This window comes from Embiotoca jacksoni, unplaced genomic scaffold, assembly GCF_022577435.1.
Source record: "Embiotoca jacksoni isolate LCO1_2020_lvr unplaced genomic scaffold, fEmbJac1.0.p SCAF_23, whole genome shotgun sequence".
NCBI classification, from domain to species: domain Eukaryota; kingdom Metazoa; phylum Chordata; class Actinopteri; family Embiotocidae; genus Embiotoca; species Embiotoca jacksoni.
In genome coordinates, this window is record NW_027185374.1 from 9202396 (window position 1) to 9346574 (window position 144179).

At 42.0% G+C, this 144179-nt stretch overlaps 5 protein-coding genes across 7 annotated transcripts in view; 2 read left to right on the forward strand and 3 right to left on the reverse strand.

Moving 5' to 3' along the window:
* Positions 1-18170, forward strand: part of LOC138203620 (neurexin-3b-like) — a 306123-nt gene extending 287953 nt beyond the window's left edge. For both annotated transcript variants that reach the window (XM_069158621.1, XM_069158622.1), the window contains 2 exons: positions 5430-5508; positions 15604-18170. In XM_069158621.1, the coding sequence (XP_069014722.1) occupies positions 5430-5508; positions 15604-16589 (1065 nt within the window). In that variant the 3' untranslated portion in view covers positions 16590-18170. The remainder of the gene's footprint in view (positions 1-5429; positions 5509-15603) is intronic.
* A 30915-nt stretch (positions 18171-49085) lies between these two features.
* LOC138203621 (centrosomal protein of 128 kDa) lies at positions 49086-89040 on the reverse strand. 2 transcript variants are annotated; one of them, XM_069158623.1, is made up of 25 exons: positions 88203-89040; positions 87871-87957; positions 87436-87562; positions 87201-87319; positions 86782-86894; positions 85798-85870; positions 85086-85208; positions 82927-83001; positions 82437-82511; positions 82128-82275; positions 80629-80768; positions 79270-79341; positions 78747-78932; positions 75228-75416; positions 74474-74935; positions 72563-72727; positions 70768-70932; positions 65341-65400; positions 63238-63430; positions 59026-59075; positions 57777-57800; positions 53515-53592; positions 53103-53216; positions 52094-52202; positions 49086-50411 (listed from the first exon to the last, which is right to left on the reverse strand). In XM_069158623.1, the coding sequence occupies exons 1-25, from the start codon at positions 88404-88406 to the stop codon at positions 50338-50340; spliced, it is 3225 nt and encodes a 1074-aa protein (XP_069014724.1). In that variant the 5' UTR covers positions 88407-89040; the 3' UTR covers positions 49086-50337. The 2 variants fall into 2 exon arrangements, with proteins under 2 accessions (XP_069014724.1, XP_069014725.1); XM_069158624.1 differs by having other exon boundaries at positions 82176-82275; positions 88203-89038.
* Positions 89041-89418: 378 nt separating this feature from the next.
* Positions 89419-112284, forward strand: tshr (thyroid stimulating hormone receptor). The gene is made up of 10 exons (XM_069158625.1): positions 89419-90098; positions 97509-97580; positions 98594-98668; positions 101197-101271; positions 101830-101904; positions 103099-103176; positions 103811-103879; positions 105405-105482; positions 109519-109707; positions 110159-112284. Exons 1-10 carry the CDS (start codon positions 89929-89931, stop codon positions 111612-111614), a joined length of 2337 nt encoding a protein of 778 aa, XP_069014726.1. The 5' UTR covers positions 89419-89928; the 3' UTR covers positions 111615-112284.
* A 4511-nt stretch (positions 112285-116795) lies between these two features.
* On the reverse strand, positions 116796-124807 carry gtf2a1 (general transcription factor IIA, 1). The gene is made up of 10 exons (XM_069158626.1): positions 124670-124807; positions 122777-122878; positions 122276-122453; positions 121995-122059; positions 121148-121223; positions 120858-120982; positions 120304-120408; positions 119725-120096; positions 119380-119469; positions 116796-118656 (listed from the first exon to the last, which is right to left on the reverse strand). Exons 1-10 carry the CDS (start codon positions 124697-124699, stop codon positions 118549-118551), a joined length of 1251 nt encoding a protein of 416 aa, XP_069014727.1. The 5' UTR covers positions 124700-124807; the 3' UTR covers positions 116796-118548.
* Positions 124808-131752: 6945 nt separating this feature from the next.
* Positions 131753-144179, reverse strand: part of ches1 (checkpoint suppressor 1) — a 58450-nt gene continuing 46023 nt past the window's right edge. The window contains 4 exon segments of the mRNA XM_069158627.1: positions 131753-131998; positions 132000-132453; positions 133527-133635; positions 140828-140886. Coding sequence (XP_069014728.1) covers positions 131897-131998; positions 132000-132453; positions 133527-133635; positions 140828-140886 — 724 coding nt within the window. The 3' untranslated portion in view covers positions 131753-131896.

Consider the following 144179-nt stretch of genomic DNA (forward strand, 5'->3'; position numbering starts at 1 on the left):
ACACACACACAAGTGCGTTAGATTCAGCAGTAGAGTCTGCAGTGTCTTGTTGTAAAGCCTTCTGAGTGGGGACCGATGCTGTTAATGATGTTAAGAGGTGATTTAGCATGCGGATCTCCTGGGTTGAGTCATGTTTATTATTAGGCACAGGTGTGACGGGAGGGTGTGAATGCACTTTTTGCTCCCGCTGACACATTATTAGATCTAACACCTCAATAGTTAACCACAGTGATGAAAATAATTTGATCTTCTTCACGTCTTTTTATTTACCCTCCAGCCTCCCTGTTTGAAGCGAGTGGACTGCGCTTTTACAGGAAGACTTTAAACGTGTGAAGAGTGTCTTTCTTTGCGTTGAATGGTGGATTTTATTTGGCTCTGGAAGGAATATGCCAGACACCAGTTGCATTGATGTGCTTGATGTAGCAGAGCATGTCAGCCCACAGCGCTGCTGCTGCTGCTAAAATGGCTGCAAGGGGCTGGGATTTTTATTTCTTGTTCTGAATGTGATGAAATTAAAGGATAGGTTCAGACTATTTTTACATTTTACCTGAAAACAATACTCTCATGCACACACGTTTATTGAAATATTGCTTTCTTTAAGTGCTCCTCCTGACCATGTCTGGCTTTTATCCAAAGGCAGCTGGACATCTTTTGAAGATGTTTCCACTGTCAAACCTTGAACTCCGCTCCATTCTCCCCCGCCTTTTGGATAAGAGGAGGAACGTCTTCAAGAACTAAACTAAACAAAGTCCAGTTTTCTTTGGATAAATCTTCGATTGACTCATACGGGGCCTGTAGACATTCCTTCATAATGTAATTGCTGCATAGTCGTTCAGCTTCAGCTGATATGAAGCTAATTTGAGTGAGTCAGATTACTCCTTTTACTTCAAAAACCTTTTCTTTGTGTTGACATCTACATGCTAGGTAATTTTAGTCCAAAAGAGACCATGACTTTGTAATGTAAAAAGACCCATTTTATTTCTGCGACATAATGTTTACACAGCCCCATAGCAGAAGGGGCACGTTAGCAGGACAGCAGCAGCAGCATTCGTCCTCCATCAGTGTCTCGAAGTGACGCATTCAGGTACAGTATTGAGATGTTTTAGCAGTGCTCAAAACGCACATGATTGCTGTTACTATGGGGAAAAAAATGGGAAAAGAAATATGTATATAAAGACACTCTTCAAGTTATGTCTTACTATCTTTACTTACTCAGCCTGCGTAGACAGATGGATTGATTCAAACAGGACCACATCTGCTTCATTAGGTGACGCAGACCACTGAAAGCACATCCTTGTATAAAGGACATGTGAAAAAACAAAGGAGCATCTGAGTGTCCTTTTATTCAGGTTATTCCTCTCTTCTCCATTAGCTTGCACGTTGCAGTAAAATTACCTTTAAATTAAAATCTCTGGACAGACACTGTGTTTTTTTTTCCTACGTTGAAAAAGGTTTTAATAAAAAGAAGTGTTGGTTTCCCGTAAATCAATCTTGCATCCTCTTTGTTCACTCCGAGGTCAGGCCTGACTGGTGATGTAGCATACGCTCCATTCACTTGCAGAGGTAATTGCAGCTTCGCCTGTTCATGGCTTCTGCGTTGCTGCTGGCTGATTCACAGTAGTCAGTACAGAAGTTCTGATTAAAAAGCGGAGAAGCTTTGTGGAGACGGAGACGGTGCAGCATCTTTGCACATCCTGCGTTCGCTTTGTGTCTGTAACTTTGTGTCAGCTCTGAAACTAAAAGGTGTGTGTTATGAGACTCGTCTCCCACGGAGGCTGTCTATCTCTATCGATTGCCGGCGTGATCCATTTAGTTGATGTGCTGAAGTGGTCAGAGGCAAATGCTGTTTTAATGAAGTCTGGCTATTGATTTGGCCGCGCTGTGTGTTTGTGGAGTTAGGAATTTGAGCATCACTTGAAGGCAGGGTAATCAGTATAATCAGGCGTGATGCACAGAGCGTTTTTTATGTACCGAAATCATCGTGTTTAATGCGCTTTCTTCACACACAGGAAGTAGAAGGCATGCGCATGCATATTAAAGCTTCCCACACGCAAAACAAACCTGCCTGTAAATCCCACCACCCAGACTCTTAAAAATGACGATGAGAACGTTTGTTGAGCATAATTACACCAAAAAGGAAAACACTTTGCTGCCAAAATATATCCCACTCTGTGTTATGGAGATTTAGACAGAGAATTGGATTCCCCCAGCTGTGAAATCAGTTTTTGTAGTCCCTATGGCCAACCGCATCATTATGCTATACCCCGCTGTAGGCTCCCATCGCCACACACACGTGAAGCCTGGGCCTTTTTTCCGCTCCATGAGTTCCCTTTGCATTTACAGCATCCAGCATCGTGCCATATAATATCACGGCCGTCTCTGGTTGACTTGGAGAAAAAACTGCGAGCTCCGTGTGTCACTTCATTGGTTCTGCATTAGTCCAAATGCGGAAAAATGGCACCGTAAGCTCTTCATGAGAAGTACTTCAGTCTGAACTGTTGTGACAGACCGAGCTACATCATATGTTGATGCAAATTAATCAGGCGCCCATCTATTGGATCTACAAATGCCAAACATCACACTTCAGAAGCTCTCGTGAATTTCTCTGAGTGGAATCAAAGTCTCTTACTGTGAGTTTTCTAGATGATCTGGAGTCAAACAGGAAGTGAATACATTGAATGGAGTGTGTCCCTCTGCCATTTACATGCAACTTTGACAATACAGGAGCGGAACCAAGCAGGCCTCTTCTTTAATATGGACAGGCTTAAGGATAAGTGCTTAATGATTTTCTCCTCGGGGTTTCCGGAGCTTTTGGCCGGTGTGTGCCAATAAATCAGGAGAGCGCAGAGATTATTATTTTTTTTATTTTTTTTTTATTTTATACACTTTATTAATCCCCGAGGGGTGTGATGAGGCTTACCTCGGTGCTAAAAGCCAGGCCTCTTGATTAGCCCGCCAAGCACCTTTTTAAATATAGTCATAACAATATCAGTCATCGTATTAGAGGAGCAGCGTGTAGGATTTAGCATCTCGTCGTGAGGTTGTAGATTTCAACTAGCTGAACATCACCTTGCCTCACCTGCACCCCAAGCTTGTAGGATCTATGGTGGTCTTAAAGGAACGTAAAAACTTAAATATATATCAATATATATAAAGGGTTCATTGTAAGGTAAAGAAAATACACAATTTATCTTATAGTCTGGTTCGGTCAAAACAAATCGTCCGGTCATTGCTTTATTACCGTCAGCTTTCTGAAGCATTTCAAGGGTCTCTGTTGACTATTTCCAGAGTTTGACATAAAAATTTACATCATGTCCATGTCTTATCGCAGATAACCAGCACTCGCCAAAATCTGGGTAACTCAGGTGCTGATGATGATCAAGCAACAAAACTCAGTTTACTTACTGAAGAAGATTACAGCTTCGTCCTGCTCTGTGCATGTCACGGCGCTACGTACCATACACACACAACAGGATCAGTCTTGTAACTTTTTGATTCTCTCTCATATTCCATTTCATCCCTATAGATCCCCTAAATCCGACATACTGAACCTTTAATGTCACTAAAGCTCTTTTCAGACATAGACTCTGCAACACTTCTGGCCTCATCTGTCTGTTAAAGTCTCTTTTTGGCATTCAAAGATAAGCTTGTGTTATGTAAATGTTCCATAATGACCCGAATCCAGAGCAGCAATCACTGCTTGGTTTCTGACACTCTGTGCCGCAGCCCTTTTTCCTTCTCACCTCCGTGGAGTCACTCCTGGAGAGCACTGACAGTTGGAAAAGAATTAATATTAAAACTTAACACATTTACATAAATAAGCGCCTGTCTGGGGGTCTGAAAAGAGGCTTAATATCAAAATGCAGGGCTGCGGTTAGAAGTGCTGCATTAGCAGGTAAACATCTGTCATTTCGATGTATTGTTTTAATTTGAAAAATCAGTGCGTTTGCTCGAGTAATCAATAAAGGTGATCAATTTGGCTGAAATTTTGAAGATACAGACGGATGTGGAAGGCTGCGTGAAGCCGGTGCGTCTGGAGCTGCGAAAATATTTGCTGTGTTGAGATGCTGTCGGCATCAGCTGCAGAGAAATGCGGCATGAATGGATAAGAGAGAGGCAGTGTTTTGGGCTGATGCTGGGTTGTGGTGTGACGGTCTCGGGCTGAAATTGCTGGAACAGACTTTGAAGTGGCTCGGGTTTTTCATCTCTCTCTCTCTCTCTCTCCGTGTCCCAGCCTCCCACATCTGCCGCTATCATAATAACAAGCAATAACCCTCTTTCAGCAATAACCAAGACTTTTACGCCCGTAATGTGGCGTCAATAAATAATGTCATGTTTACCAAGGGGCCATATTTTACAGCAATTTAGTTTCAAGCCTCCCCCCTTCTTTGCCTCCTCGTGTTGGAGTACAGTACATAATGTGGCGCATTATGCACAGCAGTACAAACACGCATTAAGGCATTACCAAATGTACTGGTACAGAAAATAGCTGAGCCCATCATGCATAATCACAGTGTGCATTATGCTTTGAAAAAATCAGCTTCTTCACTGGGAGATTTGGTCGACACGCATGTGTTGCATCAGCATACGGTCGAGGTGGACAGCTTTTTCTTTGGGCCTCGTTGGAAGCAGCAGCACGAGCGAGAATGGGGGGCGCGTTTCATTAGTCTGTCAGACTCGATGATATTTAGAGCCCCGCACCCTCGGCCAGGACTGGAAAACTCAATCAGCGCTCTGATTTCATAACCCCGCTTGGTGACAGGGCTTATTTTATCGTCCCGCTGATTCATTCTAATAAACGCCGGCTGCCCGGCGCACCACTGCTGAAATACAACCACCGCCCCTCCGCCCCACCACCAACCCTCTGTCCTCCATGGGTTGACCCGAAAAAAAAAAAAAGAAAAAAAAAAAGAGGGGGAGGGGGATAAATCAAAATTGCGGGAACTGGAGGGTGCAGATAATCCATCGCTGGTCCGGGTGTATCTAGCGAGCCCCACCGTCCCCTCGCTCCCTCCTCCTGCACCCTTTAGCACAAATCAGACGCCGCGACGCCGTTGATCTGTGTGGGCTCGGCGGGTCCATTGATTGTGGACGATGGAGGAGGAGACGGGCGATAAATAATCGGAGGCAGAGTGCGGAGGGTGAAGGAAAACAATTATCTGCGGAGGTGGAAAGCACATAAAGTGAAGAATGATAAACAATGTGAAATATGATTGACTCCAAGTGATATATGGAAGCCGAAGGGCAGGCGGAGAGGTCTGTGTGCGCACAGATATCCTTGAATGAAACGGGCTGCGTGCAAGTTGAGGAGTCACTCCACTGCCCCCGGGTCTAACCGTGTGTGTGTGTGTGTGTGTGTGTGTGTGTGTGTGTGTGTGTGTGTGTGTGTGTGTGTGAGACTCTCTCTCTCTCTCTCTCTCTCTCCACAGACAACAGATGACATTGTTTCGTCAGCAGAGTGCTCCAGCGACGACGAGGACCTGGAGGAGTGCGACTCCGGACACGCAGGTGGGATGAGTGTGTAGAGTTGTGCTTGCTCTGAACCTGGTCTATTTCTCCTTATCTTTTTCTTTGATTTGCTACCGAGGAGCTTCTCCTCTTAGCATCATGTCCCATGGGAGCTTCAAGTGTAACTTAAAAAAAAAAATTAAAAAAAAAAATTAAAATAAAATAAAGCCACTCCGAAAAGTAGCCAGTGAGAAACATGCATTAGTGCGAGGAATCAAAAGTTTGAAGAACTCTTTGGAGATGGTTGAAAGCAGTAAGAATGAACTTTCTACATCTTTAGCTCGCTCTTTGTAGGAAGTCACAGTTTGAACTTTAAACATAAACGTGAGCGCATTCAGCTTCCTGTCAGGACTTCATCTTTACAACAAGTTACACTTAGCTATGGGGCAACTGGTTGCAGACATGACGAAGCGTTGATACTAATTTTGTTCTCTCAGCATTCGATCGAGAGCAAAACTTTACTCAACAAAGTACGAAATTAGTATCAAGCCCCATGTCGCCCGCACTGATGCTTCAAAATGTATCTGTCCTGTACTTGGTTGATTTCCTCTTGCTGTGCGTGTGTGCGTCTCTCTTGACAGACGATACATTTTGAGATTCTTTCGAGAACAAAGATGCTTTCAGCCTAGATACTGTGATATGTAGCAGACTAACTGCAACAGAGCCTCTTCCTCCCTTCTCCTTCTCTTGTTTGTACCTCTGTTTCCTTCGTCGGAGGCTTGCCTTACCTGAAACATTCTGATAGAGAACAGATATCCTCGAATTTCTGTGCGCATCGTCTCTCTTCCCTCCTCCCTTTACACACACACACACACACACACACACGCACGCACACACACACACACGTTATCACTTTGTGATTAGTTCAAAGTGATAAGACATTCACTCAGTGGAGTTTGGAAGTAAAAACAGAGCTGGAACTGGAAGGAGTGGTTATTTTGAGGCAACTTGGGTTTGGACGACTTCTGAATAAGCAGCTGTCAATCACAGCTCTGCCCAGGAGCAGTTGGCACACATACCCCGGCGATATGCAAACCAGAGGGCTGCAAAGCTGCGTTGAAACTGGCTCGGTGTTTGAAAAGCAGCTCCCCTTAGGCGCTCTGGAAATCATTAGCAGCTCAGGCTATTTGATTGCTTCACTGTCCTTCAGAATACCATCCCAGCCGCCTAATTGATGCCGCGCTAATCTGGCTAAACATGGCGCGGCTTAACGCCGAGCATATGTCCACTTTTCACAGCTAATAATGAACCGAAGTTGAAACAATGCTCTGCCCTTTCACTTGTTTATCAGTAGGTGGAGAACATAGCAGATAATCAAGCATTTATTTATGTCCAAAATGAGGTCTTTCCGAGTATTTTAGTGTATATTCTTAATGAGATCGTGGAAGTGTTTGTTTAAAAAGAAATTATTGTGCTTTTGGCTTTTTGATATGAGGCCATTTCCCCCTGCGCGTCCATGCAGTATTTAGCTGCTTTATTAAGCATGAGTTGCTTTCTTAACTCGAGATTATTAAAATTGAATGGGCAAATTTTTACAGCTCGTGCTTGTTTTTTTTTTTTTTTTTTTTTTTTCATATCCTCAGACTATTAAAACCTGAAAACCCAAGTCTTCTCAAAAAAAAAAAAAAAAAGAATAGAAAGTGGAAGAAGTGCAACCAAGTGTAGAGTGAGAGTTTTATTCACTGAGAACACGGTACCCTCCCCTCATATAGTGGCAGCATACACACACTCATAAATACTGTACATTTCACCATGTTGACACAGAAATTCATATCCTCATTCCTTGCCCCCGCTTCCAGTCGTATGACCAGTTGCATGACATGACGTGGGTTTCTTTTTCTGTTGCATTTTGTTTGTTTTTTTTCCTCCTGTGGTGCACAACATCTATCTTCTGTATCAATTTGGACCCAGCTGCTGGGTCGCTTCAGATGTTTGTTTTTTGCTTTACATTGGGGCCGGGGTGGGTTCAGGAGGGGGATTTTTTTATTTTTATGTTTGTGGTTGTTTTTTTGTTTTTTTTATTGTTTATTTTTTTTGGTGTCCTCCTCATCATCCGTCGTCCATCCTCCAAGCAAGGATAAAAGCCGCTCCTCCCGTTTTTTGCCTCATCTTGTGCCGCATGAACTTTTGGTGGTTGGAAAATTCAAAGTTCTCCTCCTCATCAAGTTTGTGTTTATTTATTTATTTATTTTGTGCCATATGGCTTCTAAAGAAACATCCCCCAACCCCCCTCCCCCCTCCCACCCCCATTCTCGATACAACATAGGGAAATGAACGGCAACAAAATCTTTTCTTGCCATCATTCTTTTTTTGGCCTTGTGCAGGCAACCCCATTCTGTCTCAAGAAAGTTGTGTGTGAAAGAATGACTCCCCTGTCTCCCCCTTCTCCGAGCGTTGACCCCCCCACCCCACCCCACACACACACAAACCCCTCAACCCCCCCCTCCCCTAACGCTCCCCCAACCCCCTCCACACCATCCCAACTCACCCACCTTCTTTCTTTTAGCCTTTCTGCATATACATGTCTGTTTGAATGCAGATGGCATAAAAAGACTTTTATTGCCACAAAGTATATCTGTTTTTCTATTCTATCTGTTGCTCCAAGTAGAAGGCATTTGTGGCATGCACACTGTACTGGACTGTATCGCAGCTCTGTAGACTAACTAATACTCCCCCCCCCCCCCCACACACACACACTCCCCCACCCTCCCACCCCCCTGCTTCTGCATGGATATGATTGGCATCCATTTTACCTGCTGCTTTCTTCTCCACCCATAAGTCTCGGGCTAACTCCCAACCCTCTCCTCCTCCTCCCTCCCCTTCCCCCACCTTGCTTCTACTACATGTCAGTGTGTGTGTGCTGAGGGGCGGGGCGGGGGGGGGGCTGCAGCAGTAGTGCCCCCCCCCCCCCTCTCGCCCCGCAGCAGCAGCAGCAGCAGCAGCAGCAGCAGCTCCTCCGTCCGGAGGCGTGTCCTGTGTCCGTGCTTGTGCCTGCTGTCCTGTCCGTCTGTGTCTTGCTGTCCTGTCTGCTCTACATGGTTGTCCTGTGGTCATGTGGTCTGTGTGTCTAAGAAGAACTGTTAAACCTTACCTCTCCCCTTTATCCCATGTGAGTTCCACAAGAGAGCAAATATGGAGTGTGTGGGGACATTTTTTAAGTCCTCTGAATACCAGCCTGCATACGTTCAGTTGACGGTCAGTTGAACTGGAAACAAACAAAAAACAAATCTAAAAGTCGAACTATGTGCACAAACGCCACCTCGAAATGACGGGTGAAAACTAAGGCATGCTCAGTTTAGAGAAAAGCAAATACCAAGTCAATTTATGATTCAATTTCACAGTGATTAACAGTGTTGCAGCTTGTCATCACCGTGTAATCGGAGCAATTTTGTGATTAATATGTAATTATATTGTAGTAATTGATGCAAATGATTTTCATAAATCCACAAGTGCGAATCAGAATGTTTGATCTGTCCACACAGCACCAACAAGTTGTTAAAATCCTTTAAGATATTAGAGAGCTAGACTGGATTAATCGGACTCATAATGAGCCAAATAAAGTGATCTACTTTTTAATGGGACAAACCCACAGATGAGGGAAACCGTCTCTCTCACAGCAGACATTTTATATTATCATAAAGCACAGGTGTGAATAATAACATTAACGGTGTCTTTGCTCCATTTACTGCAGCGATGCCCAAAAGCCATATCAGGGAGACAACTTTCACATCTGGGAACTCATAAATGGAACATCATTATTGTTATTAGTTACACTTTTTTTTTTTCTTTTACTGATGTACCATGAAGGAGGTTTTGCCACGAGGAAAACATACAGTGTTGGAGTGGCTCCACTTCACACTCCAGACTACAGCAGAAGATCTCCCAATAAGACCTGTGATATGTACAAACAAAAAATACATTGCTGGTCAAAACCTTCCAAATACATAAGAATATTGTGTAATCTTTCCAAAAGCAATGTATCACATGACTAAGTGTAAAAAGAAATAAAATATAGGATTATCAGTCTGCAGCTCCCCTTAGTTGTGTGCAGCAATTTAGCATCTTTTAGCTATTGTTTAGTGTTTTGGTTCGCTCCACAGCTCTCATCGGCCTCGTTTCCAGCTGCAGCAGGCAGTTGTTTTAAAAATTAAATAAATAAAACATACAAACAAAGAAACTTAATCAGTTAAAGAAACAAATATTTCCCTCAGTTGTGTTTACAGTTTTTGACACCGGCCCAAAGTGGCTAAAATATTATTTAATGTAGGTTTATGGTTCGGGGAAGATTGTGGGCGCCTACTTTCTGCACAGCACCCTTCATAATCGTACCTTTTGCTAAAAGAATGTCAAACTACCTCCGCGTTGAACATTAACATACAGGTAGGTTGTTTCAGGCTTTTTGAGCAACAAGCAGCACTGTAGTTTTCCTAGAAAAGACAGCCCTCCCACAAATCTCTGCAAAAAGGTTAGAGGGTAACTGTGACTCTGTGTGACAGTCAAATACACGGTAAAAAAAAAACCTGTGCACCGTTACTCTCAGCCTTTGATCAAGTGGATCACAGATCAAACAGATGGACCATATTCATAGATGTCTCCTCACCTCATGGGCCCTCGGTTGGTAAAGTCGAGGATCTCCAGGCTACAATGAATGTTAGACAGGAAGTGCTGATGTAATGTTGTGTGATTTCTTCATCGCTGCTTATGAAGAGCCGAGTGTGAGGTACAGGATGAAGTATGAAAGGGACGGATCGCTGAGTTTCCTCGTAGTGTCTGCTATGGCTTCCGTCAAGCCCCATCGGGCCGGCTGTCACTTCGACGCGGGCCTCAGATCAGTTTAAAGGTTATCCAGCTGACACGTGTCCACCGAGTTCAGAGGTACAGCCTAATGGCTGTACAGCAAATCGACCAGCTGACAGCGGCGAGTCGCCGCGCCGGCTGGAGATGCCAATTTAATACACCAGACCGCGGCCCGCCACATGATGACGGATTAGGAGCTATCTGCTCTCCGCCGTGGCTTCGGAGCACCACAGAAAGGAGCTCCTCCGCCAGCTGGAGACGGTTCGAGCATCCTTACAGGGTAGACTTCTCAACTCACCCGGAGCTGTACTCGCAACATTGTTGAACTTTTAGGATGGAAATGAATGTCCATCAGTGAGAAATTAGGCCGCTCTGGGCCGGGGTGTGCACATGCAAGATAAGATAATTTAATAGCAGGGTAAAGTGCTTTCAAGGTAGATGTTTCTAGAAAGCTCAGCCGTTGCACAATGCACCAGAATAATCCCTGGCATGTCCCTGTAAATGTGTCCATGCTGAGAATCTGCGTGTTGCTGCCTCTCTGGTAATCAGCCTCCTACCTGCAGTAGGTAGAGGTGAATGAATCTGCTACAGCAGGTCTCTGGGCACAATGCACGCACCACAATGGGATTTCAGGGCCACAAACCACTGACTCACCCACAATTTGCAGCATCAAAATCCCATTGACGTAGCTCATCCGCGGTTGGTGTTGGTGCTCCGGCTTTTAGCTTTTATGGCGTGGCGTCGTCAAATCCCTGACACACCGTCGGGATTCATCTCCGTTCGGAAGCCTCAGCAAACGTCGGGCAGAGAGGAGAGGGAGTGGAGGGACGTGAAGAGAAAGTGCCGCTCGGAGTTTTCTGCATCTTGTAGCCTTCAAGCTGCTGAGGTAGTCAATCAGCCATTTAGTGGTAACTGTATTTACTTTAATTCCTCTTCAAAAGCTCACACAGGCATGCGGCAGATAGCGTCTTTATTACACGCTGGGATGGCTTTAAAATGAAGCTTGTTTCATGTTTTCATTTTTGTAGATAAGTGTTTGTCATTGATGCAAAAGCCAGTCAGGAGACGCAGAGGAGCAGTCGTTACTCTGAAGTCCTGACTCCCTTAAAAAGAAAGAAAACAAAGCGGCTTGCTGTAGGTCTAGCAGAGTGGAGAATTATTTGCCAGTGGAGCAGAGGCTTAGAACAAAATCCCCATCCATCTTGACGACTTCGGAAAACAAACGCAATCTGGTTGAGCAAACCCATTAGAAACCGCCATGTTTGTCTGCTTCAGAAAATGCAGCAAGACGTGCAACGCTTGTGCAAGAGCTTACACAGGATTAAAGTGTTTACCAAAACATCAAGGTCCCCTGCACTGACTTTACTGGAGACCCTTAACTGCAGCGGTTCCCCCTCCCGTCCGAGTGGTTTGTTGATACAGCACAAAGCTAACAGTCGCTGGGAGCTGTTAGCCAAGAATGGAGTGGATGGATGCAAACAAGGCCGAGACAACAAGGGCAGAGTTGGATAAATAAGCGCCTTGGATGAAATCACTTACTCTGCGCTGCTCTTGTTTATTCAACAGGGTGAGCCGTTTTATTGGAACATTATCGCCGCCATGCTACATGAGCAGCAGCAGCAGCAGCAGCAGCAGTAGAGAAGATCACAGTAAAGCAGCAGGAAGCCACTCCGTGTCTCGTCAGACGTCACCGGAGCACGGTTGGCCAGTCAGGAGATTCACATTTAAGATGTCAGAGTTGATAATCCGCAGTCAGCTCAGTGTGACAGGTGCCACATTTACTCGATAGCGCAGTGCTCACAGACCTAAATGAACGAGGTTTGTGTAGCCGGGCTGCAGTGCAGCGGCCAAAACCTGAAGACAAACGCGCAGGTCTCCTTTAAATTCACCAGAGGCACTAAACAAACTCCACGCAGCGCCCTCTTGTGGAACTCCTGATGTTTATCTGTCAAACGAAGGCTGTTGGTTATGCACATAACACAAAGCATCTAAACATGGAATAAAAAGCAGCTCATTAATTCCCCCTCTTGATTAATTAGTGGATGCGGTGGGCCTAAATGCCACATAATACTGGTTATATATCACCCATGGTGCTCCTTCTCCCCCTCTTAACTGCTCATGAATGGTCTCTTTGCTTGAGAAAAATATCCCACAGCCCTCGGTGGCAGTGACCTCTACTGACCATTGACCCCCTTCTTAAGCCCCTCCCCTCACCTGTCCCCTGGCTTGCTGTATTGTTATTGTATATTACTCTCCCTAAATGCAACTTACTTAAGCATGCATTAACCCATAAACTTCTTAGAGTGGAGCTAAAATCCAAAGGAACAAATAAACCTCTCTTTCTCTGACGTACATCCAGATTGCACGCCCTGTCCTGTGTTTTAAAATACTAACAAGAGAAATGTATTGAAGTAACTAATAATAACATGTTTATTATTAGTTAAATGAAGGTGGTGACACTTTGCCTATAAACTGTCCCCCCCTCTCTTCGTCTGCCTCAGTGTGTGCTTTCTGGTTGTTCATCTTTGATAGTGTGACAAATTTTAATGCCTTTCTTTCTTGCTTGCTAATCTGTTTATTTTTTTTTGTCTTTATTTTTTTTGTACATATATGTCAACACACATATATGTGAATCGCTCTGTTTCTTTTCTGAAAAATGTTCAAATTTTAACTATCTGCTAATTTGCTAAGAATCACTACTGACGATGTTTTAATGATTTTTCTCCCTAATTAGAATGAAAACTTCCTCTTTTCTCTATGAATTAATGACAGTTTCATAAACAACTAACAAGGTTTTAGCGATTGGCTGTCAAAAAACAACAACACAGAAAATAAAAAAAATTTGCGCTCTCATAGAGAAAAAAGAGAAGACACCTCCAAAGTCGACCCTCACCACTACCTGTGAAAACTGTTCCAAACTGTTTCTCTGCTGATCTCTAATATTCACCTGTTATTTAGCAGCTATTTCTGATTGAAATTTGGATTTAATCAATGAATGAGTCTATTGATTTTGTGCATGGCAAAGAAGTTGCAGCTTAGGGTTTGTAAAACTGTCAGTGTTGAGAGTGCTGTTCTCTTTTGTAGATGGGCATGTATATGCTCATTGTTTGTATATCCCCATCCCTTCCTTACAGCCAAAAGCTCTAATGCCGCCCGACCGCTTCGTGCCGCCTTTACATGGACATGGCAACTGATGTACACGTTCACCCCCATCTATGTCATTTCCTTCCTAGTATGTTCATAGGTCCCACTCCCCCCCCCCCCCCTCGTCTCACACTCCCTCCTCCCGAAAACCCCCATTTACGTAGAGAATCTAAGATATGTACAGTCATCCATTTGTTCACGACGGATGAACAAGTTAAAGCCGAGCAAAAAAAAAAAAAAACTGGAAAAAAAAAAAAAGGATCAGGCTGTAGATATTTATGGAGAGACTTATCAATCAAAGCAAGAATTATAGATATGCCGTTTTCTTTTTATATAAAACTAAATGATTAACAAAAAAAACTAAAATATCCTGAACAGAATGGTGAAGATTATTTTTCATGTCATGATGTGTGGATGTATGTGTTGTTGCCTCCCTGTTACCATCCTGTCTAAAAAGAGAAATATATACTACTTAATCAGAAACTGTTAAAAAGAAACTAACCTAACTTGTCCAAAGGCATTCTTACACAACTTTCTTTTGTAAATTTTTTTTTTCTTCCTGCCAAAATCATGCGGGCAATTTGTTGATGTAAGTTGACAAAACTGATGGTATGCTTTCTTACTTTGAAAACTGTTTTTCTTTTTTCTTTATTTCTTTTTCGTAGGCTTTTATGATTTCCCGAGCTGACTTCTGTTTTTTTCTACTTACTAATACGTTTTCTGGATAGCTCTATCTGTGGCTTTACTTTGTGAATGTTTCTGACGATGTTTGCTCTAACTCTGAACTCTTTTTGCAATGCCTTAAATATCGGGGGTTTTTTTGTTTATTTGTTTTAGTTTTTTCTGTTTTCCTTCATTTCTGTTTGTGTTCTTTTTCTTTTATTGTTCCAAAAGGTTTGCATCTCTTTATAGTGCCCTGTTTGTGAGCCTTTGCGACGTACAAACAAGCCACTTTGGCAAGAGGATAAGCAGCTTCAAGAGACATCTGAATGTTTCGAACTTTTTGTAGTGGTTGAACAACTATCCAATGAAGCTAAATTGATGTATTATATTACACAAACGGGTGGACGTGGAGGCGTCTTCCTGTCCTTCAATGAAATAATGTCGCACTCGAACACGACCTCTTATAAGTTAGATACAAGTCGGCAAACATTCAGGTGTCACTGAACTGCCCGGTGACTTTGTGCCACTGTGGTAACTGTAGGGCTCAAAAGGCGAGAGGCTGGGGCCAATAGGGGAGCCCACTAATGCAGAGGGGAAAAAACACAGTCAGGCGAGACAGCTTTTGACTTCCGATGTCGCCGTTTCCTTTCGTAGATCAGCTCCAATCAGGTTCTCGAGAGGCACACGGTAAACTTCCTGAGCACATTTTCCTCTCCTGATTTCCTGTCATCCGTCGGTTTTGCGATGCAGGAGCTGTCAGTGTGTTTTCGCCCGTGTAGGTCAGCGAGGTTAAATGCGCCTCTCTCAGAAAGCTCTGCTGTATGAAACACCTTCCAAGCAGCTTGTCGTTTCAGACTTAGTTAACTTGCTTTCAGGCCCCGCTGGCTCGCTAACGGTCTCTGCTTCTTTTTAACCGCAGAGCACTTCTTTTTTGAACAAACTAGAAAAGCATTTTGACTCCAAGAGAAACGAAACGCCTCTTGAAAAGCCTGAATGAATCGTTTATGCGTAGAATTGCTCGGTCGAGCGAAACGCGGGGCCACAAACTGTGTGGCAGCACCTGCAACTCTCGCTTTTAGACGCAGTCGCGATAAACGGTGAATGTACCTGCAGCACATGGAGCACCCGTGACCAGTTTATACTTCTAGCTGTGAGAACATGTAGGGCACATAGGAGCTGGTGTCAGTTTAATGTGGCTCACCCTTGTGCATCCCTCAAAGCCTTTTGATGCAATGTAAACTTGATTTATGGCTGTTGTTTTCTTTCAGTTTGGGTCTTGTTTGGTTCTGAGTTTCCTTGTTTTTGCACTGGTACAGTATTTTCCGTTCTTTCTTTCTTCGTTTCTCTTCGTTTGATTTTCTCCCTCTGTTGAGCTTTGCTTTTTACATTCTTTGTGTACCGGTTCTTTTGGTGTTTGACTGCTTCTTGCTTTGCTTATAGACGACTTTCTGGACTTTCTGACTGCTGTTTCTTTCTGTTTCACTTTTCCAGGAGGGGAGCTAGTGATCCCCGTGCTAGTCGAGGACCCCATAGACATCCCTTCTGTATCCACCCGTTCTCCCTTCATCCCCCTCCCCCCAACCCTCCGCCCCGTCCTCACCATTATTGAGACCACCAAAGAATCCTTGGCCATGGCCACTGAGGCGGGGGTACCTTGCTTGTCGGACCGAGGCAGCGATGATTGTGATGATGGTGATGGTGGTGATGATGGTGATGATGATGATGATGATGGCATGGTGATTTCGGGGTTTGGCTCTGGCGAAGCTTTCGACTCTAGCCTGCCCCCGACTGACGATGAAGATTTTTACACCACCTTCTCCCTGGTAACAGATAAGATCTTGACCACATCGGCCTATGAAGGCGGCTACAAAGCCCTCGCGCCCAAGTGGGAGGCCAAGGACTTGAGGCCTAGCAAAGCCTCTGAGGCAGGTAGGACTACACCCACCTCGCCTCTGCCCGACCTCCGGGGCACGCCGCCCGCGGCGGTCCCCTCGGACACGCCACCCAAGCTGCCCGCCGGGAAAATGAACAACCGCGAGGTAAAACCCCCGCAGCCGGACATAGTCCTGCTGCCGCTGCCCACGTCCTTCGATCTGGACGGCACCAAGCCACGGGGCCCCTTCATCACCTCGCCCATGCTGCGCACGGTGCCCGCCGCCTTGCCCACGGTGCCCGGTGTGGTGCGGCGGGTGCCCCCGGGGGCCTCGGAGGTGATCCGGGAATCCAGCAGTACCACGGGCATGGTGGTGGGCATTGTGTCAGCCGCCGCCCTCTGCATCCTCATCCTCCTCTACGCCATGTACAAGTACAGGAACAGGGACGAGGGTTCCTACCAGGTGGACGAAACACGCAACTACATCAGCAACTCGGCGCAAACCAACGGCGCTGTGGTGAAGGATAAAACACCCAGCGGCAGCGCCAAAGGCAGCGCCAGTAGCAAGAGACCGAAAGACAAGGACAAGGAATATTATGTATAGAAATCCAGTCATTTCCCAACACATAAAAAAACAAACTGTTTGGAACAACGTTATAAACATTTTGACAGTACCATATTGGCAACTGTGATTTAAAAAGAATAAAATCTCTTGAGAACTCGAGACTTTCTGAGTCACTGAAACATTTACGAAACAACTTTGGCTTTTGGAAGCACACTTACTATTGTAAGCATTACGGAGAGACGATGCAGTGCAACTTCATCGGGACTCAGCGTGGACATTTTTCAAGAGTCCCTGCTGGAGACAGTATGAATAACATCACTCGAACACCCACACGACCCCAAGTGACTGTCAAGAGGTGTGTGATCCTTGGAGCGCTAACGACCTTGTCCATTGTAACCCTGTAAAATACGATCACTGTCATTTCGGCCATTCTGAGCATGCATGTGAGGTGTATGTGACGTGGTGCTGGCATCTGTGTAAGTGAGGGACCTCAAGAAACAATGATTGTCGGGAAAGTTGGAAGTCAAAACATGATTTCGCGTTACACAACGGTTTCATTCAATGTAGCTTTCATGGATGCAATATGAAGTAAAGTATATGTGTACTTAATGCTTTTTGTCTTTTTATTTGGACTTTTATTTTTCATTTTTTATTAATTCAGTAATTCATTGATTCATCGAGTTTCGGTGTGTTTTTTTTGAAGGAGTCAGGGTTGACTAGGCAGGTGCTCAGCGACCGCTCAGCAGGATGTGATACAGTAATGTATTTCAATATTTCTCTCTCCCTCCCTCACGTCTCCGCTAAGGATTGGACTGCTATGCACGGCATCCAAATTCTCGATGGTGTTCAAGCGTGCAAGAGTGTCTCCATCAGGCAAAATGTACAACGCATTGTTATTTCTCTGAATTTTAAATCTCTGATAACATTTTCTTTCTTTTTTCCTCATTTCCCTTTTTTTTTTTGGCTACGTTTTCTTTACATGTTCTTGCTCTGCCGTGGCAAAATGCATCATCAAAATCTGTACGTGGCAAAGATGTAACTGTCACAATCTTATAAAAGAAAAAGAAAAAAATCCAGGCTTAAAAGACTTAACTCCAGTGTGAACAAGTGTGATTCTAACTGTTGTCACAGACGACTGTGTCAAAAACAGCAAATATGTTTACATATTTTACTACATCTAGCCGTTGTGCTTTGCAGGTCAATATTGTACAGAAAATTCAACTTTCTGTTGAGGTATTTTTTTTTTCTTTTTTTAAAGTCCTCTTGTATAGACCGACCACTTGATTTGATTTTACTGCTGTAGCAACATGACAAAAAGAAAAGTTATTTTTATTCTTTTACCAGGACCGCCTGGAGATAAGAAATGATGTGCACAGGAACATTTGTTTAGGCAGGGAGCAAATGTTGTTAGATTAGAAGTCTAGTCTCTCTGGATGGTGTTTCTCTTCAGTCGCATGAATATTTGACCGTCGGATGCTGTCAGTCGAATAGAAAACGCCTCCCTCAGATCTTGTTAATAGGGACTCCTCTTCCTTCTGAAATTACTTTCATCATGTTCTTTATTTTTTTATTGGAAATTTAAAAAACAGAACAAGAGAATAAAGACCGATTGTGATGGATTTGGACATTTTGCTGGCACCTTACTGACTTACAGGTGTTTTTTTGTTTTCGTATTTTTTTTTTAACTGTGACGTCAACGTCTTGTCTGCTCAACTCGTTTTGCATTTGATTTTTTTTTTCTTTTTTTTTCTGTTATTGTATAGCTATTTTCATGTCTCATTTCTATGACATTATCTTCCGGCAATATGTTTTGTTTTTTTATGTCATTCTTTATTGCTGAATTTATTTGTTCTCATTCATTTTCATGCAAATCAAGTCAGTCAGTGTGTATGTTCACTTTGATTTTTTGTGTTGGTACTTGGCTTTTTTCGACCAGTTAATTATTGTCTTATGCTCCTTTGACTCCAAACAATTCCCAGAAATAATAAAAAAAATGTTGTTCCCAAACCTTTTTTTTTTTTTTTTTTTTTTTTGGATGTCAGACTGCGGGGGTGGCTGTCAATCACTCTTCCATGTTGTGGTAGGAGAGCCGGAGACAAGAAGACGGAGACAGATACCATATCTGCAGAAGACTCTTCACCAAAGCACAATTTCTCCTCCGTTTGCCATCACTTCACTGATTTCCTTTCATACCAAAAAGTGGTATCATTTCTATTCAAATGAAGTCCGGAGTGGAGTAGCTCAACACTATCAGTTACCTATAGATGTTATGCAAATTTATACACTGTTCATCGATGCGACAAGAGACGACTGGGACGAGGGGAGAAAATAGTTATTAAAGGGTCCGGAATCTTCACAACATCGCAGGAAAGGCCTTAGGTTTCTTCAGAGTCGGGTCTTTGTGAGAGTTCGCAGCCAAATGAGATTCTTCACAACCATATGGTCACAGTACGAGCCACTCAATAGCAGCAGCACCTGCTTCCCCAGCTCCTTTTTACGCTGTCCATATTTCGTGCAAATGGGCCTTCACGGAGCTGGTCATTAACTTGCAATAGCCCATTGATGTAGGATATCAGAGCGCCGTGTGTGAGTATATCCAGCTCACACAATGATTACATATTAACTCATTCATCCTGCCACAGGCGCCGGGAAGAAGGAGGCCAGCAGGGTTTTGTTCAGCTGAGGGACTCTTTCTTTTTTTTCTTTTTTTTACACTCTCAGGCAGACTGATTTCCTTTTTGTATTATTTCCCCACTAAAACTGTGTGAAGATTTGTTCTGCATAAATCAACACAATAAAATGTTGATGTGGAAGGAAACAACATTCATTTTTAAAAGCAGTGACATTCAGTCCACACGTCATTGTACTGGCGTGTTACAAAGGCAGAGAGCCGTTACTACAGAAGTATTGAATCAATATGTGTAAAGCTGTGACGAACTGAGTTCCTCTCCTTTTTTTTGTGTGTCATTTGTCAAAAAATCCGCAACACCTTTTCAGTAATTTGAATGATCCAGGACTTGACTTCTGCACCTCCTCCTGACTCTTTTTTAGGCCAATCACAGGTCATTTCAGAAAGAGGGAGTGATCCTATTGGCTGCTCTGCAAATGCAGATAAGCATGCACGTCCCCTCAAATATAAAGCCTTGATTCAACAGAGGAAAATCCTGCAAAGCGACCCAAAAAAATGAAGTCAGGCTCATCTAAAAGAGAATCTGAAAGACAGAAAACGCAATAAAACACGTATCAATACGGGCAAAGCCTCTGAGACAGAGAGAACTTCGCAATTGCATCGGATTCAAGTTAGATTGTTTGCTTAAAGTTAGTTCTTCTAATGGACATCTGTTCATCTAGTGGGAGGGGCTTATTACAGAGGGGGAGGAGGGGTCAAACCTGTGGGAGGAGGTCTGTATTTTTAAATCCTGGCATTTTTTTTGTTCAGTTTCACCTTTCCAGAGAAGTGCCTACCGCACCTTCACACTGATGCCAATCAAGTGTTTCTGTTTTTTTTTTCCTGCCCCCGAGTGTCCAAAAAGTCTGATTTAAAGCTTCCAGGCTACACGGAAACCCGCTCCATAGATAAAATAGTTGATGCGATTATTATAAACTTATTAAGGCATCTTATTTTCCCCCTTAAACAATCATACTCATAAGACTAGCTGTGGCTAACTCACCAGCTAGCTTTCACTTGCCTCAGCTGTGCTGTTAGCTCTCTTTCAATGCAGCTGAACTCTGGCCCGCAGCTTCTGCCAACTCATTGAGCTGTTCACTGCAATCATACATTTCTATAGCACCATATTTTCATATCGTTAAACAGGATTGAGATTCACTCAGTTTTGATCAAATGTGTAGTTAGAGGGGTCCGCCTCTGTAGGGCAGAGTGTTGTGCACTTTTGATTTACGATATTTTATAGTTCTTGGGAATGTGCTTGCCTTCCCTGATTAGCTCCTTTCTGACCTGACTGCCCCTTTTGAAATCACTCAATATTTATCTGGTCTTTTGTAAATGGAGCCCGAGGCAACGAGAGAACTTCTCTACCTTTATCCCCCGACTGTCAGAGCTGATTTATGTTCAGGAGCATGTGTCACACACTCTCAGCCTCATTCACAACATTACGCTGGAATATGAATCTCAGTCTAATTGAGTGATTGTGTGGAGAGAAAGGAAGCCGGTCAAAAGCAGAAAATCTCCCTAATCCAAAAATATAACCGTCTTCTGCATGTTTTATGACATGCTGGTAAAATGTGAATGGCCCTCATCCACACCGCAGACATTCAGACAGAAAGGAGAGTTCTGTGAGCTGCTAACAAACACCGAACACCTCAACAATAACTGAGAAACAAACCAGGCACCACGGAGGATAATTGCGGCATAAATCACAGCCGAAAGAAACCGAGGCTAAATCAAATACATTCTAGTTTAACCAAATATTTCCCCAAATAGAAAATTAATATTATGATCCTAAATTTAAGGCCTCAAAATAAGACCTGAGCGGAGCCGAAAAGGGGAACAGATTCCACGTTTTAGCTCCTGTAAGGCTGGCTGACTGGTACAAACATCAACCAGTGCGCTGGTGGATGAACTTGTAAAGTTCTGCTGTAAGGAGTTCAATGTGTGAAGTGCCATAAAATAACTTATGTTGTGATTCGGCGCTATATAAATAAAATTGAATTGAATGGAATTGGTGCCATTATCACGAGCATCAGGCTCTTCCATATTTACACCAGCAGGGTGCCAGCCGAGGAAACGCAACCATTTCATATTCACAACTCATTTGCCTTCACAGTTGTTGGCTGACAAAGTTTATTGATTGGATTTTATGTGCAGCAACTACTTTTCCTTTTAGTCAAATTAGTAGAAGTAGATTACATCAATCCCGCTGATGTCGGCTGGATAATTCATATCTTAATTGACAGAAAAACAATTTACATTTGCTAATGGTTTTCCAAATGGATTTCTGTGTGTTTGACTGCATTAGTTCTGCCTTCGCCCCGTATAGGGTCTCTGGTAACGCCAACAAGGGAGCAGCGCTGCACCCATTCATGCAATTAAAGGCTAACAGTCGACCTGTCATGAAATTTTACGTCGACTAATGAACTGGTTAATTCCACTTAAACGCTTTATGGCATGTTTTTCCTTTCAAATAAACAGCGGCTTCATGAGGCCGATACATCAGCTCCGTCACCGATTACAGATGGAAATCTATTGTCGTACGCTGAGACAGGTTGCTGTAAAACACCTCGCACACTGAGAACGATTGCAGCTGGAGCCTTTTATGGATCCCGTGTATAGATTGTAGAGATGCGGTTTTATTTTTTTTATTTTTTTTTTCTCTCCCTGTAAAGATTCAGGAGAGATGCTGTAACCTCCAAGGACCGGAGCTAAGCAGCTGTGAAGGCGATGGTGATCAGTCCTGACAGGTAAAATATGAGCCCGCTGACCTTAACTCCAGCATTATGAAGGGCATACACACACACACACACACACACACACACACACACACGCACACACACGCTCAAACCTCAAAAAGAAGTGTATACGTGTGTGTGTGGACACATTAGGCATGCTTAAGCCACATCAAAGTTTGCAGGGGGAAAGAAAAAAAAGGTGTTTCCGCTTGTGTGCATTAAGCATTCATATTCATATTATCTCAGTGGGTGCACGCAGCGATACACAGGCAGAACAGTCAGGCAGGTGTATATGCCTATACATATATATATGCACTTAATTCACTTTTATCTCACTACGAGGGGCACACCTCCTATTCTTCTGCTTCATCACTCAGCAGCCTAAGCTTTCAGTTAGCTGCTCAGCCCTAATTAACTGCCAAGATATGAATGTGCTAATCTGAGCTCTAGATCTTCAGTTCCACCGACAAAAGCTTTTACAGGCTGTCACGGCTGCATGATAAACAGCCGGGCTGCTTTCTCGCCTAGTGGACACAGTGCCATCTAGGGACTGGGCCGAGCAGCTCAGGAGCTGTTGTGGTGGTGGTGGTGGTGGTGGTGGAGGTGGAGGGGGGGGGGTTATTACCATGTCATACAGCATCAGACTGCATGTCACAGCAGGAGCAGTGGAGACCTACTTTTGTAGAAAACCGCCACATACACAAAAATCAATTTTTGTGAAAGTGCATCTGCTTTGTGATTTTAATTTCCATTGACACCAGAGTAAAAAATGAGCATAACTTTTTGGATTATCACTGAAGTGGAACAAAATTAGGAAAAATTCAAGCAGACCAGTTTCCTCGGATGAGACTGGGCTGCAGAAAGCAGCAGCGAGCCTGAGCTGCACACCAAAACACTGTTGCTCTGCAGTCAGGAGCATCAACAGGCGTGTGAGTACAGAGACGGCGTGCGTGATGCCGGCGGAGGGTGCATGAGTACGTGGGCGCACATATATACTATATGTCTGCGTCTCCATCTGTGTGTGTCAGTGAGTGATGCTCAAAACTGTGTGTGACTGAGTGTGTGCTGCATCCACTACCTAGGGAGACAGGCCTTCTATCCAGGCTTGACAGTGTGATTGGATCCAGTGAGAATCCCAATGAAGCAATAAGTATCTCAGCGTCAGCGGTGCTCCCCGGGGCCCCCGTGCGCAGCCCACGGGCCCCCGGCCCTGCCTGTTCGCACCAGATGGGGAGCGAGGCGGGATGGGATGTCGGAATGAAAAGAGGTGAGCGAACTTCAAAACCCGCTCGGCTGCTGTGAAGGTGACTGCAGCAGAACCGGAGGTAAAATATGATAAGTGATGCTGGCAGATAATTGTTAATGCTGTCTAAAGTGTGTGTGTGTGTGTGTGTGTGTGTGTGTGGCGGGGGGGAGGCGAGAGGGGGGCTGTGTTTCAACTGAGACTGGCTTTCAGATGGTTTTAGAAACATATGTTACACAAATGCACAAAAACTGATATTTCTGTGATGACTATCAAACCATCAAAAACCGCACTTTGGCTCTTTTTTTTGGAATAGCAGCAGAAGATTAGTGTTACTAGTAAATATGACTCACATGAGGCCTTCAATTATCTCAAACCAACGAGTCATAGCAAACAATCTGTTTTGAATTGAGCTGCCAGGTTAAATAAAACTTTTTAACACATCCATCTGGTTGTTGTGGACGACTCGGTTCGGTCCTGGCGGGTGAAACAGGCCCCACGTTCCAGTATCCACACGACCGTACTATTTAGTATGCCAGAGAAAGATTTAGTATATCCCGATACGTAGTATGTTAAACATCGTGTGCCAAAAGTACCAGGATGTCCTACTGCATCTGGTCGTATTTTCCAGTATGCAGGCCAGCGTGCTACTCGAGCTGTTCTGACCCCGCAATCCTCTGCTCGGCAGAATATACGTCACATCGACCGAGCGGCTGCGTTTGTGGCGCTAATGCTCCGCCCCCAACAGGAACAAGGAGAAAAAGAAGAAGAGGCATTAAATAGAGGCATACTCATTCCAAATCGCATCCTTTTTCTTTTTAGTTGAAGGTGCATTTTTATGATTAAGTAGGATGTCCTAATTATGTACATACTAAATGCCACTGTACACTTTTGAATGATAGCTGCAGTATAACTAAAAGTAAACAGAAATAGTCTGCAGTTCGGGAAGCAGGGAGGATTTATTTTTGGTGCACAGAAACGCAAATATTCCAGCTATTCTAAATTCATCAATAAATGAAATTTCTTTGTAGTGGTCTGATTTCTGGCTCGTTATGATTTGCAATTGTGTTGCACCTTTTAAACTTTGAATATGTCAGTTTTGGCAAAAGTTAACCATGTGTGCATCAGTGGCTAACATCTCGAGCAACTTCCAATCAAAAGTCATCCACTCTCCAAACTGAACGTCACACAAAAGTTTTAGCATAACTAATATAAATTACGGTTTTACTGGCTAAAATATTATTTCTTTGTAAATTGTTCGTAAATGTATTTATATTGAAACTTGGCTAAACTTGTGCTGTGTTCCAACAGACACACTTCCCTTACTAACAAACAGCGCTCTTCCATGTCAGGACTCTCACTTACGTCGTGCAGGAATTTTGAGAGAGTAGTGTTGTCTCAAATCGCACACTGCTGTTCTGCACCGACCAGAAATAACCTCAAAATGTGAACACATCACCCTCCGAAATATCTACAGCTTTAAATATTTTACCCAGAAATCAATGTTTTGGTTTCCTCTGTTTAACACTCCATAAACACACTGATTATCCCATCCAGCAGCAGAAGTGAAAAGAAAAACTTTGTTTGGTGTTTAGCAACAGCTGCAGCTTCTTCAGGAGCCATAATTTGAAAACACTACAGGTCAGTGGCCCCGCCCCTTCCTCTACGTAGCAAAGAGGTAGAGGAAGGGGCGGGGCCACTGTTTACTGTTTACTGTTTACATCACTTGGGCACATGTTTCCATGCTTGACAGTGTGAACGCGCTCACAAAATAGTGTGTTAGTACACATGTATTGCATTTGAAACACAACAGCATCAATTTCACCTTGTCATATTGAAATTTGGCACTTTTCTCTTCACTGTTCCTTTTTTTAATGAATTTTTTTTATAACTATCATTTCCCCACAGCTGTTCAAACCTCAGCTGGCCAAATTCGATTCCTGCTTGTTCCAGTTGGTCAGACATATTGCAGCAGCTGCATTTAGCAGGTTTCATCTCATTTGTTTTGTCGATTTCACCCCAAACACTGTTTCAAAATCAGCGCAGTATGAAATAAAAGTAGAAGAAGCTAATTAGAACGGCACACAGGTGGAATACAGAAAGCAGTCTGGTCTGCACTCTGCCTTGGGCCTTGGGGGGGTGGGCGAGAGTCCGCGTCCTGATCTCACTGCAGGCTAAGCACACGTTCATGTGATTCAGCGAATGATAAGTAATGACACTGAATCTGTAACAGTTACCGCCGCATCACTTATGTCAAGTCACAACGAGGTTGCGACGGCCTCCGTCTGGCTGCCGCGAGGCTGCGCGGGCCGCTCCGCGTGATTTAGTGCGGAGCCTCACAAGCGATGACACTTGATCGCTGCGTAAAGGACTTGATGAGGCTCTTGCTCACGGTGCCGTGAGAGGTCATTCTGGCATCCCGATTGGCAGGCTGAATGGCTGCTCCTCCACCTGTCTGCCATCAAACATGGAAATCACCTCACTCACCCGTGACTGTTGCATATTCATTGAGCAAACCCAGCGTACAGCGCTTCTTATTTTAAAATGGGTCATAAATGCAAATTGTTGCGCAACAATTGCACGAAAAAAAACATGTTTTCTTTTTTTTCTTTTTTTTTAATACTAAGCCCAGGAGAAAATTACGTTGATACGGAGACTCAGCTGCAATAACCCATTCGCTTATTGAACGACAGCGGCTGGATACACTCTCAGCCTCCGGGCTTAAACGAAAAAGCAGAGCATGGCTGCCTGATTGAATGGGTTTGTAATGCAAGCCAAATAGGTTTGTTCTAATGGGAATCAGCCTCGGTGGCGGCTGCAGAGGCTTACGCCAGCACAATAACAGTAGTAAGCAGCAATGGCAAACACCCCATCGCTCTTTGATTGGCTGCAACAGGCAGCAGCGACACTAACGGGCTGCTGTGTTTACTAATGGTCGTTTCAGTGGGGTAATATTCAATGAGCCTGAACTTTAGGAATCACACAGGAAAGAATGGTGAATATACTGCAGCGTGTTCAGGTGTTTTTACAACTTCATTAAGTCCAGAGCTTCTCCGCTGTAATAGACCCTATGTCTTTAACATTAGACATCCTGCTGTAGTGCCCATGAGCACAATCAGCTGTGAAGTGCTGCAGGGACTGTTGTATATCTGACACTATGACCTGAATTTCCACTAGTACACAACTATCAAACGTCTAATTATACTTAATAATAATACTAAAACAAAGTAAGCAACAATGAATGTTAAGATATGCGAACATCAAGTTGAGCTTAGCTGCACCTGTGGGCCTCTACTGAATGGTACTAATGCAGTTTTTTGCTTACGAGGTATCTCGGCCGAGAGTGACCGGGTGTCGCACTTTATGTGGGAGTTTATTTCTTCCCTCGTCTCATGTCCCACATTTAATTGGCTCTAGTTTTCAAAAGTCAACACTGCAGGACGGACACTTAAAAACTCGATAAATTCAGCAACAGCAAAGACACTGAAACTCAAAGATGACCGTCAGACAGATGAGGAAACAGTAGGTTAAATAACTTGTTTACCACACTGAGCAGCACTCATACAAGTCAGCAGACCGTGGTCGTAAACCAGCAGCACATAAGACCATTTCCTTTGACCCTCTTTTTTTTTTTTTTTTACTGTATTTACTCAGTTTGTGAGTTCAGAACGTTTCATTCAAATAAAACACATTTGTTTCGCCGTTTACATGCTAGAGGACAAACCTGTAACGTGCATATTATATTGTGTGTTCTTCTTCTACGTTGGCTATGTCACAATTTTAGACTACTTCTCAGCATTGGTACATGGCGCACATCGTCCCACACAAACATAAAGTTTGCATCACATTTGGATTATTAGACTCTGGTCGCTTAATCTAGGTCTGTCGCAACTATTAAATAATTGCCTGATGATGATTTTTTTTTTTTTTTAATTTTAACCGGCTGCAATCATTTTGCATTATCCGTATGAAAACAGCTGGATTAAACAAAGATAAAGAGTCATATTTCCACGTCGGTTTTGATGACGTCATCTTGTCGTGCACTCTTCTTCTGCAGTGGTTTATTGGCACGAGCGGAGCTTTAGCACCACCAACTGTTTATCAGTTATGACACATTTCAATTCTAATATTTGATTTACCACATCTGGATGAACATCGATTGACATTGTAATGGATTTAGTTGCAAAGCCAAACACCACAGCCAATAAATGCTCCTTCTCCACAAGGTTTTGATATTGTTAGGGTTATGTTATAAACAGTGACATAAACTGAACCGAAAAAGACAATTAAATCGTTAATCAAGACTATTTGTGTGACAATTAATTGTCAACAAAAATGTCATGATTGTGACAGACCTCATGGTGTCTGGCCATGAACATATTTGGGGTTTTCTTTTCCAAAATTTGAAATATTCTTCGTACAATAGAGGTGAAAAGAATTTCACTCAAAGAAATTTAAATAATGAAATTCAACAGCAGTGTTTCTTTTGAGGGAAAGTGTCCAAATCTGGCAAAAAACAAAAAACAAAAAAAAACTCAACATAAGGTGTGAAGGTGGCTTTCCTCAGCAGATAGAAATGTTGGATGTTGGATGGCTGACCCTTAAACTCGTGTATATAACAAGAGCTTTTATTTGTATAGACATGCTATTAAATGTCCTACAGGAACAGATTGTAGGGTCAAAACTGATGCAGGCACAGCTGAGGGACCACGGGGGTGGAGAGTTACGCTGCAGTACACCGAGAGCCCGACAAAGAGGTAAGCAGTGTTCTCAAACCTCCAGCAGTTAGCTGTCTGACAACAAACTACTTCAAGAGGAGAGAACCAACGTTTGTGTGTCTGAATATGTTTGTCGCCTGTGTTTGCGTGTGTTGATTGTCAGCTGTGAACACACGCATCACCCTGCTAATGACCTGCTTCCCAGCCTCTCCGCATTCATACATGCAGAGAGACGGACTCATTGCGCGCGCCCTCGTGAATCGGTCTGAACCCCGCCGGCACATGCTAAATAACTCCTACTGTCATGCTGCAATTTATTCTGACAAACTCAGACTGTTAGATTTTTCATTCATGTGCAAAGGCAGATTACAAAGTAGTTTTTCTTTTTTTTTCTGTTTGAGGCTGCTGGAAAAAAAACAAAAAAAAAACAGCAGAGGAAAAGCTCTGCATTTATTCATTACCAGCTCAACCTGACAAAGTGGAGTAAAGTTGGACTAATGATGGGGCAGAATGTAAATGGGGAAACTAGTCTGCTGGGAGCTGCAGGACTGATCTATGAGTTTGCATGTGTTTTGCAACCTAATATACAGTAGCTCAGATAAGCAGACAATTTTGCAGTTACAGTGCAAACATCAGAGAGGGTCGTCTGCGAGTGTGTGTATTAGTGTTGTGTGACCGACAGTCAAACGTGCCAAATGCAATTCATCTAGACAAATGTGAAAATATGAACGCTATGATGAATGAGCAGGTGAAAAAGCAAAACTCTGAGATGACTTATTATCTTAAAATTGAAGTCTGAGCACAGGTTTTTAGCCCTTATGGGGAATAAATAATGGAGCTGATACTCACTGCTCTCCTCTGACAAGTGAAATTGAAGATAGAAAACAATTTTTATTTTTTTTCAGAATTTTGCACTCTCCAGGTGTCTGTGAGACTTTCTCGACTAGTTGGGATATCACCACCTGCATATGTGTGGTGCTAAACGTGTGACTGAAGCGGCATAACAGTACATACTGTAGTATGTCTGAGGAGTCATCACGCAAAAGCCCTGCAATATATGCTCTGGACCTCGGCTTTTAAAAATAAACTTACACCTAAAGAGGGGAAACGGAGATTGAGTGGAGGCTCAGCGCAGCTCTGTAGCCCGGTTTTGCTCCAGGCTTAGTTGAGCTTTTCTTTCATCCGTATGCTGCTTCATAAAACATGGACACATTTTGTCAGATTAAACTCAATCACCTGCACAGCACGGAACACTTTGTTTCCCCTTTTGTCCACAAAAACCTTTCTGCCTTTAAAAACAAGACTTTTCCATTTTGACATTTAAATTAGACGACATGAAAAATAGAGTTTGTACAAAACGAGCATTTGTTTTTATAAACAAGAAAGACCACGAGCAGTGAATAAATTCTTCTCCTTTTCTTTAAATATTACAGGCTGCTGCACTAAAGAAGCCTGCAGCAGCTTGTAAAGACAAAGACTTGTGTTGTACAGCTGGTGCACACAGCTCCCAAAACACCACACGCTTGTTGCGTGGTGCATATTATATTAGAATAGTTTAGCTACAGAAAAATGTCAGGTGGTCCAAAATATCATACTATAGCAGGTTGTCATGTCCGCAAGTCCGCAAGTCCTCCCCAGCTCCGTGGTTGTCTGACTCGGTGCTCTCGGAGAGACACTATGCGGTCATCAGAAAGGAAATGGGGGAAATCTAAACACCCTGACGACCTGCTCACCTATCAATCTCTCCTCTCCTCATTTTCTGCCTCTATTTCTGCAGCCAAAAGCTCCTTCTACCTAATCCGCATTTTCTAACCCCAAAAAGCTATTCTCCATCTTTTCCAACCTCCTTGACCCCCCCCCCCCCCACACCCCCTCCTCCCTTCTACCAAGCCACTTTGCCAACTATTTTATCAAAAAGATAGATGACATACGCTCCTCATTTTCAAACCCAGCTTCTGTAACTACATTTTCATCACCTTCATCTTCATCCCCTTCGCTTTCCTCTTTCACCCCCCCCTGTCTCCCAATCAAGTTCTCACCTTGGTAACCTCCGCCCCCCTCCAACCACCTGCCCCCTTGACCTCATCCCATCTCACATTCTCCAGCTCCTGACCTTCTTCCTTTTCTCACCCATCTTATTAACACTTCCCTGTCAACTGGCTGTTTCCCGAACTCTCTGAAAGAGAGAGTGAACCCTCTCCTGAAGAAACCCACCCTCAACCCGTCCGAAGTAAACATCTGCAGACCTCTTCTTCCCTTTCTTTCCAAAACTCTCGAACGAGCTATCTTCAATCAACTCTCCTCCTTTTTCCACCATAATAACCTTCTTGACCACCAGTCTGGTTTCAAGGTGGGTAACTTGGAGAGGATCTGTGTCTGAACCTTGTCCTCTCACTACTGGTGTCCCTCAAGGCTCCGTCCTGGGTCCCCTCCTCTTCTCTCTGTACACCAACTCTCTCGGCTCTCTCATTCACTCGCATGGCATTTCCTACCACAGCTATGCCGATGACACCCAACTGATCCTCTCTTTTCCCCGATCTGAAACACAGGTAGCAGCATGAATCTCTGCCTGTCTGACTGACATCTCTCAGTGGATGTCCTCACACCACCTGAAAATCAACCTCCACAAGACCGAACTGCTCTTCCTTCCAGGGAAAGACTCTCCCACCCTCGACCTGACTACTACCTTGGACAACTCTGTGTTATCCCCGACCCTGACTGCTAGGAACCTCGGAGACACTCGACAGTCAACTCTCTCTTACTGCCAACATCACTGCAACAACACGTTCCTGTAGATACATGCTGCACAACATCAGGAGAATACGTCCTCTTCTCACTCAGAAGGCGGCGCAGGTTCTGGTCCAGGTTCTGATCCAGGTTCTGGTCCAGGCTCTGGTCATCTCACGTCTGGACTACTGGAACTCCCTCCTGGCAGGTCTACCTGCTAGCGCCATCCGACCTCTTCAGCTCATCCAGAACGCCGCAGCTCGACTGGTCTTTAACCTCCCGAAATTCACTCCCACTACTCCGCTCCTCCGCTCCCTTCACTGGTTACCAGTAGCTGCCCGCATCCGTTTCAAAACATTGGTACTTGCGTACCGTGCTGTGAACAGATCGGGTCCAGTCTACATCCAGAACATGGTCCAACCTTACATCCCAGCCCGCTCCCTCCGCTCTGCTTCTACCAATCAGCTTGTTGCTCCCTCACTGAGCTAAACACTCAACAAAATCACGACTGTTTGCTGTCCTGGCTCCTAAATGGTAGAATGAGCTCCCCAACGACATCAGGACAGCAGAAACTCTGTACATCTTCTGCCGCAAACTAAAAACACACCTCTTCCGACTTTACCTTGAATAGGTAGCACTTTTGTAGCGCTTAAAATGGCATTTACTGATAGCACTTTGCAGTTTGGCTTTCTTGAAGAAAATTGTACTTTCTTGATTCTTGTTGTTCTGGGTTTTGTACCCTCATGGTTGAAATGCAGTTATTGTAAGTCGTTTTGGATAAAAGCGTCAGCTAAATGAAATGTAGTGTCATGAATATCATAAAAATGTCATACCATACCATGTGGTCCAAAATATCATACAAATTTCATGCTACAGCATGTGTTAAATATCACGAAAATGTCGTACTATAGCAATTGGTGTTAAATATCATAAAATTTCATACTATAGCATGTCGTGTTGAATATCATCAAAATGGCATGACTTTTTTTTTATCACATTTTGGACGACATGCTATAATATAACTTTTTATCATATGTGGGATGACATGCTATAGTATGACTTTTTTTTCACAATTTGGATGACATTAAATAAGTATGACTTTTTGTGCTATTTCTGACGACGTGCTATAAGTATCACTTCCGTTCAAGTTATGGCAGGCAGCACAATGGTGCAGTTGTCAGCGTTGTCGTCGCAGTCTAAAGGTCCGTGGTTTGATACCCACCTGGGACTTTCTATGTGGAATTTGCACATTCCTGCATAAGTAATAACTGTAAAGTAAAATATGTCATCCCAGATGTGGATGACTAACTTATGCATGTTATCATCCATATAGTCCATAATGTAAAACAAATCTCTTACATGTAGTCGTAAATGTGACAAAGTCACACTCCAAGCAAGAACATGCTCCACAGACAGAGTTCCAAGCCCCTGATCGAACCGAGTACTTCCTGCTTGTGAGATGACAACACGAGCAACTTTAAAATTGTGCTGCCTTTCTTGCATGTTTGTCTGACTTATATGACTTTTGAACATTTTCTTGTAGAGAGCACAGTGGTGCAGTGGATAGTGTTGTTACCTCCCGGTCAGAAGGTTCTAGGTTCAATTCTTGCCCTTGATGTGGCTTTTCATCGAGGATGTTAATGTCATCGTTTCCCCTATTTATGTTCTTGTTTGAATGTAATGTTTTCCATTATAGACAACATGCATAAATTTGTCATCCATATTGTGACAAATATGCCATAAACATGCTATAGTACGACTTTTTTTAATCACTTTTTGGCCGACATGCTATAGTATGACTTTTTTTCATATTTTGGACGACATGCTATAGTATGACTTTTTTTTATCATATTTTAGACGACATGCTATAGTATGACTTTTTTTTTATCATATTTTAGACGACATGCTATAGTATGACTTTTTATCATATTTTAGACGACATGCTATATAGTATGACTTTTTTTTATCATATTTTAGACGACATGCTATAGTATGACTTTTTTTTATCATATTTTAGACGACATGCTATAGTATGACTTTTTTATCATATTTTAGACGACATGCTATAGTATGACTTTTTTTAATCACTTTTTGGCCGACATGCTATAGTATGTTTTTTTTTTGTAATATTTTGGACGACATGCTATAGTAGGACTTTTTTATCATATTTTAGACGACATGCTATAGTATGACTTTTTTATCATATTTTAGATGACATGCTATAGTAGGACTTTTTTTTATCATATTTTAGACGACATGCTATAGTAGGACTTTTTTATCATATTTCGGCCGACATGCTATAGTATGACTTTTTTTAATCACTTTTTGGACGACATGCTATAGTATGACTTTTTTTCATATTTTGGCCGACATGCTATAGTACGACTTTTTTTAATCACTTTTTGGCCGACATGCTATAGTACGACTTTTTTATCATATTTCGGACAACATGCTATAGTCGGACTTTTTTTCATATTTTGGCCGACATGCTACAGTATGACTTTTTTCATATTTTGGCCGACATGCTATAGTATGACTTTTTTTAATCACTTTTTGGACGACATACTATAGTACGACTTTTTTTAATCACTTTTTGGACGACATGCTATAGTATGACTTTTTTCATATTTTGGACGACATGCTATAGTATGACTATATAGTATGTCGTCCGAAAAATGATTAAAAAAAAGTCATACTATAGCATGTCGTCCGAAATATTATAAAAAAAAGTCCTACTATAGTATATCGTCTGAAAAATGACTAAAAAGTTATACTAAAACATGTCGTCAAAAAAGTGATTAAAAAAAGTCCTACTATAGCATGTCATCCAAAATATGAAAAAAGTCATACTATAGCATGTCGTCTGAAAAATGACCAAAAAGTCATACTATAGTATGTCATCCAAAATATGAAAAAAGTCATACTATAGCATGTCGTCTGAAAAATGAAAAAAAGTCTAGCATGTCGTCCGAAATATTATAAAAAAGTCATACTATAGTACATCGTCTGAAAAATGACCAAAAAGTCATACTTTAGCATGTCGTCTGAAAAAATGACCAAAAAGTCATACTATAGCATGTCGTCCAAAAAGTGATTAAAAAAGTCATACTATAGCATGTCGTCCAAAAAGTGATTAAAAAAGTCATACTATAGCATGTCGTCCAAAATATGAAAAAAAGTCATACTATAGTATGTCGTCTGAAAAATGACCAAAAAGTCATACTATAGCATGTCATCCAAAATATGAAAAAAAGTCCTCCTATAGTATGTCGTCTGAAAAATGACCAAAAAGTCATACTATAGCATGTCGTCCAAAAAGTGATTAAAAAAGTCATACTATAGCATGTCGTCCAAAAAGTGATTAAAAAAGTCCTCCTATAGTATGTCGTCTGAAAAATGACCAAAAAGTCATACTATAGCATGTCGTCCAAAATATGAAAAAAAGTCATACTATAGTATGTCGTCTGAAAAATGACCAAAAAGTCATACTATGGCATGTTGTCCAAAAAGTGATTAAAAAAGTCCTACTATATCATGTCGTCCAAAATATTACAAAAAAGTCCTACTGTAGTATGTCGTCTGAAAAATGACCAAAAAGTCATACTATAGTATGTCGTCTGAAAAATGACCAAAAAGTCATACTATAGTATGTCATCCAAAATATGATAATAAAAAAAAAAAGTCATACTATAGCATGTCGTCCAAAATATGAAAAAAAGTCCTACTATAGTATGTCGCCTGAAAAATGACCAAAAAGTCATACTATAGCATGTCGTCCAAAAAGTGATTAAAAAAGTCCTACTATAGCATGTCGTCCAAAATATGAAAAAAAGTCATACTATAGTATGTCGTCCAAAATATGAAAAAAAGTCCTACTATAGTATGTCGCCTGAAAAATGACCAAAAAGTCATACTATAGCATGTCGTCCAAAAAGTGATTAAAAAAGTCATACTATAGCATGTCGTTCAAAATATGAAAAAAAGTCATACTATAGCATGTCGTTCAAAATATGAAAAAAAATCCTACTATAGTATGTCGCCTGAAAAATGACCAAAAAGTCATACTATAGCATGTCGTCCAAAAAGTGATTAAAAAAGTCCTACTGTAGTATGTCGTCCGAAAAAATGATTAAAAAAAAGTCCTACTATAGTATGTCGTCTGAAAAATGACCAAAAAGTCATACTATAGCATGTCATCCAAAATATGAAAAAAAGTCCTACTATAGCATGTCGTCCAAAATATGAAAAAAAGTCCTCCTATAGTATGTCGTCTGAAAAATGACCAAAAAGTCATACTATAGCATGTCATCCAAAATATGAAAAAAAAGTCCTACTATAGCATGTCGTCCAAAATATGAAAAAAAAATCCTCCTATAGTATGTCGTCTGAAAAATGACCAAAAAGTCATACTATAGCATGTCGTCCAAAAAGTGATTAAAAAAGTCATACTATAGCATGTCGTCCAAAAAGTGATTAAAAAAAGTCCTCCTATAGTATGTCGTCTGAAAAATGACCAAAAAGTCATACTATAGCATGTCGTCCAAAAAGTGATTAAAAAAGTCATACTATAGCATGTCGTCCAAAATATGATCAAAAAGTCATACTATAGCATGTCGTCCAAAAAGTGATTAAAAAAGTCATACTATAGCATGTCGTCCAAAAAGTGATTAAAAAAGTCCTCCTATAGTATGTCGTCTGAAAAATGACCAAAAAGTCATACTATAGCATGTCGTCCAAAACATGATCAAAAAGTCATACGATAGCATGTCGTCCAAAATATGAAAAAAAGTCCTCCTATAGTATGTCGTCTGAAAAATGACCAAAAAGTCATACTATAGCATGTCGTTCAAAATATGAAAAAAAATCCTACTATAGTATGTCGCCTGAAAAATGACCAAAAAGTCATACTATAGCATGTCGTCCAAAATATGATCAAAAAGTCATACTATAGCATGTCGTCCAAAATATGAAAAAAAGTCCTACTGTAGTATGTCGTCTGAAAAATGACCAAAAAGTCATACTATAGTATGTCATCCAAAATATGATAATAAAAAAAAAAAGTCATACTATAGCATGTCGTCCAAAATATGAAAAAAAGTCTTCCTATAGTATGTCGTCTGAAAAATGACCAAAAAGTCATACTATAGCATGTCGTCCAAAATATGATCAAAAAGTCATACTATAGCATGTCGTCCAAAAAGTGATTAAAAAAGTCCTCCTATAGTATGTCGTCTGAAAAATGAAAAAAAAATCCTCCTATAGTATGTCGTCTGAAAAATGACCAAAAAGTCATACTATAGCATGTCGTCCAAAAAGTGATTAAAAAAGTCATACTATAGCATGTCGTCCAAAAAGTGATTAAAAAAAGTCCTCCTATAGTATGTCGTCTGAAAAATGACCAAAAAGTCATACTATAGCATGTCGTCCAAAAAGTGATTAAAAAAGTCATACTATAGCATGTCGTCCAAAATATGATCAAAAAGTCATACTATAGCATGTCGTCCAAAAAGTGATTAAAAAAGTCATACTATAGCATGTCGTCCAAAAAATGATTAAAAAAAAGTCCTACTATAGTATGTCGTCTGAAAAATGACCAAAAAGTCATACTATAGCATGTCGTCCAAAATATGAAAAAAAGTCCTACTATAGCATGTCGTCCAAAATATGAAAAAAAGTCCTCCTATAGTATGTCGTCTGAAAAATGACCAAAAAGTCATACTATAATATGTCGTCTGAAAAATGACCAAAAAGTCATACTATAGCATGTCATCCAAAATATGAAAAAAAAGTCCTACTATAGCATGTCGTCCAAAATATGAAAAAAAAATCCTCCTATAGTATGTCGTCTGAAAAATGACCAAAAAGTCATACTATAGCATGTCGTCCAAAAAGTGATTAAAAAAGTCATACTATAGCATGTCGTCCAAAAAGTGATTAAAAAAAGTCCTCCTATAGTATGTCGTCTGAAAAATGACCAAAAAGTCATACTATAGCATGTCGTCCAAAAAGTGATTAAAAAAGTCATACTATAGCATGTCGTCCAAAATATGATCAAAAAGTCATACTATAGCATGTCGTCCAAAAAGTGATTAAAAAAGTCATACTATAGCATGTCGTCCAAAAAGTGATTAAAAAAGTCCTCCTATAGTATGTCGTCTGAAAAATGACCAAAAAGTCATACTATAGCATGTCGTCCAAAACATGATCAAAAAGTCATACTATAGCATGTCGTCCAAAATATGAAAAAAAGTCCTCCTATAGTATGTCGTCTGAAAAATGACCAAAAAGTCATACTATAGCATGTCGTTCAAAATATGAAAAAAAATCCTACTATAGTATGTCGCCTGAAAAATGACCAAAAAGTCATACTATAGCATGTCGTCCAAAATATGATCAAAAAGTCATACTATAGCATGTCGTCCAAAATATGAAAAAAAGTCCTACTGTAGTATGTCGTCTGAAAAATGACCAAAAAGTCATACTATAGTATGTCATCCAAAATATGATAATAAAAAAAAAAAGTCATACTATAGCATGTCGTCCAAAATATGAAAAAAAGTCTTCCTATAGTATGTCGTCTGAAAAATGACCAAAAAGTCATACTATAGCATGTCGTCCAAAATATGATCAAAAAGTCATACTATAGCATGTCGTCCAAAAAGTGATTAAAAAAGTCCTCCTATAGTATGTCGTCTGAAAAATGACCAAAAAGTCATACTATAGCATGTCGTCCAAAAAGTGATTAAAAAGTCATACTATAGCATGTCGTTCAAAATATGAAAAAAAGTCATACTATAGCATGTCGTTCAAAATATGAAAAAAAATCCTACTATAGTATGTCGCCTGAAAAATGACCAAAAAGTCCTACTATAGCATGTCGTCCAAAATATTACAAAAAAGTCCTACTGTAGTATGTCGTCCGAAAAAATGATTAAAAAAAAGTCCTACTATAGCATGTCGTCCAAAATATGAAAAAAAGTCCTCCTATAGTATGTCGTCTGAAAAATGACCAAAAAGTCATACTATAGCATGTCGTCCAAAATATGAAAAAAAGTCCTCCTATAGTATGTCGTCTGAAAAATGACCAAAAAGTCATACTATAATATGTCGTCTGAAAAATGACCAAAAAGTCATACTATAGCATGTCATCCAAAATATGAAAAAAAGTCCTACTATAGCATGTCGTCCAAAATATGAAAAAAAAATCCTCCTATAGTATGTCGTCTGAAAAATGACCAAAAAGTCATACTATAGCATGTCGTCCAAAAAGTGATTAAAAAAGTCATACTATAGCATGTCGTCCAAAAAGTGATTAAAAAAAGTCCTCCTATAGTATGTCGTCTGAAAAATGACCAAAAAGTCATACTATAGCATGTCGTCCAAAAAGTGATTAAAAAAGTCATACTATAGCATGTCGTCCAAAATATGATCAAAAAGTCATACTATAGCATGTCGTCCAAAAAGTGATTAAAAAAGTCATACTATAGCATGTCGTCCAAAAAGTGATTAAAAAAGTCCTCCTATAGTATGTCGTCTGAAAAATGACCAAAAAGTCATACTATAGCATGTCGTCCAAAACATGATCAAAAAGTCATACTATAGCATGTCGTCCAAAATATGAAAAAAAGTCCTCCTATAGTATGTCGTCTGAAAAATGACCAAAAAGTCATACTATAGCATGTCGTTCAAAATATGAAAAAAAATCCTACTATAGTATGTCGCCTGAAAAATGACCAAAAAGTCATACTATAGCATGTCGTCCAAAATATGATCAAAAAGTCATACTATAGCATGTCGTCCAAAATATGAAAAAAAGTCCTACTATAGTATGTCGCCTGAAAAATGACCAAAAAGTCATACTATAGCATGTCGTCCAAAAAGTGATTAAAAAAGTCCTACTATAGCATGTCGTCCAAAATATTACAAAAAAGTCCTACTGTAGTATGTCGTCTGAAAAATGACCAAAAAGTCATACTATAGTATGTCATCCAAAATATGATAATAAAAAAAAAAAGTCATACTATAGCATGTCGTCCAAAATATGAAAAAAAGTCTTCCTATAGTATGTCGTCTGAAAAATGACCAAAAAGTCATACTATAGCATGTCGTCCAAAATATGATCAAAAAGTCATACTATAGCATGTCGTCCAAAAAGTGATTAAAAAAGTCCTCCTATAGTATGTCGTCTGAAAAATGACCAAAAAGTCATACTATAGCATGTCGTCCAAAAAGTGATTAAAAAGTCATACTATAGCATGTCGTTCAAAATATGAAAAAAAGTCATACTATAGCATGTCGTTCAAAATATGAAAAAAAATCCTACTATAGTATGTCGCCTGAAAAATGACCAAAAAGTCCTACTATAGCATGTCGTCCAAAATATTACAAAAAAGTCCTACTGTAGTATGTCGTCCGAAAAAATGATTAAAAAAAAGTCCTACTATAGCATGTCGTCCAAAATATGAAAAAAAGTCCTCCTATAGTATGTCGTCTGAAAAATGACCAAAAAGTCATACTATAGCATGTCGTCCAAAATATGAAAAAAAGTCCTCCTATAGTATGTCGTCTGAAAAATGACCAAAAAGTCATACTATAATATGTCGTCTGAAAAATGACCAAAAAGTCATACTATAGCATGTCATCCAAAATATGAAAAAAAGTCCTACTATAGCATGTCGTCCAAAATATGAAAAAAAAATCCTCCTATAGTATGTCGTCTGAAAAATGACCAAAAAGTCATACTATAGCATGTCGTCCAAAAAGTGATTAAAAAAGTCATACTATAGCATGTCGTCCAAAAAGTGATTAAAAAAAGTCCTCCTATAGTATGTCGTCTGAAAAATGACCAAAAAGTCATACTATAGCATGTCGTCCAAAAAGTGATTAAAAAAGTCATACTATAGCATGTCGTCCAAAATATGATCAAAAAGTCATACTATAGCATGTCGTCCAAAAAGTGATTAAAAAAGTCATACTATAGCATGTCGTCCAAAAAGTGATTAAAAAAGTCCTCCTATAGTATGTCGTCTGAAAAATGACCAAAAAGTCATACTATAGCATGTCGTCCAAAACATGATCAAAAAGTCATACTATAGCATGTCGTCCAAAATATGAAAAAAAGTCCTCCTATAGTATGTCGTCTGAAAAATGACCAAAAAGTCATACTATAGCATGTCGTCCAAAATATGATCAAAAAGTCATACTATAGCATGTCGTCCAAAATATGAAAAAAAGTCCTACTATAGTATGTCGCCTGAAAAATGACCAAAAAGTCATACTATAGCATGTCGTCCAAAAAGTGATTAAAAAAGTCCTACTGTAGTATGTCGTCCGAAAAAATGATTAAAAAAAAGTCCTACTATAGTATGTCGTCTGAAAAATGACCAAAAAGTCATACTATAGCATGTCATCCAAAATATGAAAAAAAGTCCTACTATAGCATGTCGTCCAAAATATGAAAAAAAGTCCTCCTATAGTATGTCGTCTGAAAAATGACCAAAAAGTCATACTATAGCATGTCATCCAAAATATGAAAAAAAGTCCTACTATAGCATGTCGTCCAAAATATGAAAAAAAGTCCTCCTATAGTATGTCGTCTGAAAAATGACCAAAAAGTCATACTATAGCATGTCGTCCAAAATATGAAAAAAAGTCCTCCTATAGTATGTCGTCTGAAAAATGACCAAAAAGTCATACTATAGCATGTCGTCCAAAATATGATCAAAAAGTCATACTATAGCATGTCGTCCAAAATATGATCAAAATGTCATACTATAGCATGTCGTCCAAAAAGTGATTAAAAAAGTCCTCCTATAGTATGTCGTCTGAAAAATGACCAAAAAGTCATACTATAGCATGTCGTCCAAAAAGTGATTAAAAAAGTCATACTATAGCATGTCGTCCAAAATATGATCAAAAAGTCATACTATAGCATGTCGTTCAAAATATGAAAAAAAGTCATACTATAGCATGTCGTTCAAAATATGAAAAAAAATCCTACTATAGTATGTCGCCTGAAAAATGACCAAAAAGTCATACTATAGCATGTCGTCCAAAAAGTGATTAAAAAAGTCCTACTATAGTATGTCGTCTGAAAAATGACCAAAAAGTCATACTATAGCATGTCGTCCAAAAAGTGATTAAAAAGTCATACTATAGCATGTCGTTCAAAATATGAAAAAAAGTCATACTATAGCATGTCGTTCAAAATATGAAAAAAAATCCTACTATAGTATGTCGCCTGAAAAATGACCAAAAAGTCCTACTATAGCATGTCGTCCAAAATATTACAAAAAAGTCCTACTGTAGTATGTCGTCCGAAAAAATGATTAAAAAAAAGTCCTACTATAGCATGTCGTCCAAAATATGAAAAAAAGTCCTCCTATAGTATGTCGTCTGAAAAATGACCAAAAAGTCATACTATAGCATGTCGTCCAAAATATGAAAAAAAGTCCTCCTATAGTATGTCGTCTGAAAAATGACCAAAAAGTCATACTATAATATGTCGTCTGAAAAATGACCAAAAAGTCATACTATAGCATGTCATCCAAAATATGAAAAAAAGTCCTACTATAGCATGTCGTCCAAAATATGAAAAAAAAATCCTCCTATAGTATGTCGTCTGAAAAATGACCAAAAAGTCATACTATAGCATGTCGTCCAAAAAGTGATTAAAAAAGTCATACTATAGCATGTCGTCCAAAAAGTGATTAAAAAAAGTCCTCCTATAGTATGTCGTCTGAAAAATGACCAAAAAGTCATACTATAGCATGTCGTCCAAAAAGTGATTAAAAAAGTCATACTATAGCATGTCGTCCAAAATATGATCAAAAAGTCATACTATAGCATGTCGTCCAAAAAGTGATTAAAAAAGTCATACTATAGCATGTCGTCCAAAAAGTGATTAAAAAAGTCCTCCTATAGTATGTCGTCTGAAAAATGACCAAAAAGTCATACTATAGCATGTCGTCCAAAACATGATCAAAAAGTCATACTATAGCATGTCGTCCAAAATATGAAAAAAAGTCCTCCTATAGTATGTCGTCTGAAAAATGACCAAAAAGTCATACTATAGCATGTCGTTCAAAATATGAAAAAAAATCCTACTATAGTATGTCGCCTGAAAAATGACCAAAAAGTCATACTATAGCATGTCGTCCAAAATATGATCAAAAAGTCATACTATAGCATGTCGTCCAAAATATGAAAAAAAGTCCTACTATAGTATGTCGCCTGAAAAATGACCAAAAAGTCATACTATAGCATGTCGTCCAAAAAGTGATTAAAAAAGTCCTACTGTAGTATGTCGTCCGAAAAAATGATTAAAAAAAAGTCCTACTATAGTATGTCGTCTGAAAAATGACCAAAAAGTCATACTATAGCATGTCATCCAAAATATGAAAAAAAGTCCTACTATAGCATGTCGTCCAAAATATGAAAAAAAGTCCTCCTATAGTATGTCGTCTGAAAAATGACCAAAAAGTCATACTATAGCATGTCATCCAAAATATGAAAAAAAGTCCTACTATAGCATGTCGTCCAAAATATGAAAAAAAGTCCTCCTATAGTATGTCGTCTGAAAAATGACCAAAAAGTCATACTATAGCATGTCGTCCAAAATATGAAAAAAAGTCCTCCTATAGTATGTCGTCTGAAAAATGACCAAAAAGTCATACTATAGCATGTCGTCCAAAATATGATCAAAAAGTCATACTATAGCATGTCGTCCAAAATATGATCAAAATGTCATACTATAGCATGTCGTCCAAAAAGTGATTAAAAAAGTCCTCCTATAGTATGTCGTCTGAAAAATGACCAAAAAGTCATACTATAGCATGTCGTCCAAAAAGTGATTAAAAAAGTCATACTATAGCATGTCGTCCAAAATATGATCAAAAAGTCATACTATAGCATGTCGTTCAAAATATGAAAAAAAGTCATACTATAGCATGTCGTTCAAAATATGAAAAAAAATCCTACTATAGTATGTCGCCTGAAAAATGACCAAAAAGTCATACTATAGCATGTCGTCCAAAAAGTGATTAAAAAAGTCCTACTATACCATGTCGTCCAAAATATTACAAAAAAGTCCTACTGTAGTATGTCGTCCGAAAAAATGATTAAAAAAAAGTCCTACTATAGTATGTCGTCTGAAAAATGACCAAAAAGTCATACTATAGCATGTCGTCCAAAATATGAAAAAAAGTCCTACTATAGCATGTCGTCCAAAATATGAAAAAAAGTCCTCCTATAGTATGTCGTCTGAAAAATGACCAAAAAGTCATACTATAATATGTCGTCTGAAAAATGACCAAAAAGTCATACTATAGCATGTCATCCAAAATATGAAAAAAAAGTCCTACTATAGCATGTCGTCCAAAATATGAAAAAAAAATCCTCCTATAGTATGTCGTCTGAAAAATGACCAAAAAGTCATACTATAGCATGTCGTCCAAAAAGTGATTAAAAAAGTCATACTATAGCATGTCGTCCAAAAAGTGATTAAAAAAAGTCCTCCTATAGTATGTCGTCTGAAAAATGACCAAAAAGTCATACTATAGCATGTCGTCCAAAAAGTGATTAAAAAAGTCATACTATAGCATGTCGTCCAAAATATGATCAAAAAGTCATACTATAGCATGTCGTCCAAAAAGTGATTAAAAAAGTCATACTATAGCATGTCGTCCAAAAAGTGATTAAAAAAGTCCTCCTATAGTATGTCGTCTGAAAAATGACCAAAAAGTCATACTATAGCATGTCGTCCAAAACATGATCAAAAAGTCATACTATAGCATGTCGTCCAAAATATGAAAAAAAGTCCTCCTATAGTATGTCGTCTGAAAAATGACCAAAAAGTCATACTATAGCATGTCGTTCAAAATATGAAAAAAAATCCTACTATAGTATGTCGCCTGAAAAATGACCAAAAAGTCATACTATAGCATGTCGTCCAAAATATGATCAAAAAGTCATACTATAGCATGTCGTCCAAAATATGAAAAAAAGTCCTACTGTAGTATGTCGTCTGAAAAATGACCAAAAAGTCATACTATAGTATGTCATCCAAAATATGATAATAAAAAAAAAAAGTCATACTATAGCATGTCGTCCAAAATATGAAAAAAAGTCTTCCTATAGTATGTCGTCTGAAAAATGACCAAAAAGTCATACTATAGCATGTCGTCCAAAATATGATCAAAAAGTCATACTATAGCATGTCGTCCAAAAAGTGATTAAAAAAGTCCTCCTATAGTATGTCGTCTGAAAAATGACCAAAAAGTCATACTATAGCATGTCGTCCAAAAAGTGATTAAAAAGTCATACTATAGCATGTCGTTCAAAATATGAAAAAAAGTCATACTATAGCATGTCGTTCAAAATATGAAAAAAAATCCTACTATAGTATGTCGCCTGAAAAATGACCAAAAAGTCCTACTATAGCATGTCGTCCAAAATATTACAAAAAAGTCCTACTGTAGTATGTCGTCCGAAAAAATGATTAAAAAAAAGTCCTACTATAGCATGTCGTCCAAAATATGAAAAAAAGTCCTCCTATAGTATGTCGTCTGAAAAATGACCAAAAAGTCATACTATAGCATGTCGTCCAAAATATGAAAAAAAGTCCTCCTATAGTATGTCGTCTGAAAAATGACCAAAAAGTCATACTATAATATGTCGTCTGAAAAATGACCAAAAAGTCATACTATAGCATGTCATCCAAAATATGAAAAAAAGTCCTACTATAGCATGTCGTCCAAAATATGAAAAAAAAATCCTCCTATAGTATGTCGTCTGAAAAATGACCAAAAAGTCATACTATAGCATGTCGTCCAAAAAGTGATTAAAAAAGTCATACTATAGCATGTCGTCCAAAAAGTGATTAAAAAAAGTCCTCCTATAGTATGTCGTCTGAAAAATGACCAAAAAGTCATACTATAGCATGTCGTCCAAAAAGTGATTAAAAAAGTCATACTATAGCATGTCGTCCAAAATATGATCAAAAAGTCATACTATAGCATGTCGTCCAAAAAGTGATTAAAAAAGTCATACTATAGCATGTCGTCCAAAATATGATCAAAAAGTCATACTATAGTATGTCGTCTGAAAAATGACCAAAAAGTCATACTATAGCATGTCGTCCAAAACATGATCAAAAAGTCATACTATAGCATGTCGTCCAAAATATGAAAAAAAGTCCTCCTATAGTATGTCGTCTGAAAAATGACCAAAAAGTCATACTATAGCATGTCGTTCAAAATATGAAAAAAAATCCTACTATAGTATGTCGCCTGAAAAATGACCAAAAAGTCATACTATAGCATGTCGTCCAAAATATGATCAAAAAGTCATACTATAGCATGTCGTCCAAAATATGAAAAAAAGTCCTACTATAGTATGTCGCCTGAAAAATGACCAAAAAGTCATACTATAGCATGTCGTCCAAAAAGTGATTAAAAAAGTCCTACTATAGCATGTCGTCCAAAATATTACAAAAAAGTCCTACTGTAGTATGTCGTCTGAAAAATGACCAAAAAGTCATACTACAGTATGTCATCCAAAATATGATAATAAAAAAAAAAAGTCATACTATAGCATGTCGTCCAAAATATGAAAAAAAGTCTTCCTATAGTATGTCGTCTGAAAAATGACCAAAAAGTCATACTATAGCATGTCGTCCAAAATATGATCAAAAAGTCATACTATAGCATGTCGTCCAAAAAGTGATTAAAAAAGTCCTCCTATAGTATGTCGTCTGAAAAATGACCAAAAAGTCATACTATAGCATGTCGTCCAAAAAGTGATTAAAAAGTCATACTATAGCATGTCGTTCAAAATATGAAAAAAAGTCATACTATAGCATGTCGTTCAAAATATGAAAAAAAATCCTACTATAGTATGTCGCCTGAAAAATGACCAAAAAGTCCTACTATAGCATGTCGTCCAAAATATTACAAAAAAGTCCTACTGTAGTATGTCGTCCGAAAAAATGATTAAAAAAAAGTCCTACTATAGTATGTCGTCTGAAAAATGACCAAAAAGTCATACTATAGCATGTCATCCAAAATATGAAAAAAAGTCCTACTATAGCATGTCGTCCAAAATATGAAAAAAAGTCCTCCTATAGTATGTTGTCTGAAAAATGACCAAAAAGTCATACTATAGCATGTCGTCCAAAAAGTGATTAAAAAAGTCATACTATAGCATGTCGTCCAAAATATGAAAAAAACGTCCTCCTATAGTATGTTGTCTGAAAAATGACCAAAAAGTCATACTATAGCATGTCGTCCAAAAAGTGATTAAAAAAGTCATACTATAGCATGTCGTCCAAAATATGATCAAAAAGTCATACTATATAGCATGTCGTCCAAAAAGTGATTAAAAAAGTCATACTATAGCATGTCGTCCAAAAAGTGATTAAAAAAGTCCTCCTATAGTATGTCGTCTGAAAAATGACCAAAAAGTCATACTATAGCATGTCGTCCAAAATATGATCAAAAAGTCATACTATAGCATGTCGTCCAAAATATGAAAAAAAGTCCTACTATAGTATGTCGCCTGAAAAATGACCAAAAAGTCATACTATAGCATGTCGTCCAAAAAGTGATTAAAAAAGTCATACTATAGCATGTCGTTCAAAATATGAAAAAAAATCCTACTATAGTATGTTGCCTGAAAAATGACCAAAAAGTCATACTATAGCATGTCGTCCAAAATATGAAAAAAAGTCCTCCTATAGTATGTCGTCTGAAAAATGACCAAAAAGTCATACTATAGCATGTCGTCCAAAAAGTGATTAAAAAAGTCATACTATAGCATGTCGTCCAAAATATGAAAAAAAGTCCTACTATAGTATGTCGTCTGAAAAATGACCAAAAAGTCATACTATAGTATGTCGTCTGAAAAATGACCAAAAAGTCATACTATAGCATGTCGTCCAAAAAGTGATTAAAAAAGTCCTCCTATAGTATGTCGTCTGAAAAATGACCAAAAAGTCATACTATAGCATGTCGTCCAAAATATGATCAAAAAGTCATACTATAGCATGTCGTTCAAAATATGAAAAAAAATCCTACTATAGTATGTCGCCTGAAAAATGACCAAAAAGTCATACTATAGCATGTCGTCCAAAATATGATCAAAAAGTCATACTATAGCATGTCGTTCAAAATATGAAAAAAAGTCCTACTATAGTATGTCGCCTGAAAAATGACCAAAAAGTCATACTATAGCATGTCGTCCAAAATATGATCAAAAAGTCATACTATAGCATGTCGTCCAAAATATGAAAAAAAGTCCTCCTATAGTATGTCGCCTGAAAAATGACCAAAAAGTCCTACTATAGCATGTCGTCCAAAATATTACAAAAAAGTCCTACTGTAGTATGTCGTCTGAAAAATGACCAAAAAGTCATACTATAGTATGTCATCCAAAATATGATAATAAAAAAAAAAAGTCATACTATAGCATGTCGTCCAAAATATGAAAAAAAGTCATACTATAGTATGTCGCCTGAAAAATGACCAAAAAGTCATACTATAGCATGTCGTCCAAAAAGTGATTAAAAAAGTCATACTATAGCATGTCGTCCAAAATATGATCAAAAAGTCATACTATAGCATGTCGTTCAAAATATGAAAAAAAATCCTACTATAGTATGTCGCCTGAAAAATGACCAAAAAGTCATACTATAGCATGTTGTCCAAAATATGATCAAAAAGTCATACTATAGTATGTCGCCTGAAAAATGACCAAAAAGTCATACTATAGCATGTCATCCAAAATATGAAAAAAAGTCCTACTGTAGTATGTCGTCCGAAAAATGATTAAAAAAAAGTCCTACTATAGTATGTCGTCTGAAAAATGACCAAAAAGTCCTACTATAGCAGCTATAGTATGACTTTTTTTTCACATGATGTCGTCCAAAATATGATATGACTTTTTGGTCATTTTTCAGACGACGTGCTATAAGTATGACTTCCGTTCATTTTCTGTCAGGCAACACAACAGTGCAGTTGTCAGCATTGTCGTCTCACAGTCTAAAGGTCCGTGGTTCGATCCCCGCCTGGGACTTTCTATGTGGAATTTGCATGTTCCTGCATAGGTAATAAGTAAATTAAAATATGTCGTCCAGAATATGGACGACTAGCTTATGCATGTTATCATGCATATAGTCCATGATGTAAAACAAACATCATGTAGTCGTAATTGTGACAAAGTCACACTCCAAGCAAGAACATGCAATCCTCCACAGACAGAGTTCCAAGCCCCTGATCGAACCGAGTACTTCCTGACTGTGAGATGACAATGCTAGCAACTGCAAAGTTGTGCTGCCTCTATTGCATGTTTGTCTGACTTATATAACTTATATGACTTTTAAACATTTTTTGGAAGACAGCACAGTGGTGCAGTGGTTAATGTTGTTGCCTCCCAGACAGAAGGTTCCAGGTTTGATTCTTGCCCTCGACGTGGATTTTCATCTAAGATGTTAATGTCATCCTTTCAAGGGCGAGTCTCAAACCTGGAACCTTCTGACTGGGAGGCAACAGCACCAACCACTGCACCACAGATCACGCTTCCTCAACATGTTTAAAAGTCATATAAGTCAGACAAGCATGCAATAAAGGCAGCAAAATTGTTCAACTCCAAGCCAGCATTGTCATCTTACAATCAGGAGGTTCTGTGTTCAATCGGGTGCCTGGAACTTTGTATTTGGAGGATTGCTTGTATTTAATGTTTTACATGCCTGAATTAGTCATCCACATTATGGACAACATACTTTACTTCTCGGTTATTAGTTTTGCAGAAACACACAACTTCCACATAGAAAGTCCCAGGTGGGAATTGAACCCAGGACCTTTAGACTGAGCGACAACAACGCTGACAACTCCACCACTGTGTTGCCTTCCATAACTTGAACGAAAGTCATACTTATAGCATGTCGTCAGAAATCGCACAAAAGTCATACTATAGTTTATCGTCCAAAATATGAAAAAAATATATCATGCTATGGCATGACAGCGGCCTTCATAACATGTAAACATGGAGGCCGATGATCACCATCACGTCCTCATTAGAAAACAACAGCCGGTTCAGCTCATGTTCATCTTCCACCATTTACTAAAAAAAAAAAACAAAAAACACTCACTGTGCATTTCTCCTGATGTCCACCGGCCGTTAGAAATGTCTTGTTTGTTTACAGACTGAGACGTTGCTGTTTCCGGTTCATTCAGCGACGTGTCTCCGACCTCCCTCAGCTTGGTCACCGGCCACCAGTGACATGATGAGCCCAGCAGCCATGTTGTCCGCTCACTGATGGTACAGTGACTGCGTTAGACGAAGGCACCTTCGTCATCATACAAGCATTAAGAAAATTGAAAATGAGGTGTGAAATGACATTGAGGACAGGAGGAGACAAAGAGAAAATAATGAGCCAATGAAAAACTATTTATTTTTTATTTTTCAGAGAAAGAGAAAGAAAGAAATAGCTCTTTTTTAATTACATTTCAGGTTTGTATTGTTTTTCTTACTCCTAATTATTTAACAGTATCATTCGACGGATGTGCTTCGTATTATTAATATTTTCTCTCTGGCTGTACACCAGTCTTCCAGCCGCCAGCTGAGGGTGTTCAGTCAGGTTTACATCGTTGCTCCATTTCCAAAAGTACGGCACAAAATCTCCAAACATGCGGCTCAACTGAGATTACGTCCAACTCTGAGAATGCTGACTCGGCAGGTGCTGTAATAGTAAATTAAAAGGAGACGTTGGAGGATTTGAGCCAAAAGCAAAAGATAGACCTGAGGGAGGAGGTGGAGTCTGCAGGTTGCTGCAAAGCAAACACTTCACTCTGAAATGAAGAGAGGGGCATCATCGAGGGCGCTTAGAAAACCACACATTCAGCTGTGTGCCTTTATTGTTTGTAGTGCATAGGCTTCCTTCACATTTCATAAAAAATAGACATCTATTTGTGCTCGTCTCTTTTTTTTACAAATATATATATCTAGATATATATATTTATATACACTGCATTGGAGAAAAAATAGAAAGCTGTCAAGAGAATTAGTGAATACATTAAAAGAGGTGAAAAACACATGGAATCAACAGAAATGTCACAAATTCATGATGAAGACAACAACACAATATGTTGGAAAAAAAACAACAACAGCTGCATATTGTTCAAAAGGCACCAGTTTTGTTTGAGGAGTGACTGTATGCTATATATTTTTAGCACAAACACGTTGGCATGATAAGAGGACTGAAAACAAAGTAAACAGCTTTTGCCAGGAACGATGACAACAAGCGTAACAGTCAAACTATTTTGGTATCAAACAAATACATTCAGTTTAGGCGCTTATAAATAACATTTAAAACACGTAGTGGTACGTTTCTCCTTCACAGCGTTCAGACCGACTGCACGTCTCTGCTTTCAAAGTAGTTGGTAGAAGCTCGCTGTGCAATCTCGAGCACCGTCAGTGACCGGTTGAGGTAGTCGAGGAGGGTTAACAAGGCCTCTTACTGCGGGAAGTTTGTTCTGGATGAGCAGCAGACAGGTAGAGTCTGAGAGAGAGAGAGAGTGTGTGTGTGTGTGTGTGCGTGTGTGTGTGCGTGTGCGTGTGTGTGTGTGTGTGTGTGCGTGTGTGTGCGCATGTGCGTGTGTGTGTAGAGATACAGATAAAGGTTTGCTTCAAGGTTGAACTAATCTGTGAGGTGCTTGAACCCGTTGCCTCTGCAGTCTCCCAGGTCCGAGCTGGTGAGGCGTTTGTGAGGCGCTGAGGAGGAAGACGAACCAACAGAGAGGAAGATGATTACCGCAACGTTCCCTGTTCATCCATTAACCAGCTCTCTATCGTCGAGACAACTCACTCCCGTCAACGAGCCGGACAGAATATGATTTGCGCCACCTATTGCAGCCAAAGCAGCCATGAATATGTGCGATAATTGCATTGTACATTAACACTAGTGGTAAATAGCCATAGATGTGTTTTGGCCACCGCAAATCTCCGAGGTAAAACGGACACAAAGCCTCAGAAGTACGCTCCTCTCACACTCTGCCAAATATTTATAAGCAGCTTAGGAAAGTGCTACAAGTGATTTTGGCTGTGAGCCACTGGCAGTGATACAGATTCATTTCCAGAGCACTGATGGAAAGTTTGAGCTGCGGGAGCCTTGTTTAAATACTGAGCGGAGAAGTGACAGAGCTGAAACTGACATACTGAAATTATAGCTCTCATGTATTTGACAGGTTTATAATAACAATGTTAATACTGAAACAGTCAGCTGTAAATGTACATTTCTTTGGAGGACACCCAGTTTGACTGAAATGATGAAGAAATAAAGATGAAGTGTCTAGTTGTCTCATGTTTTCAGATAAAGAGCTTCCTGGCATAGTTTAAAAAAACAGTGTAACGCACATGTCTATGTTGGTCCTGCATTAGTATCTTGAGGCAGCTAAAAGCAAAAAAAAAATTGGTAATTTGGTAATAACAATACTCAAACACTCCTGTTAGACACACGGGGACATGCAGCAGCACACAAACATGCATGAATAAAAAAGAAAAAGATTCAAATGTATTCTTTCGTTCTATTTGGCAAATCTTTAGTTGTAGCACTCCACCACGGTGGAGGTGCTCCAGGCTTTTAAAGGGAACAGGAAATGACACTTTAAAAAAACATTTTTTTTATATGTTAAACCAAAAATATGCCTCTGATTAAGGAGACTGAGTAACACATCTTTTGAACCATACACTTTACTTTGGGCCCAGATTATCCCCCGTTATACGAACAAAAGTGGATTTGGAAACAATCTAAATGCCTTTGGGTCAAACGCTTTACACCCATAGACTGCAACAAAACTGGACGTAGCCTCGGTGACATCACCCACAGGGTTCCTGAAGACCCGGTTACATGCTCGATGTAGGAGGCTCCAACTGTCACCATTTTGGCAGCACTTCACTCTTGCCTGTCTCCCGGCTAAGATGTGGTTTGTGGGTGGAACCGAGGAATGAACCAACTACCGTCTCTGTCTGTAGGCTGTATGGATCCGGCTGACAGCCAATGGCTGAGATTTGAAGACGACCGTGACCACCTATCACTCAAAGCAGCCCCGCCCTTAATTATGCATATTGAGGGTCTATGAGGGATCGACTCACTTTTGAAACCAACCTCAAGTGGCCACTCGAGGAACTGCATTCCTTGGCTTCATTTTTCAGCCCCGGAGGATGGTGCTTGTTTAGACCGTGCTCCTAAATCCATAAAATGGAGCCCAAGGAATGAAAGAAATTGGGACAGCTATTGCTGCTTATTCATTGTGAATTGTGAGACTTGGCTCTCGACCGTGTTGTGGTACAGCACTTTTAAAAATATAAATTTCCAAACTATCTAGCAATAAAGAGATGCAGAAAAATACCACTACCATAAAAGCCTCCCACAGTCAGAGCAGCCAAGTACTTACATAGTGTGTCAGATCTCGGCGAGCTGCTGAGGAATGTGTCGGTGCTTTTGATGGAGGAAGAAAGAGCAGCCAGCCTCAGACTCCTCGAAGTGGCGTCCAACTTTTCATCCTGGAAAACAGGAGGACAGAAGAACTGTAGTGCAGGAGAAACAGCTGAATGTGTGCAAAATGGAAAGAAATTTTAATAATGAGATTTTTTTTTTTTTTTTTTTTTTAGTAATGTGCCTGAGTGAGGATGGCAGAGTGTGAAAAACAGCTCAGCCGTAGTAGGAAACTGCTGTTTCAGGCAGAGAACGAGTTCATGTCTTCTTTGTTGTTGTTGTTGTTGCTGCCTCTGATCAAGATGGAAGTCTCGTTAAACCCATCCTTTTGCTTTGAATAAACCCAGAGTGGGCAGATGCTATTAAGCTAATGCAATCACTTATCACTCAACACAGGAGTCATTTGGCAAACCAACAGGGTAATCTGGCAGATTAAAACCATTTAAAAAGTGACTGTATGGCTGTTTAAGGGAGGTTACAAACTGATGATGGCAATCAGCTGTCAACAGGGGCGTCTTGATGGATCCCTGGACTGCTTCATAGCCGAGACGATGACGGCAGTAATTGAGAGGGAACAGTGAAAGTCAGCGTTTGTCTGAGTGTATATTTGTGCTATTGTCCCAGTCTGTCCATCCACGATACATTACCGCCACGTGTTTAATCATACATTATTAATTTATTCATACAAGTTGCAAATTAGGGGCAGTGCACACATTGGCATCCACGCGGGTGAGCTGGACTCTCCAAGTCAGGCTATCCTTATCCAAACAGCTGCTGTTTGAACAAAGCACAGCAATTAGTGACTGAAATAGAAAAAGAGTGGGTTGTTGTTTGGAAGCACGGGCTCCTGTAAGGCATTATAGAACTCATTCTTCTAGAGTACAGAGCTGTAACTGTCTGTCTGTGTCTGTGTGTGTGTGTGTGTGTGTGTGTGTGTGTGTGTGTGTGTGTGTGTGTGTGTGTCATACTCTGTACTCCTGGATTCTGCATTTGGATTCGTCCAGCTGGTGCTGCAGGTTCCAGACGATCTCTTTGTATTTGGTGTAGCGCTGCTCTACCACGTCTCTCTGCTGCTGCGACTCCTGAAGACACAAAATGGAGGCTTGTGTCATAACCAGCCCGACGTGTGATGCAACCATCTTTGAAGTCGAAGACGATAAAAGGCTGAGAATTTCCACATTCTTGAGCACCGCCTGTGTAGGTGACTGCACACCGAGTAAGTGGATAAATACGATAATTCGTGTCTGTTAGACTGAGTGGTGCAATGAGTTTACTTTACTGGATCTAAGGTTGATAGTTTGAAGGTAAGGAGATGGAGCTGATGTCACAGCACGTTGGTACTTTATTACAAACAAATCCGTCTGGACTTGATGAACTCACCTCCAAATCTTTGAAGTTCTCCATCAGACATTGTTTCTCTGGAATCGACTCCAAATGGTTGAGGGCTACTCTTGTGTTCTAGGAAACACACACACACACACACACACGACGTACACGACGTGTACACACGCACGCACGCGCACACACACACACACACACACACACACACACACACACACACACACACACACGTACAAAGTCAGTTTAAAGGGAAGCACATTGCATCCACAAGGGAAAAATAGGTAATTATGACTTAATATCTTAATAAATCCTGACATTAGCAACCTCTCCAGTATATGATTCATTTAGTTAGTTATTGTTTGTGTAGACGTACTTAAATGAAGCAGACCTGGTCTATCTGTCCATCCTGTTACAGACCTGGTCTATCTGTCCATCCTGTTACAGACCTGGTCTATTTGTCCAACCTGTTACAGACCTGGTCTATTTGTCCAACCTGTTACAGACCTGGTCTAGCTGTCCATCCTGTTACAGACCTGGTCGATCTGTCCATCCTGTTACAGACCTGGTCGATCTGTCCATCCTGTTACAGACCTGGTCTATCTGTCCATCCTGTTGCAGCCCTGACTTGACTAGCATCATAATTATAAGCTAATGTACAATAGACTTCTGGGACAGGAAGTGGAACACTTCAGAACTTGTCTTTTTAAAAATTATAACAGTTGTATAAATTATTTTGTTGTAATACATTCAATAACACATCACAAAAGCAAAGAGAATGTGTGACGAGGTAAATATCGGGACTACATCCCAATTCTGTTAATTGTCTCCCTCTTTCCCTCCTGTGTTTTTTCAGCACTCTTCACTTACACCAAGAAAAAGATCCAAAATGAGAAACGAGGAAGGAAACCAATGAAACAACACGGTGAAATTAGACGTTGTTTTCTGTCAAAGTTGACGTGAAATGATGATTACTGATGAAGGCTGCATAGCTGGATCAGATGTGTGGGCTTTAATTGCTCTGCCTGTCTGTCGTGCTCCTTTGTATTTACACAGATAATAGGACGTACTGCCCAGACAACAAGGGTCCACGGCTGATACTGTCAGCAGGCTATTGTGAATATATATATATATATGCTTTTTATAATTTATGCTGTTGCACATGACCAAACAGAATGTAACGTATTAGACTCTGCATATAAATGATGTGCCCTAAAATAAACGGGATATGTATTCACACATCAGTCAAAACCTACTTCAAAATAAAAGTTTCAACATGTTTCAATGCGAGTTAAGTTTTTCTGTATTTGACCATGTGGTTGTTGCAGTACACCTTCCTGCTGCTGCTTTAGCGCTGTTCAGGTTACTGACAGTCTGTGATCCACCTGCAAAAAGCTGCCTTGAAATTGCAACAGGAAGTGCATTTAAGAAGTTTGTTAGGCCTCAAGCATACAGACAATCTGAAACAATGAACTCCCTGAATACAACAACTGCATTGCTGCGCCGTCTCCTCCTCGGAGCTCTAAAGCTCCACCATGTTTAACAATTGATTGAGGAAGGCCAAATTGATTGGAATACACTGAGGGTCGGGATTAAAGGTTTTAAAGTGGATTATGCTGCTGGGGTGTTGAAGTTTCTACAAACACCTTTTCTGGCCGTGACTCCGGGTCAGCAGTGGATTTCATTGCAACGGTTTTAATCTTAAGCTCATTACAGCCACCATCCTCATCACAACTTTCTAAACCTGCAGCAGGAATCCATGTGACAAAGGTCAGATTTGTGCGATTACAAAATAAATGTGTTGAGGAAAAAAACAGAAAACAAACCACAGCTGAGGTCAAATGTCACTTTAGTAATGGTAACGTTTAATCATATTAGCAGCTAATATTGTAAGGAAACTGTTGACATTGAGTAGCGAGGGCAGTCATCAAACTGCTCGAAGCACATCTAACAGTGGAGATATGGGAGACAGGTGAAAAAAGTGCAGCTAAAAAAGAATGTATTTCAGCATAGGTGTTTAGCGTGTTTTGTGTCTTGGTTGGGAAACAAAGAATAAGGACATGGACTGCCCACGATATGGTGTTAGCAGCGCTTGCAACTTTTTCAATTGGCTAAAAATTAAAATTTTCCAACAGTGGTGCTGCGCTGTTTGCCTTCGCAACTAAGTCCACGATATTAATGTCAATATTCGGTCATCAAAATACCTGTCTGTCTGTTAAACATTATAAGAGACTCAATATAAACAGTTTGTGGCGCTAATTCTCGACTAATATGCCATTAAACTGCAGCTGAGGGAGGTGCAATGAGACGACGTCTTTAAAAGAGCACCAGTCAAACGAGACTGTATACAAAAGTAGACGTAGCTTTAGGGTCAGACAAATGAAGCCAATGCATGAGTGTCTTAAAATGCAATACCACCAAGGGCCACTAGGAGTTGGCTCCTCCCATGCACGTCTAAATATGGTCACTTCTGGCTCAGAAAAAACGGCGATAGATAAAAAAAATAAAAAAAATAAAAACTAAGACATCAAGGCTTCAGAACAGCATTTCACAATCCAGAGGGAGACGTCACAGTTGGTTGCTACTTGAGTCAGAGTCAAATAGTTGAAAACTAGTTGGAAATACTGAAATGTGACATTTCTTTTTGTTTCATTCAGCTGTTCTTAAGCAGATGAATGGAAACAATTCTAACGATTAAGGAAAACATTTGCGGTCAGTCCAAATAATCTCAATCAGGTGATTATGTAATAACTGTGACAGGCCTTGCAACAGCCTCAACAAACTTTGGACACAAAACTTTTTCCGACAATGACAGTATGTCGCACAAAGTATACAGGGACTCTTGCATTGCGTGCAAGCACCTTCTAATTTATTTAAATTTTCCACCGGGGAATGTTTCCTGCCCATCTGTCTATCGTCATGAGTTCTGCGCCTGTACTCCACATTAAACAATCTGCTCCTCTCTTTACTTTACCCTAAAAATAATCAAATCTTAAAACATTTCATTCTTTCACGGCACAAAACAGGATTGGTGCCACATCTGGTATTGCTGCTAACATCTGTCAGACTAGTGTCCCCTTTGTGACTCTTAAGGCTGGAACCCTTCTTAGTCAGTATATAGACGTAGTCAGACTCCTGTTTTTTTTGTGTGCGTTTTTTTGCCATTACAGGACAGATGCACACAAAAGGAGAGACAACAAAGGACTTCACTGGAACTGAATTGAGAATGTTTTGGTCCTTCGCTATCGGTTTTGGAGACCTGAAAGATAGATTTTTAGTAAAATGTTGCTTTAGAGCACACAACTCCTAACAACCTCTCTGGGAAGTATTAATCCTTCTTTTCTGATACTGTTAAAATGGCATTGTTGGGATTTTAATCTATACAATTTATATTCCAACATGTTTTATGGACTTTATTGTTTTCACAACTGCTTTAGGAGGAATTAACAAATGGTGTGCGCACCAGCAGACATGATGTCATATTGCCTCGTCGATTCAAAAGCTAATTAAGGACTTTTGTTCCGACATACTCAGCACAATCTTTAATTAGGCAACAAGTCTAACTGCACTCCAGCCTATTCATCCCTCCGCTGTATGTTTCAATAGCCTTCACGTTCACATGGAGCATTTAAGCATCAAAAGAGCTGGCTGCTCTGAGGCACCCTGACATTCAAGTAAGATTCACTGGGTGATCCCCCCCACCCAGGCTGAGTGGAAGCCGGGTCGATGCATCCTGCCACTGTGCAGTCGCAGTAAGCAAAAATGATGGGAGTTGATGGCAGTCCGGGGTTTTTCCTCTTCTTTCTTGCAGCAGCTAATTAAAGGCTGAAGTAGACAAGCATGCCGCATAATTGTGACGGATAGAATGCTTCATATATTTATCTTTTTCAGCAGGGCAAAAAAAGTGCTCGGGTCAATATAACCTTTCAGCAGCGCTAACTAATTCCTGGCTCACATCTAATAGCTGATTAAGGATGTTAGTGGTAGACTTTTAGCAGTTTGGATGGTACTGTCAATACCGTATTGTCAGTACAGCTGGGTTCTTAACCCCGTCAGCAAGACTTATGATGATTTACAGAGCTCTGAGCCTTGACTAAAAGCAATCTCGAACCCTGTGTTAGCCTCTATGGGCTGCTAAACAAACACAGCCTGAGGTGGACCTGCCTACACGGCTGAATCAAGTCAGGCTGAAAGTCGACACGACTCCTTACCTAACAACTCCAGGGCGCAAATTTTAAAAACCTTTATATCCTCAGAAATTTTCCTTAAAAAAGAAAAGAAAAAAAAGGAAGATCGAACCTTACCATCTCCAGATCCAATACACGATCCTGTAAAGACACACAAACACAGCAATGTTACTTTACGTGCATTTAAAACCATGGAAGGAACCAAAGCCGAAGTAAGGCTTAAACTAGCATGAGGAGACGTGCGTGAGACAGCGAGTCCACGAAACTGCTCAAAGTAGTGGATGAGCAAAGCCGGTCTATGTGTGTGTGGGGGAAGAGTGACAGAGGAGAGGAATGGAGAGTTCCAACAAATGGGTAACAAGGGAAGGAAATGCAGAGGCTGGGGAGAGTCTGTAGCACCCAGCAGACTTCTTGTCACACACACTGACACACTCACACAAAGACAAACCGCTCTCGCTGCTCATCCAGCTCCTGACTGATGTTCCCTCTCTAACGATGCATAAGTGATGCTATGCCTCTTATCTGCCACTCAAACGCACACCTGCTCTTCCCTCCAACCGGCTGCCCCCCCCGCCCTCCCCCACCGCTGCCTGTAATGTGGTGATGGCTTCTAACAAGGGTATCTTTTCTTTTTTTCCTCCCCTCAGTCCACCCCTAACTTTTTTTCCCCCCCCACATTCTTTTCATAACTCGCCTACGTCCTTCACTCTATCTGTCTTTCCTCTCCACATATCACTTTCCTCATCCTTCATATTTAAAAGCCCGGCTGCATCTTAAGAGGGCACCCGAGCTCTGGCAGGTGCCATTATGCAGCCACAGATGGGACCACGGTATCCATCACACACATGCACAGTCACAGAGGCAAAAACACACACACTCTGGCAGAACAGTTCCGTGTGTGTGTGTGTGTGTGTTTTTTTAATGGTGAATAAAGAGCCAGTGAGGCGCTGGGGGCCCGTCCACTCCAGACTAGGTGAATTGGTGGCCTGCCAAGTGTGGCTGCTGCCGTATTGAAAGACAGAGACAAGGCCCCTGGTGGCTTTTAAACCGCGAGGCCTCATGTCTGCAGTAATTAGCTACTTGTCCGAGCAAGGCTGCAAGGAGTGCGTCAGGCCCACAGCTGTGTAGTAATGTTTGTGACACAGCATCGGAGAGCACAGATGACCAAAGTCCAGCAGTTGCTGTAAAATTACTCAGGTGATGTGCAAAAAAAAATACAAAAAAATAAAAGTGATGTGTTCACGAACTTGTACCACATGTCTCTTGTAGAGTTTAAATGATGTCAGCTGGATATTAAAAACAGAAGCTAAACAGATGCAAATAGCACACAAACATGTCTGCATGAATAAAAATACATGATGCTGACCTGAAGGCTTCTCATTTCTTCCTCCTTCCTGCAACTCCTCTCCTGCAGCTCTGAAATGAGAGGATTGTGTTGGAGAAGATGTTGCTGTGGATGAACTGAGTGTCAGATGTCAGAGCGTAATGATATCTGTGGTCCATACCGGCTGTATGTGAGCCAGATCAGATGTCACTCTATTATTTTTTTTGATGTGTGCTGTAACTATGGCAGCAGTCATGTCTGCTTCTGCAACAGAGCTGAGCGTTTTAGTCGACTAAAGAGACCATCAGCGACCATTTGGATAATATTGAAAGTAAAACCTTTTTCTTGTTCCAGCTTGTCAGATATGAGGACAGACACACACCATCCCTAGGACGTCCTTAATGATCACCAATGATCACCTCATTTAACCAATGAGTTATGGGAAAAGTGGAATTTGGACAATAAACCTCCCAGCACATGAGAAAAGATTTGTGCTTTTCTTATTTTTTTTTATTAATGAACTCTGTTTTGGTCACATGATAAATGTTCATACAACATGTCTGACTGCTTCAAACACCATTTGGTGCTCGTGGAATATTTTCACACAGACAGGTAGATAAAAAGCAAACTCTGCTCGTGTTTGTTGTTGATTGCAGCGCCAAACTGTTTTTAATTACAATCACTGGCGGCTTAATGAGATCCTGATTTGGAAGAATAACTCAAAATTTACTGAGCAATTTTGTTTCATTAAGCAAATGTCACAATAGTTTCCCAACTTTATTGTTCCAGGAATTATGCCGAGCAGAAGCAGCTTTGTGCAAACGTTTTTAATAAACTTTTTACATTACTGGAACAATAAAAAGAAAGAAAGTGTTCAAAAACATTTTAATCAATCTTTTATGAAATATAATCAGAAAGTATTCTTCTTCCAACAATTGGAACAATAATAACTGAGGTGTTGATTTTGTCTATTGTTTAAATTCAATTAAAACATGAGTATGTCAATGAGAACTGAGCATCAGACAGATACATAGAGTCTGGCAATAAGTCAATATTATACGTATCTTTGATTTTGGATAACACACTGTGGTGTTAGTGTTATAAGTTGTAATGTGGTGTAAGTGTTGTCTTTTCCAAGTTGTAAAAGCTTCATTACTAAAGTGATGTGAGCTTTCTAAACTTACCAGACTGTTCTGGCTTTTATTTCACAGATATGTCGGCGTATATGTCCGCCAACATGCAAACTGTTTTTACAGAGCATAATACACAAAAAGGTTATACATACTAAATTCCTACTTTTAGCTTCAGTGGCTCCAAAATTAGCTGATAAATATTGAATTATGTTGCCACATTTTTTTTTTGTCATTTCATCTTTCTTGTAGTATTTGAAAGGACATTCCCCACAGCTGAAGATAAATTAACAAAAATTATGTAAAAGACAAAGAAGTGGTGGAAGTAGACTTTTTCTTTTATTACCAGCTCGGTGTGGAAAATAATCTGTAAAACATTCTGCTTCCATTACATATCTTTGGCACAAGTGTCAACCGTCTTTGATAACCACATTTGAGGAATCATTTCGAACAAAGTGTATATATTGTATATATATATATATATATATATACTTCAGTATAGATATAAAGAATATCAGCCAATATATTAATTTTAGATACATTTTTGGCTCCAAAAATATAGTTCATGTCGGGCCAGTAACCTCTATATCCAGATAACGTGATTGTTTGTTAAAGATCTCATTGTGTAAATATTTTGTGAAAGCATCATTTGTCATGCCTACAATATTGTTACAATATTGATATTGGGGTATTTTGTCAAAAATATTGTGATACTTGATTTCATCCATATTATCCAGCCCCCCCAGATAGTACACAGTAACAAACTGATGCCACTTCTGATGACAGCATTCAGCTCAAAAGCCTATAAAAGCCTGTGCAAACATATTACTCGGGCTACTCTTTTGTTAGCCTCCCCTCCAACACACCTAATGGCATGTCCCCAAATTCAATATCCCATTACTTGGGGAGGGCTGAGTCTCCACCTCCTCAAACAAATGAGTATAAACATATATCTGACTCCGCTGGCCAACCCATCGAACACAAATACTTGGAAATGCCAAACAGCATTTCTTCCTAAGGAACAAACATCCAGGCTTTCCAACCTCCAAGTCGGCTAAATCTCCTTTAAAAGCACTAGGAGGAAGATAATACCGCACGTCCACTGTTAGTGCCACAGTTATCTTTGCTGACTCACACCTATTCCCATCTCACCTAAGAGCTGTGCTAGGTTCTGTAATACTACAACCTCTGTTATCTACACATGCAGCGCAGACTTGTTTTTAAGGGAAAAGGCCAATAGGGAGCACTGCACAAGTGATGAAAGGTCTGCGGGAAAATACACAGACTGCAACCTCAAGCTGACACAAGTAAATTAACTAACACAAATACTATATATCACACAACAGCTCTGCAGAGTGCTGGCAATAAGAGCTAATCTGTAGAGATAAAAGAAGTAGATCTGATAACACAGCTTGGTAGTAGTATTTGCCACACTGCATGGTTATGTATATTGTTGCAGTTGCAGGGTGGGAAGTCCTAAAATAAAAATCACGGAGAAAACATGTTACAAGCAGCGGTTTTTTTTTTAGATCCATGCCTTCAGTTCAAAATAACCAAATGTTGCTGTTGTGACGCATAGATTTCTCTTCGGTCTAATTACTAAAGAGACCATAGCAGTGGTTTCGCCTGTAGTGAAGACAGACGAGGCCACTTCTGTCAAATGCCTGATTGGATCCAATGACAGAGCGCACTGATTCCAAACGGGGATCCGGGGATGAGGTCGTATCATCAGATTGCTTATCTGAATTGTGCATTGCTTCCACTATAGCCAAAAAGCATACAGGGACAGAGTTACAGATAGCTGACTGTTTTCCATGTCCACGACTTTGTCCCAACTCTCCCTCTATGGTCTTACTATGTCTTTCAACTCTTTCTCTCCATTAATGGAACACAAATTAGCTCCATTTGCCTGTATTGTTCAGATGAAGTGCTGAAAACAAGCTGTTATTCCTCTACCAGTTACAGCTCATTAGGAGGAATTCAGTAAAAAAAAAAAAAAAAGAAGAAAAAGCGGGGGCTCAGGACGGGAAAAACAAGTCTATTTTCCACAGAAGACTCAAAGTTCACAGCCATTAAGATGCTTTCTTAAACATTTGTCATCGTAAACAGACAGACCCATGTGCACAGTCTAAAAAACAATGCATCACAGACAGCCATTTTCCCAAACACCCATTACAACACAGCAGACAAAAAACACTCAGTCACAAAACATTTCAGTAATACGCCTGCACTGAATTAGTTATTGCTCTTAAGGATGGTGTGATTTTATGTACATGTGAGAGGAAGAAAACAGATCATGGACTGAGTAGGCTATATCTATGAAAAAGAGCGGTTAAGGAATCCTATGGTGAATATTCATGCCTTTTTACCATCATTAATTTAGTAGACATGTAAAACCAAAGGATTTCTTGTCCAGCAGTCTTTTATCACAGGCGATAACTCCCTGATTTAAAAAAAAAAAAAAAAAAAAAAAAAAAAAAAAAGGCCTCTGAATGGTCTTGCATGGAGAGTCGGCCTCAGCTATGTTTCATCTGTTTCAAGTGAAACAGGCGTCATGCTGCCAGGGGGCCCACAGCCGCAACCAGCTTACTTCATTTAAACATGACATACTGTACGCCGCTTCACTCACCAGTGCACACTCGGCTGATAATAGAGTCTGTTGAGTCAGCAGGGTCACGTTTCTCTGTGCGTGTAAGGTTTGCTCGTGGCTTGTTTAACCACTTATTTGCCTTCCTCTGATCTGTTGACCGTTTACTTCGATTCCCCGCATCGAAATAAGCTTAAAAATTATCTTTTCTATCTACGTCATCTAAGATAGATCTTGAACAATTGGATCACCACATCCACAACAAGCAATGATGTACTTGCTGCTGCAATATATTACAGACAGTAAGGACAATCATGTGGGTATCATGTTATAGATTGGCTTAAAAAAAAAAAAAAAAAAGTCGGGTTAAAAAAAAGAGAGTTCGGGCCGCGTGCTGCCTTTTGAAACAGGCCCACAGGTGCTCCGCTTACATGATGCTAGGCTGTAACACATTTGACACAGCATGAGTGTATGAGTGTGTGGCATCCTAAGCGTGTGACATCATCATGAAGGACTTTTCTGATTTTCTAACGCTACCTTTCTTTTCAGAGCTGAGTGAATCCTGCAGCTTCTCCTGTTGCTCCAGGCGCTGCAGGAGAGTCGCCTGTTCGGAGTCCCAGCTCCGCCTGAGGGACTTCAGCTGATCCCTGGTCTGCTGATGCTGCCTCCTCAGGCGCTGCTCTCTTGTGTCCCGGTCCCGCACCTCCTCACACAGCCAGCGCAGCTTGGTCTGGTGGGGTTCAGAGAGACACGCGTGCATTATATCCGGGTGGATTCAAGGGTTTTATTGAAAACTTGGGGAATCAGGGCGTTACGGAGGGGAAGTCACCAGTAGACCTCAGTTCCCACTTTGACACACTGCAGTTCATACACATGCTGGTAATAAAAAGGATTTCCCTTACGTACCCACACATATACTGCCCCATCTGAGTTTTCTGATATAAAAATCAATACTAAGGACTTCGTATAAGATCCTAATTAAGACCCCAAAGGTGTCTGATAGATGTATATCTCAAGAGAATTCCTTTTTACCCTTTTAAGTAGAGCCCGACTGATATGAGCTTTTTGGGGCTGATGCTGATGTCGATATTAGGAAATAAAAAGATTCTGATATTGATACATCTGCCAATATTGTTTACATATAAATACTGCACATACGGTATAGATAAGACTACTTTTGACACTTGTGAGAAAGATATGTAACGAGGGCAGAATATTTTACAGTTTATTATCCACACTTTTTGCTCTCTCTGTCCAAAATGAAAGTTTACAGATCATGGAATCATTATTTATCTAATTTTGCCTTTTGGCTGACTAGTGTTCAAGTCACTTCAGAGAGTCGGATTGAGTCGGATAACTGTCCAGAGAAAATACAGGCGCATTACATAAGATAAATAAACTCACAAGGTTTTCGACAACAGGTTGTCACAGCCAAACAAAATGACTTGTTAAATGGTTATCCCGACTGTGAGCCTGTAAATCATAACTACACTTTTCTGACCAAAAAAACTCTTAACAAGGGAGCTAATTATCTCCCTTGTTCTCCAGTGCTTTATTCTTGTAAATGCACAACACTCTGAGGGCCTTTCTGACAGGCGATATACATTATACTGATAAACACTACGAATTGTGCAAACACATTTTAACACAGTATCATGCATCACCGCCACAGCTATAATTACATGTTTCGTTTTGTACGTTTACAATATTAAATGGGAACCGATTTGTCTAGGAAAGAAGCCAGGTGGCAACTATTATTGCAGAAAGAGAGGAACTGAATGGCTAAAAGGCTTTAAATTACAATTGCATCGTGTGATTTCATCAATTAAAAGAGCTTCTTTTGCAAAACAGAACATCTTTTTAACCCTGATGCTGACACGGAGAAATGGAAATCAGTGAAAATGTAGTAAGACTGAACCTCTGAAGGTAGTTCAATTTACAAGTGTCTTTGCCCTTTTGATTATCATGGAAAGTCATTCTGCTGTGAATCCCTGAACTTCACACTTTCAATACACTCACCGCTGACTCTCACCACACACCAGCGCTCAGCTGTGGAAAATAGTTTTCTCAACAATAAATCATCTTTTTCTGAGCGGTTACACCACGGTTAATGTTTGTTTGAAACAAGCAGAACTGGAGCTACACGTGGCTGGTGAGATCGTTTTGAGTTTGGAAGAAACAAATCCTTGATTACATACATGTATAATCTATGCCTGTCAACGATACACAAAAGGTTCGCTGAAAGGTTTAACAATTGCCCTCCAAATTAAAACAATCTAACAGGTTTGTTATTACTGGGATAATTATTATTTTTAGTGCTGTGATTAATAGACAAGTGCATTCATATTAAAACAGTAGCCTTATGTTATTTAGCCTTTTTGAGGCTATTACATTGTGAAATCAGTGAATTTTCCAGGTGATATCTTCAGTGGTACTTTGGTCATTTATTTTGATACGTCGTGGTCTGAAAAGTCTGTTAACCTCTGATCTATGCAACTGCTCTCTTATTATCTTCGGTGTCACGTAGGGTTCAGACAAAGCATGGTGTTCATAGTAATAGCATTACATAATTTTGTGTTCTCTCCATTAGATAATTGATTATGATTGATAATTATTCCCCCCCAAAAAAATCACAAATACCTTCGTCTCTGCCAGCCAGCGGTGGGGGTCTTTCACCAGTCCAGGTCTCTGGGAGATTGCCTGAATAACAGAACAGAGATAAATGCAAATGTGAGCATTCCTGTGTTGAGAGCATGAATTTCAAAATTTTATTCTTAAGAAAGTGTATCATGCAACGGGAGCAAATTGAAAACATATCGTGTTATCTGGATAACATGAACCTAAGTTGTCTAGATAAGACAAAAAGTCTGTGGAAAGACGTTACGGGAGTTACAGAATTAAAATGTGGATGGACATACAACAGGACAGAAATCAGAAGAAAGGGCTTCCTGTTAAAACCCTGAACTTTTGTGAGGAGCTGCTTCTGCCAACTTAAATTGGCATGAATGTGTTTAACAACTTGTGACACTACACACACCGGAGCGTGCACGCATGCACACCCACACATAGAGGTTTTGCGTGTCATAAAAATGAGCTCAGGGAGTATGTGCTCCATCCTTTGCAGACAAGCTTGTCAGCGTCAGCAATGCAAACTGCCTGTCTGCCAAGTCCTAATGACTGCTGACGCACACATACACAAACAAAACCACCAGACACAAAGACAGATACAGAGATGAACACAGTCACATAACTACGTGGCACCGAGTCGAGAGCACACCTCCACCACTAACATGCAGCTGCTCAGACAGCTACATGTGGAATTTTGAGCAAAGGTTAATAATCCCTTCTAAGCTTCATTACCTCTTCGTTTCACATGAGGTGGTGAATATGTGTGCGTGCCAACACCTGAAGATAGATATGGCTTCTTCTTTTTTTTTTATTCTACCCGGTTTGTTGTATTTCATTGATTATTGGATCCCTGTGCAGAGAATATTGTCTCTATCTGTTCATTGGCCATTTGGGTTTCACTTCAACCACTGCACCTTATTTTTTGCCCGTATTAGATACTGATAGTGGAAATACAGGCAGGAAACATGGAGAAAGAGAGGGCTATGACAATATACTGGAGGATGCTGCAGTAATATGTTATGCCTCTGAAGCACTGGACCGTCAAGGCCATTTCAAGTGACAGTTTTATGCCAAGAAGAACGAAGCTTTTTCTCATTTGCTCATTAATGAAGAATTTGTTCTTTCCTGTGCCTGCTGGTGGTTCGTACCTCAAACATTCATTTAAGAGCTGGCCGATATCAAAGGGAAACTTCATGATTCAACAATAGAACTGTCAGCAGCAGTGCTAATTAGCTAGTTAGCACTAAACACAAAATAAAACTGAGTCCTATCTAATGATGCAAGTTTTCGGTCATAAATGTACAAAGGCCATAAAAGTAAACCTAAAAAAGAAAAGCAATGAAGTAAAATTACATTTATTTAACTGATAACGGTGCTAGCTGAAACATCAAGGATCACTAAGGTTATTACAATTCATGCTAAGAGAAACATTAACATGTGTCCCACAGTTCATGACAATCCATTGCAATAGTTGTTGCTATATTCCAGTAGTCTGGACTAAACGGGAGAATCAGTCAACCAACCAACAGACCAACACTGATGTCCTGAGTACCATCCCACCAGCACAGGCGAAATGACTGCAGCAACATCCACTTTAATATTTACATACGATGTGAAATAACATCTATTCTAAAATGAGCACTTTTGGAGTGGCAGGTGGTTTGAGTGAAGGGGTACTGGTGCTCATCTTACAGGGCAGTGGGCACAAGCACCTACTCGTCCAAAACAGAGGACTATCTCAAGTTCCTGCAGCCTATCAGGTGCCCATCTCTTCAGCTGCCGATGGCCATTAAGGCTGCGTTCAACAACGGTACCAACTTTTGAAAGCTGTGGTGCTGCTTGTATCCATCTGTTTGCTTTTACCAATACTGGTGGCTCCACTGACGGTACATAGAAATCTGTTTAGAAGTTACATGCTGATCAGACATAGGTCACACATGACCTATGAAATATGAAAAGAACTAGTAATAATAAAAAATAAAAAAAATCTTTGCTCCATGACCAACCTTTTCAAAAGGTTTTTGTCATGTGTACAGAGCAACATTCAGCCACCCTGCTACCAGGGCAGAAACACAACTCACCTCCTGCTACATAAAGTAAGAAGAAAGAAAGCCAGGAGACATAACAAACACTCTCATTCGGCCGTGAACAAAGTCAACACAACAGTACAAGAGCTTTCTCAGGAACACCCTTGTGGCAAGTTGTTTACGCGTGATCAACAGACATGGAAAACACACAGCAGGAGTTGTTTTTTTTGGGACCCTTTCTGTCCCGTGTCTGAGCAAACAGCGTCGACACTACACAGGTGTTAAGCAACTTTTTCCAGCTGTCACTCAAACCCAGATCCAAGCAAAGCGAATTTCCCAAGTTGTTGCCGCGGCAGCTCAAAGTGCGACGGTGGAGCGCCGCTGTGCCGAGGTCCCCGTCTCAGGGAGTGTACAACCGTATGAGAGAGCATGTGACCGAGTGGGAGGATAAAACATGCCTCTATGCTTCTCGCTCACGCTCTCTTTGCTCCTTCTCGAACCATCAAAGGCCGTTCGGCGCGGTGGCAGACAAAAAGGAGGTGAAACTGAACGAGTAAGCTGGGAGTTGAAAGTTCCGTCTGCTGGGTTGAAGTGAAAGAAATGCCACTATTTTCTCAGCAGCGCTGCCGTGGAATCCACGCGTCTGCCACTGCTAATTTAAACGTGCGACTGCACGCTTTGCGTCTCTTTCAGAATGCGAGTAAATCTGCGTCTGTGTGTCTTTGGTTGCAGTGTGTTTGTTTCACCTCCCACTGTGAGAATGGAAAGAATTTGGAGACAAGCAGAAGGCGGAGATGATAAGTCTATCGGAAGGTGGAAAGGATACGGGGAGGGATGTTTTCATTGAGATTACCACGGCGGCCTACTCTCTTCATTAAACAGTTAAGGAAGCAAGACAGAGAATAAAACAGCAGATGTTCCAGGCTGGATTCAAACACAAGAGAACTTTGCACTGCACTTAATGTACATGATGTGCAGAGACTTTAACCAGCTGAGTCCAAAAGACACAAAGACATGAATCGAGGGAGGACAAAGAGACGGGAAAATAAAACAACATCTTTCAAACTCATTTGAAGGTCAAATCGTAGGTCCTAAACTTATATAAAGTAATGTATATGAACTTAACGGTTTACTGATAGTCTTTTTTGATATTAAGAAAACAGTTTCACTGGTTCATAATCTTCTTAGTAACTGATTATAATATTTTAGTAGACAAAACCCAAACTCCGTTAGATTAGAAAAATACTGTGGAATTAAATGAACTAAATGTTCAGTGTCCTTGCTGCTTGTTCCAACACATTCAGAATCATTATTGCATTTGTCGTTAGTTTTAGCTTTGTTGTAAACGCTTGTTATATATATATATTATTTTTTTTTAAAGCTCATTATTTCAGTTTTGTATTTCTCTGTGATGCAGCACAGTGTCTACAACGTTACTTATCACAATCTGTGTCAGCCTTGACACTTAAACCATTTTCTGTTGCTCCAAAACATATATATTTCAATAATTAAATGAATATAATAAACATGCAACAACTAGTCGACTATTCATTTGGATCAACAGCTTTTCGTCAACTAGGGGACTCTTTAGCTGGTGGCAGCTCTACTTACAACGTTTTGCTTCAGTGCCTCCAAAGAGGAAGAAGTAAGGAGGGTATTATGAGGTAACCGAAACCTAATACACCTTTTAACTGTTAATGATTCCCCTCATTAGGCCAATCATTAGTAAGTTTGACTTCTTTTCAAGATGACGGATTACAGATGAGGCAAGGTGTTGGCTCGCATCTCTGACTGCGGCAGTGGGTTACAGACTGAGAAATCTATAAGAGCAGATAGGAGCGGGCCGGGTTCATTAACCTGGAGCAGCAGATGAAAACTAGCTTGGAGCATGTAAGTGGGGGGAGCGAGTGTGTACCAAGTCTTAGTGGATGAGGCTGGAGATTCTTCCAGCAGGCAACATGTGTAAAATATTTGTGTTTGTCAGCGGGTTGTGGAGAAGCTTTACTGAGTGGGTATGTGTGGTTATATAGTACTCTGGAGTATGTGTGTTGTAAATATTTATGCTTATGAATACTGGTGTTGGATGAAGACTAGTGAGAGTGGATCATTGACCGAATCAATCTTCAGACAGCCAAACAGAAACTCTCTTATTTCTGACGCATTATGAGAGGAACAAGTTCATTGGATAAGACTGTAATGCTTTGAACAGTTAAAGGAAAAAGAAGAGGACGGCTCGAAACAAGATGGATGGATCCAATCACATAATCATGAATAAACCATTTAGAAGCTTGAACACCCAAACAGAAGACAGGTTGTTCTGGAGGAGCTCTATCCATGGTCACCAGGAATCAAAATCCTCTTTACAGCCCATAATATGTGTGTAGAATATATTCTCTACGTATGTACAACACAAAATAAAACAACGTTTGAGATGGGGTTTTTTTTTTTCTCTGATTAAGAAGACGCTAATATGAACAGAAGGGTTAAGAGACAGACTGAGATGTAACAAAAGGCGTTTTGGCACCAAACAGTTCTAAGGACTTTCTTGAGAGGACCTACCCCCCAGAACTAAATATTTGTTCGACCAATCACTGCACAGTTATGTCACCGCAGTTCCTATATAGTTCCAGTTCCTATTATAACGGCTAAAAAAATGACCAAAAAACAATAATAACTCCCTCCCACTGCTCTTACGACTGTGAAATAGTTCAGGTCAAATGTACAGTAAACTACAGCTGTAAGCAAATAAACCAGAACTTGTCTATTCAGTATGAGATAATCTCATCAATCTGATTTCTTATATCCATCATCAGCAATGTCATTAGTATCCTATTAGTTTCCCTGCTCTTGCTAAGCCTCCTATATACTGTAGGGACCTGGTTGTAAAAAAGGAATAATATCAACGACAGGAGCTGTCCAGCATGTACTGACAGAGAGCCAAAAGGTAACAAGGGACCAATTAAGAAAATTGTGTATGAATTAAACTAAAGACACATTTTTTCTTAGGAGTCTGTGGACCAGCAGAGTTTAATGATGAGTTAATAATAGATCGGGATATAACAACAAGGACTGTAGATACGCCAACATTGAGCATGTAACAAGCCAGTGTTATATCAGTCGTATGTGTTTGTAAGCTAATTTTGGGCCTTTCCTGTTAGTTGCTAAATGTGGCTGTAAAAAACCCAAACAAAACATAAACAGAAGGAAATTAAATAGAGGGAGTTTTTCCTTCCCTGTGTTGGAGGTTTTTCTCCCTTAAAGAGGAGTTCTTCCCTCCTTGCTTATGTGGGAATCTTTGTGTTCCTCTGTATAATATTGTAAAGTTCTGCTGTACGGACTTTAATGTGTTAAGTGCCATGAAATAACCTGTGTTGTGATTTGGCGCTATATAAATACAATTGAATTGAATTACCTGTAGTTTCTCTTCGCCATTCCTCGCCAGGCTGCAGCAGGCCGCGTCCAGTTCTTCCCCCATCGAGGTGAGGACTGACTCTTGCTCTGCCTCCATCTGCAGCATCTTCTGCTCCAACTTAACAAGTTCTGACTCAGAGGCACGTCTCCGCTCGCTTGACCCGACCTGTGAACAGCGTCAGACAGCCGATTGGAGCACAGTTTGCCAATTCGCTTTTCAGTATGTTTATCAATTCTGTTTGACTCTTACAAGAAACTGATTAAAGTACATTTTCTGTAGATGAATGCAGTAAAGCAGCACTTTTCCTGCTTATTACAAGATTAAATTCAATAATTGTTGTGGGTTCCCTGAATAATAAACCCTTACAAACATCTTTGGGGATCAGAGCCACTCAGTTTCCTCTCAGACAAACAGATCTAGTTATGTTTCCTCTCCTGGCCGGTACTGTCAATAGTTTCAGGGTCTCTACCGGGACACGGCCAATCGATGAGTCCGAAGACAGGAACCAAGTGAACAGTGCTGCCCAGGGACCATGGATCATTATCCTGTCCCTGAGATAATGAACGACCCATGTTACATTAATAAAAGGCCCTTTTTCTGCATTCAACCGATTTCAAATCAATACACGGTTCCCGTGAAAAAGCCCCATACAACTTATCAGGGGCCTGTCAGAGCGGTGAATTGGGGTTCAATACTTCATCAGCTGTTGTAAAACACCTGAGGACAGATTGATAAAGAGCCTTTAAAAAATAGTGCTGATTTGGCACTACTTAACCTTTGGGACTGTTGTTGGGTTTGTATGGTCACATGATCTCAACAGTAATCAGGTTTTAAGGCAAAGAAGGAAGGAAAGGCAGCGAAGTCCCTGTAGGTTTTTGTTAATTCCAATTGTAGACACAACATTTCCAGCAATGGCAGATGCTCTTCGAATTGGAATATCTGAGTGTGATAAGAGTAAGCAGGCTTTCAGCCCCAGACGAGAGATGCACTGGCTGATTGTCCGCATAAAGCCAAATGTCTTGTGATTTCTTCATGTGCTAGATTCGGCCATGATAAAACATATTGTTAAATTGTGAATAGACCTGTCACAAATATTACATAATCACCCGATTGCATTTAGTTGAGCTGACCACAGTCATTTTGGAAAATCATACCAATTATCTACATAAAAACAGCTCGGTGAAACTAAAAGAAATGTCATATTTCCATCACAGTTTCAACGACGTTTTCCCCCATTTGAGGTTTGACTGGCCCTCTTTTAATGATGTCATCTCAATAGCCCCCTTTGTTAAGCTGCAGTTGAATGACACATAATCATACTACATTGATGATTTTGATTATAGGTGCCTTTTTGGGTCTAACAGGCAAACAGAGATGTAATTCATATTTATCTGTTCAGATATTCAATGCCAATAAATGGCCTGTCTTCTTCTTCATAAGGTGTATTATTAAACTAGAATTAGGCTTATACTATAACAGTGGCATAAAATGAACAGAAAAACACATTTTACTCGTTAATCACAATTATCTTTACGACTGTTAATCATTAGCTAAAATGTCATGATTGTGGCAAAATCTGCAGTCTGAAGAGCATGCGGCTGTTTAAAGAGGAAGTACAATGTCTACTGATGTCACTCATGTCAGATTTATTATATTAAATACTTTTCTTTGCTTTTAGTCCTTAATTGCAATCAGCTCAAATATTAAAAAAAATTGAGACAACATTTATTATAAGTACTGTCACATATTATTCATCATTATGCTTGAAAGACATGGCAAAAGAGTCGAGGCTTACTTTGTCCTCCAGTTCCTGTTTGAGTTGCTGGTATTTTCTGTGGAGGAGGGCATGTGCCTCATTTTCTGTGCTCAGCTGAGCTGCCAGCTTGTCACACTCATCCCTCATCTTGTCCAACTTGATGTGCAGCGCCCCACACAGCTCCTTGTTTGATGCTGCATCTGCCTAGTAGAGTTTATATGTTTAAGGCAATGATACACAGGTAATTTCAGAATGGTGGTTTTCTACTTGCAAGAATACCAAAGGGAAAACAGGTGGCAGTCTGCAATTCTTGTGATTTTTGAAGTTTTAAACCCAATTGGGAATTATTTATTAATAAAGATACATTTTTGGATTTAAGTGCAGTTTTGCGGCTCATATACAGCATGTTAGATTTACCAGTGGACCCTAATCATCTGGCAAAGATCTTAAGTCACGTCTGACAGCTACAGGCTCAATTCACAATAAGGTCTGACGTGACATTCTGTGCTGTACCAACAAGAGAACATCATGTAATGGGTCAAGAGAATTGGTAAATGACATTTCCAAGACACTGAAACCATGTTCTCAGTCTTTAAAGCCGGTCCCTTAATGTCAGAGTCTGGCTCAGCCGCAGACATTAGCTCTCTATCTACAATAATAACATTATCACACACAGCTCAAGATAAAGTGGAATGAAAAAGGATGACTGAGTACTGGAAGTGACAGGAGCGACACAAACAAAGACAAAATTGAAAAAAAAAAACAGAAGAGCTGGAAGTGAAAATGCAAAAATTAGAACTGCAGGGAGGCAGAAAGAGAGGGATTAAGACAGAGAGACGACGGCGAGAGGGAAGATAGAGTGGAGGAGAAATCAAGACTGAGAGGACAAGGACAAGGAAATACGAATATTTTAAGCTTTTTCTGACAGTCGACTGTATCACAATTGCAATATGGGCTTTCAGCTATACTATGTGGATATTGGGTGGGCTTCTTAGGGACATCTGCAGCACCCGTAGGCTAGCATTCAAAAACATCCCAGCAAACGCCCTTGTCCTTACTGCACTTGGAAATGACACCATTACAATGAGTTATGTCAGATATTAATGCCATTCAGCGCAGCTAATGGGCTAAACTCAACCATATCAGGGAGGACCATGCCCCTTAAGAAACAATGTACCCAGGAGGGCTCGTCATTGGAGATATTGAATGTGGGAGAGGGCTGGGTGCTGAGGGAGTAAGTCAAGTGGAGTCCCCTATCTGCAGCACTGCCTTGATGAGACTTCTGAGGTCTGATATCTGGGTTTTTAAATATTCACGCTTGGAGCTTTGGATTGGCCGTGAAGATCCACAGGGCACCACACACCATTAAGAGCTCAGCTATCCTCGGTTCACCCGCACTCAGAGGACAGAGCCCCCGCCAATGAAGGAAATTATTCCAAATGAGAATTTCGTCTGTGTCTCGCTGGGTCGGAAATATGCCAGATGTTTAGTGGCTGTGGCATGTTACCCGGCGCCGAGTTTGAAGTGTGTGCCAATGATATTCTAAATGTCAATTAGAGTGTGGTACTCTGTGATCCATGCCTAGGTGTGAAGAAAAAAAATAAATCTCTATGACTGGCTTATCACCTTGAAACGTCAGAAAAGATTGGACAAATTAAGAGTGTGTCACATCTGGTCCAGAGATCAGCAGTACTTTTGAGAGGGGCCTTTAGGAACATTTGCAGAATTTTTTTAAACATTAAGAGTTAGATGAAAAGATTCACACCACTAAATATGGAGTTACAGTCAGCAGTCAATTCACTTAGAATTGAATAAGAGGGGAAATGGCTCATTTGGTTCTGTTTTTTTGATAAAGCCAGGTCAACTATTCTTTAGTCTTCATGCTAAGCTACCCGGCTGCTGGTTCTATTCATACAAATACTGTACAGACATCTTTATAAAAGGGCCTACCTCAACCTCCCTCAGATGTGCCTGCATTTCATCTCGCTCCTGACGGCAGCGTTTGATCATCTCCTGCGCTTCTCGATCCTTCTTGAACCGGCCGTCCTCCAACGTGGTCTTCATGTTGTCCAATTCCTTCTGATGCACTTCTCTCTCGAGCTGCAGCTGACTGCTCACGGCTGCCCGCTCCTCCTGCAACGCTGTCAGCTTGGCCTGAAGCTCTTTGGTGGCCTTCTGGAGCCCCTTCCTGGAGCTCTCCTCTTCAGCCGACCGCTGGGCGAGCTGGGCGTGGGCTGCGGTCGTGTGTTTCAGGGCGGCCTGGAGCTCGGCCAACGTGTCCTGGTCCCTCTGACAACGACGGGTCTGGGTCTCAGCTCGTTCTTCCAGCCTCTGGTTCTCTTCTCTGAGTTTTGCTTGGATGGCGGCCTGATGCAGAGTTTCCTCCTCCAGGGAAGCTGAGGCCTCCCTCATCTAGGATTAAGAGCTCTGTTAGGATCTCATCAAAGCTCTCTAATGACTTTAAGGTGTTTTCTTATCTATATTATTCACTTTAAAATTAAAATGCAATGAGAAAGAAAAATTTAAATGTATCTGTTAACTGAATTTGACTCGCAGGTATGGTGGTGAATTCAAATTTAGGGAACAATAAAGATGACTGGATGCACATTGTTCAATAAAAACCTATGGTCCAATGAGTTATAGTAAAAACACAGACGCAAGCTTTGTGTCCCCGGCGGTTTGGTTTTCTAGGTTGTCCCAATACCTCCTGGATTTCCTGCTGCAGTGACAACTGCCGCTGGTGAGTCTCCGACAGCTCCATGTCCTTGCGGTGGAGCTCTTCCTCGCGCTGGGCCAAACGGCCGAGGATTTCAGCGAGCTCCCTGTGAGCTGCCTCAGTCTGCTGGCTCAGCGCCTTCAGCTGGGCCTGAGAGCTTTCCTTTTCCCTGGCTGCCTGGAGGGAGGGAGGGAGAGGAGGGAGGGAGGGAGGGAGGGAGAGGAGAAAGGGAAATGAAGAATGAAAATTGAAGAAAAGGAGGAAGATGGTGTACCAAGAGGAGCTCTGACAATAATGACGAGAGCCAGAGAAAGAGTGACAGAGAGACAGAGGGAGAGAAACATATGCACTACCAGCTCTTGCACTGATAGGAAAATGCTAGCACTCAGCTTCCTGATAAGGGACAATGGTCAGGTCTGTTCAAGGCAGATTGCTTCTAATACTCTGGCTTTGACTGGAATTTGCAAAGACTTTGCTGCAGCTCAGAACTTAATCATTTAATTGAGCACTTGATTCTCTCCCCTAATTCATTAAGAGGGCAGAAATGATTTTGTAATTAATTCACGTCACGTTGAGTATGCCAGGTGGGAGTCGGTCCGTCTGTCTGTGAGGCACCACGGTGCTGACTGGGAGTTTGGAGGAAACTCGATCAGTTCAAACGCACTGGGAATCACTGAGAGGTGACTTTTAAACTAACAACCGCAGTTATTGCTGAACACAACCACAGTAACGCAAAGAAAATGTGCTTTTGTTTGGTCAAGTTATTTCAAAATACATTAAATCTGACTTTGACGCAAAGCTCTCGATGCTACAAAGACAAAACAAATAATGAATTAACATCAACAGAAAAAAGCATCAATACGTATGAAACTGCTTTGCTTTGTTTGGGTTAAACAGCGTTTATAAGAAGATCCAGAACACATCTCATGCCATGTGTTTTAATAGGTGTTAACTAGTTTCATGTAAATACCATTTTCATTTCCTTCTTTCCTTTAGAGCTGAGAACAGTTTCCTTCTCTTCATCAAAAGAGGACTGCATGTGACATATAATACAGACTACTTTTGATATGTATATCTCCCTTTACCAATAACTACACTTAATGGGTAAAGAAAATGTTGCTTTTGCTGATATTTCAGTTGATTTTTACTTTGATGGGTCATGTAAAGAATTGGACCAGGAATCTTGTACACATATGATAACAGGAGTACTATAAATATTTCAGCTTTCCCCAGTGACAAAAGACTAGTGATCTATTTCTTATGGAAGGTTGAGATCTAAACTCGGATGCCTTATTTCATGTAAATTGAAAATAATCCCTAAAGGAGCAATTGTAGGCAGTAAATCCAGAGATGAAGCATACATTGACAACTCACCAACAACCATCCAAAAATACCACTTCAGATGGACATAAGATACACAGGATAGAGTGAAAACACTCAGGGATCTATAACACTGGCCGGTTCATAGGTGGACAAGCAGGTCCACGGAACAAAGTCAACAGCTTTAAAAACATCGATACACGATACGATCTCCTCATTTCCTCGTAGTATTGTGGTGTGATGTGTCCATCGTGTCCACGCTGCTCTCCAGCATCACTGCAGCCAGTTGTAGTAACCTACTTTCCTTCCACCCTCCACTGATGTATTCTGATCTCACTCAGTTGCAGGACTACAGAGAGACGAGGTTTGTTTTCTCCTCGCAGCCTGCGGCGTTACTACTGAAGTTGAGAAATGCATTTCAGTGCAGACATTATTGATTATTTCACTATTTAGATCAAGACTGTCAAACCCATACAAGTTATGGAAGTTATAGAGAAGTCAGAGTCTGTTGCTGAGACCTGAGGCTCGGTTGTAGCTAACAGTGCTGCCAGCTGGCTGGCTGCTAAGTCACTCTGGAGCAGCAGCTGAAGCCAAAACATGTGAAACGTGAAGTGAGAGATAACGGTTTACATCACAACAGTTGAGTCCACGACAACTACACTCGTTACTGAAAGTGCAATAAAACCTTAAAATGCCAATAAGAACTTTTTACAAACCACCTGCTCAAAAAGCACAAACTGCCGTGTCCACATCCACAGCGCGCTGCTGAGGCCAACAAAAGCTGTCGGTCTGTAGTTTAACTGTTTAGATTAGCATTTCAAAATTCATCAAAATATTTCAAACTTAGCTGCCAGCTGATTTCTATGCTCTTCATACTTTCTAAACTTCACTCAGGGCTTTGATGTCAGAAATCTAATATTTATTTGAGATGTTATTGGGTTTTAATATTTGTTTTTTGTAAACATTACGGTTGTTGGTCAAGAAGCAGTATTTACTAGGACGTAAAATATAAATACATTTTAATCATCTTCTGACTTTGAATCACTTCAAAGTCAAATTGCTTGATTCATCGGTGAACATATTTGTTTCACTTCTCTACTTGCTAATTTGTACTGCGAAAAACTAGAACCCGTGTTGTTTTTGATTATAATTTAAAGCAGTTAAAGTAGTTAAAAATGTATCTGAAAATGTTGTTGGGGGAGAACCTCTAAACCCTCCTGACTGTTGTGAGGCCCCATCTGGTGTCAAAAACTAGTTGTCAAGTCGTTTTACGCGAGTCCACTGCCTGTGTGCGCAAACACGGGTGCTGGTGTCGACAGCACCCGAGAGGAAACACCGAAAGTGACAAGTATTCACGCTGCAGTTGCCAACTGATACCGTGTCAATACGCTGCAGCGAGATTTACCACAGCGTGAAAAACCTCAGCTGGATTGTGTGCAATTGAGAGCTTTCACTTTGTTCAATTGTAAGCAGAAACATCAACAAGAGCCAACAGAAACAGAAAGTGGGCAGCTGAGTACTAAGCAGCTGTGAGTGGTATCTTAACTGCAGGGGACACAGAGACAGTGCTGGTTTACTTCAAGTCAGTAACAGTCCCAGCTTTGCTTACCTGTTACCAATGCTCCAAGCTACTATATTGTATAATACTACTGTTTGGACAATAAACATTGTGTTCATACATTTTTAATGCAGGATGCTTGTGGGCTTCATCTCTGCACGGCTGATAGATAAAGCATACTGTTACGGTTTCTTTGTCAATGTGAAAGAATAAACCTAAAGTACTGTAGACTGAACTTCCAAATCAGATGCAAAATGTTGCTTTGTTGCTTCAAACAAGCTCTGCGCAGTAAAAAAGTTACGGCACTGAAAAAAAGAACAGTCGAAATCAAATCAGTAGAGGCTGATATATTTTGGTTCTTGGTTCCTAATATGGGTCAAACTGCCAAAACACACATCTTTTTAAATGTAGCTTCACAATTTCACCTTTTCTACGAGCAATAACCAGAGATAAGGCAGAACAGGGCAGTTCAGATCAATCCACTCAAGTCAATGACTTGTCAAAATGGGATTTTTTTTTTTCCAATGTTGAAAGCCAACATGAAACAGATCAACAGTTACTTAGCCGCAGCTGCCGCTGTGGGCTGTGGTGTCAAGCATTGTGTAATGAATGTATCTGCTTCAACCGACCTGCGAGGCCTTGTCGGTATGAAACTGAACCTGCGCTCTCGCCTCCTCCAGCTCCTTCGTCAGTCTCCTGCACTTTGCCCTCCACTGGCGCACGGCCTCTTGAGCCCTGGTCTTCAGGTCCTCTCTGCTCCTCACGCTCTCCTGCAGTATTGCCTCCGTCTCTCTCCTCTCTGCCTGCCCTCGGCTCTGAAAGGATGATTGAATTTATGAATAAAGTGGATATTCATTCTTTATAACGTGAAACCATGTATTTTTTTTTTTTTTTTTTTTTTATCCACAGGGCGTCTTGTAGAATAGAATATTTCACCAGCCTGGCGCTGAAGAATCTTATTACTGCCACATTACGTTTTAAATACTTAACATTATCATTTTATAAACTTGAGGCCCAGAGTGAGGAACTAAAAACAGCATGTTTCTAATTTAAACTTCCATTATGAAAAGCACTCCTTGATTAGAGCCCTTGATTCAAATTACCTCTCCACTTATAAATTAGTGTAACGCAGTTAATTCAATATCAGAATACCTGTATGTCCCTCAGCTGTTCCAGCATTCGGAGCTGCTGCTGCTCCCGCCCCGCCAGGTCTGACGATAATTCCTTGTTTATAGAGAAATGAAAGGTCACAGTGTGTGTTTGAGGGACTACTATTGCTGGTGGGAGGGAAAAAAAAAACAAACCAAAATGCAGGAGAAAGGGAGACAGAAGTGTGAAGTAATGGGTTCAAGCTGACAAGGAAAAAGAAAAAAAGCAGTAGGGAGGCAAAGAAGAATAATAAAAAAAAGTGGGATCGATTTAGAGAAAAGATAAAGAATAAAGGGCAGGTACAGCGAGCAAAGAAGGGAACAAAAGACAAGAACAGAAAGGGCAAAGAAAGTTGAGGCTGTTTGTAATGGTATCATCTACAAAGCTGGTCTGCAAGGGAGTCTGAAAGGAGAGTTACTCTAGATTGACTTCATTACCAAGAAAATCACTGAAGTTACAAGTTTTATTGAAGCCTAGGGTAAGGGTAATTAAGGTTACACTGCCGCCGATTAGGTATTTATACTGAATAAGACTGTCAGTTAGCAGTAATTAGTCATCCACTGATTAGTCATAGACCTATTAGACTGTATATAAATTCAGTCACTGAAAAATTGAATCTTCTACCCTATTCTCCTCATTATGCTTCATTTTTGCTCATTTACCACTAAAATGAAACATTTCCAGCGTCTATTTTGATCTGGGTATAAAAACCATAAGAGACGCCTCAGGTGATACATGCAAACACCCCCTTCATCTCTCAACACCTACTCTGCAATAGGGGAAGTGTGGGCGTTTAAACACATTTTCAGAGAAAGAAACATCAGAGATTAGAGGAATGTGCCAGTGCTTGAAGTGCAGCTATTTCTACTAACATTTTATTGATAACAACCACAGTCTTGAATATTCCTGCTTAGTAAATGAATGTATGTTTTTTTTCCTAGATTTTTTTTTCTTTATGTCTTGTTACGGTGATAGAAGTGACACGCACAAGTTTGAGCAGGATAAATGACTGCTGGGTGACTTCTGATCTCCTAGTCCAACTGACACTTCATCTGACGATTTTAAGAGGATCAAGTGGCACGGAGTTGGCGGAGGATACGACCGTGGATGAGACGCAGCCGACAAACTGAAATAACCCGCTCGGGGTGAAGACGCCTGGCCTGGGCAAAGTCGAGAACGTGCTTGTGTAGCACTCCAGCTGAGAGACCTTCAATGCGTCACGTTTATTCTTTAAAGTATACTGCAAAGCGAGCCAAGTGAACGACTGAGGGAAAATATGCAACGCCTTCTCTGACCCACTGCAGTTACGAGCTCTTGTCGCTTTATGAATAGCAATTGTAACCCAATTTCTCTGATACGCACCTTCACCTGTAGGCTGAGCTGGAGCGTCTCCTTCTCCTTACGGTCCAGAGCCCTCTTCAGTTCTTCAACCTCACCCAGGACTGAGGCCTTACGCAGCTCAGCTCGCAGCTCTGCCACTTCTTTTTCCAGGTCTGAACGATCTACACACACACACACACACACACACACACACACACAGAGACATAATTTAATTGTTGTTGGAAATTATTACTGCAGGTTGACACAAGAAAGGTCACGAAAAGGTGGAATAGATGTAAACAAAACAAGAAACATATTGAAGCAGATTTCAATTTCAACTATTTTCTCACCTTACTCTGCTGCAACTGTTTTGCAGGGGAAGCTCTAAACTTCGTGAGTAAGTATTCCAAGATTTGATCAACACCAGCACCTGAGTTTCACACAAGCGCAGCCAGGTGGGTTTTCTTTGACATTCGCAGGGTTGTGCTCTGAGTTCGTCCCACAGGATCAGACTGTCAACATCCAGTTCTGACGCACAACGTTTGGTGAAAACGACCTGAACTGCAGCGCCACGGCCCTTTGGTTCTCCAACGTGACACTACAGTTGTAGCTCCCCTCCTTCTCTAAAAGGTGTTACTACATTTGTTGTGCGCTCTCTGCTCGAGTTTTAGGTTAATGTTCAAATCACAAATGCGCAAGTACAAAAATGTGTGTAACTCACTTTGAATACTTACTCACGAAGGCCGTAGCTTCCCTCTTGCTCCGTGCAGTCTCTGAACTTTTATACCTGTCCTTTTATTTTAAAGGCTCATATACATGTTTCACTCTGTCAATCAGCGTTTGGGGCGGACCAAGATTTAACAGAAGTGAAACGAATATAAATAAAGTGATGAAAGCTGTGTAATATCACAAAACAAAGACATTGATATACAAACAAAGTATTCTTAGCTGATTTAATAATATAATCATAAACTAATCAACAATCTTTCATCCAATCTATGTAAAATTCAGATTTAAACAAATAATCTAAATCAGCCCAAGATTCTTGTTCTATATTCAACTGCGACAGAACTTGAGACACTTTTGTAAGAATCTGCCATTTTCAAGCTTTCACTGCCTCTTAAGGCACTTTGGTGGCCTAAAATCAATAGTTACAAAAAACAGAGAAGCACAGAAAGGTTGGAGTGTCAATAATTTTCTCTAATATACACTCTTATTTTTTTTGTTTGTGCTGTCGTCCAAATCAATTCTCTGTCCTCTCAACACTTGAGTTGTCTTTTCACCACCTTTACTTTCACTGACCCTACATCAGGCCTCTCCTTTTCCATTGCTCTACATTCACCCTCCCTGTCCATGTCACACTCTGACAAGTATTTCGATCCAGCAGTTGGTACTGTCAGGAGATTTCCTTCAGGAAGGAATTAATCCATAGAAATAGGACATAATAACATCTAGTTCTATGGTTACAGACGTGGAAATCTTTTCAAAAACTGTCTTTTAATCTGTTCCCGCTTCCTCCCCTTCCCCTGACACTTCAGTACCTGGCCCTTGCAGTCCACCTCGTCCCCCCTCTCTGTCAGTGTGGTTACCGTGTGGCAGAGCAGTGGGCTGCGACGCCTCCAGCAACACCCTGTGCAGCCCCGTCTTCTCCGTCCTCGTCCTCGTCAGCTCACCACGCATGTCCTCCACCTTGGGAACCATCAGACACAGAAAAAGACATCTGACTATCTGACAGTGGGCAAAAACAACACTGAGGTTTCCTTAAGAGTCTCCTCACAGCTGACTGTTTTGTCCCATGAGGGTTACCGTACGGTTGCATACACAATCGGGTGCAGAACACACAAACAAACCTGCTGAACGAGGGACTCCCTGCTATCCTCTGACTGTTCCAGTAATCTTCTGGCTCTCTCCAGCTCCTGCTCCATCTGCGGAGAGCACAACAATAACAACGTCAGGGCAATGCATAATGAACAGGTGTTTTGGAAGATGGAGATGAGGCAGTAGGAGCCCGGTGCGATGTCTGTGACTAATCTGGGTTTGAGAGTTCAGAATGAGCCTCTCATACAGCACGATACTATGAGGGATGCAGCAGCTATGACTTACAAGAACTTTCATCTTTGAATGAAAGTAATTTGCATTGCGGTACAACTATGAAAGTGTAGGAAGAGAGCTTTATTCAATTTGCAGCTACAAAGTGGAGAATTCAGTAAATTGATGAAGGAAAAATAAAGCAGGAACTTTTATTGGGCAAACATTTATAGTGTTTAGTTCATTAAAAAAAGGCTCACACCTTTTTCAATGGAAAAAAAACAACATCCCTTTAATACCAAATTCATTCACCTTGGACTTCTCCCTCTCTGCTTTCAGTAGCCTGGCTGTAGCCTCCTGGGCTTGAACTTGGCGTCTCCCTAAAGTCTACAAAACACAAACAAAATCACGTTCAGGCCACAGCTTAGTATTACCATGAGTACTGTAAGAATGCAACATGAGAGGTGCTGTTGCATCAAAGTCCTCCCCCCTGTCTCTCTTCCTTCCTTCCCCATCTTGTCTTCTTGGAAGTAGATACTGGCATCACGGTGGATTTGTACAAGACTTTAGATCCCACTCAATCCCACTCATTCTGAGCAGGCCGTGGTGATGAATTACCGGCTGCTAGCAATAACATCAACCCAAGTGACTCATCTATTTGATTCACTTCACAGCGGGCCCATCGGTGGGGAATAGATGTGCCCTCCACTCTCCCTCCTCTCCTGCTCGAGTAGTAAGAGATTATTTTCCTCTTCATTTCCTCATGCTTGTTTATTTACCCTTAATTTTTTGGACAAATGCATTTTTTCCCTTTGCCTCGGGCCCTGCTGGTGTCCCATTAGGGCGCTATGGACAAAAGGGATGCAAATGAATCGGTAGCCGCTATCATTTCACAGCGTGGTTAAAACTCTCGCTCGCGACAGTTATCAGAACAGCTCCACAGTGCCCCTCTGTGGTGGACTAATAAACTGCAGCAGGCATGATAGAAAAGAAAAAAAGAAACACTCAACGCAAGAAATAACCGTGGTTCACTTATTAAAAACATTAACTAACATTATGCTGATGATGGATGATATGGATTTGTGGGGTTAAATGGAAAGTAGAAATATAAGTGAGCAATAATAGAAGATAATGTGCATTTTCGCTATGAGTCTACATCACTACGGCGCACATAATGACAGAGATCTCTCAGCTATTAATGCTTTTAGACAAATCATGCCCATAAAATCCCCCGATTGGAATGAAATATAGGAAAGTCGTAATTGCTTGATTAGCAACCATTTGCACTGTATCAAAGTAGTTGCCAAGGTGGGCTTTATAGTCTGTTAAAGGAGGATTATATGAAATAGTGGGACCACTTAAGAAACAAGAAAGGACAGCAGTGCTTCAGAGAAAAGAGATTTAAAATACAGTGTCCTAGCAATTTGTTTTTTTTTTCAAATTTTCTGTGATTGTATTCATGAGCTATTGATGGACTACACTTGTCACTGAATTCATAAATGCTAATACGTCACTGTTTCAAATTGTACAGGAGATAACTAAACACACCATTAATAGTTACTGTTTTTTCTTTGTTTTTTTACTTCCTTTTCATAAAGGTGAAGAATAATTACTCGACAGCAATCACAAAATGTTTCAGCTGTCATTTTGTGAGGCCATTATTCACCCATTTTAATCTTTCAGAGATTACACCCAGAAAAGCTTGTGATTTCTTGGGAAATTGAGCATTAACACGCTAAGAAAATGCCAACTGCCTCCACTGCTGCTCGAGACGAAACGACCGACACTTTGTGCTGCTGCAAGTCTGACATAATGGGGAGAGAAAGTGCTGCTGGTGTGCTCTTATCAGCAAAATTTCTCTATATGTGGAAACAAATCACATTTGACAGGAAAAATACAGTACAAGCAGGTCCAATAGAGCTGTCAATAACAACGACTGCATTAAAACAGGAAATATTTTTCTCTCTGAGCATCACATTAACTTTGGACAACATAGTCCAATGTAGTGTCACTGTTTCAATTGATTTGAGAGACGTTGTAACCTCGTGGCACTCATGCCTGAAAGTTGATTACGATCAAAAACAGTTGCAATATATTTGATATATTTTTGATCCTGTCAAACAGTATCTTTGTTTTACATTTGACATCTGCATGCTATATTTGATGTCTAATGTTGGCTACTTTGTGCTCCTTATTCTTGCTTTCTGTGTGCATGCTTCATTCATCCTTTGCATTAATTCATATGTGCTTGACTGCATCTATGTGTTTGTTAATATGTGTTGTCCCTAATAAATAAATAAGTTGAATATGCTCCATCTTGTCCACATCTCTGCACCGAGTTCATGTGCTTTCATGTCGCCTCGAGATTGTTTCTTTGAAGCTCTTTTTGAATGTAGTCGCGTATGAGAGTGTCAGCGTAGAGATGTGGGATGGAGGGATCACAGGAGATGAGTGGTGGGGAGGAGCGTCACCTCCTGCAGCTCCTCAGACACGGCCACCCGCGGCTCTGGTCGTCCCTCCCTCCCCGCGCCTCTTTGCTCGGCGTGCATCTCTCTCTCCAGCTCCTGCAGGCGCCGCTCCACACGAGACGACACCTGCAGACAGCGAGAGCGAGGACGCCTCAGGTCACGCAAAGACATCAACCGGTGCGGGGACGGCGTCGTGGTGTGATAAATGACGCAACAGGAAATTAAAAGTGCGGGGCGAGAAAAAATAGCTTCGATAACCGACTGGAAGTATTACGCTCACGATGGAACGACTCCCCGTCTAATCAGGAAGCATCACATCCACCTGTAAAAGACAGTTAATACCTTTATCTTGTCACGTCCACAGACATGACGAGATAAACAATATTAAACTTGTTGGCTGTCATTTGGAGCAGCATATTTGTCACAGTACCGATGGTGCAGTGAGGAACCATGAGCTTGGAAAATAGAGTGAAATATTTGGTAAAGTTAGAGGCCTGTAAAGTTACATTTAAAAAAGGAAAGCATTTGTCCCCAGCTGTTTCATATTCAGGAAGCTAAACTATTTGCATTTTCCATTCTTTACACAGCAGCTTTCATCCATCAATATTTGTGATGTGATGTCCTTTAATTCAGGACGCCTCCGCTTTTCTTCTCACATTCAGAGCCAGAAAGCACACTTGAAGTGTTGGCAATGAAATATGCGGCCACAACTCACTGAGTCCTGTCTCTGGGAAGCTGTCATGTGCTCTGTGAGGCTCTCCATCGCCCGCCTGGTGTCAATATCAGACCTAACGGGGGGAAAAAATAAAATAAAAATTGAAAAAAACCCAGACAAATCCAGCGGGCTGAAAACATTTACACAGCAGAGTTCTCTGTCGTTGTCAAAAATCCTATTCCAGGACACCGTTGATCAAAACATGAATGCATAATTTGACGCCACGAGAAAATATTATGCAGCCTCAGATGTTGAAATATGGTGCTGGATCAATACATTCTGGTCAGCAGCACGGGGAAGGAGAGGTTTCTTTAATGACTTCAGAATATCAAATTCTAATTCTAATGGTGACGGAAAGATCTGCCGCCTTTTGACTTTGCCGTTCCGTCTCTTTAAATCTCCCGTTACACTTTTATCACGCTCATCAAGGAGATATCGAAGACATGAAAAAGGCATGCATTTATTTACAAAGCTCAAGCAAGAATTTTGAATGCATAGTGGATATGAAAAGTAGAAGATCAATATTTTACATAATTTTGCAGAGAAGCAGTTAATAGAATCTGTGAGAAGATATTTTCTGAAAGTCCACTTGTACTAAGTGTGGATTACTAAACCAGTGTGTACTAAAGCCTTATCCAAACATCCAAACTCTGCTTCATTTAGTGTTTCATTTTAATAAAATGTAAGAGATGTGTCTCCTACAGCGTCAAATGCTGATTAATCTCATTAGTGCTAAAGTAGGCACAAAAAAAAAAAAAAAAAAAGAAAGAAAGAAAGAAAAGATCCCGTTATAATGAGTGTTCATTTCAAACTTCAGGGCAATTAAGTAAAATAATATAACATTGAAATTTCAGTGTTGAATCTGGCAACTAACAAGGATTCTGGTATAATTTTGCTTTTAAAAATGACTTGTCTTGTAAAATAGAGACAATGGCTGTTAAATTCAAGAGTGTTTAAGTGAGCCACTGTGTTGTGTGTTCTCACTTTGCTCCTGCCATCAGATACCTATTTCTCCTTAGGATTTCTCGATCCAGGTCATGAGACATTCTCTGCTGGTCACAGTGCAGATCCCGCAAGGATTGGTGCAAAGTATGAGTCTGTGGAAGGCAGCCACAAAACCACAGATACTGAATACAAGATATGAGACACACGCAGAGCTTGTCATTGCTGCACATTTACTGCAACCATCAAGGTAAACATACTATAGCCTGACAGTCTGTAAGAGGAAAAGTAACATGAAGGATTGAATGAAATTGTATGAAGCCCATTTTTGCTCATTAACATTAGCTTACCAAATTTCTTATTCATGTTGCTGACTCAGTGTGCCCTCTTGTGGCAAATCTCTGAAACTGCACACAGTAACAACAAGTGACACAGATTGGTGGCTGGTCTATGTTCCTTACATCGTCTCCTGCCGGACTGGTATCCTTGAAGCGAACACTGGCAGACTGAGACCTCCTTCTCCTTCCTGGGGTGCCTGTGTAGTCCCTCAGAGGCGAAGTAGGGTAGAAGCGCTGGCCCTCTGAAATCCCAAATGTACAGCTCTTAGAAGCAATGTGATCTCATTGCAAATGATTCATAACAGAGACAACCAGAAGTGAGTTGACAGCGAAGTCATACATCTATTATATTCCAGACCTGATTCTGACAGAGCTTCCAGGTCACTGGTATGCATGGTGGAGGCCGAGGCACTCCGGGTCCCATCGGCTCTGCTCAGCCTCTGTGTCTGCAGCTGACTGATTGACACCTCCAGGTTCTCCTTGAGCTGGTGCAGAAAAGCAGAAGTTTTACAGCTGTAAACATCAGCCAGAAAAAAAAGATATGGTAAATAATAGGAACAACAGATGTCATGAATAAAATCATATCCTCTTAGAAATGACAATAAAAGTAAAATAAAAAGGTGACTTTTTTATAAAATGTTTTCTTGATTTCAGCTAAGAGCTGAAATAGTTATCAGTAAGGAAGAAAGTGCTGTAACAGTAACAAATCTGACATGAAGACCTGCATCAAACCATCTCAATCTTCAAGGTGTGTAATATCTGAAGTAAATAAATTACATGACCGGTGTCTCACCAGCGCCATGGCCTCAGCCTGATCATCGGTGTGCTCTCTGTACTGACCCAGCATCCTGTCTACTTTGGTCAGGTTTCTGCTGGTGTCCTACCAGAAAGAGACTTTTAGTTAACAAGTGTTGAAATCAACCTATGAATCAAAACAAGTCATGTGTGTGGGGAAGCTAAATGCTTTTTTTTTTTTTTTTTTTGCCAGTAGGTCTTGAATCATAGTAGGTAGTGGACTCCACATGGGGCAAAAACACTTCACACAACAGATTCATGTCCTCTATTTTCAGGTGGATGAAATCCAAAGAGACGCACCGGTCTGTCTTCCAACGCAGGGCAGAGTACCTGTAATGTGTTCGCCAGGGTGCTGATCTTCTCCGAGATGTCCGCGGGTCGGCCGGCTCCTCCGGTCCCACCCGCTCCTCCGGTCCCACCGGCTCCTCCAGTCCCACCGGCTCCTCCACTGTCCCGGCCAGGCCTGCGGTGGGCTTCACGCCCCCGCTGCCTGTATCGCAGTGTGTACGACTCCGACTCACTGGACGTATCCATGTCCAGACCAGATATGTCCGCGGGAGCTGGGAGACGAAAACAACCAAACCGTCTGACTGTTCAAATAACGACAAGAAGTGATGATCGCTCGCTTTTGTCGGGAACCGCTAACTGTTAACGGTGCTCGGATTAACCGACGAAGTGCGATGGTTGTTCATTTTCGTTGCGTTGTGTAATTTTGACACGGCAAACCGACACGGGAGCCGAGTCATCGTCACTTTTAACGACCCCGCTATCCGAGCCGCGAAACGCGACGATTCAATTGATCTCCTCCCGGTTCAAGCTCCGTCCCGGGGCGTTGCTGTGGGCGATGCTGCTCCTGGATAGCAACAAGTGGCGACTACCGTGGCCGTTAGCTCGCTGGCTAACCAGGGGTTAGCCAACTACTTCAACCTCGTGGTAATACTGTAAAAACTATCAAACGCAAACAGAAGAAATGCATGGCGTCGTTAGAAATACGTTACAACGGGAGACGTTTCTTTTTCGCTCCGTGGGCGATAACTAACGGAAGAACAACCCTCGGCTTCGCCGTGCTGTGGCAACTTGAACTAGCCGCGTCTGAGCAGGAAAACAAACCGACCGCAGCGGCCGCAAAGGACGCCGGGAAATGTAGGCGGGCCGCGGTGGAACAGTGTGGAAGCGCGACATCTGTAAACTACATTGTCCAAAGGTATGCTTTTTGCGCCAGTACTGCCGCTCTCCAGTAAGAAAAAGAAAAAGAAAAAGAAAAAGAAAAAGAAAAAGAAAAAGAAAAAGAAAAGAAAAAGAAAAGAAAAGAAAAGAAAAGAAAAGAAAAGAAAAGAAAAGAAAAGAAAAGAAAAGAAAAGAAAAGAAAAGAAAAGAAAAGAAAATGCATGTTTACATTCATATGAAAATGAAAAAAGAGACAAGAGAAGCCACAAACTTATTTGGTCTAATAATAACTAAGAATGGACTAACATCACAACAACTATTACTACGAGCATACTAAAAGAAACGAGACAAATAGAAATGAAATAGACAAGTGAAAAAGATATTTTATCTTTATGAAATATAGTGGAAAGAAGATTTGTGTCAAGACTGGTTTGCTTTATTTTACAGTAGAAAAAAAATACATGGTTTCAAAGACAATATTTGTAAATACAGCCTTTATATGATAAACGAACCGACATTACCTTAAAAAAAAAATGCGAGTAAATACACTGGGACAAGGGGAAAGGACTATTCTGCAGTCTAACACAAGAGTGCCTCAGAAGTCCACCCTCCCCTCAAGTTGAAGACCACCTCCAAACCCACCACGGAGCTGCAGCTGTCCGTCCTACAGCATCCACACCTTCACAGCCTCACAGAAGCTCCCGGGGCCCTGTGAGGCAAACTGAGCACAACACTGCAGTGCAGCTCCGCTGTCTCCACCTGAAGGATTACAGCTTCACAAAAAGCAATCATCCGATGCTATTACAGACAACTTTACTGAAACTGAAATATTAGTTGTTGTGGATATCAGGAGGACTTTCACCGAAACCGGCACTTGACAGCCAGCGGCATGCAGGTGATAACCTGCGCCTTGTTTACGCTCGTCACCCTCCCTATCAGCAGCGCGTCGGAGGCTGACTCCTGCCCCGCCGTCTGCGAGTGCTCGGAGTGGAAGACTCTCACAATCTCCTGCTTTGACATTGATATTCTCCCCAGGTTTCCAGCAAGCACGGAGACACTGTAAGTAGGCGTACAAAACGCATCTGTAAAAGTGATTCTGGAGGGTTTTTTTGTTCATGCATTTTGGATGTAAAGTGCACTTAACCCCGAGGAAAAATCATTATAATAATGAATATTCCTTCAAAGTGCACCCACGAGGGTTTGGAGGCTGTCTGTGCTGTTAAGTAGCTTAGTTATTCCATTTTAAGGTATCATTTTAATCTATTAGCAAGCAATGATCTAAAGTTGCCAGTTTCATTTTGGATTCTTCATTTGGCGTGAAAGAGCTTAAAATGCCCTTAAAGACCACTCAAGCTATGAATTTTTTTATTTTTTTTTATGGAGATTAATTTACAAGTTAATGTTGGAATAATATGAATGCAATGACCGCAATGAATAATTGGTTTAAACATGTTTTAATAACAAAGGTTAACTGATCCATTAACCCACATTTGCATCCCGAGATGCAGATTTGTTTTGTGCAGAAAAATCATACAAATATTCTTGACTTTATAGATGATATCCTTTTTTAAAAAAAAATTAATAGTTGTTGTTTGCGCTGGATCCCAGCTTTGTTTAGGTTATTGATAAGTCGCCTTTAGTTCACCACTAGGTAACATATTGTTTTGGCAATGAGCATACCAGCCTTTGTCTATGTAGTTTATTTTACCCAAAGTAATTTTGCTGTCCTAAATTCACCGTGTGAGACATTGTGATTGGTGGCGGTAGCCAGAAAGAGAGAGAGCGAGAGATAAGGAGAGAGAAGAGAGGGAGAAATTAGCTGTCTGGGGTAAACTGGGTTCGGGCTGCAGGGTAATGAAACATTTCAGGCTTCTCTGTGCAAAAAAAGTCCAATTGGCAGAAATGACGACAGACAGTTGGGAAGAATGGGATGCTCTTTGATAAGTGCCGTGCTCACCACAACTTATCAGTCCTGCATTGACCTCCTCGCACAAATTACTTCAGTTTCTGCTTTTACTTTTGTATATAGTCATATGTTTTTCTACCCGTGTACCTTGTGTGCCAACAAATTAACAGCCAATCTGCTATTGATAGATTAGATAGATATTATAGAGATCTGTGAAAAAAAATCACAGTCCACCCACTGATTTTCACTTTCCAAAAACAGTGTTTCCAGTACCAGCAAAGTACAGAGTATAATAATATTACTGCCAGCTAGCGCTGCATCTTTATTCTTATTATCAATTATCTGTTGACTACTCGTTCACATACTTGTCTGATCTAGGGAATGGAAGAAACTTGTGTAATAGGCCCATATTGAAAGATCCCAAGGTGACATTTAGTTTTAAGCGATAAGGAGAAAAAAGTAGAAAAGCAAAGTTGTACCCAGGCTTTTCAGTTTCTTTCACTCATGTATTGATCGGATACATTATGAATCCAAGCAAAGTTTTCAAGACTTTCTCTATCCCAGTAAGTGAAACAAAGGCTCTTTTGTTCATGAGAGGTAGGGAGAGGTCAATCAAAACTACAGATTTGTAGAAAATTAACCCAACAGGTGATCCATGTGTAATCTGTTGTATTGTTATCTGAGAAGAACAAATCTGTGAAGAATCCTGGGAACCAACATGATGTAATATGCAGGATTACCTCTGAAAAATGTAGCGGGGCTCTGACACTTGCTCAATTGCTTACTGTAAGTACATTATGCAATAGAGAGGGACCAGTTTGCCATGGCCCCTTGAGTGATGGAAACACATGGACTCCATAGCAGATGTGGAAATACAGAACTGGAAGCGTTAGAAAGGTTATTTCCATTTAAAACAGCACATGTGAACAATAACTCAGACAGGACTGTTTAACTGTATTAACTTCATATTTTGGTGATATTGTTATAGACAATGTAAATAACAAAATAAGTACATGTCTTAATATCACTATACTATACTATACTATACTATGCTACACTATACTATACATTTAGTAGCATCACACTCACCTGTAAGATACACTACTATATATACTACTGTATACTTTATTGTACTGTACTCTGCTCTTCTTAACTCTGCTATACTATGCTATACTATTTATTTAGTAGCATGACACTTGCTTATACTATACTATACTATACTATACTATACTATACTATACTATACTATACTATTTATTTAGTAGCATCACACTTGCCCATAGGATGGACTACTATACTATACTACTGTATACTTTACTTTACTGTACTTGGCTCTTCTCAACTCTGCTATACTATACTATACTATACTATACTATACTATACTATACTATACTATACTATACTATTTAAAGTTCTTACTATGAATGAACGTTTTTTAGTTTTGTCACAGTGAAAGACCAAATGAGAGTTTAGTCCTACTAAGATTCTGTGACAGAACTGGATGATAGACTTTCTGTGTTTACTATAAATGTTATGGGGCAAAAGAAGGGTAAATGTGTCACTGTGACTCATAAATACATCAAAATGTCAATTTTTTTCAATACTTTGGATTTACTGCTAATTAATAAATGTTAGCAAGCTAATATACTAAAAACTAAGAGTATGATCTCTTTGTCTTGCTTTCATGATGAATTCACTTGTAGGATGCAGATTTCTATGAAACTATAATGTAAACATACTGGTGATATTAATTTGACAGTTCAACTTCTTGCTCTTCCACAAAAAGCGTTGATGCAGCTCGCTAATGATAGCTCAAGCCAAGGAGAAGGTTCTGTGTTATGTTGTGATAATCCTCGAATTCCTGCTTCACAGTTTATGGGAACATCCCTCAATCCTCGAATCCCAAGCAACACTTTGCATCGCCTCCAACAGTACCCATCACATACAATTATCCCCTGATCACTGCTTCAATTCACATGTCCTCGTGCCCCAATGTCCCCTAAGATTTCCCCACATTCCTGCCCAAAGTTTACCCAGCACCCAACTAGCACTGTCAACTGTCCTGATAAAAATATCTGCCAAATACAGTAAGCCCGAAATAGACTGTGTATTAAGCGGGATGTCCTAGCAGATGACGCGTGATGAAGTGTGATTTTATTGTACATACCGAGGAATGACTGACGCCGCTTCTTTGGTCAGGCCAGTCATGTCCAATCCTGCTGACTCCAGCTGGGCCCTGCTGAGAGTTCATTTCCACTGTTGGCCTTTTTGAATGGTAATTTGTCTTTCTGAGTCGCATGAAATGGACCATAAAACAAACACAACATTAAATTTAGACCAAAACTAGGGATTTAAGGCACTATGCAGTAGATACTTGAGTTAATTTTAATACGGTCATATCCAACCCAAACCTTACAAGATATAAACCTTGAACTGGGTCAGATGGAATGAGAAAGGTCAACATTTTGGGCTATAATATCTGATTTCTGAGCTACACAAGAGAATATGAGACAGTTGCAGACAACATAGAGGACAAGATCCATTCTTATTGGCCGCTTGTCCACTATACAGTAGGAACAGTGGACACAGGGCAGCACATACATTTTTACTTCTCAATTTTGTTGTAAATGAATTTATCAAAAGCATGCAGTTGGTGCAACATTTTGAACAGAGCCAGTCGTTCCCCCTGTTTGCAGTCGTTTTATTATGCGAAGCTTAATGCAGCACCAGCAAGCTCTTTATCGTACAGATAAGAGAGTGGTACCAAATAAGTGTATAACTTAAACCTATTAATTTTAAAGCTTTCTTTCAAAACATTTATGGAGATATGAGGAGATATGTAATTGCCTACAACAATTTTGTAAATGCACCATTATGGGCAGAAGCATTGACACTTTCTGCATTAATTCCACGATTAACATAAGAGTTTGGTTAAGAAATTATTTGTGAAAAACAAAACAAAATGTGAATTCAAAGCAGAAGTCTGCGCATGCCGCTGTGTGAGTGTGCACATGTGGATACTTAGAGTTTGGAGTCCTTTGTCTGTGTGTGTGTGTGTGTGTGTGTGTGTGTGTGTGTGTGTGTGTGTGTGTGTGTGTGTGTGTGTGTGTGTGTGTGTGCGGAGGTTGCTTCCATTCTCCATGTGTCAGTGGGAGTCAGAGAGGTGGAAAGGAAAGCACAGACACGCTAAAAAGCCTGCGTAGCGTGACACCCGCCTGCGTCTGGACGATGCATTCAAATACAATATTTACCTTTTACAGCACATTTCTCAAACACCCAGAGAGTTCCATTTGAGAATAATTAGGAGGAAAAAAAGACTTCAAGCTTCAAGGGAAGGGGGGGGGGGGGGGAAACACAGCAGTTCCAGTCCTTCAAAAACCTCAGAATTTTTGGATTGGAGTTTAAACATGTGATAACTCGTGATATTTGTTGCCCCTCGACCTCTAATAAAATAGACTAGAGAGTGAAATCCTGATGCTGGTTCCTGAATGGTAACAGATGAGCCCTGGGATAATGTTAAAAAAAAAAAAAAGAGTGTGAAGTTGAATATGATGAACTCTAGCTGAGATTAATGGAAATACTGACAATTACCCAGCTATTAATTTGTACCAATGGATCATGTCATGGAAATTGTTACTATGACATTTTACACTAATTTCTTCATGTGTTTATAAGAAAACAAATAGGAATAGCTTTTTTCATACTACCTATTCATTAAAAGACATGATTGAACAGGAAAATAAATTTTTAAAAAAAGTAGCTCTGCAGTGGGCGTCCAAGCACTCTGACTGCATCTCAATGAGAAGAGTCCACACTGAATCTCTTTGGAGAAAATGCAGGTTGAAATATGCAGCCAAATATGTAACCGAGTCTCTCACCGCGCACAATTACACATCAAAAAGAGACGGCGCTCATAGTAAACACGGCTATGTTGTCAATCCAATGCTGACACCACGATAAATTATATGGCCTCGACCCACTTCAAACTCAATTCCCGACCTGTTTGTTTTCTAGGGTTTCTACCCAAAATGACAAATTGAGGCAGTAATTTTCTCCTTAAGCCTACGAGATGGGATCCTTGGTCTTCTCCCCACGCTCCGGAGGGAAAATGCACGCTGGTTATTTGGTTTTGAGTGCGGCGGTGAAACGGCGCGGTTCTGACTGGGGTGTTTGGTGTCAGGGTCTGCTCTGTGTCACACTGTTTGTTTGAGTTTGTCAAAGCGTGTGCAGCGTGCTGTGCTCCCGTGTCTATGCTGACTGACTAGCACTCCCCCCCCCCCACCATGTGAGCGTGATTCAGACTCACGGGCCAGATCTCTGCCTCTGAATTAGTCTATTGTTCCCCTGATGAACCAAAGGTGCACGAAGATGGTGGCTTTGGCCGAGTCACTTTTTGTGTTTTTTTTTTCCAAATGGGCACATACGCTGTTGCTGGTTGAGGCAGGATGTAGTGGAACAAACTCTGAATGTGTATCCTATGATCCTGGAAGACAACATCCCATCAACCCATGTGGATACCATCTTTATCCATTTTCCTTATTAGTATGTTGGGATTCCTAAATCCACCACAATAAAATCTTCATGAAGATCACAGGAAAGAAAGAACACATTTTCATGTGCAAAGTGGAGGTAAAAAATGCCAACAGTCAAGTACTCTTAAACGTCAGGCTTTAACATTTATAGAGAGATTCTTTATGTGCAAAAAAAATTCAAGATTTATTTGACTTTTGTCAATGTCTAAAGTGCATAAATTAACTTTATAACTTAAATCTTGTTCAGAAAATGAATACAAATCCCAAGTGTAAAATCAGCACTTCACGGTTTATAGGCAGACATGTTTTCACCTGAAGGTACAGCCCAAGTTGTAATTAAACGTGACATCACCTATTGGTTTGTGAACTGCTGATTTGAAGCCTTGATTTCTGCATTTCGGCCGTCGCCATCTTGGTTTTTTTTGGGAGCCAGAAGTGACCATATTTGGATGAGCTGGGTGGATCTGACTCAATCTGAGAAACCCGAGAACAATGTGCCCGCCCACTTGTACCTGAAACCTGACTGCACCCCGGACATGTCAATCAAGCTAGACACGCCCCCAAACATTCGGCTTTTTGAGGCCAAATATCAAATGAATTAAGGAATTATCTTCAGATGGACTGCCCGAGAAAACTAATCAGAAGGAGCAAAGTTCGTGAATGACACCATAATGACACATTTTATTTGCTTTGTATTTCATGCGAAACTTTGAATGGGAGTCTGTTGGAATCAGAGGTGTTTTGGAGCCAGCCCCTGGTGGCCTCCAGTGGGATAGCACTTTGTGGCACTTCTGCATTGGCTTCACTTTTCAAACCAAGATGCTACGTCCATTTGTTTATACAGGCTAACGTACAGCCAGGCTAGCTCTTCAAAAAAAAAAAAAAAAAAAAAAAAAACATTTTTAATTTTTTTCTTTTTTACTAAACAATTTCCTGCAAACTAAAAGGCTTGACTTGATGCAAAAACACAGGTTTGTAAATTCTAAATATTTTCTTTCCATAGGACCTGGTTTCATACTGTAACCATTAACGTAGGGTACCTTTGTATCCTGAACAAAGTGGAGGTCTATTTTCCCATGTGATGCACACCGAACCAGCTTACCTTGGATCTCAGCGTGTGACACAAATTAGAGCATGATGAAGGACCTACGACACCGCAGGCTCAGCCTTTTATTGTCTTAGTACTTTCCACCTGTTTCTTCCCCCTCGCCTATCTTCTATTAACCCCGTGTGTGGGAGCCCACAGTCGCACACACTACACTTGTTTTCTGAAACATAGTCGTAAACAGACCCAGACATTGTTTGATTTGGTTGCCAGCTCAGATCCAGGTCTTTGTTTTGTACCGTGTTCCTGGAGGGGCAGCCTGTTTCACCATTTTCTTCAAAGGAACCTTTCATCTTATGCTGAAACTCATTGGTGTTGTTAGGCCTTCTTTCTTTCCTCTCGTACCTGCACAGTTTGTTTCCTTCTCTCTTCCCCTTTTGATCTCTTCTCGTCTGACATTTCTTAGACAAACATACCAGTAAAAACTTTCTTGTCATTATACTCGCACTACATTAAAGAAATAGTTTGACCTTTTGGGAAACACGTTCTCGATTTCCCTGCTGAGATTAAGAGAAGGTGGATGTCCCTTTTATATCTGTATTTTATGATCATTAGCTGAGACTGGAAACAGGAGGAAACAGCCAGCTTGACTCAACACCTCGCGATATCACCTCCTTTATCTCCAACTCATTATATCTCGTTTATTTTTTCTATACAAAAACTTAAATGTAAAAACAATTTAACCAGGTTAGCTACCTGTCTCCAGTCATTATGCCTAGCTAATTAGGATAAGCTACCTGCTGACTCTGGCTACATGGCTGCCACACTGACGTAAACTTTGTATTGATGTTTTCATCTAACGGAAGTAAATTATTACAAAATGAAAAACCTTTCCTTTCTTGACGTTTTGCTAATGTGAAAAGGCTATTGTAAATTAAAAAAAAAAAAAAAAATCTGTGTGTGTGTGTGTGTTTTTTTTTAACCAGATGGCTTTTCGAGACCCGTCTATCATCTGTGCCTGCAGATGTCTTTGCCAGCATGGTCAACATCTCCAGAATGTGAGTGCCAATTTAAACTGTAAGATTATTATTCAAGCCCAAATTCTTAAAAGCTGCATTCATCCACCTGCTGTCTTTCAAATACTTTCCCATCCAACTCCAAACTGACCTCTCTCCCCTGCTTTTCCTTTCGTCTCCCAACCAAGCTGATGATATGCTCTCTGTTTTGTATCACCGCTGGCTCCTAATCACAGCTGGAGGAGCTAATGCGTTCCTTCAATAGGAATGTTGGTCCTGCGACCACAGCAGGGCTTGGACATTGGCTCGGTATTCCAGCTGAGCCCTCTGGGTGTGTGGTGATTTTAGACTCCCAGTAGAGGTGGGGTGTCTGTGTCGAGGTAAAATATACACTCGAGCCTTGATCCTCAGCTGCCGAGTCCCACATCTGCGTCCAAGTCATGCATGAAGAAGGACGGACGTGGATGAGAAGTTCTCCGTCAAGCCTCAAACAACCAAAAGTGCACGTAGCCACTGTTTCCTCTACCTCTTTGTTCGCTACCCAACTGAAATGATGACACGACGGGAAACCAATGAAATGTCCGTCAGATTCTCAAATACATTGAGGTGTGGTTTATTAAGTGGCTCGAAATAACAGAATAAATGTTGTTCATGTTTTTTTCTAACACACAAGTCATTTTTAGGGTTGATCTGGTGCTAAGTTCACAGTTTATTTTAAGAGCATTTTTGTTACAAAGTAATAACAAATGGGAGCTGAGTGAGTAATGACTAGGTAATGTATACGTGAGGTGCATACCTGTAAAATTACCCCTGACTTTGGGGGCTTTAAACAAGGTGGGTTGATCAATTCAGGAAAGAGTTGCAGGCTTAGGGATCATTTTAAGAACCGCACACTTTAAAAACCCATTTATGAAAACCCGTGTTTCATTTCAATCTCACTCTGGCACGGTACTTTCATTCCTTAAAGTCACATGCTAAAGAAAAGTCATTATTTTTATATTATAAAGGCAATTTGTTGAATAAGATTTGATTTGAGCACTGTTTATCTCTTTTAGATACATATCTGTGGATGTGATGCTGCAGAGGCTGGAGAAGCACTCGTTCTACAGCCTGAGGAAAATCACCCACATGTGAGTAACTAAAGGAAAAAGGGCACACTCTTTATTGATTGTTATTGATTAAGTTGTTCCATTTGCTCTCTGTGGAGTAAAAAAAAAATGCTTCATTTTGGATCTTGCCGGCAGCGAATGGAAGCAGGGAAGCAACACGTAAGGAGCTTATTTCTCTCTTTCACACTATTTACTTCTTCTCATCAAGGTGGTAGAGAGAGGTTTGAAAAAAAATAAATAAATAATAATAATCCTTTTGTGGGAAAACTAAATGCAGATTAGATAAGAAACAATTCAATTCAATTCGAAGAAATAGCTCATTATGTGGATGTATTTGGTGCAGTATTACTGAGTTCAATCCAATAAGCGTAAACAGCAGCCGGTGTCTGGCCTCTCTGCTCCTCTTCTTCATGCTCCGGCTCTGATTGAATCAGCTCAAGGGGGGAGTGGAGGGCAAGCAAGGTGTACTCTATTCTCAATTATGGGATAGAGATTTATGGCCGAGTCTCCTGGTGGACCGCACACTTTCCAGCATCACACCTCCTAGCACTTCATATATTACTGCAAGACTTCCTGCCTATGTGAATGATTTGTTCCAAGTTACAGCATCCTGTAACAAAGCAGGTTGTGTGCACGCATCTTGTTTCCACTCTTCAAGATGTGGGCATGTGTTGAGACAGTAACTATAATTAACAGCTTCAGAAATTAATTTGACATGACTTGATGTATCATTTGGTTGCCCTTTATTTCCGAATAGTCCCGGTCTTTTCTTATTAGCTGCAGAATTCCAGATATCAAAATACAGACAGGCAATAATTCAAGCTGCTAGCTGAGGGTTCTGGGGGTGTATTTTGGATCTCCGAGGCCTATTTGCCACTGATTGGTGTGGTGTAGTGCCATACATCAGATAATGGCATCTCTCTCAGGTTTCCTTCAGGGTCAGACACAAATTAATGCTCGGCTTCCTGTTGGCTGCTCGAGGCCGACAGCAGCTGTGGATCAAGGACTGCAGTTGGAGCTGAGTATTCAGGGGGGGGGGGGTGAAGTTCGAACTGTGCCACCATCAAATAAAACCACCAATTTCAAGAAGGTTTTCAGGGGAGTGAAAGTGCACTTTTTAAAATGTACTGCAGTGTGTTTAAAACTTAGTTTCGGGCCTCTAATCACAAATAATGCTTTCAGTCAGATAAATGTGTGGACAAAACAAAGTGTGTAATCTATGTTCACAGCCGTAACGATGGTGCTTTGTCAGGATCATTTGCAAGAAATAAAGTGGGTAGTTAAAGCTGCACGAATCAATAGTTTTATATTAACTGTTGGTCAAATGTTGTCGCTCGAAGCTATAAACCCATTTAGAATTATAACTCAACTAAAAAGCTCTGTAGTGTGTTTTAGCATCTTTTAGCTCATTGTTTTGGTTTTACTGTTTTGAATACCACCCTCATCAACCTCATCTGCAGCGGGCAGTTCTTACAAACACGTTGTACTCAGCAACAAACCACTGACAGACAAAGTTCGTGGCTAGCTGGCAAACATTGCATCAAGTATTAAGCAGCTAAACTGTTAGATGTTTTTCCCGGGAGCTGGTGGAGACCAAACCAGAGCCAAAAGCTCCTATCTTACATTTGATTGGAGGCCAGGAACACGTCTCTAAATGAATGCCGGTGTTGCTCCTTCTCTGATAAATGACTAAGTATGCCATTGTTTGTTTGCACTTTTGCTATGATGATATGGAAATGCTGTTTATACCGCTTACTTTGCTGCCCTCGAGTGCCCCCTCCCCCAAAAACATTTTTTTATTAATTGGGCTTGAACACAACCAAAACTACATTTTATGACATTTTTGTGTTCCTTTGGGGTAAGAAATCAGTTGATTTTCCTAATTCTACTTTTTCATAAGGCTGGATTCAAGAGCGTTGAAGAACGTTTTCAAATTACGTTGTTAACATGACCAGCCAAACTCACCATGGCCGAATGAAGGAAAGAGGAAAACTACAGAACCACACATTTTATCAACAGATAATGCAAGTAAAGCGAAATCTAATTTCACAAAGTGTGCTGTTTGAATGACCCTCTGGAGGAACAAAGTTTCAGCCCACTCAGGTGCTGCCACTCAGGATTTTCATAGCCTACATGACTCTGAAATGATTATATTTGCTGATTAAACTGCCCTCCAGTATTTTTGCTTTAAACCTGTGTTTACAGCAATGGGAGGGTGAACCTCATCCACTCTGAGTGAGGTTTGCCCACTGTGTGAAGAAGGACCAAGACACACGTTGCAGGCTTCAGAGAGGTGTTCAGTCCGGCCCAGGGCGGACCAGAGTAAACACATTAATGAAACACTAATTGGACTGTACTTCCGGTCCTGGCTGTCTGCACCAAGTTTCCCTTCTCTTGCACACTGTCGTGCACCTTGCTCTGTTCTCTCAGCACGTCTGAGGCCATGGCAGACACGTCAGTCCTTTACTTCTGCTCTGAATTAGTTTGGTTATAAAGGTAAGTACAGTACATTTTCAATAGCTGACAGCTTTTTGCATTTTTTCTTTCAGAGAGATTCGAAATGCAAAAAGTCTGACGTACATTGACCCAGAAGCCTTTAAAAATCTTCCAAACCTCAAGTACCTGTGAGTATTTTTCATAACATGACATGAACATTTTAAAATGTTACATATTGACAACACTAAAAGATATAGGGTGTATACTTTAACTGTCCAACTGGCAGCTTTGCCAGATTGATCTATTCATAGTGTTGTGTGCATGGAAAAACTGAGTCATGATTCTTTTGAGTTCAATGGAGTGGTAAATGCCAAGTTCAGAAATGTCACTGTTCACCCCATTTAAAATGAAATCCAGGAACATATTTGGACAAAGTGAAATTTTTCAACCTCAAATCAATTATTGACTGTTTCACAGGCCAAAGTTGAGTAATTTATTATGATGTCTCCATCACTTAAGATCTTTTTAATGAGCCCAAACAAGCCAGACTCTGACAGTGACTCTTCAAGTTGGCTATTAAATGAAGTGGGTCAGTTATTATTGAACAATACAGTCTTTTATCTGTCTGTTGTCTGATATAACTCCTCAGAAAGTTGAAAAAGAAACAGTAGCGTCTTTAAAGCTGGTTTGTCTTACCTGTTTTATCACTTTTATATCATGACTGTTTCTTTCTGTGTGCCATTCAGGGGGCTTTTCAACACCGGCCTTATTTTCTTCCCTGGCTTGAGCAACATCCACTCGAATGACATGAACTTCATACTGTAAGTTTCAGTAACTTTGAAACCACACACCCTGTTTATTGTTTATGCTTTGCTAAAACTGCTACTTTGAACACCAGCAATCAGCTGTAACCGAGTAGGAGTCATTGCTATAATTCAATAAACAAATAAGGCTATTAGGAGGAGAATTAGCCATGATCAGCACTTTTCTACACTATGCTTTAAAGAAAAGGAAGAATGATGTGTTGCAAAGTAGAAAGACTGAAAAAAAAGCCCCATTTACATGTTAATGGTTCTTTCAATTCCAAGCTAAGAAGTTTGGGCTAGTAGCAATGTTTTTGTTTTGGACAATAGACTTTATATAAAAGTGGACATAACTTCAGAGTCTGAAGAATGAGGCCGATACGGACGTGCCTTAAACTGCAATACCACCGAGTGCCGCTAAGGGTTGGCTCCAAAAAGGCTCCGGCTCCATAGACTCCCATTCAACTTCTCATGAAATTCAAAGTGAATAAATAAATATTTTCCAGGAGTTATCTCGGTATTGTTAGCTAAAGTCGCTCCTTCTTATTAGTTTTATGGGCGGTCAATTTGAAAATAATCCCGTTATTAATTAGAAAATAAGTCTCAAAAAGCTGTGTTTTTGGGTGGCGTGTCTGTTTGATTGACAGGCCTGTGCTGCAGTTAGGTTGCAGCTATCGCAGGGCGGGACGTAGTATCGTCGGGTTTCTAATCAGATCGAGATCCACCGCTCGCTCCCTCCCAGCTCCTCCAAACGTGGTCCTATAGAGCTTAAGGCTCTTCCACATCGGCCTCATTTTTCAGACCTGGAAGCTACGTCCACTTATATATACAGTCACTGTTTGGAAAACAAGGATTATGGGAAATGTGGTCTGAATTTATAGGAATTCTACCACTAACAAGCCAACTTTTCTCACAAATTTGATTGTTATTGATATGTTAAATGCTACAAACGCTGTGCGTGTGCTCGTATGCGCGTCTTGTCTGGTTCTCCACGTCTGCATGAAATGAGCAACATCTTTTCTGGGTCTCTATTCACCCACTCGGTCAGCGCCTTCATTTTCTAAATCTAATTTCCCTACCTAGCCGAAACACTTTTGAGATTAAAACCATCGACTGCGCCTCACGGTCTCTCTCAATGCCACTTTTCAGTGAGAAGTATTTATTTACAACACCACTTCATTTCCTCTCTCTGCTCTGTGTCTCTCTTCGCAGGGAAATTGTTGATCATCCCTACATTACTGAGATCCCGGCCAACTCGTTCCGTGGCATCACCAGCGATGTGCTGACAGTGTGAGATATATTCACCAACCACCATGTGCAGACTCACATGCAGTATATAATTGAGCAAAAACACACACCTAATACAAATACAGGTATATTTGTATGATGTGCTTGGATAAAAAAAAAAAAATTCATAAAGGAAATGTAAACTAGATATATACCACTGTAAAAGAACTGTAAATGCTGAAACATCACTTTGTAATATTGTTCTTTATCTCTGAATCCAGCTCAAACCCTAAAATAGACACCAGAAGAAATGAGGACAGTCCAAAATGACCTCACCATAAAAACATGTCCTCACCCTGACCTAACTCGAATCTCACAAAGATAGCAAAAACAAGTACACAGACGCTCAGCCACAACAGGCAATCACACGGACGTGGTTAGGTTTGGGAGTGAAGGAAGTGAGGCAAATGTTGGGCTTTAAGAGCCACAAAATTGCGCAGACCGACGCAATCTCACCATAAACTGTGAAATAAGTAGGTCCCACTTATCTCTGTCACTGCCGCAGAGAAACAGATGAAGGTCCAACACATGGAAAATATTTTCACTGGGTCGCTTTGTTATTAAACCCGAAGCGACAACTTCTAATGAGTGCTATTTCCTTGATGTCTAACTGTCGAAACTTCTTCTTCTCTTCCAGCATGCTGTATGGAAACGGCTTCAGAGAGATACACCATCACGCCTTTAATGGCACCAAGTTAGACCAAGTGTAGGTATTCCTGCCACCATCCTGAACTAATTTGATTTGATTCGTTACAGTAATGAATACTGAATTGTCAGGAAATTTGCTGATTCCCTCGAGACCACTGATGTCTGAATGATGAATGCAAAGTTTACAGCCATCAGCTGATGAGCCGAGCTTAAAGCCTGGAAACGGGGAGGAAAGAGGAAAGGGCTCGCTCTGGCTCAGACAGCGTTCCCTGCAGAGAGCCAGGTTTTAAATCTAAACTTATTAACAGGTCATATCTCATTTAATCTGTACCAAAACCAAAGCGTAACTATGAGGGTTGTTGTTTTACCGGAGGTTGCCTGTGAGCCGCTTCCTCCCGTTTCCAGCCATTTGACTAATGTGAAGCCAGAAAGCAAATAATAGCAACAAAATGTACAACTTTCATTATTTCTTCATCAGTTTGAGACACACACTAAATATCACACTGAATAATAAAAACATTGTTATTTTGGGTATTAAGTTTTAGGAGTTATATTTTAGTCACTTTAGAGCTTTTAAAGTTGTTTTTTTTCTTCGATCCTTCAGACACTGTTTTATTACATGTGCTTGACTATCTGTCACTGAAACCAGTCAATTTAGAGGCCCTTTATTTTTCCAAAAATTAGATTATACAGCATTTCGCCTGGATTAAACTATTTCTGACATCTGGGACGTGTATTTCCTTACCCAAAATTGCACTACAAAAGCAGCGGGATCACAGCTGGGTCTCCATGGGCCTTCTCATATGCACTCAAAAAGGGCCTAAGCCCAGCTCTTGATTAGGAAGACAGAGTTCTCATGGGAAAATATGCTTCCAAAAGTGGGTATCAGGAAGTCTGCATTAAGACTTCCCCTCCCCCATACACTGTCACACTGCTCCCTCAACTTGTGGGAATCAATGTCATACTTATTTAGCAGTCTCATTTAACTTAGGAATCAATGACAAAAGAACAGATAAGCGTTCGTTCCTTTTCCTCTTTGTAGCAACATGTTTTATTCTCTTCTTTTCACCCTCTGATCCAGAATCCTGCATAGTCAGGATATGAGGTCTTAATGATATTAATTTAAGACCCCTCTCCTCTTTTACAACACCTACACTCAGCTCAAGCCCTTATAAGAGCCCAATTAAGCCATTGGTCTGTAACTAGTGAGTCTTACCACACAGGTGTTTGTGTTGGCGCCTGATCCGCTCTGAAGGGAGATCTGATCCCGGCACAGCCGGACCAAGACAAACACACGCCTCACAGGTCTATTACCCTTATTAGATTTAAGGGATTCGGGGAGATGTGTAGTGAGGGTGCAGCGTGTTTAAGGAGTACACCATCATATCTTATACTGTCTAATTTGAATCAACAACATAAGTGAGACCTTTCTCTGTCATGTCTCGCCCCTGAAATGAGAGAAAATGAACACAGGAATGTGCAGCGATGAAGCTTGGGAAGATGTTGTGCCTCGCCTCGGTCGGTCTGACTGAAACGTGCAGCTTTTGTCTGAAGAAACTTCAATTTGTTCTTTTCCTGTTCAGAGACCTTCACAGGAATAAGTATTTAACCAAGGTGGATGACAGGGCGTTTGCAGGAACCATCAGCGGCCCCATGCTTCTGTAAGTACCTGTCACTCTTATTTATATTTATACATAATCCAAACAGGATCAGCAACATGTATTACACCTATAAATTAAAACTGACCCTAAAATTTCATATACTTGTTGTGTTGACCAAAGACATTTGATAACTTGATAATTTGGATCTCAGTGGAATCTTTACCGGCGTTGTTACACTGTTACATTGCATTCAATCTAATGAGAACTTTAAACATAAAATGTACATTTTGAAAGAAGAAAACCCACATTTATTCTCTTACAAATTAAATGTTGAACTCATAAGCATTAATACTGCTTTAGCCTGATTTGGTTTGTTATGCTGATAAGACTCGATATAATAATTGAATTAGTCTCCAGGTCTGAAAAGTGAAACCAATGCAGCAGTGCCTTAAAGTGCAATACTACTGAGGGCCACTATGGGCTGGCTCCAATAGACTCTAATTCAAAAGGCACTCTTTTCATGAAATACAAAGTCAATACATATTTCGCACAAGTCATTAAGTTGTCACGAGCCAAATTCCTTTCTTCTGATCAGTCGATCTGAAAATAATTACATTATTAATTACATATTTGCTCTTAAACAGAGGTATGTTTGGGGGTGTGTCTGGTTTGATTGACTTTACCCGAGGTGCAGTCAGGCTGCCAGTAGAGGTGGGCGGGGCATAGTGTCCCCTCAGGCTCTGTGTTCGATCCATTCCTCGCTCCCCCCCAGCTCGTCCACATCCGGTCACTTCTGGCTCCCAAAAAAAACCCAACAAGGTTCAAAACCACAGCTTCATAATGACAGTTCATAAACCAATGGGAGACATCGTGGTGTTTATGACGAGCGGCTAAGTAAAGCTAATATTACCAAATTTAAGATAGATACTGTTGCGTTCTTATGTCACTGCATCAGTTTACTGGCAATACAACTCCTCTCAATTTGTGCCACTGTTACGCTACATTTTGAGATGGAGTTGTAATTTAGCGACACTTCTTATACGGGAACGACTCAACAGGTGGATTTTCACGAACTCCTAAAACGACACGCGAGTGTTTTAGGCGCCCTCTGCAGGACCAACGCTTCCTCACACTTAAACCACAAAATAAGTACTTTGACCGTTGAAGAGCAGCAGCAACAGGCGTACCAGACTATCATTGCTATGGTAACAATAATAAACAGGAGGTTAACGTTGAGACGCGGTTGCAGTTTGCTTAGATTTGGACCGACTAGGTTTAAGAAAAGGTCGCATTACGTTGCATTGCGTGGCATAAATTACACAATGTACAAATATGTGTGCGTTATTACGCATGTTAAAATAAGCCGGTGTTTACTAATGGTTTCACACAGAACAGAAACAGCGAGTGGAAGGCCTGTTCGAACCACCCAACCGCCTCACTATGCAGACTTAGTCACTCTTTATACTCCTCATACATGTTGCAATTACAACCAACACTAGAGGATGCAGTTAAATCAACGTCAAGACAGTTTTAAAATCCTTCAACAATCGACCCGTTGCCGTTGGTCTTCAGTGTGACGACAGGCTCTAATTTGCACTTGTGGCCACACTGGCTCCGCTTACATTAGCTTAAAGGAATAGTTCAACATTTTGGGAAATGCTCTTGCTCGTTCACTTTATTGCAGAGAGTTTGATAAAAGATAAATATCAGTTTTTGAAAAGATGAAACAAAAGTGATATAATGTGTTCATTAGTTGACTATAGAGGTGCTGATTATAAGATTTTTCTAACTTTGAACAGAATCAGTCTTTAATCTAAATTAAGTGGCTAAATCACATTTATGATACAGATATGAAAGTGGTATCTTTTTGTCAAACTCTTGGTTTATTCCCAAAATGTATTATCTCCTTTGCACACACTAGATCTTTAGAAAGTTATTTCTTTTTCAATTACATATATTAAATAAACCAGCAAAAAAAAAAAAAAAGTTTCGGCCGATATATAAATAACTAATAGATCTAGTTTGGTGATTACGCACATCATGTCAAGTTAGTTTTCAACAATGTCCTCCTTCATGATGTGCAGACTAGGTGAGGCATGTCTGTGAGACTGGACAGAGTAAAAATCATTCCACCACAGCTGTGACTCCGACCAGGAAATCTGACACGTATCGTGTGCAAGCATGTGATGGAGAAACTTCCGACGTTTCACTGATACCGTTGTCTTTTTTTGCTGCTCTTGAGGTTCTTTTAAGCCTACTCCTTGTATTTAAGGATATCTGATGCCGAACCCTTTTACCACGGCTATCTGGTTGCCGTTGCGGCTCTGATCTAGCCGTTAAGTGTCTGGTTAGGTAAATGGGATTTATGTGCAGGTTATTCTTCCTCTGTTCCACTGAGGAACATGTCCTGAGTGAGGTCATCTCCATGAGATCATGAGCTAAACATCTGGAAATGACAAAATCAGACCAACACTCACAAGGTCTGCACTGCTCCTTTCTTTTTTTTTGCACAATGAGCCCCATGAGAGGAAAACAGAGCAGGGGACAGAGAAGTGGGGAAAGCAAACGGGACTAAAAAAAGAACAAATTAACTCTTAGCAAATATGGACTTGTTTGGCTTGTGTTTCTTTTATTTAATCAGATTAATCAACAATTCCGATGTATGATAAGTGAGGAAACTAAAGAAAGCAAAAGCGAACTTGGACTGTACTTGGCCTGTGGAAAGGGGGGGGGGGGGTGTCCGGTGTTGTACGGTGGAATGTCCTGATAATGGGATCACACAGGATGTTGGTGAGATTGTCAATCCCCTGCATGTCTTTGTCCCGATGAGGTTGAGCTGGCTTTGGCACGACGGCCAAGTGCAAGAAATACCACATGTAATTGCTTAAAGATGAAGGGCCGAGAGGCTGACTGGAGGAAACAGATGGAGGGTGTTGTTTAATCCATTATTGAACTCTTTGGTCGCATCATGTCTCGCTCTTCTGATGTGCCGATAGTACGCTTGTTCCAAAGTCTGGGCTCGGAAGGTACTTGGTGGTGACTGCGCGCTCTTCTTCAAGTTAGTCAGTTGAGAGTATGGTGCTCAGTATCATATTAGCATGCAAGTGCAATCTTACGGGATGAGGGGTGTTCACAAAGTGTCACATTATCAACTTTATCAGGGATGTAGCCTGATTTGTAAACTCGTCACACCCCAGGTATCTCGTATCTGTCTGGAAGGATAAAATATTTTCCCAGGCAAACCCAATATTTTCTCAAATATTTGACCAGCTGTATATACAAGTGGTTGTACTCTTTTAAGTTTGAAAAGGGAGGCCAATGCAGAAGTGCCTTGAAGTACAATACCACTGAGGGCATCTAGGGGCCAGCTCCAAACAACCTCAGACTCCAACTTATTCCAATTAAATACAAATTCCGCTATCTTTTTTTTCAAGTCATTATGGTGTCGTTAGCTAAATTGTCTCCTTCTGATCGGTGCTCTGGTGGTCCTTTTGAAATAATACCATCATTGATTAGACATTAGGGCTTCAAAGAGAGGTATGTTTGGGGGCGTGCCTGCGGCCCAGTCAGGTTTCCGGGATAGTTTGGGTGGGCGTAGTGTCCTCGGGTTCTGATTCACACCTCGCTCCTCCCCAACATCGTCCAAATATGGTCACTTCTGGCTTCAAGATGGTCACTAAGATGGCGACGATAAAAATGCCATAATCAAGCCACTTGGTTGCAGCGAAGAACAGGAGCAGAGTGGAGCTTCGCTGTGGAAATGTTGGATCTAAACATTGCGAAAAAAAAATTATAAATCCAGGCAGAAAGCATCTGCGAGATCACAAAAATACATTTGAAGACACAACCTGCTACTAGACAATAATATTAGTTTGGACTTTTTCCCCAAAGGTTACTTTAGTGTTTATGATACTTGACTGACTCAGACTAAGGTGTGAAGTGCGTCAAGCATCTCGCATCCCCATCAGTCTCCTCTCGTTACCAGCCCGCCACTGTTAAGGCCACAAATAAAAAATATTGAAAAAAAAAAGAAAATCTATGTTTATGCATCTAATTTATTTTCTAAAGCTCTTCCATTCCCCCATCTGTCCGTCAGAGACGTGTCCGTCACGGGGATCATCTCTCTGCCAACCACGGGCATGGATTCTCTCCGGGAGCTGAAGGCACGCAACGCCTGGGCCCTCAAGAAACTGCCGCCCATCAAGACCTTCAAGCACCTCACCGTCGCCAACCTCACGTACCCCAGCCACTGCTGCGGCTTCAAAAACCTCAAAAAGAAACGAGGGTGCGCCTTTGTCAATTCTCAATTTTGAAATGGTTGATCCTACCGGAGGAGAGTCAGAAGAGTTAAGCGAAGCAGAGGCATCATGAGAAGTGTGTGTACTTAGTGTACTTGTATGATCCAGCACAGTGAGCAGGGGCAGCTGCACTTGTACAGTGTGGATGTTGGCAGGGATTGAATCAACTCTCTGACGTGTTTACCTATAACTTCTTGCAGTGCTGCCATAATTAGTGTCACTCACTGCTGTTATTGTAGGAAGAAGGCTGAGCCAGACTACTAATGACTCTCAAAACAAGAATCCCTTTTCGTCAACTGGATATACAGTATAAATGATTTAATTGTACATTTAGTGACTGCTGCCGGGTAGGTGTTGTTGTTTTTTCATCTAATTAAGGACTACATCATTTTTTAATGGACTCAATCTTGTGTGTATTTGTCTACGTGTGTTTTTCAGCTTTTTGGAGTACATCATCTGTAACCTAACTGCTTTCTACGACCAGCATCACAAGCGCTCGGTGGGGCCTCTTCGCATTCCTTCCTTTCAAGGGGAGAGCGATGTGGAAACCCTCCCGGACCGGGAGCCAAACGACGGAGGTCACAGAGAGTCCCCGCAAGACTGGAGGAGAGGTGACTTCCACGGCAGCCTCCACTACCACGCCTACTTCGGGGGCCAGCCAGATGAGGATGTGGGTTTCGGAGAGACCCTCAAGAACCCCCAGGAGGACAACAGCCAAGATTTTGACAGTCGTTACGATTATGTGGTGTGCGAGGAAGGGGAGGAGGTGGCATGTGCACCAGTGCCCGATGAGTTCAATCCCTGTGAGGACATAATGGGTTTCGGCTTCCTGCGAGTGTCGGTGTGGTTTGTGAGTCTGCTGGCCGTTCTGGGAAATGTGGTGGTGCTCCTGGTGCTGCTCACCAGCCACTACAAGCTGTCAGTCTCCCGGTTCCTCATGTGCCACCTGGCCTTCGCAGACCTGTGCATGGGGATATATCTGCTGCTCATCGCCTCCGTGGACCTCCACACACGGGCCGAGTACTTCAACCACGCCATAGACTGGCAGACGGGGCCTGGTTGCGGACTTGCGGGGTTCTTTACGGTCTTCGCCAGCGAGTTTTCCGTCTACACCTTGACCGTGATCACTCTCGAGAGGTGGTACGCGATCACCTTTGCCATGCGTCTGGATCGCAAGCTGCGCCTGCACCACGCGGCGGCCGTGATGTTGGGCGGCTGGGTCCTCTGCCTCCTCCTGGCGCTGCTCCCGCTGGTTGGGGTGAGCAGTTACCAGAAGGTCAGCATCTGTCTCCCGATGGACACCCAGTCCACGGCGGCTCAGGTCTACATCATGTCAGTCCTGGTCCTCAACATCCTGGCCTTCTTTGTCATCTGCGCCTGCTACTTCAAGATCTACTGCGCAGTGCACAACCCTCACTACCGGTCCAGATCCAAGGACACCAACATCGCTAAGCGCATGGCCGTCCTCATCTTTACTGACTTCCTGTGCATGGCGCCCATTTCCTTCTACGCCATGTCGGCCGTGCTCGACCGGCCCCTCATCACCGTCTCCAACTCCAAGATTTTGCTGGTGCTCTTCTACCCGCTCAATTCCTGCGCCAACCCGTTCCTCTACGCCATCTTCACGAAGGCCTTCAGAGGTGACGTGTTCATCCTCCTCAGTAAGGTGGGCTTGTGCCAGCAGCGAGCGCAGCTGTTCAGAGGCCAGACGGTCTCGTCCAAGGGGAGCAGCGGGACGTCTCAGGTCCGCAGAGACAAGGACAAGCTTCGGAAAGGGGGGAGCGTTGGCCAGGAAGAGGTGCCCATCCACCTGAAGAAGTGCTCCGGACACGCCTACCGGCAACCAGTCAGCCAACAGGTGAGCCCTGAAGAGAGCCGGAGCCTGGACACGTGAACCAAACGCCAGCTCGAGGTAGTGGGAAGCGAGACAGGTTCAGGTGGGGAAGGAGAGGCCTTGAAGTGTTTGCGGACAGATCTGTTTGGATATTTAACAGAAAGCTCTGGTATTCTGTATTTGCTTCAGCTTTCAGGCCCAGTTCAGCTGTTTTCACAATTTCGGCTGTGATGATTTTATGGTTCCAGTTGTTGGAGAATATCAAGTGTCGCTGAAATATGAACCTAACTTCATCTCACTTCTGGTCCTTTGTATTCTGACGGACTGGTTCGAAAAGAACAGAGATTATTGCAAGAAAAAAAAAAAATAGTAAGGATAAACATATCGTATACAGACTATGTATGTACATAACTATGAATAAGATATATATTTTCAGTATCTTAATTACATAAATAGAGTCACAACAATTGTCTTAAGCACTCCATCCTCCGGCGATACGAAGACCTTTCTGAGGGACACTATTTATACGCGATGACTGGGTTCGAGGACAGCCTGCTGGCTCAGTGCCGTTCAACGGTGAAAACTTTATCCAAGTTATGAAAGTATACAAATGCAGCATTCCTTCTTTTTTTTCCTCCCACCCCCCCCATCATATTAACACCTCTGTATATAATGCAAATGTATGATAGCAACGCAGACATTTTATTTGCATTTCCCTCGTCTGTTTTCTTGAAACTGTAAATACGGAGAAGTATGGTACACTACTTGAACGTGATGCTGAAGCCAAATGTTTTTACACAGCGAGCGGACTCTGAAAAAAAAAAGTGCCTTGATGTGGCTTACCGCCGCACCAAACGACGTATCGACTTAAATAAATTCATCAGACATTTGTCTCCTTTTTCCTACGGCTCCGTAGGAACGCGCGGGTTGTTTTTGCAGCCCGATCGGTTGATATTTTTCCATCCTCGTACGGAAACAAGCGACCTACGCGATAAGCGCGGACGCCTTCGCCTTCGCCGGGAGAGCTCGAGGCAAACGCAGCCGGAGCCGCGGCGCTCCGACTTGAGCGACGTCGAGCGTCGAAGGACACCCTCCCCCGCTAACGGCAGCTCAACATCTGGTTAGCGTTCCATCTGCCAGGTGACATTTTCTTTTCAAGGAAATATACAGATTTCCAGGAAAAGAGGGATCACTTCAGAACTCCCCCCGTTGCTTGCATATTTGTCTTGAAGATATTTGACCAGGTTGCTGCCGTGCCGAACAGCAGAGAGCAGCTCTCGATCCCTCTGACGCATTCTCAGAGCGTCAAGCGAACGTGAAGCGGCCGGAAAACTCAAAACTGGAAGGATTCCTCGTTTTGAAGCGAAAAGAAATGAAGAGCGGCGTGCGCTCGTTCCGTCCCAGACCCGACTCGCGCTTGCGAATTCCTAACGAGACTTTAACGGGACGTCATTTTCGGACGAGCGTCTCCCCGCAGCTTTCCCCCCGGCGAACGACGATCCGGCGTGGAGCCTCCGGACGCGGAGCGCGCCGAGCCGCACGCGCACCCGCTCCGACCGTTGCACCTCCAACCGGCCGACGGGCGTTTTCCCCGAAACCCGTCGGGCGTTATCGGATTTCGCCGAGAACCGCGGGTCGGATCGCGGCTCCGCCGACAAGACGGGGCGGGGGCCGGACGAACCGGCGAAGAGACCTCGCTGGATTTATTTTGACATTCTTCTTCCAGCCGGTTCTCAGGCCCGTCCGATCGCTCCCCGCTGCCAGAATTGCAAACAAACTCGTCTCCGAGCTGCTCCTCAAATAAGCAGGGCAGGACCCGGGCGACGCGCCTCGCCAACACCGGATTAAGTTCGCTGAAGTCCGATCCGCCGAGAAGAGAACCGCGAGAAGGAAACGGGCCGCGTCCGGAGTCGACCTCGGTCACTCGGGAGGAGGCTTGAAGGGGAGCATAAAAATCCCCGCGCTTACCACGCCATTCCCTTTACGTCGCTCCGCGAAGCCGGCCGACGCGGCAGCTCCTCTTGAAGGGTCGAGTCCCTCTCCCGCTCCCGCGCGGAAAGCCCTCGAACGACAACCGGAGCGAACCGGAGGGTCGGTCGGCGAAAACATCCGCTCCTCCAAGTTTCACTCATCATGAAAAACAAAAACAGGGCCGGAGTTTCATTTATTTTTGCTTTCGTCAAAACATTTCACAGTTGAGCCGCAGTCAAATAAATACCCACATTTTGCCTTTCGGAAGCTCCGGCCCCGGCTTCACCGGGCGGGAAAACACGGCACCGGACCCGAAACAAACAAAATTAGAAAACGTTATTTGTTCGTTAACGGTCGACGTTCCGCTCGGATTCGCATCCTTTCGCGACGCGACCCTCGAACCTCTTTCGACGAAAACCGTTCGCGACGTCCTTCGGCCGATCGCCCCGCGCAACGAGCGGTCGAGATTGTCGGGGCGGGCGGGAAGCGTCTAAAATCGTCAGGCGCGAGCAATATCGCGTATTTAAACTTAATAACATATTTAACCTGCGTAAAGCGCGCCGACTAATTTCCGCGACGTGCGTGATTTTACTGGTGAAGCCGGGGCTTGGGACTTTCCTGTATTTTCCCGGCGTCCTTCGCCAGACTCGGCGCGCGCCGTGCTCTGAGAAGCGGGTGAAACTGCGCCCCCTGCTGGCCAAAGTCAAATCCTACAGCAGCACTGCTACAGTGGGGGAAAAAAAAAAAAAAATTCATTTACTGGGGTTTATTTCCCGCACATGTAAACTTTGGATCAACCGGTTACATTTGCGCAAGATATTTCCTTCAACACGTACAGTGTGAATACAATTGGGACGTACTTCTTTGTCATTAAGAAACTCAGCAGGGGAAAACTTCAGCCAGCTCAGATCCTTCTTCTAAATCACCTCCCAATTAATTTTTTTTTTTAAACCTGTATTTTTTTTCTAGTTTTTTATTACTCTTTCCCGCAGGTGTGCGTTTTGTGTTGTGCCTCTCTGTATAGTTAGTTAAAATGTAAATTTGAATTGAACCTTAATTGCGTGTACTGTTTTTTCACACTCTGTAAAGTAGTTTGTAACTGTGTTGTGCAAAGTGCCGTACAAATAAAGTTTACTATTATTATTTTATTGTTTTAATCGAAACGGGTCTGAAGCTGAAAGAAAAACGGCGCCTTTGGCTTCTTAAACTTCACACCGACGCGTTTAGGACTCGATCGCACGAACACACGACAACGTCAGACAACAGAGGCGAGACGGACACGCTTGGCTCGGGTACGGGACGCTGAAGGGAGGAGATACCGGAGCCACAAAAAAAAAAAAAAAAAAAAAACGGGAAAGGAGGAATCTCCATTAGAAAATAAACAGAAGCTCTTTGTTCCAGAGAAGATGGTAAACTCCACAATGCCGCAGCCCGACGGGCCCGGCTGCTCCTCTCCACCCAAGCCTACGGGCCGTGTTTTGCCAGGTAGCTGATTGGCAGTCACCGCGAGTCAGCCGGTAAGCAGAGAAAGCGGCAAGAGCCTGAGCCGGACATCCCCGGGGCCTCATTACAGGCCTCATTCTGCAGCAGCGCAGACTCTCGTGCGCGAGCGTGCCCGGGAGCAGCAGGAGGGCCCACTTCATCAGGGGACATTTCTTCCTCCACTCGGGTCCGTTTCGGCGCCGAATAATTCTCTCGTGAAGTGCGATATAATGGGAGAAGCGACAGCCCGCCTCGAATCCATTCACAATCAAGGGCCGAAATCTCCCGCGTAGTTTCTGGTTCGGCTCTGATCCCGGACAGCACCGCACCGCACCGCACCTTCAGCTCATAATTACCCCGAAAGGAAACACGCGGGGATCGCGTCGGTTTGGACGGGCGTTAAGAGGAGAGGCGGGGGAGGACGCCGTCCAGCCGACGGATTACAGGAGAGAGGAACTGCAGACGCGCTGCGGCTGATTCTGGGTCTCGTGTGCGGGCTGCGTCAGATTGGGGTTAGAAAGTGATACGGACCACGGGCACGAGGCCCCAACGGGGCTCCGATGCAGGGACAAAGAGGGGGAACACGGAAAGATTTGATTAAGAAATTACAATCCCATTGAGTCAGCTTTAATATGAACAATATGGAGTCGAGACCGAGAGCATTTCAGCAAGCGAGCAAAGAAGTGTAAACTGTTTGCTAAAATAACAGGCAGCTTGATTACACAATATAACTACCAAGTCAAGTTTAAACAGCAGTTAAATTAGATCGGTAAAAGTAATGAACTTGATCTACAGCCGCGTGATAGAAAGTAAAAAGCTAAAAGAAATGGATAAAGAGCTGGAATAGTTTGCTAAAAGCAAAGTGGTTGAAATAGCAAACGGTAAAGTACAAAAATGAAAAACTATAAAAGTAAAGGAACTTTGAAATAGCTGAAAGTGATGGTTTCATGGCAAGAAATAACAAATAAACAGTTGGACATGTTTGAGTTCCGCCACTAAAAGTGTCGGCAGAACAGATGAAAAGTTGACCCGTGCTTAAAGAGAATTAGTTGTGAATACAAAAAGTCTGACAGTGGCACAGATTTAAACGCCTGTTCAAAATTAGGGCTTCAACATATTTAAAAGAAAAAGGGCATTTCTTTGAAAAAGACAATTTAACATTTTCAGATTTTTGTTCCAAACTTGGTTTAATTTAAGAAAATTAAATGAATAATATGAACAATACATTTCCTTGATCATCTGAATAGCAGTAAAAACACACGCACACGCACGCACACACACGCACACACACACACACACAGGACAAAACAATCAGAAAGCAGAGAACATCTTCATAACAAACATCTTTTTCACTCGATCATGTGTGATTACCCCCCAAAAAAACCTGAATGCGGGTAAAAAAACAAAAACAAAACAGGCACACACGACATCCAGAGATGGAAATGAAGGTCAAAGAAGGGACCGAGTCAGTTCCGATTTTTTTGTGATTGAATGCTGAGTTTTGAAGTCCCGAAGATCCCGGAGGATCTCAATTCCTCTGCAAATGGACCCTGCTTCAAATGTGTTGGAAACCTCTTCTTTAGCCGCCGCCTGTGTAAATGTGTGACCGCTGCATTCATGGACGCATAAAACAAAATAAAAGCATTTGTATTCCAACCAGATCGTGTGTGTGTGTGTGTGTGTGTGTGTGTGTGTGTGTATACAGTAACTGTGTGTGTGTGTGTTTTCCTCGTGCTGATGTGGTTTGTTGAAACACGGAGCCAACCAACAACCAAATCGACACCACAGTCAAAAAACACGTAGACTTTATTTCAAATTTGCTGCAACAGGGGCACTAAAAACAAGCGGCAGAGAAACACACGGGGCCCCTCCGAGTCCAACTCGCCTCCATAGAAAATATTCTCATTTTTAAAAGTCATGAATAAAATGAAAGCACAGGAGAACGTACGGTGGACGAAATGATTTGGGAACACGGCATCATGTAGCATTTGTCCAGCCAACAGAACCAAAGAAAGAAAGAAAGAAAGAAAGAAAGAAAGAAAGAAAGAAAGAAAGAAAAAAAAAAAGGAACACTTATTCGATTATAAGAGCACAGTTTGGTGGCTTATTCAACCTCTCGGAAAAAAAACAAAAACATAGAACATTTGATGGACTTTCAGGAATAAATAGAAAAAAAAAAAAAAAGGACACCGACCCTCCTCCACTGTTTCAGCTGTGACATTTTGAGACCACGGGGTGTGCAAGTGAAGTAAACCAATACATTTTCCAGGGAAAAGCGGTGACGCGCACGCACACGCACCCGCACACACACACACACACACACACACACGCGCACGCACGGACAGAACAGAGAACGCTGTGGCTATTGATTAACTGGACTGACTGACTTTACGACACATTGATAAACCGACAGTGCAAATTTTCAGACAGCTGCAGAAAACTAAAATGGGAGCGAAGAAGAAGAAGTAGAAGAAGAAGAAGAAGAAGAAGAAGAAACACCAACAGGACGAACTTTCAGACGCTTTGTACAATTCTTACGGGAATTCAGTGTCTTTTTTGTTTGTTTGTTTGTTTGTTTGTTTATTGTAATGTTTAAGGATAAAGATGGAATGAAGCTCCAGAGAAGCCAATGAGGAAAATAACAGTATTTTTTTTTTTTTTGGATTCAGCACTGCTTAGACAATTAAAAAAAAATAAAAATAAGAGTTATTTTTAAGATTAATGTTATTTTGACCTTCTTTTGATCTCAAACCTTCATCGAACACATTTAAAATAATGTTTAAAAACAATAATAGATTAAACTACATAAAACACTCTGGAGCACCATTTTCATCAGCATGAATCGAGACACAAATATGATCCAAGAACAAAAGGAAAAAAAGAAAAGAAATCAGAAGCCAAAAGGTGATTCTGGTCTTTCTAAAGGCAGCGATCTCGACTGGTGGCACTAAGTTTGGACTTCAATGTAGACACGAGTCAATCCAGTCAACCGACTACAGTGCATTATAAAGGTGTCTCTCTTCTACGGGCTTCTAATGAATGACCTCTGACCTCCTGTGGCAGGGCAGGTCAGGTCACCCTGGTCCACTACACCCGGATGATGTGAAATGCTCACTTTCCAAAGTATATGAATTCTCTCAGGGACAAAAAAAAAAAAGAAGAAAAAAAAAAAAAAAAGGCGGAGAAGCCTGGAAGAAGAAGAAGAAAGGAGAAAAAAAAAAGAAAAAAAAAAAAAAAAGAGGGAGAAACAATGCTCCGTTCACAGGCCTTCCCTTCACCCTGAAGCTTTCTCATCCCGCAAGGCTATAGTCAAGTGTTTTTACAGTACCTCACAGTCCTTTGGGTTTGTCAGAGTTTCTCAGAGACTCAGAAGCAGTTTCCTGAATGAATCCAGTCACAGTCGATGGAAGGATGCTGTCGTGTCTGTTAACTGGATAGAAGGAGTTACAGAGTTCCTGCTCCTGTTGCTTTGTCTGTTTCTTCTGGTTGTTATTTTTTTTTTCCTTTTTTTTTTTTTTTTCTTTTTCCATTCTTCTCTACTTCACCACTCGGCATCCCCAATGGCTTTGGAGAAGACATAGTCTCTCCCGTTCAGATTCATGATCCCGTCCTTCAGGTGGAATTTCCATTTGTTCTTACTTCTGTGAATCTGAGGAGCAAAAGGGAAGGAAATGAAGGCCGTGGGCGTCGAGGACAGATGGACACTTGTTTCAGCTTACAGTGGACACACACACACACGCACTCTCTCTCTCTTACTCTCTCTCTCTCTCTCTCTCAGACTGTGACATTAACCAGTCGGCTGAATTAGCAGCAAATAGTGTTGGAAGAAACTTGGTGTCATATAACGCTGGCAGCGAAGGTGCACCGAGCTCGAAGCGGCGCTCGTACCCGCCGGAGGCGGACGGTGAAACGCCTCTTTAACGGTTCACTTCGTGACATTTAGCATCAGTCTGTCCTTTAGTCTTTACAGGGAGCCGAGTACTTTTTTTTTTTTTTTTTTTTTTACAAAATACTCTATAACATAATATCCGAAGAGAGCAGAAATCCTGTTAATGTTTTATTGATGTCTTTCCGTGTGGTAAAACCGCTGTGCTGCTGCTGCTGCTCGCATGCTTTGGTCATTACCGCAAAGACTTTATTGCCTCAATGTGTTTATTTTACTGTGACTCGATAAAACGACTTGTTTCCATTGCCGGTGGTAATATCTTTGTTTAGAGGCTGATATAAGACTCTAAATGAGTTAAGGATGCAAAAAGCTGACAACCTCTATATCGATATATAAAGATACATGGAAGAATTAGGGAGTCGGCACTTGTGTACTCGCACACGCGGGTCGGTTTTGGCGCATCGTACTGAATAAATCATGTCCTACCTTGTCGTACTGACACACCACTACATTCTCTGTATCAAACAGCTCCTGGTCCTCCGCATCACTGACGTCATCCTCGCTGTTCAGTGGCTCCTGACGACCAAAAACAAACAAGACAGGTTTAAAGTTTGTTTAGTGTCCCGGAGAGAGTGGAGAAAACTGCTGGTCTGTCAAACACTGAAACGCTGTCTCCAGGAAATCAAGTCGCCATAGCAACAAACCAGTGAACAGCTGAAAGTACGTGTTTAAAACGGAGAGAAAGTCGTGCGATAAATGAAAAATGAAACGGCGTTTCTTTATTTTTCGCAGATTTTTTTTTTTTTTTTTTTTACTTCCTTCGATCCTCACCTCTTCGACCTGCCCGTCCTCTCCGCCGTCCTTGTCTTTCTCCTCCTCCTCATCTTCGTCATACTCCTCCTCCTCATCCTCGTCCTCTTCCGAGGACGTGTCTCCGGCTCCGTCCACCTGCAGCATCATGGGGGGTTGCTGCGCCTGAGGCTGAGCCTGCTGCTGCGCTGGGGCCTGTGATGCAGCTGCACCCTGGACCTGTTGGACCTGCTGGACCTGCTGGACCTGCTGGACCTGCTGGACCTGTTGGACCTGCTGGACCTGCTGGACCTGCTGGACCTGCTGGACCTGCTGGATCTGTTGGACCTGCTGGACCTGAGCTGCCGTTGCTGCCTGACCGGGCTGCGACGCCATCGCTGCTGCCTGCATCACCTGAGGGACGGAGACACCCAGAGGACGACAAGGTTATTCAACATGACACTCTTGACTGGACTTCAGTACAACACAAATCCCACAACCAGAGCACACTTTAATGTTGGTCAAGGTTGAGGCTAAATTGTGAAGGAAACATGAGAATACAGTTGACTGAGAGGCGACTGAATTGCAAACTTCCAGATAATTAGGAGGCGGAGCTCTGACCTGTGTATTGCCTTGGACTTTGTTTCCTTGAGCTAAGACGATCTGCTGCGGCTGGATGATGACTCCTGTTTGCTGGGGCAGGCCTCCCTGCAGAGGAGTTAGAACCTGGACACATATTGACACAGGACAAATTCACATTTCATGAAAGCTCTTGGGTGTCCTGGAGGGAATTCTATCTTAAACCGTGAAAAAGTTCAGCTAAATTTGAAAGAACATATTTTAATTTGAATCTATTATTATTATTATTATTTCAACAAGTCGTGCAGTTTTGTGTGTGACTTATCGAGCTGCATTTTAAACAATTTTTTTTTGCTTCCCTTGGAGTATAATTATAGATATACAATATTTCTTCGGGGAGAGGACGTGAGGTTTGAGCAGTAAACAACCTTCTGACTTCCTGAAATGATTTCGTATTTTTCATGCCACTTCTCTCTCTCTCTCCCCCCCCCCCCCCCCCCCCCCCCACTTCAGGTGTATTTTTCTTAAGACCCCCAGCGACACGCGCGCAGCTTTATTTACTCTACTTATCGTGACGGGGAGTGACGGGAGTCTACCTGCTGTATGACGGGCGCCTGCACGCCACTCGGCTGCATCTGCTGCTGCAGGAGGATCTGCTGCTGCGGCTGCTGGATGATGTACTGAGCCCCGTTGGGAGCACGGACGACCTGCAGGATCTGACCTGGGGGCGTCACAAACGACGGGAAGCGGACGTCACGATCTCTTCAGAAGCCACTTGGCGCAGTAAACCGCAAGAAATCGACACACTAACTTCGAAATGGGAATTTGAATACGGGAGTGTTTCGTCGCAATTCAACGCGGAGGGGAAGCCGTGCGAGAGTCTTACCTTGGCTGGTGATGAGCTGTTGGTATGGGGTGACCCCTGTGGGCAGAGCAAGGGTTGCTGCGGTAGCTGCTGCACTCTAGAGGACGAAACGAGAAACACACATGGAACCAAAATAATACAGACGCAGAAGGTTTGCGGGTTCAAGAGTTTCAAGGCTGTTTGCTCTCCCTGCTGCCAGGCTTCACGGCGAAACGCTGGATTTCTGCGAGTGATTGTTCCAAAAAAAAAACGAGACGTCGACTACAACAGCACAGACCGGTCTCGACTTTGGCAGATGGCCCGCGGAACACAAGTGTTGCTGGGAGCAGAAAGTACAAAAGGAAGGGAAGGGGTTCAGCGCGCAACATGAAAACCGTTGAAGGGAAGTTGTGTGTTTGTCAAAGACCCGCAACAGGAAGTGTAATCCCGGCTGCCGAACTACTCTGCGGAGTTTCTTCTCCTCGACTCTCCTGCTTTCGTTGTCCTTCTGCTCTCTTCATCTGTCTGTGACTCATCCTGCCTTTCAGGAAAAGAGACACGCACGCTAAGATCATTTCCTCTCTTCCCTTTGTCAAACTACTCCGTGCGTGTTTGAAATAAAAACGTGCAGCAGTTTGAAATTCTCGCCTTTCTCTCAACAAAAATAGAAAACTGACCGAGTGCTTCAAGGTTTTCTGAGGGTGAGGTCTCACTCACAGCAACGAAACAACAGTTCTTCTACGGACAACGTGTGAAGTGTGAGAGCACAAAGACAAACTCATCAAACATTCCTGCAGACACCGAGCATCCAAAACCTGTCCAGGTCACGTGACTGGTTATAGGTTCCTGCACTAGTGTTTTTTGATTGGGTTGGACATCATCTACTCACCATCCCCGTTGCGCTCATGTGCTGTAGGATCTTAGAATCCTGAACAATGACTTGCTGCTGGGGAGCTGTGGAGACAAAACACAGTCAAGTCCCACCAAACGGTGACCGAAACATTCATCAGTGATCAGCAGGGGCAAAAGTCTTAACATCTAAATCAAGCGCGGTCTTCTCACTTGAGGAACATCAACTTCTGCCTGGAAAATCATTTCCGCAGACATTTCCTTGCGTCCGTCGGGCAAATGATTCAAAGCATTTGACGACTTGTTCAGGACTTGACCCACCTTGCTGTTGCTGGGGGGGCAGCATGACCTGCTGGGTCGGCGCCGCTGGCTGGGCCGCCTGCTGGGCCTGCTGCAACTGTTGAACGTGCTGCTGCTGCTGAGCGGCCTGCAGGGCGGCCTGCTCCTCCGTGTGGAAGCCCTCCACTGCCTTGGACTGCAACAGCTTGTTCTCCCATAGCTGTGGAGTCAAGAAGCAAAAAAAAAACGAGAGCGACGTCAGCCGTCAGAAGGCCTCGGGCCTCGGTGTGCAGCAATCAAGTCGGGTGTTTGGGATCTAATATGTTTCGACACACAGGTCTCCTTACTGGAGAACAAATCCATCTGACGCACTCTTAAAACTTGTGAAGGAGATTCAGAAACGAGTTGCTTGAAACCAGCTTCTCCCTAAAGTGCGTCCCGCCCTTTTATTTTCAGTCCGCGATCTCGTCGCACATTTGTGCAGCGGCGACACTTCCCCTGCGGTCAATGCACACAGGAACAATACGGCCGAAGGACAGTTACCGTTTTCAGCTCCAAAAGAACTTGCTCGTCCACTCCTTCGTCCAGGAACAGCTCTCGCACCTCGTTGATCACATCCTCGATCACAGACTTGTAAAGTTTAGGCTACGAGGAAGCAAATACAAAAAAAAAAAAAAAAATATTCCATTACTGTGTTTGCGGGTATCGCAGATATTTACTTGGGAAACTGTTTATGTGAAATTCATGGCTGCGGTATTCAAAAAGTGCATTTAACAGGCAGATGAGAAAAGCGAATAGGAGGTTTTTTTTAGCTGCCATAACAGCAGCACAACATTATATGTGTGACAGACCATCACAATACGTGAAGTTTGCCTGGTGAAAACGTCATAATAATTAGTATAATATGGCGATAACAAGTGGATAGCCGTTGCACGTAGGCAACTCAACTCTGCAAATGTCCCACTTCAGACATAATCCCTGGGAACTATCGACACCTTTTGCACGACGCTGTGTTTTATTGTGCTACTCCATATGGCTCAGCGCCGTACGTCCGGCTGCCACGTCCTACGGGGACACGGTGGCACGCACAGTGGACCAAACAACAGCAAACGCACAAGCCTTTAAAAGGACTACAACGTCATTTTGAGCACCGCCAAGTCAGCGGAACAACGTTGAACCCGCACAGCGACACACACACACACACACACACACACACGCACGTCAGGGCCACCGCACTGCGCCGCCCTGACGTCCGCAGCAGACCTCGGTCTCTCCTTCCCTCCCCCTCGGCCCGTCGGCTCCTCCACTATTTAAAGCACAGTCTGGTGTTTATATGTAGAGCCGGTGACGTAGCGTCGAGTAGCACCTTCCCATCCCGGGCAGTCTATATTAGAGAGCCAATATGGCTGTATAAAACCAGGCGGCGGAAAGGAGGAGGGCCAGAACCGAGCGAGAGAGAGACGGGAGACGTGGAAGCCATTTTACGGAGCGGCAAACTGCGCGCCCGACAGCCTCGATCTTTAAACCTTATGTGGCGGAATGTGAAGGATATTTTTTTTTTCGGTGTAATATCTTATGAATACTCAGCTTTGACTAAGCATTTTGACTTTTGTCGGCAGGGAGCAGGACAAATCTGGAATGACATGGGTAAAAAGAGGTGGTTTGGGACGGCTGTCCTGCGTCCTTGCTCGTGGAATGGTGGACAATGATGAGGCAGCCGACTGAACGTTTGACGACTTTCGGGCTAAGGAGACTTTTAATATATAAAAAAATAAAAAATAAGATGATGGCAATGTGCTTTGCGTACATATGTATTTTTTTTATTTTTTTTTTTTATAAATTTTTACAAAATAAACTATTTAGCTTAAATGTACCATTTGTCCTCGTATAACGGACACAAGCGACGCTTTTTTTTTTTTTTTTTTTTAACTCTTTTTAACTTCACAGCACAAACATCAAACACCTTGAATGGATGTCGCCGAACACATCGTATTAACCAGCTCCCCTAACAAGACCACTACCGACGTCTTCACCCTGACGAACAAGACAACTTGCAACTTAAAACTGCATTTTCACCACTCAGCCTAAAAAAAAAAATAATAATAAAAAAAAAAAAAAAAAAACCTGCACCGATTTCACTACTATTCGTGTTTATTTGACCAAAATCCTGCCTGTTCTCCTCCAAGATGGTTTCTTCTGAAAGAACTATCTGGTGTTGAAAACTGATGATAATGGCCGATTGACTGAACTTTAAAGTATTCATTTTTAATGTTTTTTTTTTTTAACAGTAAAGTGTTTGTTAAAAGCAGATTCTTTTTTTTTTTTTTTTTAATTTTTTTTTTTTAAACTGCAATAAAGAAAACCAGCTCGTCGACAGGTTTCTGTAAACTTTACCCCCATTTTCCCCGCTGACAGTCCTTAGAGATTGATCCTTACCACTGGGTTCGAGTTAGCCGAGCTCGCCATTATACGCGTAGTGTAAAAACCACACGGAAATAGGCGAGAGATTGAGCCAAAAATTACAAAAAAAAAAAAAAGACTTAAAACAACTGGGAACGGTATTTTAAAACAGCCGGCATCACTTTTGTAAATAAAACACAGTTTTTACGGTCTTATTTACAATCCCGGGCTGCGACTCCCCAGCCGTCCTCCTTCCGTCGTTGTCCTGCTTTATATACTGAGCGATGGAGCTGCGAGTGCGCGAGACATAGGGCAGGGTCAAGCCGCACATATCGCGAGATTCCTGCGGGTTTGATGACCAATCGTTAAAGCTGCTGCTGGGAAATGTAGTTCCCGTTGGGTTAGAGGTAAACGCGTGTGGACAGAACGCATTAGCCTCCTAATGCTCTGTGATCTGGTTTACTGAATTAGGCTTACTGTAATTATGACGACACGTAAAAATGAATTCATTACAACGTCCCAGGAGCCATTGTTTTCACACAGTAAACAATGATGGCGAGATATAGAGAGGTGGATTACAAGAATTAAACAACTGACATTTTTTGTGTGTACCTACGACCAAGGTCAATGATTATACATTAAATGTGTTTAGAAGGAGATATCGTACCTTTTTTTCTCCTCTACGTTTATCACATAGGTCATCAGGTAAGAGTGCATTCAATCTCGACTCATAAATCAAAGCATATGATGCTCACACCTGGCCGCTATGACCAAAGTCATTTTGAAATTGTTTACCTTTTTATAATTAGGACATTTTTGTGGTAGTGCATAAAGTAGGCCTATTGGACAGCAGGTTTCAGATAAATTGGTTCAATGGTAAAAATCAATCATTCATTCATTCTTTTTCTTGAGCAATCTAAAAATACTCCATGACACGTAAAGGTTTTACATGAAAAGTCACAGTATCAGTAGCTTTAGACGCAGCAAGCGGTAGTTTGGTCCCTCTGACTGAAATATTATTGTATATGACATGAAAGGTTTGTAGGTAAATTCACTATTTTGTGGAGCAGTTAACAACTCATAGACATCTGAAAAGTGACCTCGACTACACACTGATTTCAATGAGACATTGGAAGACACAAAAAACACTGGTTTGATCATGAACAATTTGATGTTTTTAAAAAGCTTGTTGTTATCAATTGTGTGAAATCTTCATCTGAAAAGTGACTAAAGCTGTCAAAATAAATGTAGTGCAGTAAAAAGTACAATATTTCCCTCTGAAATCTAGTGGAGTGGAAGTATGTACCATCAAATGGAAATAGTTAAATGAAGTACAAGAACTCCAAATTGTACTTAGACAGTGCAGCACTTAAATAAATGCATTTAGTTACAAGTTAAATGGCGATTGAAATGCCGCACTGTAATTATGTAACCTGATAATAAAAAGAGGGACACAGAACCACAGAGATGTAGCCTACAGCCAACTCTTAATAGAGTACAACTTTTGAATGATTTATGAACACACTTCAAATTGATGAATCCCCCAAATTGTGTGAAAGCCTTATAATTTGGTCAAATTAGCCCAATGACTTTCTCTGACAATGACAAACAATAAAGCTTCCAAATGTTGTCCACCATGTTTAGTGGGCAATTGCTGATGTAACAAAGAATTCAGTCTTAATGTAATGTAATGTAGTAATGTCGGCGCATGCTGATGTAGGTGTAGCCAGTAGAACTCTTGATCACTTTGTTTAATCTGTGCTTTTTACCTCTGTCAACGATTAATTAAAGGCCAGTTGGAGAATACATTGGCACCCTGGAAACAGGCAACCGGATCAGCACAGAGTAATAGAAAATGTTGTGAAGGAGAAGGACAGAATGAACCAATGACAAGAGTATTTAACTCTACAAAATATACTTATTATATTCTCGTGTAAACCAATGCGCTTCATGCATCAGTGATACAATTTCATAATAAATTCTAGAACAGCAACAGCACGAAGAGTTTGAATGCTGGACTTTCAATGTAATAGTTTAACCCTGAGGTGTCACTACTCAAGTATTTCTCCCTCTTCTGCTGCTGACTTTAATACAACTTTAAGAAGTTTTACACTGATTAACTTGGATCATACATCTGTAATAAAAAAAAAGATTTGAGGAGCTGAAGTACTGTAGATACGTAAATGATTGGACCTGATTTTGATCAAACTTGAAGGGATAAAGAAAATCCAAACTGCGTGTGTCTGCTTCATGAAGGAGATGTTACGAGCACATAGTTCTATTAACTTTATAACTAATCAGATTAAACTTCAAAACTGTAAAAGCGATTCTTTGTGGGTCTTTTGTTTGTTTGAAAAGCACTTTTCATGTAGTAACATCCTGCTGCCACATGAGTGTGATCACACACCAGAAAAACCAGCTCTCTCCAATTCCAAGATGCACAGAAACACACACCATCCATTCACTTTGTACAGCGTGCAACTGTTTTACATGTTATTCAATAAAAGGGAGCTTTAAGTGAATTTCTGGATGAGCACCGTCCACAGGTCTCGTTGGCTGCGTCTGAAACACACTTGTCCCGACCGCCGGGGGTGGGGGGGGATTTCTCCAAACAATAATGCTTTGTTCTAAATGGGAGCTGACAAGAGAACGTGTACCTCCACTTCAGTCTCCATGGAAACTTGCCTGGCTGGTCATCCTGTGGATGTGGATGATATAGAACGGGGAACACACTGCCGCCTGTGCATCCATCCACTCAGCACCACAGTGAGGCGTCTCCTGCATCTGAATTCATTTACCTGATTTCACTGAGGTGAAATTAAAGGCCTGCCTGACCCTGATGAGGAGATACTTGTCAATTCACTTGTCGACCTTTTATTTTGAAAAAATAAATAAAAATAAATAAATGAAGTGATAAGAAAAATCTGGCACTGGAGACCTGTGTCTAATCAGTGCCTCTAATTCCGTGTGATCAAACATGAAGCCGTGTTATCTGTGGCAACGTCATCACTACCTTTGAGTCTCACTCTCTGTAACTGAGTAGTGTGATGCCCTCTAAAGATCTGGAGAATGCACACTTTTTTCTCTCCTCCTCCTCCCCCCCCCCCTTCCCCCCCCTCCGCGACCACCTCCCCCCACCCCCCTTCTTTGCTGTAGTTGCATAGCAACAGAGGAGCTGCTAGCTCCAGTTGTGTTGTGGTGGTAGCGTGCTGCACAGGGAGGCACTGGCTCAAGATTAAGCCGGTCTCCGCTTCAATTATGAATGGGCTTCCACTGCCACACGGCTCCAAAATGGCACCACTCGAGATTGATAAGACATCGAGGAACTCTTCGGTACACTTAACTCTTTTACTTCTCTCCCCAAGGAGGAGGGGGGGAGGGAAGCTGAGTTTGACTTTAATCAGAAGTATTGAACTTAAATGATTAGAGGAAGTAAATGAATAATTAACTGGCGGAAGAGGCATGGTTATGATAAGACCCTTGTTGATGGGAATATGTGAGGTTAATGATTGGGGTCAGTCTTGAGAGCAAATTAAAGAGTCTCCAGTCTCACAAAGCCGGGAAATGGGGGTTACTGTGTGGTGGAGGCGGAAGAGGTGCAAAGGAGGGGGGATGAGAAAAGGCTGATAATAATCCTTTAACTTCAGCTTTTGAGAGCAAAATGGTTAAATTAGAAGAAATCATATGATGCTTCTGTCCTGTTCGAGCCATCCATGAAAAATAAAAACCAAACTAAACTTCTGCAACTTGTATTTTTTATTATTGCAACCAACTGGAAGACAATACATCACATAAACATCATTGTAGTTTTTCAGAAAATGGAAAACAAAATAAAACAACATTTATATATTTTTTGCCACGGTATTGGACAACGTTGATATTTACATGTAGTGATGAAATAGGTCTTGAAATCATTCTTTGGCAATATGATTGCACAATAAGGAGAGAAATTTAACATTTACTGAAAATAAAAACCAACACCTGGGCGTACTCTGCATCACATCTCACAGATCAATAACAGTTTTGCATTTTGACATCTCTAACCTATGGCTTTCAAATATTCAGCTCAGACAGTCACCAAAAAAATAATGGCAGTATTGTAGATAATTTTGTTAGAGAGAAAAGCAAAACAGAAAATAAAAAGGCGCATAAAAACGACGACAAATAATAATAATAAAAAAAAAAATTGAATGGCAACTATTTCTTTTAGAGATCTTGTAGTATGTTTGGCAGGTTTGATAGAAACACTTGTTTTGGGGCTTTTCAGGCAGTGAAGTGGATTTTCTTTGCTTTAAACTGTCACAGGTACATTTTATGTGTTGCTATGTTTTTTTTTTGTTTTTTTTTTCCAGGACTCATAGGTCAGGAGTTCATTTTTCCTGCATGTCACTGAGTGAGTCAGAGAAAGAAAAAAAAAAGGTGCTAAAGCAACACATTTTCCCCCTCGACATGCCTCTTGCCAACTGAACACGTAACTCGTCACCACGACGGTGGATTGTTACATCAAATACAGCGGAGAGCTTGACCTGGGCCACGGGAGCACTCAGACACATATCAGACGAGAGACGGATGGCACACAAACAAGAACACTGACGGTGTGTCTCCTTTTAGCCTTTAAAAAAAAACATGTTTTTTTCTTTAATATGTCGCCATGGATACCGTACAAAATGCAAAAGCCAGTGATGCATGCTACAGGTGGCAGAAGACTGTACCAGTGGATGGGACATGCATGCATTTGTTTTCTCGTTTGGCTCGCTGACAGTCGCGCAGCTTAAAGAAAACCTTGGCGTGACTCCGCTGCTACGACCCAACGCAGCCACGAGCTGCTTTTTATAAGTATCTGTGCAGATGATGGGGGGCGGGGTGGGGTGGGTGGGGGATTAATACTTCTTCCTGTTTTAGCAACAGCACGCCAAATAAGCATGGCAGTGCCGTATATGTATATCACCTCTGATGCACACAGTGTTAAAGCTCACTGCTGCCTGAGTGGATTCAAATCACGTCGAGAGAGATATACACCTCGCAGTGGCAAAATATATAAAAAAAACAAAACAACCTCTGATCTCCAGACCCGGGCTCTCAAGACTGCGTATCCAAGCTTGATATCCGTAACAGCGAGTAATTCCTCTCATCAAAGGGGTTAAAAATACTGTATGTAAAAATCAGAAAATAAACATTCCTCTTCCTTCTCAACTCTTCCCAGGTAGCCTTTTTGGAGACATGAGGTTCTTTCGGGACAAAGTTTCCCATGCCCATCCGGTTCGTACATTTACACTGAACGATGTCGATGGAAAGTAAGGACACATGTACATTTACACACTGGAGCAAAAGAAAAACCCAAAAACAATACTGATAAATAAAGACAGGTAACGTTCTGTCATGACAACAGAGGTACGGAGGGCAGGCAGGCAGGCAGGCACAATGTTAAAGGGTGTGTGTTTCCTGGGCACACAAACTCACACACGCCACAGACGTGTTCTGAAATAACACCGGGGTTAACACTGAACACCTAAAAAAAAAAATCAAAAAAAAAAAAAAAATCACTGTACAGGCAGAAGAAGACGGAAGCCCACCCCTCCCTCCTCCCGAAGAGGTGATTCAGCTGGCCGATATAGCCTGAACCCGAAGCCCAGAGGTGGCGCCCTGGCGGGCCTCTAATTTGCAGAGTGATCTCCCGCGTTCCTCCCTGAAGACGTGTCTTTGAAAGCCCGCTAAAAAAACAAAACAAAAAAAACAACCAAAAAAAACAAAAACAACCCAGAAACCAACAGATTAAAAAAAACAAAAAAACAAAAAAAAACTAAAAACCTCCAATATAATCACGGGTATAAGAATTGGCGGCAAAACTTTTTTTCTTTCCTCTAAGATCAAGGTTTATATGAAAATAAGTCATGCTTCATGCTAAATACATTGTTTATCTTACATGATCTTTGAATAAAAAAGATTTGCTTTTTATCTTATTTACAAGCACCCATGCAATATAACTGAGAAAGTCCTGCAGGTCAAATTGCTTCAATTAAGAAAGGAAAAAAATAAAATATTTTCTAACCTTTTTACAGAGTTGTCCACTCGGGACAAATTGCTTATATCTTTATGAGGGTAGAGTGAGGGTAAACAGACACAAACAGAAATCTAAACCCACAGTTTATGTATATAGTTCTTTGACATTGTCAAATGAAGAGGAAGGTGTGGCAGCTACTGGTAGCTATGATATCTATACCAGGTGTCTACGTCTATGGACAGAAGTACTGGGGGAGGTTTCAGGGACGTTTACATTATGCAACAACAACAACAAAATGAAGGAGATATTGCCTCAGACCCGGCACACTATCCATCTCTATGGTGATAAACATGACCATTTTTTTATTTTAATATATTTATTCTTAAATACTATGAGTGCTCTTGAAATAAACCATGTCTTTACCCATGATGCTTTTATTATAAGTGGCGTAAAATAATCTTAAGTGCATGAGTATATATCACATTGGGTTTTACAATTATTTTGACACTTAAGGTCACTCTCTCTAGCTCTTTACTACTCTGCCTTCTTTCTCTCTTTTTTTTTTTTTAAACTTTTTTTTTTTGTTTTGTTTTTTTTAGTTTTCTCGTCAGTATCGGCTACATGAAAGCAACCTGGTCGCTTATCTTTGGCACAGTCTCGCATTTGTGCTCATGGATGTAAGAGAGTGATGCTAGCGAGCGGGCCGGGAGAGCTCCGAGTCCGGTTGGGTCGGCTGGCCTCGTCGGCGCCGCGATCTTCGCTGGCATCACCGCTTAAGATTGCTACAGATTCACATAGAAACAAACAGGTAAGACAAACAGCCATCTTCTGTTCCCGTACTGTTACCGCTCCTCGGCGTGACTCATCGCGCTCGACTTGTCCAAATTAGTGACAAAACATGCTTCTTTTTTTTTCTTTTTTTTTTATGGCTTTCATCCCCTTTTAAACAACAAAAACAACAAAGACACATGAGAGATACCCATTGATGTTAGTGTTGCTGAACATGTAGGAAAACATAGATTTTTGATATTGCCACAAATAAGTAGGATTCACCTAATGCCCTGCAGATAGATAGAGGGAGATGACGAGTGTCCGTTGAGACTAATGCTGTAGTAACGTTACCTGTTGACCTATTTGTGTGTGTGTGTGTGTGTGTGTGTGTGTGTGTGTATGTGTGCGTCCTTTGAGCTGTCTGTGTGCGTTTGCATGACTATGTATTTGTTTTATGTGTGTGTGTGTGTGTGTGTGTGTGTGTGTGTGTCTTAGTTTCTCAGGGCCTCTTTCTGCTCCTTCTGGCCCTTGGCGGTGCGGTTTGTGATGTTGTTGAGGCAGGCTCTGACCCCCGCCAGGTGGAGCAGCGACCCCCGCCGCCTCCTTCATCTCCTCGTCGTCGCTCTCCGGCGGCTTCTCCACCGCCGTCGCGCGCCGCTTCTTCAGCGGCAGCGTGTCGCTAATGCCCCTCGCTCGGTTTTTGGTCCAGGGCAAACTGCTCCCCGCCAGGGTCCCAGCGCCCGCCCCCGAGCTACGTCTCTGTCCGCGCAGGGCCTGCTGGGAAATGTAGGTAGTGGCGGCAGTGGTGATGTGAGAATCCAGCGGGATCTCCCGGGGCTCAGGTTTGACGTCCGATTGGATCTCCACGGCGATGATGTCGTCGTCGTCCAGTGGGGAGGAAGGGTCGTCGACCTGGGAGGAGCACAGCCTGCTGGGGGATTTGGCGGTGCTGTAAGTGTGGTCGTCCTGGAGGTCCTCACCGCAGGGCGGAGGAGAGTAGCAGGATGGGCTGTCCTGTCCTCGGCTGAGATAATCTCCCAGGGATGATCTGTACGGAGCAAGGACACAGAGCGGGAGAGAACCGTTACTCCTGCTGTCACGCTGAACTGCCTGCCTGCCTGCCTCTGTACGCCGCTGCATTTGGTTAGAAAGCAAGAAAAACTTCCGGTGATAATCTGTCACCCTCAAATAGCCCCCGTGGGCCTCGTGTGCACATTTCTCAGGTCGCGTCGGGACCTTGGATCTCCGAAAAAGAGTCAGCCTTCCCTTTTGGAAAACGAGCAGACTCATTTTCAGATTGCCACCTATGCATTTTTCAAATGACACAGTGCATTTTGTGCAGCTCTCCTTCTCTCTGAGCTTGAAGTGGGACCTGCTCAGCTCACGAACAACCCTGCAAACTCGGTGAGAGCGGCACGGAGTGACGATTCTGCGGTGAAGCCGTTTGACGGCCGTCCACTACAGCCCCGAGTTTACATTATGTTGCAACACATATTCGGCTCTATTATTCAGGAGACACTTTACTCTGTAAAGCAGTAAAGGACAGGGTGTGGGGTGTGAGGGTGCGGGGGGGGGGGGGTGTCCTGACAACCAATAAATCAAAAGGAGCTTCATCAGCGTGCCCCGTCCCCCGGACATTTTCTCTTTCAGAATGAAAGGGTGAGCATATTAATATCTCATAGGAAAAACATGCACCCCTTACAGTGATCAAATATTCACCGCATACCTTTAGTGAGCCTTTGGGTATGTTTAATTCATTATGCGGCGCAGACCATCATACTCGTATGCTCCTGTGATGGATGTGCATGTCCGTGCATGCTCTAAATGTTCTTTGAATCGGAGGCCTCTCCCTCCAATAAACCTGTTTGTGTGAGAGACCGTTACATAAACACACCTGGAGAAAATGTCCTGCGCAGCGGGGAGCGTGTGAACGCCTCTAACTTTTTGGACACGGTAAAGACGTAATTATGTAAACTATCAGTGGAAAGTTTCCGCTGCTCCGTCTGTTCGGTGCGGGCGTGTCTGCGGATGTCTGCGCGGGGACGTGTTTTTGCGCCGAGGGAAAAGCCCCGGCCGACATTAATTGTATGTTTGAGGGCGACGGGAGCAAAGTTTACCAACCTTATGGCCGAGGTTCTGCTCCCCACGGGGCTGACGGGTAGGGGTCTGATAACGGGGAAGAGGGCCTGGCTCCTGATGCGTGCGCCATTTTGGATCACACCACGAGGAACTGGAGGAGAGAGAGAGAGAGCGGCAGACACACAAACTTAAACGGGATGCGCGCCACGCTGATTTCAAAACATCGGCCGCGTGCGACGCGCGCACACAAATCGGCTTCAAAGTGGAGCGGAGAAACAGATCGGCCCTCGATAAGACCCCGGGAGCAGCTCGATGAGCATCCGCTGACCATCTGAGGAGGCCAACAGGGCAATATTGATGAGCAAGGCAAGGTTAAATTGAGCGGGAAAGCGTCATAAATGAGTTAAGGCCGCTGCGAATCATTCAATTACCAACGACCGCTGGGCTCGGCTAAATCCAGCCTGTCTGATGCTGTCGGCTGAGCAGCAGAGCTGAAACTTAAAGGGGATCCCGCCGATTTTTACATCTTACAGACACATTTGTCTTGTTTAAAACTCAGTAATAGAATTTTCTAATTCACGTTCTGCTAGTCGACTAATCGTTAGTGAATGCACGTCCCCCTCTAGTTGATTTGTCAATCAACTGAACTTCACTCCCTGATTAGTCGACGAACTGTTTCAGCTGCACTTAAACGCACCATTTAACTCCATCGGTGGCACCTGAAGTTGAAGCTGAACTGTCTTCAGTGCGTCCAACAGACCGGCTGCCTGTCAGAGAAGTGGAAGGGGGTCTCAGGGAGCTCGTCTGTTGAGAGAAGTTCGGAAACTACCTGCGTCAAAATTCCTTTCTGACAGTCGTCCATCCGGTCGAACCGGAGAAGAAGAGCCCCGGTCAGGGAGGAGGAAGCGTGCCCAGTGGTCGGGCGAACCAGTTTGTCAATGAAACCAAAGACCCTGACAGAAGGACGACTCTGCGGCCCTCCGTCTTAGCGCCATTTCGCTCCACTTGAGAAAAAAACGGGCGCGTGGCGAGCCCGTCCGGAGTTTACCGAGTACTACTTCCTGTGATCTGAGGCGGACAAAGATTGAGTTCTCAGACCTGGAAGCGGAGCAGTTCACCGGGTGCTGCCGATCACCGTCCCTGCGCGGCCACCGAACTTAAAGCTCGACACCGACGCTTGCAAAAACACACAGGGGTCGTCGAGGAAAAGCCAAACAGAGCGGATACACCTCCCGGCGACCCGACACCCTGAACCACACAGCCGGGATAATGGGCTGGATTTGGAGCAAATCCCTGAATATCCTCGAGTGGCCCACTCAAAGCCCGGACCTGAAGCTATTTGAAAATCTGGAGGGAGAGTCGAAGATCTCGCTCCTGAAACCGATCTGACAGCCGGCAGACGCATGACATAAAAACAGAAACGTTTCAGTTTGGGATTTTTAATATGACTGAAGTATATTTAAAAAAAAAAAAAAAAAAAAAAAAATAGCTCCAAGTTTTGGGAAATATGTTTAGTCCGCTTTCTTGGTGAGAGTTGGATGTGTTGACGCGTCTCTCATGACTGGAGAGTACTGATGGAGCTTATCTTAGCTGAAAGGCTTGAAGCGGGAACAATGTGCTTTGGTTTGAATTCAGCCAACAAGATGCAACTTGTTCATTAGTGATCTTCAGAGGTGCTGAGACGGAGACACTTCTTTTCTGACTTTGCCGTTTCCACCTCGTTTTTTTTCTTTATGCTAAGCTAAGCTAGCTGCTAAGCGTCTACATCCGCAAGACAGTGAATACTGGATATTCACCAAAAAGTAAGACTTTATTTGGTTGCTGTGACTGAGGTTGTGGAAAAAAATAATAACTTTACAAGTTAAACTTATATCAGGCGGTAAAAATAAACCAACTTTGACAGAGAATTAATTTGAAAAAAAAAAAAGAGTTAGTTTCCAGTGTGTTCAAGTAGAGACGGGAACATTTCCTGGTTTAGAACCAACAATCTCTCATTACGAAACATTTCTGAATTAAAACAAACATTCAAAACCTCCAAATGTTTCATATCAGTTTCAGTTGTTTTCCATTGAGGTCAAAGTCTGACTCCTGGTTCCTCATTTTCAGCTTTCAGCTTTCAACTTTCAGCTTTCAGCTTTCAACTTAAATTAAATTGCTGGCAATCTAGGCTATGTATTTGTATTATCAGAGGAGAGGAGAGGAGAGGAGAGGAGAAGAGAGGAGAGGAGAGGAGAGAAAGGAGAGGAGAGAAAGGAGAGGAGAAGAGAGGAGAGGAGAGGGTGTTTGTGTAGATCTGAGCGTTTGCCGAATGATGACCTGCTGTTTGCTTTTTTGTCTGCTGCAGAAGCATTCGTTAAGGTGCAAACGCGAGCATCCATTTAACGCAGCGCCAACACTGTCGCGGAAGGCCTTTTTTTCCCCCCCGATTTAAAAAAAAAATCTCAGCTCATACAGTAAACTCATGATGGATGTTAGGAGGAGGAATTTAATTCGCCTCAGGAACCAACCACAAGCTCATTAAAACATACACGTTGTCATGGCGAGGGCCCCCCAGAAAACAACCTCGAATATTTGGCTCTTGATGTAACACGCACGCACACGCACACGCACACGCACACACAGGATGAATTATGAGAGATTTGTTTGTGGTTCTGTCGTTGTAAGTGTGTTTGTGTAGCCTCTCCCCCGGCCGGCTGTGTCCATAGTAATCTTATTGACTCCAGTTAGCGTGGCTCGGCCCTGATATCTGCAGCTCTGCTCTCCATAACCTTATAAGTAAGTCCCTGCACAGAGTCTCTTTTGTAATCTTGATCACTCGCTGCTTGTGTGTGTGTGTGTGTGTGTGTGTGTGTGTGTGTGTGTGTGTGTGTGTGTGCGGGCAGTGCATTAGGTCTCCCCGGGTTGACATAGCACTCACCCCTCCCTCCCTCCCTCCCCACCTCTCGCTCCAGTCAGGCTTTGGGTTGCCATAGCAACGGCTCCCCTTCCACATGCCACAGAGTGGTAGATCATGCATCAGAACAGAAAGTGATAGAGAGAGAGAGAGAGAGAGAGAGAGAGAGAGGGGAAAGGAAATACCGAGCTTTGTTTGACATGGCCTCTCACAGCTCAGCGACACACTCCTGACCAACCGCTGTTTAACCAAGAGAGACACACACACACACACACACACACACACACACACACACACACACACACACACACACACACACACACACACACACACACGTGTAACTTCTCTCTCGTGTGTTCTGTATCGTATCTCACTTTGCTTTTTTGAATTTCTCTGTAAATCCCTTTTTATTTTTTTTTCCTGCTCTCTGTATCGATCTCGCCGCCACTATGTACGGCGGTGACTCATATCGCCGACTGAGCGTTGCACGCTGTCTCTGCAGGTGAAAATCCTGGGACATATGCTGCGGAGACCAGGTGACACACTAAACTGAGAGACCAGGCGGCGCTCCTGAAAGCCTGTCCTCACTCCCTGAGATTGGACAATACATTTTACAAGCTCAAAGCAATGACAAAGAAGAAAACCCCCCCCCCCAAAAAAAAAAACCTTGGTTGGGTTGGTGTGTTGAAAGGAGGACCCACTGTGGGGAAAAAAAATAAATAAATAAAATGTATGAGCTGAAAAGAAAAGGTGTCTGTCTGCATCGCTGTCTTTTTCCTAGAGAGAAAAAATATCCTCAGTCTGTCTTTTTCCTACATCTGGTCAGCTGCTCGGCCTTTTCTGTCTGCTTCCTTCAGTCTGCGCCCTACGCCCGTCTCCCAACCTGTTTTCCAGGACATGCTCCCGCCCGCCCCCCCCCTCCTCTGCTCTTCTGTTAAATGAGTTCCACATGGTCCTGCAGGCTGCAGTCTCCGCACGGGCCGGCAGAGGAGCGCGCGCGCACACACACACACACACACACACACACACACACACACACACACACTAAAACACTCGCTCCGTCTCACGCACACAGACACACACGGAGTCCGAAAGGTTCACAGGTCACTCCCAGCAGATCTTGTGAATGCAACCGTGGATCTCCTCCCGTGTATCTGCCCGGCTGCTGTCTGACTGGACTGCTGGTGGGCTGAAGCTGCTGGCGGTTCAACTGGACGGCTAACGGCCTCGTCTATCTCACACTCCAGCCGAGTGTTTAAGTGGCCGCCTGACTGACGTGTGGTATGACTTGCAGGGGAGGAGAGGCAAAATAGAAGCAACTGTTCGACTGCTGTAACTTAACAGGCCTTTTGAAACGCAGCTCCAAACATACAGCAGGTCGTCAGAAAGCTAATCAACACCTGAATTTTTATACTTTTACCTCCTCTTCTTTTCTCATCTTTCTTCCACTAAACTTATTTCGATTTGAGATTTCAGCCGAGGATATTTTGGGCTCCTTGAAAATCTTTTAGTCTTACATTGCTTTGAAAATTTAAAGGGGCACTCCATCAATTTTACGCCTGAAGTTTAGTGCACTCGTCGTGAAGAGTTCTCCTCAGTCTGAGATAACAGTTGTGTCACGTGGAGGGAGCGCTTCGAGGAGAGTAACCCTGGTGATGTCATCCGGGTTCTCCCAGTTTAGATCCTGCACAAAGACACGGAACGAGGGACCTCCGCATTTATCAAGCAGGAAAGATCTAGTGAACGTGTTTTATGGCCGATGTAGGATCCAGCGTGTTTTCACGGCTGGAAGTCCAAACCAAGGTCCATTGTTTTGTTTCATTGCATTCATTTGATCCGGTTTCACGCTGCAGTTTTGCGCGTCCATGAGAACATTGCATGATCCACCAACGTCCCCGTACAGTGATTGGTTTGTGGAGCTGCGTCTGACGTCGGCGTGTTGTTAAATCCGACTTTAAAAAGTGAATGAACAGACTCCTTTTATTGCTTCTATGTTATTATTGTTATTACGAAGGGGTTTCCATCTGCACTGGTTTTCCTCTCAGAAAGTGACTTGTAAGTTTCAGCCTTTTTATGCGGTTTTCAAGCTTGAGTTTTGATTTCCACAGTTAAATCCTCTCCTCTCCTCCCCATGCGCTCATGTTTGCTTCTTCACTGCTTCTTTTTCTGTTGTTTGATAAGTGATGGATACACTTGTTATTTACTCTGTACTCAGGTACATTTGCTTTAAAACTGTTTTTGTTTTTTTTGTCGGATTAAGATTTTACATAAATAACAAACACACTGTGTGATCAGTAGAGTATAAAAAATATGATGCAATATTCGTAAGTAGATCTTTAATTACCATTACGCATTACCTTTACTTGTAATTCATCTATATTGCATATTGCAGTACTGCTGGTTTTATTTTAGTAAAGGAATACTTTGTCCAATACTTCATAACTGAAAGTACAAAAGTATACATGTCAAGTGTACTTCAGTACCAAAAAGAAAAGTGCTCATTATGCAGGTAGAATGGCTGATATCTGTGATAGTATTATGCTGTATGTCAGAATATTTGATTATGAGTAAGCATCAGTTTAATATTATAGCTGGTGGTTGTGAAGCTAATAATAATCACTGCACTTAATATTATATTGTTTTTTTTACTGAACAGCTTTGCACTGTATTTTACATTTTACGCTCTAGTTATTGTTTAAATCTTAAACTTCAAAGTAAAATGGACACTAGTTCCCCTTGAAATAGGAAGATGCATAAAATGCAATACACACGTAAACAAGCACCTCAGAATAAAATAGTGCTCCAGCAAATGTGCTTAGTTTCCACCACTGTGACTATTTTTTTAATAAAAATAAATCTTGCTCTCTGCAGCTGCAATAGCAGAAATGCACAAGACTCAAACTTGTCTATCGTCTGACAGGATGTTCATTTGTCAATAATAGATGTAATTCAACAGAGAGAAACGGATTATTACATATGTTTTAACTTTGAGTGTGATTGCGACGTACGAACACGCTGCTTGCTAGGCATTTATAGTTTCTATTAATACATAATATCATAAATCTATTGAACTCCAAATGGATCCATCTGAAGTCAGATCTGACAGCAGGTAGCCTCACGACCACTTTGAGCGAGCAGACCCTCCATAATTCAGAGCCACTGAGTGTTGAACTTCGGGGCCCGTGGAGGTTGGGCGGTGGACCGGGTCGAGGGCTGCGGCTCCCGGCCGTCGTCCCCTGTGATCCTCTCGAGCTGCTGCCGGGTCGCAGGGAGAGGCGGATTTCAGCCCACATAAGCAGAGCGGCTCTGAAAGCTCTGGGAGCACGAGATGGAAGTAATAACCGAGGGCACTAACGGCCCTCACTCTGTCTGGCAACACACACGCACACGCACACGCACACGCACACCCAGCACTTTCCTTGTCTTTGCCTCTGGCTCTCACAACTTCCCTTTTTCTCCCCGCTGCCTCTGAATATCACACCTGACCATTCCTGCACTCTCTCCCTTCAAAAACACATTACACATTTAAAAAAAAAAAAAAAAAAAAAAAAAAAAGTTTCCCTTTTCCTGTCTCTCCTCGTCACACGAGCGCTCCTTCCTGTCTCCCTCTATCTGTCCATCTGTCCAGCTGCTCAGACCCATCACTCAGACTGTGTGTGTGTGTGTCTAGAGGGAGTCCAGGTTTTCAGACACTCTCTCCAACCTCGGCTCCTTGACCATTACTACTCCATTATCAGCGGCGATGGAGGGCGCGCCGCAGACGCCTAATGTATCCATTTCCCCCTCCATTTAGGACTCGGCGGCCCAGCGAGCTCCCGGAGTGCTCCCTGATTGGGATTGAATGTCCATTTAAACTGCTGTCCAGCCACCGGGGAGGAGGCTGGGAGGAAGAGGAGGAGAGTGGGAAATACGGGGGAAAAAAGGAAGTGTACAAGAGTGAAAGACTGAGAGTGTGTGTTGTGTTCAATGAGGGGAGGAGGCGAGGCGATCGCTCCCCAGCCTCTGATTTCAGACTCAAGATTTTCTTCTTCCTTTCTTTCCCCCTCTGTCTTGCTGTGTCTCTATCACTTCTTCGTCTTCTTATTTAAAAAAAAAAAAAAAAAAACTTTCAAATACGCCTCCGTCGAGCAAAAAAAAAAAAAGCAGAAAAAAAAAAAGCATTCCTCCTTTGGCGCCGAGCCAAGTGTCAGAACTCAGCACTCGGTATTCTCAAGGTGCGCTTCTAAAAAGAGGGATTTGGAATTGAGATGATTGGAGTTGGCACATCCGTAGAGGATGGAGAAGGGGGGAGGGAGGGGGGGGAGGAGAGAGGAAGAGGGTGAGACAGAGAGAAAGAAAGAAAGAAAGAAGGTGGGAGATCACACACACACACACACACACACACACACACACACACACACACACACACACACACACACAGAGTAGAAGACATGTGGAGGTGAAACGGTACCTTGTAGGAGAACTCCTCCGTTCTTTCTGAAGAGGGGACTCCCCGACCACAACGGAGGACTAGGAGAAGAAGAAGAAGGGATTGGGGAAGAGGGGAGGAGGGAGAGAGGGAGGGAGGGAGAAAAACTGGTCAATCATTTGATCATGCTGCAGCAGACAAGCAGCCCGTGCAGGCGGCTTCATCACGAGGCAGATACGAAAGGCAGGAATTTGAGCCCATAAGCCAGCGCTTCTGATTATAGTGATTAGATTCCCGGGTGTCCCACTGTTGCCATTATTCCCTGTGATTACCTCGGAGAATTACAGCCTCCACGCTGTAGTCCATGGGGGTAATTTCTCATGACAACCCCCCGCCGCCTGCCGCTGGTCCATTCACACATTAGAAAAAAATAAAAAAAAATAAATCAACGTACACACATTTAACATCATGCTCGTGCCACACATGTTTAAGACAGATGCGTGTTACAGTGTGACACGTTAAAAAAAACACACACACACACACACACACACACACACACACACACACACACACACACACACACACACACACACACACACACACACACACACACACACACACAGACAGAGAGAGAGGAACACACAAAGCCGGGGACTTCGTTTAGGTGATCATTGCACCACTAATGAGGGAGGTAATGATGGCATTTCTCACATAGATGGAGATATCTTCATTCACACACACACACACACACACACACACACACACACACACACACACACACACACACACACACACACACACACACACAAGAAGACAATAGATACAGTTCTGCTGGTGAATCCATAATTTTAAGAGAGAGAGATGGAGGCATGGAGAGAGGAGAGGAGAGAAAGAGGCTGGAAGAGCTTTTCCAGGTTGAGTGGTCTTTAGCTCCCCATTAGACCGCACGTCTGACTGCTCCTTCCTTTTTCTTTCTGTAGCCAGACAGCCTGTTCTCAAACACAGGCAGTGTGTCTGACAACATGGGTCTTGGTCATATGTACACACACACACACACACACACACACACACACACACACACACACACACACACACACACACACACACACTCAGAAACAGAAGAGAAAACACCTGGGGACGCTGTGAACCCACCACTTGTTTCCTCTCATCAGGAGAGTTTCCTTTGTAATACGAGTTGTGTTTTATGTTGCGCTAAGCTGCTCAATGAGAGGATTTGGACGTCTGCACTCGTGATGCTGCGGCTCTCACCTCGCCAGATGCACGGGAGAGATGGACACACACACACACACACACACACACACACACACACACACACACACACACACAGTTACTGTACACACACACACACACACACACACACACACACAGCAAAAGCAAAGCAAAAGCAGCGAACGCAAATTTTAGCCCTGAGCCACCTGCTGTTGCCATGGAGAGTTGCCACATTGCGTTGCCACGGCGATAACATATTTTTCCTGCGTTAACAGCCTGTCTGTTTTCCCTACCACCCCACCCCCTGCCCATATCGCCCCCCCTTTTCCATCTCTCCCTGTGCTGTCTCTCTCTCTCTCTCTCTCTCTCTCTCTCTCTCTCTCAACAAATGGCTTCACAGTGCGACAGCACCTGACTTATACTACATGTGTTGCCATGGCGGCGTTTCCGTTACCAAGGCGACCCTGTGCATTTAATGTAGTGGGCGAGGGGCTAAACTCCTAGCAGATGCTTGTTCTGAACCCCCCCCCCCCCCCCCCCCCCCCACTCTCCTACTCTCCCCTCCCTCCGGCATCTTCCCTCATCTTTCTTCTCTAAAGGGAGGGACGAGGGAGGAAAAAGAAAGAGAAGGGAGAAACGTAAAGAGAGGGTGAGACAGAGAGGGAGCTCCTCCCCAACTCCCCCCCCCCATCCCTCTCTCCCTACCTCCCTCCCTCCCTCCTCCTCTCATCCAGATGCTGATGGGGTGTGAAGGAATGCACCATGGAGCTGACCTCCTACCCAGCATGCTCTGTCTCTCTCTGCCTCTTTATGCCTCTCACACACACACACACACACACACACACACACACACACACACACACACACACACACACACACACACACACACACAGGCAGAGTTGGACTGAAGCACGTGCTCTAACTGCGCAGACTCACACACACACAGACACACACGCGCACACACACACACACACACACACACACACACACACACACACACACGTGCAGACACACACTCATGTGCAGACACACACTCATGTGCAGGCACACACTCATGTGGGGGTCGACTGGCGCGGTGAGTTATTAAGAGTCTGTGAAAAAAACCAAGAGGTGTGAGCGACACAAACAGCAGAGGACAAAGAAGCGTCGTTGCGCTGCCTCTATACCCCCCCCTCCCTCCTCGACCCCCCCCCTCCCCCGCTTCCCCTCTTTTGCATTGCCACTTCCTTTCTCTCCAAGTCATCACTCTCCACGTTCATCTTCCACTTGTGCGCTGTATAGAGCTGCTTGAGACAGTCCTTGACCTTAACATAATAGACCTGCCGTGTAACCATTCACGGTCATTACACTTCATAACATAATATTCTTGAGCGTGAGGGCTCTTCAGAAAGATATCGTGTTTTATTGATTGGACTTCAGTTCCGGGATACTAATAAAGGAGACTGCTATTCTCCCGGTGACATTTGTACATTTGTGTTTTTACGTGTGTCTTCGGTATTCTTCTGATCACATGTATTTGCGTTGACCTGTACCTGAAGACGCACTACAGGACGGCAACGCAGCACCAAAACACACAACCTTTATCTTAAAGCTGTACGTGACGAGTTCTTCAGAGCAAAATGTGAACTTAAAATTTTGAACAGAGTGACCCTCTACAGGATGAAGCAGGTATAGATAATGGATGGATGGTGCAGTATATACCTGGGACAATCTCAAAGTTCCCTATTTCAACTGGAACACATGAGCTACATCAGCAGATGGAGTTTCATTATTAAAAAAAAGTTTAAAAAAAACGTGTGCATGCTGACAGGCACGTCTCCATAACAACTATGACCGTCTGCTCACAGCGTCCCTACTGGGCAAAGTTATTACATAGATTAAGACTTCATCTTTTGAACTACAATTTTCCCCTTAAAGTTATCAAGCGGCTTCAAATTCAAAAATAAACTCCTTCCACATGTTTTACACACATTCGAAAGTACTAAAATCCCACTGTAAGTATTATATGAACTCTTAAAAACTTAAGACAAACGTATTATTGCTGCATTGCAACATGAAATGGAAATCTGCTCATGCAGCAAACAGGTGGCAGCGCATTAACAACACATTGTGTACACTGTACATGCTGTGTGTGTTTTATGCTGCTGGTCAGTTCCTGAAGCAC

Excerpts from the sequence above, each read along its gene's own strand:
- LOC138203621 (XM_069158623.1), bottom strand. The coding sequence starts at position 88,406 with ATGGATACGTCCAGTGAGTCGGAGTCGTACACACTGCGATACAGGCAG. Across the intron at positions 72,728-74,473 it reads CACATCTGAGGGAGGTTGAG|GCAGATGCAGCATCAAACAA; the intron begins GTAGGCCCTTTT and ends AAACTCTACTAG. Across the intron at positions 59,076-63,237 it reads ACTCAGCTCTGAAAAGAAAG|AGCTGCAGGAGAGGAGTTGC; the intron begins GTAGCGTTAGAA and ends CTCTCATTTCAG.
- tshr (XM_069158625.1), top strand. The coding sequence starts at position 89,929 with ATGCAGGTGATAACCTGCGCCTTGTTTACGCTCGTCACCCTCCCTATC. Across the intron at positions 101,905-103,098 it reads AATGACATGAACTTCATACT|GGAAATTGTTGATCATCCCT; the intron begins GTAAGTTTCAGT and ends CTCTCTTCGCAG. Across the intron at positions 103,177-103,810 it reads ACCAGCGATGTGCTGACAGT|CATGCTGTATGGAAACGGCT; the intron begins GTGAGATATATT and ends CTTCTCTTCCAG.
- gtf2a1 (XM_069158626.1), bottom strand. The coding sequence starts at position 124,699 with ATGGCGAGCTCGGCTAACTCGAACCCAGTG. Across the intron at positions 122,454-122,776 it reads TTCTTTTGGAGCTGAAAACG|CTATGGGAGAACAAGCTGTT; the intron begins GTAACTGTCCTT and ends TTGACTCCACAG. Across the intron at positions 119,470-119,724 it reads AGGACGGGCAGGTCGAAGAG|GAGCCACTGAACAGCGAGGA; the intron begins GTGAGGATCGAA and ends TTTGGTCGTCAG.